At 40.0% G+C, this 144,179-nt stretch overlaps 1 protein-coding gene and 2 long non-coding RNA genes across 4 annotated transcripts; 2 read left to right on the forward strand and 1 right to left on the reverse strand.

Annotated features, from left to right (window-relative positions):
- The first annotated feature begins 208 nt into the window (after positions 1-208).
- PIP4K2A (phosphatidylinositol-5-phosphate 4-kinase type 2 alpha) lies at positions 209-113,755 on the forward strand. 2 transcript variants are annotated; one of them, XM_062633643.1, is made up of 10 exons: positions 209-461; positions 58,989-59,086; positions 60,182-60,278; positions 77,449-77,601; positions 92,420-92,566; positions 95,187-95,225; positions 105,039-105,152; positions 108,366-108,609; positions 109,587-109,690; positions 111,429-113,755. In XM_062633643.1, exons 1-10 carry the CDS (start codon positions 321-323, stop codon positions 111,507-111,509), a joined length of 1,218 nt encoding a protein of 405 aa, XP_062489627.1. In that variant the 5' UTR covers positions 209-320; the 3' UTR covers positions 111,510-113,755. The 2 variants fall into 2 exon arrangements, with proteins under 2 accessions (XP_062489627.1, XP_062489626.1); XM_062633642.1 differs by lacking the exon at positions 95,187-95,225.
- On the forward strand, positions 95,236-99,517 carry LOC134171439 (uncharacterized). Its single transcript, XR_009967632.1, has 2 exons — positions 95,236-95,428; positions 99,117-99,517. It is a non-coding gene; the product is annotated as an uncharacterized LOC134171439 (long non-coding RNA).
- Positions 113,756-128,890: 15,135 nt separating the features above from the next.
- On the reverse strand, positions 128,891-135,248 carry LOC134171396 (uncharacterized). Its single transcript, XR_009967616.1, has 3 exons — positions 135,152-135,248; positions 132,772-132,827; positions 128,891-129,055 (listed from the first exon to the last, which is right to left on the reverse strand). It is a non-coding gene; the product is annotated as an uncharacterized LOC134171396 (long non-coding RNA).
- Between the last annotated feature and the right edge of the window lie 8,931 nt (positions 135,249-144,179).

Raw genomic sequence — 144,179 nt, forward strand, 5'->3', positions numbered from 1 at the left:
GAAGGTGGGTGGGTGGCTGGCGCATGCGCGGTGTGGCGGCAGGAACCGAAACTCCCCGGCGTTCCCGCGCCGGGGGCGGGGCGGGGCGCAGTGCGTGGCGGGCGGTGGCGGTTCCTGCCCCCTCTTCCCCCCCCCCCCCCCCGCGGGGCGGGGCCGGCGGCTCGCGAGCGGGGCCATTTCAGCGCGCGGCACCGGCGGGCAGGCCGGGATGCGCGCGGCGTCCCGCGGCTGCCAGCCCGCCGCCGGCCGCGTGCCCCTGTGCAGCGGGCGCTGAGTCGCCCCTTTCCTCGCGCTCTCCCGCCGCCGCCGCCGGCAGCGCCATGGCGGCCCCCAGCAGCATCGTGCCCGCCATGGCGAGTAAAACCAAGACCAAGAAGAAGCACTTCGTGGCGCAAAAAGTGAAGTTGTTCCGGGCTAGCGACCCGCTGCTCAGCGTCCTCATGTGGGGGGTCAACCACTCGGTAAGCGCTGCTCCGCCGCGCTCCTCCCGGCTGCTCCGACGGGGCATCGCCCCCCGCGGGCTGCGCGCAGGGAAGGGCGATGCGGAGGGGGCGGACGGGGCCGGGGGACGCACGTGCCGCCGGCTGTAGCCCTGAGCTCTGGTAGGCTCTGGGAGCTCGGTACCGGGTGCGGTGGTTGCGGGCGGGGGGCGCCGGCGCGGGCTGCGGCGCCCAGCCGGGGCCGGGGGCAGGCGAACCGTGGAGCTGCCACCGCCGTGCCTGCGGTAACCTGTGTCCCGTCGGTCCCGGTTCCGCTCGTCCAGCACCGCGCAGGGTGGTGGCTGTGAGCGGACGGTGCTGCGAGCGGAGCCGGTGTCGCTCCGGTCCCGCCGCCACCCGCGGGCGGGCGGCGCGTAAATGCGTGTGCTGGGGTTAAATAATAAGAGCTGATCCCACCCGGATACGGGCGTTCAAGTAGCGAAGTTGTTCCCGTCACCCGCGCCGCTCGCCCCGGCGAGTGTCCGCCGCCGGTGTGTGGCGCGGGGGGAGGGGAGGCGGGCCGCGCTCCGGTGTGGCAGAGCGGCGGAATTGCAGCGTTCGCGGAGTGCTCCATCACCCTGCGGCGGGCGGGAGCGGCGGCCCTGCGATGGACCGCGGCTGCGGAGGCAGCCTTGCCGTTGCGAGCCTAGTAACGGTGTCACATGGTTTGGGCATTACGAGGCTCAAGGCGCAAGCTTTACGTCTTTAAATAGCCACCGTGGCGGGTTAAAAGTGTAGAACCCCGGGGTCACCAAAAATCAGGTGTCGGTCGCGGGAGTGATGCCGAGAACTTACTCCTTGGTCGTGCAAAGTCTGAACGTCCGAACGCTGGGTCTGTGTGGGATGCTTCTCGTTGACAGTTATTCTTAAAAGCTCTTACGCTGCAATGTGCAGCTTGAGGTTAGGCTATGAATTTTGTAACAGCTTTGTGGAACAGGAAAAGCAGTCTGTGGCATGCACTCGGTATTCTTTTTCTTTCCTTAACATCTAAATCCTATGAGGCTTTCTCCCTTCGTGTACATTTTGCTCATTCTTGCCCAAAGCCTGCAGGCTAAGTATCAAGGCTGAGCACTGTTCAATTGGTGTTAAAGCAGCACCGTGCCCGAAGTGGTGATCTGGTGAATATGCTTTGACTGTAGGTACCAGTATGGTGTTGGTGACGGAGGAAAAGCTCTAGTGAGGTTAAATGCTTTGCTAAAGATAGACATGCGAGGCAGTAGGACACGGTGACAAAGGATTTCAAGTTTTCTGTAGGTCAGCTGTAAGCAGTGGCATCCTGTGTCATGGACTGATAAGGAACTAGATATTTATCTGCAGAGCAAAAAAAAAGCACTCTTAATTGTGCAATTCATGATACGCTGTTTGCTGGAATTGGGCTTAAATACACGACTCTCTTTTGCTCCTTCTTTAGTGACCAGCATTATTCATAGGAAAATTCGCAAACGGGTCTCTTCAATGAAAGAAAGAGAGCTGATAATTACAGGGTGAGAGACTTCTGCTGAACAGCAGCATGCTGCCTATCGGCCATCTCCCTGGGGAGAGACAGGGAGATCTCTTGACAAGAACAGAGATCTTCCTGTTGCAACAGCTCATTGCTAAATGTGTTCATACTGGAAATGCCACTACTTTCAGGGGAAAGACTTCTCCAGTACAAATAATAACAAAGTAAATAGTGACAAATGTAACATAGTACAAGAGTCTTCTGATAGTGTACAGCGGCATACAGTGCTGTTCCCATTAGAAATGTAATGAAGAAGTGTACTGGTTCATACACATAACATTAGGCTCAAGTCCTTTTCCAAGGTGGGGGCTCAAAGAGCAAGCTCAGCAATACAGTAGATTTGGAGAAATGCAGCTTCATTCATGTTCATATGAAGACAGTGGCTGTAAGCATCAATATCCGCTGCATGTTCTGTGGATGTTATCACATTTCTTTACACTGTTGCAAGGTGTAGTCATGATTAATGCTTTGGGTCCCATGGAAGTAAAATCCCTCTGATTGAGAGAGGATGAAAAAGCTCAAATTAATTAATGTGTCCAAATCTAAACAGCACTTCTTAGTCAAGAATGCAGCACTAAAGGGTTGCAGGCTCCTCTGTTAGATGCTTACCCTGTCAGTTTGTAATGTTTGATGTGGCACCATCCATCAAATGAAAACAAGTGTTCAGTGTGGCCGGACTCCCTTATCGCAAATAAGAATTTTTCATGGGAGAAATACAAGTTATGTACTTGGATTCATTAAGAACAGGAATTGAGGATCCTTGAGTTTCTTGACAGAATAACCAGAAATCCACAAGCAAAATTCAGACTAAGAAATGAACATAGACCATAGTTCATGATGATAGTAATTACATAAACTTAGACCATAGTAGTCTGAAAGATCGTATGCAAGACTGGTCCCAGTGTGGTGCATATCAATTTATGAGACAGTACCAGTGTCTGAGTATTATTAACTGTTTGGGGCATACGTATGTATTGAAATAGTGAAGCTGATATACAGTTCCCGCAGTTCTTACAGGTTGTGGCGTCTATTAGAAGGAAGCACTTGGTGAAGACAAAGAGGGGAAAAAAGGATTTTTCTTCAGGTTTTTAACCTTTAGATCTTGGGGCCAAAATATCACTATTACTTGATGGCTGAGTTTTGAGGATTTTCAGATTTTAAATTCAGTGTGTAAAGAAGCTTCATCTAAGGAAGCAGTTACAAGAACCGTTGTCTTTCCTCTCCTGGCCTGGGAGGAAACATGACACTAAAGCAGGAGGCTTACAGCAAAGATGTGAATTCTTAATGCAGAAAAAAATCTGCATTGAAGTGTCTGTTACCCAAGGTTCTTGTAAATTCACCCTCCCCTTGCCGAGAAACGAAGGAAATTGCTTTGGTGATCTCTGCTGTTGTTTAGGTAGAAGTAGAGAGATACCTAGGGCAAAATACTGTTTGGTAATGCAGTCAAAATAAGTAATAACTTAGAAGGGCGTGTGTGGGGAAAGCATGGGAACATTACCCAAATATCTTAAAAAGTAATCCTAAAAAGTAAGGGAACACATATTAGCATTCAGAGCTGTAAAATGCATTTCTTGGTATGCTGAAAAACGCTGTTGAATGAAACTGGTGCTAAGTAAAAGGGAAAGCAACTGTGTCCCACTTAGTAGATGACATTAATACTGATAACAGCAGCAAAGACTAATTGTCAGTGTTCTTGGATCTTGCAGGCATCGGCATCATTAAGAGTTAATCTTGTTTCTTTTACCCTGTGTCAGAGATGGTCTGGCTGTGCTGCTGAAGCAAATACTTAAACTCTGTGGTTAGTATGACTTAAAGCTATATTTTTTGTTAATGTAATTGTAACAATTCATTTACAACCAGTGTGGTAAATAACATTATTACTTCCATATTGTCACTGCTGCTGGATGTCCAGTAACTGCAGGAAGGAAAGTTACATTAGGCATGGAACTTTTGCTTGATGCTTTTGGAAGTAATTCTTCCCTCCTTCTTTTCTGTGCCAAAAATGAAAGCTGGAGATTCTGTGTTTCTGCACCCTGTGACGATTGTCCCAGGCACGCTGTTGGTGAGTCTGCTCTTACTTGTGTTGCTTGCCTGCTTCTGTTAGAAGCTTGTTAAGAAAGCTGGGAATTTGTAGGGAGCTAAGATTATGCCTTTCAAAACATATCGCCCCCAAAGATGGAAGAAAACCAATGCAAGTGGGGTTTTTTTGTAACTAATTTTGAGGTAAAGAATGACTGCTGAAGACTTTACCTGCTGTGTCAACCAGTAAATTGCATGTATTTGGGAGAAGAGAATGAATGCTTAAGGATGTTGCTGAGCATACTGTACAAGCTTAAAAAAAACACCCCAAGCAAACCAAACCCAACACCACCGCGCAGCCCGTGGAATTTGTAATCACCATCTGTTTCTTACATGATTACAAGCTGATGTAGAAATTTAGCAGTGCCTAACTTCTTAGTGACACTTGCTGCAGAACAAACAAATGTAACAATAAGAATACATGGAGCAAATGACTTCTCCTCTTCCCCCAGTTTGTATTGCTGAGTACCTCAGAAAGTGTACTTTCTGTGGGTGAAGAATCCAACAGATAATAAACTCCAGGGCCACCTTCAACTGCTTGCGTGGGGCATTGTGAGCTTGATGCTGCTGTTGCACTCTTGGCTATGATCTGGCTTGATCTTTTTAACGAAAGTGGAACAACACCAAGACAGAATAATAACAGAAGGAGCAAGAGCTGTGGGACTCCTCTGTCTACCAGTGTAATTCCTGGGTTCATTTGCTGTTACAGGTGTGCTGAGTAAATGCATTTCCCCCTTGTATACGGTAGGATATATTTGATCATGTTAGGAAAGCATCTGTATCTCTACAGAAAGCTATAGAATATCTGTGTTTTTGTCAGTTTTCAGTTTGTTTTTTTTTTTTCTTAGTTAACATACTTCTATTCCCTGTTACAAAATCTTATCCAGAGAAATACACACATAGCTCACTTACGCCTGCCCTTGTGTTTTAACAGGGCACTGGAGAGCTTGTAAGTAAATGTGTACCCTCTCAGCTTATGCCATAAATCAAGTTTCTTAGTTCTGATTTACCTACCCTCTCTCCTAGGAACTTCCTCTCCTGAGACTCTACATTTAGGAAAATGACACTGGAAAGAGCTTATTGGGTAGATAATTAGCAAAATAAAGTCTAAAATAATTAAAAGCTAGGTTATGCCTTCTGAAATAAAAACAATGGGCTTCTGTTTGTGGTTGGTTTCCTTTAAAGAGAGGGGAGGAAAAATCCAGAAAAAAACAGACCCACAGCACTTACTACCACCAATATATCCCCATAAATTGTGGGAGTTGATCGACTTCTGGCTCTGTATTTTTAATATATGTTTAAATGCTGATGAGACTAGTGACACTCTAAGGATACGGAACTATAATGGTTACTCATAGCATTGCTGTCAGCACAACATGTTGGTTGGAAACAGTCTTGAAACAGGGAGGGCTGATCATCAGTTGTGTTGCTAGTATTTGTATGTAATGCAGAACATCACTACTGCAGTTGTGCCCTAAATGGCTTTTCAGAAGGACTGAGTCAAAGTAAAACTGAAGTTACAGATCTTGGAGTTAACTTGAGATTTGTAAGAGTGAGCTTCGGGAAATAAAAAAAAGCCTAATCTTACTATTTTTTTAATGGAGGTTGAGGTAGACTACTTGGAAGAAAGCTTCTAAGAAGCAACATATTAAAAAGAATTGATTACAGCACAGCAGATAATAAAGTAATTTTAATTACTTTAAAATAAAGACAGCTGGGCACTCAGCCCAGATGTTTGTATATAGAAGGAAGTAGAACAGGAAGAGCTGTTTATTGAGAACTTGGTCCTTTTTCTGGGTGTCAAGCTTTATGTACTGCAGAAATTAATTTGATGCTGCTCTTGCAACTGAGTACATGGACTAGTAGAAATACCAGTTGTAAATATTTATTAAAATTAGGTTAAAGGAAGTAAATGTTCCTCTGTGAAATACAAATGAGTGATATTTCGTGTCCTTTTCTGAACTGTTGAAAGAGGTGCATGCAATAGCTTCTACGTGAGATGGGAAGAGCTATGGAAAGAGCTCTGACTGTTTCAAAGCTACCTTGCATAGTTCCTTCTGCTCTACAAGGCAAGGTTCTGCAACGGCTAGGATTTTGTTTGCCTATAGGGCTTTTTTTTAATCTGAATTTCATTAACTGCAGTGGGCAGGGCTGGATGATGTTCAGTGAAGCAAACGGGTAGCACAGATTTGTTTCGCTGACTCAGTTTAGTCATCTTATTTGACTGTCCCGCATCAGATGCCTTAAAGTGTCTCTAGGGGATTATTTTTTAATTTCTTGCTCACTAAAGAATTATGCCCATTGGCCAGAGCCTGGTAGAGGTTTATTTTCCTCCTGTAGTTTCAGGGTGCCAAACTTTATTATAACTGACTTACCCTGTTATGCAGGTCCTGCTGTACAAACCAATCCTCTTTTCCCCTCTTCCTTGAAAGTGGGTTGTGCCGTAGGGTTCCATGGGCTAGCTGTACATTATGCAACTTCGCAACAACTGTAGAGTAAGGTGAAACTACCTATTATTTACAGACCTTCAGCTTAATCTTGCCAGAGTTAAGCACTCTGTTTTAGTCATACTGGTTTACACATAGCTTGACTTGTTGAAAGGTCAGACATCTTTGTTGAGCTATGAGGCTTTAAAGGCTTGAAAGAAGTACATGCTCATCTTCACTTTCTCCTGACTTTTAAGTGACTGACTGCTGTTAGGGGTAGTTGACTTCAGTATGAATTCATTATTCTGTGTTTGCTTTAAGGCCTATTTCCATATTTTTCCACTCTTTGTACTCTGTGCTTACTATTAGATGTCTAACAAAAGTCCTGATTTCTCTTATTTTTACTGTTGGTAAAGCACATGTTTGTACTTAGCAAAATAGCTGAAGCGGTCTAAGAAATTGTTGCCTCAGGTATGGGATGGTAATGACGGTCTTTGTTTGTCTTCATGGTCTGCATCCTGGTACATGGTGAAATGGGTTAGCAGTGAATTGCTGAGGTGGTGACTTCTTGCTCTCTGAACATCTGTCTTAACCATTTTCCTGTGGAGCTTGGGCTGCTCTATAATAAGTTAATTAGTTTTGTGTTCAGAGATTGCTTAATAAGGGTGTTGTGAAAATTATTTGAAGTAGCTGAATGCTGTAGTGATGGATGTGACAAACTGAAAAGAAAACATTAGTTTTATCTTCAAAGAGCTGGGTTGAACGGTTTGCAGTAGAAATGCTTAATGCTTAATGGCCATATACTTGATTTTCATCGGACTTTGTGAACAACTGCCTTGTGCACTGAGGCAAGGCAATTAGTCTAATCCAGCTCTTTTGTGTACATTATAAGTTCCCAAGGCAGCCTTAATATTCTTAACGCAGCTGTGATTATATGCATGATACTTTTAGATTGTAAGACAAAACTGGGAAAAACCACATTCCCTTATGTGGCACTGTTAGAAAGCCTGTTGAGCTTCTTGGTGAGGCTAGGATGTATAGAACCACTTCTAGCTGCTTCAGCTAACTGGTTTAATCTTTCATGTTTCCCAGGTTCCTTCTTGATGTTTTGGCCATGCTCTCTCTGCTGTTCCAGTTTGCACTTTAAGTCTTTGCCATTCCAGTCTTCATGGTTAACAAGGTCAACCATATCTGTTTTCCTTATCAGTAACTACCCAGCTCCAAAGTAATCATCCAGTGAAAGTAATACCTCTTGAGGAGTTTTTAGGTAGACCATAGTTCACTAAAGTTCATCATCCGGCCCTGCAAACACCTGTGCCAGCACAAACTGTGTGGAGTTGGTGCAAAAGCAGAAAAGATGGGACAGAATAACTCCTTTGTAGGTAAGTGCTGGTTTGAGCTAGCATAAGGTTAGTAAGACTGCAGCCTTCATAATACTGAAGCCAGCTAAACCTGGGGCTTCAGGTCTTGTTTTCACTCTGACACTGATCAGATCCTGCGGGATAAAATCGGTGATGTACTATGATCCTCCTTCTCACCTGGGGGGGTATGCTAAAGGAAAAACTAATGCAGAAGAGTGAATAGGGTAGGGCTGTTGTACTGCAGGAGGCCATATCCGGAAGTGTCAGTCCCAGCTTAAAAGGAGAGCTGCAGACACTGCAGGGAGAGCGGAGGGAGGAGAATCACAGTTTGGTCTTTGGAACGTGCTGAACCATCTAACATAATTTGCCTATTTAGGTAGAGAGTTAAATGTTTTCAGAAAAGTTGTAATGGCTTCCTAGGGGCTGAAATTTTTGAAGTTGCTTTTAGATGTAAATGTCAGCATTTGGAAGACCTTCTAAATAATAGTAATTCTTGAAAATCCTACCTTAAATGTTTTCTTGTAGGAAGTCAAGCATGTAGTTGTAGTAGTAACTGACTTCCAGGGCTTTTTTGGAGTAAGAGATAGAGGAAAATACCCAACTTGGTTGGCATAAAACCAGTCAAAAGAAAGCAGCATATTGACAGTTTTATTAAATAGTGCTCAGTTTTGGTTAAGTATGATCAGCTTGTGGTGCCAAGGCTCATTAATTCTGTTCTTAAACTAATAGTTCTGATATAATGTCCTTAATCTGTGGCATGTCCTGTTGCAAAGTAGACTTAAAGCTCTTTGGCAGAGTTTAGCTCTGCTTTGATGGTGTTGCCTGGTGTTTTGTAGACCCAAACTGCATAATTTGGGTACCAGACCCATTCTTCGGACAGCAGGTTCCAATGTAGCAGGGTAGCTGGCTGTGTTCCTGTTTGTTCAGTGCACTTGTTTTCTCTGTCAGCCATGTAAATTGTCTGTAATTAGAGAGTATGTATTGGTGTTAGTGTGGCGTGGCCCTCCTTGTGGGTTGGGTTCTGGATGATTATAACAATTTTCTAGAGGAGCTCAGAGAAATGCTCTTTAAGTATGTAATTGTCAGCATCTTTACAGCAAGTAAATCTGATGCATTATGGTTGCCTGGAGCTGTGCAGAAATTGGAAGATTGACATAACAAAAGCAAGGTTGCTAATCACAGAGCTTCCTGCTTCAGTCTTTCTGACTGTTTATATTGTTACATAAATGTAGAGCTAGCTTTGGGAGACCAACTGGCAAATGCTGAAAATTGAGGAAGCAAACTGAGTTTTGAGTCAAACGAGGAATGGGACACCTGTTGTTTTATGTTTTTACAGTTAGTGCATTGTTTTACTTTGGTTTACATTTTACATTCACATGTTTTACAATTTGCCGCTTCTTAAAATAAATGCCTAATTGTAGACGAGGTTACTTTTGGCTTGTATGTAATTCTGAGAACAGTGACACAAACACTTGCATTAGAACATAGTGGCTCAAAAATTTGTGCCTCTTCAGTTGAGTATCCCTTTTTCATAAAGCATTTCATGTTTATTCTTTTGCAAGTAATGAAAACAATCACTAAGATGCTGTTTGGGTTGATCACTTCTCTGGAGTTTGTACTTGGGTACTGTTTTGTTTTTGGGTGTTTTCTATACCGTTTCCAGTTGTGAAAGAAAAATCTGATCTCTTCCAGACTTAAACAGCCTATATAAAGAGATACAGCTCTTCTTTATTCATAAAGTATGTATCTGAGGCTACTTGGTCCAAGTAGTTACAGTATTTAAAAGCTTATACTTGAAATAAAGCCCTTGAAGAGGAAGTGCTTACCAACACATTCTGTCTCAAGCTGGCCATTCAGAAGTGCTGGTTGTCTTTCTGGGGAAGATAGCAGTCTCCAACAAGCTGACTTTACTGGAAAGCCCATACCCCCCTCCTCCTCCTTAGACACTGCAAACATGCAGTTGGAGGACTCAGAAATTACTCACTTGGCCTGAAATGCAGTGTCAGATGCTTGGTGAAGTGCTGCAGATCAGCACCACCCTCTTGTGCAGCAGCTTGGGGCTGATGCAAGCTAGGGTTTCCCTGCTGGTCTTGACGTTTTTCCCCCTCTGGTGATAATAAGGTCAGCAAAGAAGGATTGAAGAGGAATTTTCTGGTATAATTATTCTTCAGGTCTTACGTGAATTGTCAGATTAGTGAGTTTCAGTGTGAGTCATGATTCACTTGCAATCTGTGATATGTAAACCAGCCTTCTCTTGTGCTTGTGCAGTGGACAGGACCAAACAACAAGAAAAGCATTTCTGGATATTCCCCAGGCCCACGGAATTCAAATAATAAAACTAATTTACAGAAACAAAAGCTTAGTACTTGTTAACAAACACATGTACCTGCTTGCAGGCAAAAAGCACTGAAACCACTGTTTTCAGAATGTCTTGCCCATTTTTATGGACTCAGGGAGTTCCTGATATAGCAGTTCTTCCAGCTGTTATTTTGGGCTTCAGCTGATTCAACAATGCTGCTCTCTCTTGCCTACCTACAGCTGCAGGCAGTTGTAGCTGATTGTTTTGTTTGAGTGAGCAATGTCCTTCAGGCTGGTTGGCTCAGGGATGTTAATGGGGTTCAGATGTCTCTGGACACACAGAACTGTGCACTCCTTGTCCCTCTTCAGCTTGTTCTGTTACAGTACATCGAAGCAGGAGAGTATTGAAATATTGAGCATCTTGAATCTTGCTGCTGTTCTACACCTTTATCTTGGTGGGAGTGGGTGGATTTTTCTCCTCTGCCACCACATCTCCCAATACCACTTCTCAGTTGTTGGTTTTTGGGCTTGTTGGTTTTTTTTTCCCCGTGTGCAGCAGTTACCTGTGGTTGGTAGTGGTGTTCACTTTTCAAACTACTTACTCTTCTGACAGTATTCCTGTATTTGCTGTATTCATCAGAGATTCCTCCTTGGAATATCTGAAGTTCCTTCCTTGGAAGGTGTTGTTTGGATAGAACCATTAAAAAATGGTCCTACTTGTTGAGGAAATCTTCCAGGCTTTCATATGAAAGTCTTAAACTTTTTAATTTTCCTGCAAGTCACTCCCTAAGGTTTTCTGGTTGAATGTGATTTCCTTCGCAGTTAAAGGCTGAGCACCTAAGAATTCACTGGAAGAACCTGAAAGTAGTGATTCCTCCTGCATGATGTATTGGTTCCTCCTGCATGATGGGTTGATCACATGGAAGATGAAGGCCCATTGGGGTATGGACTGTGACTCTTTTCACAATGGGCTTCTTCTTGCTAACTAATTTGGAGATGTGCCTGAGGTCTCATTCACACTACTATAAATGCCCTTCAAAATGCAGAGGTGCTCCATTCCTGAAAAGTCATGCTTCTCATCATTTTGCAGTAAAATGTATGTAATGATGTGTAGCCTGGGGGGTGTCTTTGTGTTGCTGAAGTGCCTAAGCTATCCTTGTTACTTGGCAGGTAAAAATGCTTGTTTATCTAGACTTAGGAGTTTTGTTAGGAAAATATTCCTCTTGTTTGGCTTTGTCCCAGGATACCATACTATTGTGTCTTCACAATACTGAACAAAAGTTTGGAAGTAAAGTTTAATTAACAGAGGGAATTGAGGGGTATAGAAATATGGCTAGCTGGCAGGCAGTAATTCAGTGACTTAAGTAGCTGTTGCTATGTGTGAATGTTTACCTCAATAGCAATGCTGAAAGTAACAAAGCAAGCGGGTTACTTTGCTTTATTTGTGGTGCCTTTCTGAACTGCAGATGTTGTCCAGGTGATGTGTCACAGACATGCAACTAGTATTCCAGGGTTGGTTGTTCTTCAATTGAACTTGTATTCTGACAAATGTTAGCCTCTTGGTAAGCAAAAATGAAAGGAACCTGGATCATCTGTGTCTTGCAGATTGATTCTTAACATGTATATAGTGTGCTCCTCAAAAGAAAAAAGTGAGGGAGAGATGAGGAGGGTGTGTATGTGTTTGAAATGTTCTGTGAGTATTGGACTTGCTGGTCAAAGGCTCTGAAAAGTTACTTGGGAGATGACTTTGTTTCTGGCATGGCAACCATTGTTTATGTTTGAGAAATGAAACCCCTTTGTTAAAGGAAGAACACAGATTGTAGAGTTCTCAAGATGGAAGTGGTATAGCTACTCATCAAGACATGTTTTTACTGCAAAGGCTTCCCTCATTTTCTTCACCTACTACTGAAAACTGACTCAAATAGTAGGGCAAGGTAGTACAGATCATTTGGGTGATAAAACTTAGTACTGAGCGTTCAAGTAGGTGGAAGAAGCAAGAAAGCTGAGATAGTAAAGCATAATCCTTGAGCTAAATGTTTACCATTGCTTACCTAGCTGACAAGTTTGAACTCGGAATTGGTTTTTCAGGTTCATCCTAGCTATGTTTTGTGCCGTTTTCCTCTTATTTGATAGACTAAGGAATTAAACTATGTAAGAAGTTTTTCAAAGAAGCTGTCATTGAATGTCACCTCCTCTGCTAAGCTTCTTTGCTGAGGGATGCAAATGCTCAGCTTTTCAGATATGAGGGAGTGTATCTGAAACTATGTGCCTCAGTGCACCCCATTTTTTTCTGTACCATATTGCAATACGGACCTAATAGTAGTTGACCGAGTAGTCTTGTTTTCTCCCTCTCCTCATGTGCTCTATATGCCTAATATTTTTGAATATAATTCTGTGAGCTGTAACCATGTAGGGTACTTACTTTGTGAAAATGTTCTCTTGGTTGTTGAAATATATTTAGTCCAGGAATGCTAAACCTTATCATAGCATTGTTGTTGATGCAGTTGTGCCATACAGCTCTCTACATCTTGTGCCAAGCTTCTTAACCACTCTTTGGAAAACATGCACGTGTCTGGCAAAACTAGCTTCCAGTTAGTTTTAGCAAAGTTTTCAGATATATCTAATTGCTTAGAGCTTGAGGTAGGGTGGATGAAAGGGTCCAGTCCCACCTTCTGCATTTGATGTTGTTTAGCATCACTTTGCTGTAACTTGCTCTTCCAAGCTGAGGCTTCAGAGACCGTTTCTTCAACAAGCCTGACAAACCAGGAATAAAAATGCTCAGCTTTTAGTCTCCTTGAACACAAAATAAACACTGTGCAGTGAGTCAAAGCATTGCCACTGCATAACTGAGTGGAGCTTGCAGTTTTTAATATTTTTATTTTGGAAATAGGCTAGTCAAAAGATTGGTATTGTTGGATTTTACTGTATCTTCCAGGACAGAACAGCTGATTTCCTGCCTAATTAACCTATTGCTTTGTGAAGTGGTTTCTAAAGCCTTGAGATCCTGTGCATTTACATATATTTGCATAAATAATGCAAGAAGGAAGGTGCTCTGGAGAATATGACTGGGACTTCTGGTGGAGTTGGCAGGATTCGCTGTTGCACTTAGTTACCTGTTTCACAGCTCCCTCTGTGACAAAGCAGGCAGCTTTGCAGCTACCTTGGAAAGGCATACTAAATGAAATGAAACAGTGATAGAACTGCAGTCAAACAAATCCAGCCTTAGAGCTCTGCTCCCAGGCTAGTCACACTGGCTCAGGTTATAGGCAGTGAAATCCGCTCTTAAAAGTGTGTGAGGTGATTGATCAGATAGAGCTGTTTATCCAGTGTGTATGTCTGAAGTTTTGGAAAGATAATTGCCACTAGTAATTTGAATGCCATTCAAATGGTTCAGGATCATTTTAAAGCTGAGTTAAACAGACAGCCAATGGAAACTTGCCACAATATTGTTTATCTTTAACTATCCAGGCTATGACTGCAGACTAGTTGCATTGCTTTAATGGAAACATACAATATTTCCTGTGTGAATATAAACGCATTTACACAAGTGACATTTTCCTTGTCAGTTAACACCAACAGTATGAAACTGAAGGCATTTAATCTTGTTAACTTTCCATGGTGATTTACTAATGAACTTAATTATTTATTAGCTTTTTTTTTCCCTCTTTTTTCCTTCCAAGGTCGACTTAAGGTTGAGAAGCATGAAATAGTAACTAACCTGAAGCTGGTAACGCTGCAGTGTAAAGGCTTTGCTCCCAAAGATTTCCAGAGATCTAAAGCTGGTGTTGCATCTTCCCTCTCTCTGGAAGGGAAGAGCTTTTCCTAGAACAGAGGGTAATTTTGTTTGGGGGTTAATGTGATTTTTTTTTTTTTTTTTTTGGACAGTTAGGTTTTTCTGATTTCTGGATAAGTTGTTGGATAAAGGCATGGCTTTGCCATCAGAGTGGGCAAATGGGAGGGAACAGTAGCACAAAGGGGTGGTCCTACCTAAAACCTCACCTTCCTGCGGGCACAGGAGAGGTCCTTTAACAGGAGTGTAAGTGTGGCCATGTGGTCAGCCAGGTGAGCTGCATGTCCTGCTGAAAGCCAGTCCTCTCTGGAGGTTGGCAGAGAGGAGCAGAAGGGACAGGGATGGTGTATGGGTTGCTCTTGTTTAAAATAATGAGGAAAAATTACCTCTTATGGCCTCTTCCCTTCTATTTTTGAACGTGCATCATTTACACCTCAGTAGCTGTGTCCCTTTCCAGACTAGAGTTGTGTCTTAGTAAACCTTTCCCTGAGGGACAGCTTACAATTACTCTAACAATTTGCTGGATAGGTAATGCTGTATTAGCTTGTTTGCATCTACATGTCTTCAGGGAATCCGACTATATGCTCCCAGTAAGAGCCTTGGAAGTGATAACTTTAAATTGTGGTTCTGTTTTAGATGTTACTTTACTTCTACTTTCAGAAGCAGGAGTTGTTGGTCCTGGTCCTATTCTTACCTTCCTTTTTTCACTGTCCTTAGTATTATACCCTTGCCCAAGCTGTTGAACTTACCAATTCAGAAGGAAAAATATCCTTTTTTAGGGATATTGTGGCATGTGACCGGTACCAGAGCCAGTGCAAAAGGGATAGGCAGAACTGCCTGGCAAGGTTCAGGGAGTAGCTGTGCAATGAGTCTTGTCCCCTTTGTGATAGGAGCAAGCTGTTGGGTTTAGTGTCTTGCATCTTTTCAGCCTCATTCTTTTTAGTTAAATCACTCATATTGGGTACCTTTGCAGACTCTCACAGCAGGGCTACTCTATAGCTATCTTTAGCAAGCAGGTTTAATATTTACATGGCCAAAAACTGTGAGGACTTTATTTGAAATGACATGCTTTGTTTTTCCCCTCTGGAGCCACAATGCACTGCCATGTGTTTTATATGGTACATCTAGTACTTACTGTCTTACTGAGAACTTGTTCTGCATCCACTGCTGTCCAACACACATTTTTAATTTGTGCTTTTGTTCAGAGACTGACATAAGTCTTTTCTCTCTTCCACTCCAATAAAAGACATGCTTCAAGTTTGAGTGGTTTCTTCCCTGAGTGATGTAATTCTTTGTTATGCAGTCTTTCTATTAGACTGTGTCCTGTCAGTACAAATTGAAGCAGATCAGCAGTGATACCTGTGGCATAAGGTAAAGGGATAAATAACTATGATCAAGCCCTTCTCAACTGTGTCTGTGGCTTTAATAAAAGGAGGCCAAGTTCCTACTGCTTAGTTTATGCTGGCTTTAGTATTTGTCTGATCATCCAGCAAATCAGTTCAGCTTGCTAAAAGATGAGAGACTAATCTGGCAAAAAGTCTGTGTTTTGCGGTTTTGTTTTGCTCTTGTTTTGCAGGGTTCAAAGGCTGAATTGACTTGCTTTCTGATCGAGGGGTTCGGTAGAGAGGGGGGGAAGAGGAGAGGCTGCTCCCTCCTGCCAAGCAGCAACCATGTATGTAATTCAGCTCAGCTGTGAAGCAAAAGGCTGGAAACCTGCAGCCAGAGCTGATCTAACTGCTGGCTACTGGTTGGGTTGGTCTCCACCAGCTGAGCTCAACAAAAGGCCTATCACATGCCAGAGGGGTAGGAGGCAGGATCTGGCCAACAAGCTGACTTAGACAGCCACTCTGAGCTACAGAGATGGTGAGCAAAATTAACACTATAGTGCTGCATTTTATTGTACAGTAGTCCTTTTGAGTTTGAAGCAGTTACTCATATTGAAGCAGTTACTCATATTCACACAGGGCATGTGCATTAGATTCTTCCAGAGTATTCTAGACCTGCTACTGAACCAGTATTGTGGTTTTTTTTTTTTTGTGGTTTGTTCTTTTTGTTTTAGAGCTTCCCTTTTCTAGCATTGTTTCTGCAAGAGTTGTTTCAGTCGTGGCTACCTACTTTGGTTCTTTTCTTAAGTAACCTGGGATGTTCTCTGATACCTTACGTCAATAAAATGCTATCACATGAAGGTCTCCAGAGAATTATGACTGCATGCTTGTGCAGATGTTCCTGGGACATGTTACACTCCCCCAGTTTTCTTGGTATGTGGCCAAACTAGCTTATCTCATTTTGATGTTGTGTCATACACACTTTTAGTTATTGTGATTGGTTCTAACACTTCCTTCTCCTTTCGGCATTTTCTGCACAATGCTATTGTAAGAGCTATGTATTGATGCATGTCATGACTCTGATAAGCAGTAGATTTGAATGAGGTTTTTGGACAAGACTTTTGGTGCCTGGTTCTAAAATACACGTAGATAGCTCTGGTAAATGCTTGAACTTTCATTTTTTTACCTCAAGATTAAACTTCATACTTGAATTCAGATCTTGCGTGTTAGTTTGCTTATGTTGGGTGTCGCTAGTGCCTTGCTTTCCTATGGTTCATTTGCAAAAGGTACCAAATATATTTGAAACTGAGGTGGGATTAAGTATATCTGACTGTGTACATCTCTAAGATGCAGATGTATTGGTGGTGAGGTAGACAGCTACTTTTATATGTGCAATAAAGGAAAACAGCAAATACCATACCAGAAGCAGAGAATGGCATATTTGAATACATCCTTGTAATTTCAGGGGACTTAAAACACAATCAGTGGTCTTGGCAGATAGCCAAGGGCACAGGCGACTTCTGGAACTCTTCCAGCTGCTAATGGAGTGTGGATTCTGATTAAATTTAACTGTGGCCAGTGAGTCTTGGTCGGCGTGTTCCTTGATGTGTTAAAATGTATGTTTTTCTAACTATTAATATTTAATTTAAAAATCTGTTTTAATACTTAAAGCAGCTTTACATGTATCCTTATGACATGGATTCCTCCTATATCTTTAGTACAGTAAAGACTGAAACAGCAGCATCATGTGAGTGAGAGGCTGCAGTCCACTACATCTTCTAGGGTTCTACTGTAAAAACTAGCTGTTTTAAAGGCTTTAAAGTATGTGTGTTGGCAGCCTCAAATCCTCTCAAGAAACACTGCTGCAATTAGTTACATGAAGTCTGTTCTGTTGTTGACAGAATGAACTGGTTAAAAAAAAAAAAACATAAACACCTGATATAGCAGGATTGTGGTGTGGGAGATGGGGCCTTCAACAAGATTTCAGGCTTTTAGTTTGGACACAAGCTTGCTGGACCAGTTGTCTGCTCATCCATTTTACTACAGGTTAAATAGCTACAGAGAAATGGAATGATAGAGTGATGCCTCATACTTGCTAGTGAAGGGAAGAACATATTGAAGCAAGACGGTAGAATGAGGTTGTTAATTTAGTTTGGAAGAAACAGAATTTCTCAAGCCTCAGACTCCAGAGACTGACTACTTAAGAATTGCTGGGCTCACATCAAAGGCAAGTCTAGTTCTGCAAGTGCATTCCTCTTAAAATAGCTACAAATGCTTTTTACTTTAATACTACAACTAGTTTAGGAGAAGAGGAAAGTAAATTGCTATAGCATTTGTATGAGTGCTGGTATGAGCCTGCAGAGTAGGTGGCCATATATTGAATTAGTTCAGCTCTCTACATAGAAGTACATCAGTGTTTTTTGATTTTTTTTTTTTTTTGGTATTATGGGTTTGTCAGGTGAAGGAGCAATAAAAGGTGAGGAAATTTTTTTCTGGAAAGTGTATTAGACATTTGATGCTAAGCCATTACTGTGTAAGTGTCTACAAAAGTGAATAGCTATGCCTCAGTAAACTTCTTGTGAAGAATTGTTGTTGAGAAGCCTCTAAATAAGGCTGTATCTGTAAGAGGAAGGTAAGTCACCTATGTGAATGATTTGAGAAACTCTAGGTCTTGCTTAGCTGTTTTTGTTCCAAATAACTAACATATCATTTTACAGTAATGTAGCTGCAGTGATGCCATAGATAGGTTCTGGTGTCTTTGAACTGCCCTTGTCCTTCCTACAGTATTGTTTAATCCTGTAATGAAATTCGCAATGGTTTAGTGTTATTACATATGCTGTGTTATTATGGCTAATGAATTTTAAATACTGACTTTTTATTTGTCAAAAAATGATGGGTCTGATTAATTGATGCATTTCTCTCTAGTCTCACTTTTGATCCTTGCACTGATTAGCTTGCAAATTGTTGGAAGTGAACAGGCAGAAGTCTGTGTGTAACAAGGCTAAGTCCCTGCTAAACTTCATGGTGTTTCTTATGAGACTCCAGCAATGCTTACCACATTGTATCTTTAAGCAAGACTTCTGTCTTTTGTTGTGTTTTTATTTTTATGCTGGAGAGGTGAAATAAAACTATATAGTGAGGGGAGGCTATTGTGTGTAAAACAGTACCTTGACTCTTAAAGAAATGGGAATGTGTATTGTGCAGAGGTGCTGAAAAATTAAATTACCTTTAGAATAAGGCAATTAAAACTAAGGGAGGTAAAACTAGGGAGCCATGTTCTGTCCCCACTGAAAAAGTATAAAGTTAAATGACTTGCTAGTTATCCTGATACACAGGGAGCATTTAAATACTTATTCCAGTGTGTTTTAAAATCAGTGTTCTAGTCTGAAGAAATATCAAATACTTGGAAGCCAAGTGTGAATGTCAATTGGATGTTAAATATGCCAAGTAGTAAAATCTTATTTTAAACACAGAGGTTTTAGGGGAAGACTAAAGAGAAAAATTGGATTACTTTTTAGTATTTCTGAGCTCCATTGTGTCTCATGGATCAATCGAAGTCCTGCCTTCACACTGTGGAACTACAGGGTAACCGGTTTTGAAAGGCATTAGCTTCATTCTAAGCACCATCATTCTAGGATTGATGACAGCTAGTTCTATAGCTAATGCAAATTTAATGTTGTGGTGTAAATTACAGATATTCATATCTTTTGTATAAGTGATGCACAGTGTGCAGCCTGTGGGTGGGAAAATTAACAAAATTAAGGCTGCATGATGCTATTCAGGTCTTGGTAGTTCTTGTGTAATGTTCAGCACAAGTTTTGTTTTACAATTTAAATGTAACTTTATAGGTTTTATTATGTAACAGCCTCCTGTACGTAAGATGATAGCTACTTGTCATTGTATCATGTGTGCATGGTATACATAAATAACACTTGAAATGGTGAAAGAACAGTTGTTCTTGTATGTAGTTGTATTAACTTTTTTGAGGACTTTCACCTGGCTGTCAAATTAGAACTGATCCTTTGAAAGCCATCATGATGTGCCAGGTAAATCTAGTGGGTACCTGAGTAGGTAACACAGAGCACTCCTGTGTCCAGCTAGCATTGTGAAAGCACAGCAAATATGTAGTTAAGATCATTTAGTGCTTCTTAGCTAAGTAGAGTTTCTTAATGTGAATCTCGTTGTTTAAGATATTTTTCTTTGTTTTGAATCCTGGATTTGACTCCTTTTGCAAACAGAGCTTAGAGAGTCTTATCCCTTCCTTCATTAGAGCTCTAACATAAAGTTTGTTTCTCCAAGACAGTGATTGCTTCAGCTGGTGGAGCATCATTTGTTCCTACGTATCCTGCCTCTTGGAAAACCATTGGCTTGCATGAAGTAGGGAATCTGGCTCATTCCACTCTTTCCTCTCAAAAAGCACCAAAAAGGACATATTGTGCCCAGCTCCCAGTCTGGCTTCTGCCTTTTTTTTTTTTTCTTTACTATGTAAATCGTGGAGGAGAGGATGTACCAACTTGTTTACAGTGGTAGCTGGAGGAAGCAAGCATGATTAAAGCAGTACCTCTGACATGTGGGTATTTCCAGTTTTCTCTATGTAGTGTGCTTTATAATTTCAAAAGGTTGTTTAGGTTGCCTTTTGTCTGATAAGACCATTTCAAAGGACATTTTTGAGTGTTTTAAAGGACACTTAAAAAATGAAAGCAAGGTGAAGCTGAGAGTGGATAATATGTTAAAGGAAGATGATACTCTGCAGCAATGGCTTACTGAAAATGCATTTCTCCTTGCTGTGATGTGTGCAGAATGTACAGTCAAAAATACTTGCTTTATAAGGCATCTTAAATAAGACTTCTTCTAAATAAAGTCCTTTTTACAATGACTACATTGGAAAATGAAATATACTAAGCTATATTCTTCTCCCCAGTGTAGCTGTAAAGCTTTTTGCCTTGTATTAATTGTCCCAGGTAGTATATAGCAGTACTGCCTATACCCATGGGACTTGCTGCCTGTCGCTCACATCAGTTACTCAATGCATATACCTGACCAAAACAATACCACAAGTAATTTGCATATTATCAGTTTGTCAGAAAACGGCTTCATGTTGTTTACCTACAAAGTAGTTACAGTAATCCATTTCAAGTGGTGTTAGCAAAAGCTCCCAAGATGCTCGGTGACTTCAGTTGCAAAATTACATAGATGGGACACTGCATATGAAAGGATCAGGTTAAAAATAAGCAGTTACTAATTCCTTTAGGAAATGCTTCAGCTCACAACCTGTATAAAGATGATCTGTAGACTTAAATATGCCAAATGTCTGATGAAAATGGTCTTAAGTTTGCCCCATCCTTGACTTCTCATCTGTTTAAATCTGTTTAAACCAAGACCCTGACTCTTTATTTTTTTTTTTTTTAGACCAGTTGCCTGCTGTTGTGTGTGGCTGAGACTGAGTTGTCTTTGCTTGGGGCTTAGCTAATACAAAATGAGGAGCAGTGTTGTCCTTTGAGGGTCTGTGGCACCCTGCTTAATGGTAGGAATGCCATTAGAAAGACATATGTTGGAAGGAAAATGAAACTCTTGTACTGGCAGAGAGATGATTTGGGTCTTAGGGGCTGCAGAGTGTTGGGTGCAAATGGTTTGACAGCAGTGCTTAATTATCATCAGTCAGTAATTAATGTAAGCAGTTAACCTCAGCTTGAGGAGTTGTGTACTGACTGCTTCTAGTACAGGCTATTAGTTCAGCACTAGCTCTGGTTATCTTCCTGCTTCTGGTACTTTTTTGCTTGTTTCTGTGGTGTGGGGGGTTTTGGATTTGTCTTTTTTACAGTAGTGCCCAGGCAAGAGCTTGGCTGCCTCTCACCCCTGCCACATGCTTCCAATACATGAAACTTCATACACAAGTTTTAATTCCTCAATACATATGTCCCTCTCTAGGCTCTGCTCTTGTAGTGCTTCTGCTGGAGAGCTTGACTTTTTCTTCATCCAAAGCTGCATCTGTAATAGAAAATAGACAGCTTGATCGCTTGCCTAGGGAGTAACTGATGAGATTAAAAGAGGAACAGGTCAGTTTTTGAGTCGGTGCAGCACTGCATGCGTTCATGAACTGTTGACTTACTCATATTCCCTTCCAGGGGAATCCTTTCCATTCCCCTAAAAGGAGATTTCATCTTCACCTCCTTCCTAAACTCTCGTCTGTTCCAGATTTTGAAGTCATCACATGCTTCAAATGAAAACCCATGCTAGTGCTCCTATATCTTATCCCACAGCTGTGAATTCGTCAGTATTTGAAAGCAGACATATGTTTAGCTTATCTGCAAAAACATTTTTAAAATAAATAGCATCAAGATAATGGTAATGCTTCTAGCTAATCGTACCCTTGAGCACAAGTGCACTGTTTTGTCCTGTCATCTCGTTGAGAACATGTGTTTGCCAGATCAATCTTGTTTCCCTTTTGAAGCCTTTTAAACCTAATCTTGATTTAGTATGTGTCATGTATGATTGATGTAGAGGTGCTGTCTCTTTATTCAGAGTAGTTCACAAGTAACAAACTACTGCCGTGCACTTGTTTAATAGTCAGGGTTTGAAAATAAAGTGTTCTTGTTTGAACGGTTTTGTGTAGTTTGTCAATGATCCACATAGTCCCTGTCTATGAGATTATGTCAGGTGGTTTGAATTCATTCACTTTCACTGAAATACTCCATAGTCTAGATGATAACTCTGGGGGGTTGATCTGGGTGGGTTTGTTGTGTTGTTTTGTTGTGGTTTTTTTAGATTTGCATATAAATTACCTATGTGGAAACTGTATTTATTCTAGCACTGATACCTTGCGGTGTGAGAAGGAATTGGTAAACAAATTGGAGATACCACTTTGGATGTTAGAAACAAAAATCTGGCCGAGATTTAGGACCTTATTTAAGAGTCAATGGAAGTATCTTAAATTATTTCAGGAGAACACAGGTGACTGGATTCCCAGTGTTGTCAGCTGTCAGGGTAGTTATCTGAAAATGATGCATTGAGGAGGACAGCCCCAGCTTTGCACTGAAAGTGATGGATGCTAAACAACCATTCAAGAGAGAGGTCCTAGTACTATGCAAGTGTTCAATAGGAATCAAACAAGCAACTGTCTTGAGTTACTAGAAGATGAATAAACCGGGAAAGGTCGCTGTGCTACTGTGTAAATCCAGCTTGTATCCACATTTTGAATGCTGTGTGTGGTACCCTCCTCGTAAGAGATACAGTAAAGCTTAAAGATCAGTTGGGGGCAACAAAGATGATCAAAGGTATGAAACAGCTTAGTAAAGATGAGTCAAGAGTTGTCAGCTGGGATAAAGGAGATGTGAAGTCTCAGAAGTCATGAGTTAAACTGAGGACTGGGTAGGAAGTGATTTTTGACTTTTTCTATGAAGGACATAGCAGCCAGGTTCTAAAACCACCAAGTCACATTTCATGCAGCAGATTTGAGTTTTTAGAGGGTATAAGCTAACAATCTTCAACCTTTAATCACAGATCATTGTGGCATACTATAGACATGCTATCTACACTGCAGGAGCAGCACTGAGTTTTAAACTGTCAAGGTGGTAGACATCTGCTTTGCCAATTACAACCTGTTTATTCCTACTCCATTTCAACATAAATGTATATTTTCTGTATTTATTTAAATACCTTATAGCACAGTATAAACACTGAATTCTAGTTATCTTGCTGTAGTGAGTTTGAAACCAGTAAAATATAGTGATACATTTGTTTTTAATGTTCTTTTTTTTTACTTGCCTTAGAAGCTTTCCTAGCTAATTCTTCAGTTTGGATATATGTTTTATATTTGGTATTAAAATAGTCTAAATAAAAATAGTACTGATTGAGAAATACTGTGGTATGTAGTTACTTGTATGGGTTCACACAGGGAGTGCTGCTTGGAGCTTGATGTTCCCTTCTGCAGTTCAACCTGTGAGACTGCCATCAGTTTTATTATACTGTACAAAAGGCTCATCACTGTGAGGGAGGCAGCTGATAATAAAGACCTGTGTTTAGTCTATGCTTTACCATCTAATCTTGGTGCTTGCAGTAGTCCACCTGTGTAATCACAGTGATGAACCTTACTTCCCCTTGTAAAAGGACAGAAGGAGGTAAAGCTCTGCTGAAGAATTTATTGTAAGTAATCTTGCCCTTGTTCTTGACATACCACCTCACCTAAAATTAAAGGTTGTTTCCTTGATTCAAGTAGTGTAATCAACAGCTAGGTTAATAGTTTTTTTTCAAGCACATGATTTTTATGGTTGATGTGTTTCAAAATTTTGCCTCAAGTGCTGCATCAAACAGCAAAGGCAGTGGTTGCTTACGTGGACTACTGGCATATATATATTTCTGCTGCTGTGTTAGCATCTCTCATTTTGAAAATGTAACTGATACCTGGTCTTGCATGGAGTGATATCATTGCCGTTTACTTTGCGTGTTGAGATGTATAAGAATGAATTGTAGTTTTAATTTTTTCCTACAGCTTTTAGCTGAGGAGGTGAATAAAGTACAAAATTAAAGTGACTTTTTATCGCAGTCCAAAGCTGCCACTTGTTCTGTTTAAGCCTTAATAAAAGAAAAAGTAAAGGAATTGCAGCAAGTGGTCAGACATGGACACTAATCTCTTTACAGTATCTAGCAAAACCAGTAAAATTGCTTTGATGCTTTTACTTGGGCTTTAACAGGATCTGAGCAGAGTTACTAACCTGACTCTTTTAAATGATGTAAAACATCAAGTATTACTGATTACTTACCTACTTCTCCATGATGTTGTGTAGTTGAAGGCTTTCTGTTCAGTGTACTTTTGTTATTTATCATAGAATAGGTTGTGTTGGCAGGGACCTTCAAAGGCCATCTAATCCAGCTCCACTGCTGTGAGCAGGTACATCTTCAACTGGATCAGGTTATGCAGAACCACATCCATCCTAGCCCTGGATGTCTCCAGGGATGGTGTATCCACCACTTCCCTGGGCAGCCTGTGCCAGTATTTCACCACCCTCAGTTTAAAGAATTTTTCCTTCACATCCAGCCTGAATATTCCCTTTTTCAGTTTAAAACCATCGCCCTTCATCTTATTGCAACAGGCCCTGCTGAAAAGTCTTTCCCCATCTTTCTCATAGGCCTCTTTTAAGAACTGAAAGGCTGTGATAAGGTCTTGCTGGAGTCTTTTCTCCAGGCTGAATACTCCCAGCTCCCTCTGCCTTTCCTCACAGAAGAGGTGCTCCGTCCCTCTTGATCATTTTTTGGGCCCTTTTCTTGTCTCTCTCCAACAGGGCCATATCATTTCCTGAAATGAGGACTCCAGAGCTGACCACATTACTCCAGCTGGGGTCTCACCAGAATAGAGCTTCTCACCAGAAGGAAAGGCTTTTCATTATTTCTGAGTATTTTAATAAACAAGAGGCTTTCATATGACTGCATCAAGTTTACATGCCTTGTATTATGTTCATGGTAAACTTTAAGTGTCTAGATAGTTTGTGATCAGATTCTATACAAACACCTGTAGTATGGGGAACAGACAAGAGGAATTAGAGGTGTGTGTGCTTCTACGGGGATATAATAGGCATCGCAGAAACATGGTGGGATGGCTCCTACGACTGGAGTGTTGGAATGGAAGGTTACAGGCTCTTTAGGAAAGACAGGCCTGGCAGGCGGGGAGGGGGAGTTGCCATTTATGTTAGGGATAGGCTGGAGAGTATGGAACTCTGTCTGGGGACAGGTGAGCAGTCCACAGAGAGTTTGTGGGTCAGGGTTAAAGGGAATATAGCTATGGGAGACATTACTGTGGGGATCTGTTACAGACCGACTGGTCAAGGAGAACCTGTGGATGAAGCACTCCATAGACAGGTAGGAAAAGCCTCACGCTCACAGGCCCTTGTTCTCATGGGGGACTTCAACCACCCTGACATCTGTTGGAAGGACGGTACGGCCCGGCACAAGCAATCCAGGAGGTTCCTCAATTGTGTGGAAAACAACTTCCTTCTGCAAGTAATAGAGGAGCAGACAAGGAGAGGTGCCGTGCTTGACCTGGTGCTCACCAACAGGGAAGGGCTCGTTGGAAATGTGACGCTCCAGGGCAGCCTTGGATGCAGCGATCATGAGATGCTCGAATTTGAGATCCTCAGGACAGTGAGAAGAGCGTGCAGCAAGCTCACTGCCCTGGACTTCAGGAGAGCAGACTTGGGCCTCTTCAGGAACCTGCTTAGTAAGGTTCCATGGGATATAGCCCTAGAGGGCAGGGGGGCCCAAGACTGTTGGTTGATATTCAAGGATCACCTGCTGCAAGCTCAGGAGTGTTGCATCCCAACCAGAAGGAAGTGCAGCAGGAGGGCCAGGAGACCTCCTTGGATGGATAAGGAGCTGCTGAGGAAAATTCAAATGAAAAAAGAGGCTTATAAAAGGTGGAAGTGAGGACAGGCAGCAAGGGAAGAGTACAGGGATGTTGTCCGGGAAGCTAGGGACCAGGTTAGGAAGGCTAAGGCCCAATTAAATTCCATTTAACAGTACTGGAGTGGATAACATGTGCTTGCTGGGTGGTGGCTAATGGGCAAGGGAGGAGGTACTGCGCGGCTGATTCCACAGCAGAACTGACTTCAAGAAGGTACTAAGTATTTTTGGATGTGAGAAACATTTCGAGACGCTTAAAGTTTAAATGTTTTCCAAGTCTAAGGAAAGAGAAAACTGTGCTTACATTCTGAAAGACATCCTGGGCAAAATTAATCAGAATATGTCCTTGCATATTATTGATTACAATGTGTTGAGGTGGGGGGATGTGGAGAGAGATGCCATACTTTCAAAATGTGTGTTGAAAACTTCTGTTGAAGTGAATGAGAGGTCAGGTTAGTCCTAAACTTAATGGTACTAGCAAATCTTTAGAAAAGACCTCAAAATTAATTTCCTGATAATAAAGCACACTGTTACTGTCTTCTGTTCCCTGAACACATGTACAAACACATGTGCAATTATAAGGTTTAAGTCTTATGCCTGTTTTCATGTTATTATTTTTGAGTATTTTCCCCTTAATGTTTTGCAGGCCAAATACAGCAGTAATATCTGTAAGTGTCATCGTCCCGTCCCGTCCCGTCCCCCCCCCCCCCCCAATAAAAAATACCTATGCCCTGTTTAGAGAGAACAACAATCAGCAAAACCTGAAAAAAGGAAAAGAAAATGTAAGAGCTTCATAAAACTTTAATTCTTAAAATGCTACTTCTGCAGCTGAGAGGAAGATGTAAGAGCCAGGTGAGTGCTGGTTCTCTGAGGAGCTGATAGAAAGATGAGCCTCTCCTGTTGGTGAGCAGGCTCTGCCCTCTGTGCTTCCCACCTTGATAGAATGTACCCATCCAGTTTTCCAGATGGATGAAGCATTCAGATGGTTTCTTCCTGGTTTTGGAGGTTGTTTGAAATATATTTACAAAATATCCACGTAGCTGGGCTGTTCATAGCATAGGGGCCTTAAACTTAAGTAATGAGAAAGTAGATTAAAAGGTCTCACTTATTCCATCCTACTTGTGGCTGCACCAGCAGCTGCTCAACAGAATAGTTTGGCTGCTGATACAAAAACAGACAAACAACAAACGGTCCACTGCCTTCTTTCTCTTGCCTTTTACTTCTACCCCTCTTACAGGAAACTGACTCACACTGCTGCCCTGTATTCCTAAAGAGTGTTCTGAAGGAAGCTGAGTGGTTTCTCATGAATGTAGGGGACAGGATGGATGATGGTGGACAACACATGGAATGGGACATTTTTCCTTTTCCAGACATCCTTTCCTACATAACTAAAAAATAGTAAACATTAGCACCTACTTGTGTTGTTTTGAGGATCTGACTTAACCCTCCCATATCCAGCATTGGGAAAATGTGGCAGGAAGCTGAGGCCTTTTCCTGGTGGAAAGCCTCTGTTGCAAAAGATAAGAGACTGTTTCAAAAATAAAACTGATTAGTTTCAGACAAGTGCTTCTTTAAAACCTTGAAGAAAATCATCATCCTGTTTAAATTCACTTCAGGTTCCTGCTACCTGCAAAGAAACATCAACTGGCTAGTTCTATCTGGGAAATGTAGAGGCTAAACATCAGCAAGAGGAACAGTGTCAGTTCCCAGGTACATGAAAATAAAACCTGTTGAAAAATAAAACGCCTCATTCAGAGATTTTTTTAGCTTCACACCTCTATGGGTTATATACTTTATTTTTTCTGCAAGTGTCTGGCCAAGACATTTTATCTCTGCTCTTGCGTAAAAACAGATGCCAGCAGTGATCCTAGAAACTGGAACTTTCCTATGCAATAAGACTTTAGACATTAGTAGGAGTTTGTAACTTCAAACTAATGTTGCTGCGCTTTAGAATTCAATATTAACAGATTTTTATATGGCATGGAACAAGTAAGGATTTCATGTTCTACATGTAGTTATTGTGGGTTCTTTCTTTAGATCATTGCAATAGCGGAAACAATTTTGTTGTCTTGGGGCGGGGGGATAACCTTTTTAATTCCTAGAACAGTTAGGGTTGGAAGGGATCTCATCTAGTTCCAACCCAGACAGGAAGTCTTTTAACCTCTTGCTACCTATACAATTTTAGATACCTGTCAAGGTAGGATTGCTCAGAATAGAGAATGGGGGTAACTGTGCATAGTAAGGTAACAGGGAAATGAAATGCAGCGAGCAGTCATTGTCAGTTTGTCATGGATTTGCTTAGGAATTATTTTAGCAGAAGGCATGCAATTGCCTGATGGCCAGGGCTGACAGTGTCTTTCTGGCAACAGTCACCATCAGCTTAAAAGTACAGCAGTGTAGAGTCTAGAGCCTGAGCTTTTGAAAACCATTTCTGAACACACAAATGATCATGTAACTACATTTTGGAGTATAAGAATGAGGAGTGTGGTAAGAGCATAATTATGGCTTAGTTTCTCTAATAAACTTATGCTTCCATTTGACATGTGTTTACTGTTACTGGGTATAAATACAGTGAGAACTGAAATGACAGTGAAATAACACTTCCTGTGAGAAGGTGTACCATAGCTTCCATATGGAACAAGCCATAGTTTGGTTCAAGCTGGGTAGAAAGCATTGTTATAGAATCAGGTATCTAAGGATTTATCTAGTTTCCATAAATCAGTAAGACTAACTGATCCAAGTGGAGTTTTGAGTCTCACTTTACCCATTTGCTGATGGCTTTAGGAACGCAAGGGACTTGTCTTTTTTTCTGTCTCAATGTGAAAAGAATTTCCGGCGCTACCTTCTTGTCCCAGATCTCACTCTGCTGCCAAATGGACAATTAGCAGCTTTGTCTGGACCCAGCGTTTGGACTGCAAAAGCAAAGTGTGGCTAAGATGTGCATTTGCTTTATTTAAAGAGGCAATGTGATGGTGCGTCTGTGCTGCACATCCCCCGTGACTGCCACCTGCCTTGGGAAGGTAGGCTCTCTACTCCAGCGTCCTTAGACCTAGTGCTCACCAGATCTTCTCGCCTAGGCTTAGGGATTTCCCCTGGTACTTCAGGGGGTGAAATGTGTGGTTGAAGAATTAAATAATAATAATAAAAAAAAATGACTGAGTCTTTAAATAATAAATTTTGGAGAAGGCAGAAGCCTCTTTAGGAGATGGCAGTGAAGGGATCACATAATGCTTTCACCTGAATCAGTTACTTAAGCAAGCAGTCATCTCTTACACAGTATGATTAAAACCACATTTTAAAATGGGGTGGTTTAGTGATATATTGACTTAGCAGGCAACAGTCTTTTTTCTAAAGTTGAAAGTGATAGCGCCAGTAGCTATAGTAGCTGAAACTGGAAAGTTTTGTATGCTTATGAAGATCAGAGTATTAAACTGAAATAAAAGTTCATTTACAGTAAGTATCTCGCTCCAAAGTTTAGCTCTGTTGCACAGCATGTTACACAAATTCTGAGTTCAAAAGCTGCTTTTTTTGTAAATAATCATCAGCCCCTGGTTTTAATATTCTAAAAAGCCAAGGAGAGCTTTAATTTCTCTGTGTTGCGCAGGTTTGCGTGTGCGCCTGCGTGCACCCCATTGCACAGAAGAATATTTTTTTAAAGTATTTAATTTTGTGGAGAGCATGTTTAGTCACCAGTAAATGAAAACAACAGTTAAAGCTCAAGCATTAAGGTTAATATGTATTATATAAATCAAGGGATTTTTGATGTAGGTGACACATCCCTTCATGTTATACCTGTGGGGTTTTTTTTTTGTCCAATTTTGTTTATCCAACAGAAGTCTTTTGTTTTGTGACAGGCTCTTCCTCTAATCTGTTACTGGTTTATGACTGAAAAACAAGCTTTAAAACTTCAGATAGTTGCTTGTGATGTCCTAAGTATGGTTTTCAGATTGAAATAATGTATATGTGCTATTGGGGGTATAGATGCAGAGGCAAAACCAAGGTGTGGTGTGTTTTCTGTCTCCCTCCCATAGCAAAACTAGATCACAGAAAAGCTTGAAGACTTTCAATATATCTTGGAGACTTAATCCTTTAAGCTCATCTGGGCATGAACTCTGTGATTGTTTGGAAAAGCTGTGGTATTGATGAGTTTTGTAACAGAAAAGACTGAAGCAAACGTGCATCATGAGGATCCTAGAAAACACAGAATAAAGGGTTAAAAAAATGGCCTGTATTGAGAACCAAGGACACTATCCCTCGCTGTAAAATGTGAGGAATGCGTTGTTTATATCAAGACGAAAAGGCTAAAAGGAAGGCATTCACAAGCTGCATCCTAGCGCAACAGTAATGAATCTGCAGCACACCCCACATGCTCTCCCTGTTCTGAAACCAGCTAATGGCTATGCAGCCTGACCTGGCACTTAGGGAAACTGAAGTTGAAGTGATTCTGAGATAACCAGCTACTCAGTATTAATCAGTGACTCCTAAAAGATACATATATAAAAAAAAAAAAAGTAGCTTGAAATTCAGTTTTTAGCATCAGTTGGGGAACCCAAAAATTTCAGGAGGACAAGACAGGTCAGTTTCCCTCTGTGGCAAAACCATGTGATGGACACAACACCTTGGTACTTCGCATTATGTGGAAGTGAGCGAGTGAAATCCGAGAGTGTGAAGGTGTAAAATCAACTTTCTTTCTTAGTTTTCTTTTAATATTATCCTTCCTGTAGTATCTTGCACTGCACTCTGTGGTGCTAATTTCCCTACAGAAGCTTTCTGAAAGATGGTGACTATATAAGTTGCTTCTATTTTACTATTGATGACAGTTGAAATTGTCAGGGAAATTGAAATTTGTTAAAAATGAGTTAAGAGACTTCCCCCATTCTTCTGAAGGGAAATATAGTACCAAGTGTCTTTACTTACAAAACCAACTTTCTGCCAGGGAGGTAGGTGTACAGCAGGATATCTAAGAACCCTGTGGGGTTTATTACACAGAAGAGGAAATTACATTTTGGGTTGTCATGCTAATAGTACTTCCTGCAGGGAAGTATGTGGCCTGTGGGAAAGGCTAAGATTTCCTCTGGGACTTGTTAAGATACTCCTACTGATAACGCATTGTAAGTATTTGTGACCCTCATCCTTCCTGTTGAATCTTCTCTGCCATCCTCATCCAAGGATGGGCTATTCTAATGCTCCTGGTGAATTTTCCTGAACTTTCAAAGTTTTCCTTAGCATCACTTATGATGATGAGCAGCTGAGGATAAGACTAACATTAAGAGCACCTAAGTTGTTGCCTGAGCATGTTGGTTCTGAAAGATCTCTGGAGAACAACTTGCAGTAAAGCATTTGAGGGCTCTTGCGTCTTCTCTAAGGGGTATACTTCTGCCCTCGTGGTTGTGGCATTACAGAAGTCTGCTGAAAGCAATGATGAATGCCAAGAGGCATAATAAAGATGTGCCAGATGTACTGGCACGTGAAGCTGCCACATTAAACTGTAAAGTAATTAAGGCAGGTACAGGAACTTCCAAAACCTTCAACCTCCAATCAAAAGATGTGCTCTAATTTGTGGGGGAGGAGGGGTGGTTCTTGATGGACCAGTGAGCAAACACTAACTGTGGGTCTACATTTCCAGGACACTATATGGCCAAATGTAAGGATGGAGAGAGAGCAATACCTCTTCCTAAGAAATAACCTTGTTTTTTTTTCTTGCTAAAAGCGTAAAACTTAACAATCTATTGTACTTCTTATAAACAAAAAATGTTTATATTACCGTGGCGGGATTATAAGTATGGAAAAATGCTTTAATGCTTTATGATTCTTGTTTGTCATTACCATGACTGAGAAAGGAGAAGAAAAAAAAATCCAGAATTCTCTAACAAGATAGTCTGATGTTCTGTACCACCCTGGAAAAGTTTTACTTTCAGCTTCCTCATATTCATAAAAGCTTTTTTATTAAAAAATCTGAGAGACCACAGAGCTGGATTATCAAACTGATTATGGATTATCAGACTTGCTGCCTCTGTTGAAAATAATTCATGCTCATGCAGCAGTTACTCAGTTCAGTACAGATGTTTGGTCTACAGGTAAAGCTGGACTTCTGCTAACTCACTGCAGGTCAGGTCAGTTTGTTGCTGCACAAGCCCGCATTCAGTCAGTTTATCTAGGGGGAAGGAATTAGTGCAGACAAGTTAATGGTGGTGGTGTTTTAGTATCTGAAATTCCTGTAAGTTGTATACTTTAATCCATGTGCATTAGAACCTAAAAAGCAGAGGTTTATGTTGTTCTGGCAGTGCTTACAGACCAGGTGTTTCCGAATAGAAATCTTACATCATAGCACCAGCATCATATTCCAGTTTCTCAGCTGAGTTTTACTGTAAGATTCTTGTGCATGCAGCATAGTTCTTACGACAGAATCTGACTCAAAGTTTGGCTTGTGGGTTTTTTTTCCTGCAAGTAGAAAAGGGTCAGACTGTACCATAGTTCTATTTAGGATTATAATGATTTTACACTGGAATTTGCCATTTTGGACTGGAGGGTTACAGTTCTGTATGGTTGACCCTAAAGCATTAATCTGGTTTTGTTACTGGCTGCTCTTAGTGCATGTTTTTGAGCTATTAAAAGGAAGTTGATTTTCGCATTTTTCTTACAGTGGAAAATTTGGATTAAAATAATTTCAGGAGTTTTAAATGGATCATAAATAACAGCTGTAACAGCTCTATCATGCCTCCTTTTATAAATGCTTTTTTCAAGTAATGAATGTTTAGAAAAACATGCTTCTGTGACAGGAGAATTGGAAGAAATCTAGCTTACAGAGCAACACTTAAATATTTTAACACATAAATTAATTTAGATCCTACAGTTGCTTCTGTAGTGATGAAAAAAGAGCAGAAACTGGACAACCCTGACTGTATTTGTGCAGCGTCAGAGCGCTGTGTGTGACAGTTAATGGCCACGTTCCTTCCGAGACAGGAATGGCTAGTACAGATCCAGCCACAATGAAAAAACACCATTGTGTAAGGAGGCAATTGAAGATTTCATGAAAGAATTCAAACTGACAATAATTCCCATTGAAATCTCATTTTAAATGCTAAATATTGAGGCCACAGAGACAATAGTGAGCCAGCTGTAGCATAACCTGTACTCAGTAATTTAATTGTTTCTTAGATTATAGTGACTTGTTCACAAGTTTCTGTGGAAACCTAGGGAATACAAAGTTCAGGCTTAGCTAGCTTGTAGGGACTTGAAGTTTAACAGAAGTGTAATGAAGCATCAGTTACTGCTTGCTCAGAGAATGGGTGCTGTCCTTGGAGAGAATCTGTAGTAAATAGCTTGGGTTCCTGTAGCAGGAATTGATGCTGCTATGACAGCGTATATGAGAATGCAGTGGCAGATTTCAGATTTGTGCAACAAGTGATCACATCGTTGTCCCCCTTCCCTTCAGATAACAAGAGAGAGAGTAGAATGAGCTGTGGCAGATGAGACACTTGCTGTGCAGACTTTCCCTAATCAAATAGTCTTGGTTCACATGACATACCCCAGTGAGTAAGTTAGTTTGTAGTCCTGGCAATAGGTTAAATTTATGCTTTTTGTCATAAGTATCTGTTATAATCAGAAAAGGATGTTAATAATTGTTCTGATACCTGGTTGTGGTAACTTTTGAATTACCTGTACTATAAGATTTTCACATCCTTTTTTAAGCATCTCGCAGGTAGAGATTGCTTAGCAATGGACACCTGAGAAAAAACTTACTCTCTGTGCTTGAAACAGTATGCAGTTCCCATTTGTGCTGTTTCCTTGGGGCTTAAAAATGGAAGTTAACCAAATGATGTATCACAGTCATGATTTTATCTGAGCTGCTTTCTCCTTCCTTATGAAGCTTTATCAGTGAAGGATTTAAAAGGTTTTCTTCTTGTGTGGAGTCAGAAAAGAATCAGCCTGTTAGTGTTTGTCTAAAGTTTGCTGCTATATTAATATAATAGTTTCTATCAGAAAAAGCATAACTGATAGGTCTTGTTCATTCTGTAAATAGCTCTGCTTTCTTCCTTTTCCTCCTTATCCTGCTAGATAATAAAACATGGGATGTGGGGGAGGGGGGAGAAGTTTGACCATGAGTCCCCCCCCTTTTCTCCTTCCCTGCATTATTCATACACTTGTGTGACCATAGTCACCCTTTCATTTTCTTAATGAAAATGGGCTTTTTGATTTTTTTTTTACATATGTATATAATAAATGTTATTTTATTTTCTCTTTAAATATTGAAAAGCTTCTTATTAACTTTAGAGTTCTGTGAGCCCAAATGAGTTGAGATTTTTTCAGCAATGCAGTAAATGTGTTGAAGAAGTAAAGGGAGTTCAGAGCTTCCACATGAAAACTGCTGCCTCCTAAAGATCCATTTAGTACAAATTCTACCAGAAAATAATGTGTGTTGAGAAAGAGAATGTATATGAAAAAGGATATTGTTCCCATTACTGGCAGTAGATGTTTTAGGAATGAATTTGCACAGTAGTGGTAGTTTGAGTTATAGCAGGAGGTGTTCTATTGCTTGAGAGTTGAATCTTTATACCTTCACCTGATCACTCCTCCATAAGGTTTTCCCTTCTTTTATTCTATGATACATCACTGCAGGTAGACCTCAGGAGTTCAAATCACTCCACTTCTTGTCACTGTTACTACTCTTCCGTACACTTGGATCATAGTCTGTAAAAGTTGGTTTCTTTATATGATAAAATAACCAGTAGATTTCTTTAGACATTTGGTTGCCAAGCATAAGTGAAGCCTCCAAGAATGCTGGAGTATATGAGTACTGCTGTTAGCTGCCAGTGAGCTGTAAAGTTTCAAAGAAAAACAGGCAAGGTTCCTTAAAATGGTGGTGTTCTGCATTTTTTTACATAGAAGTGTTTTGAAAATGTGATTTGGTCAAGCTTTGGTCAAGCACCAAAGCACAAAAAATACACCTGTTTTTAGGGGTTGAAGGATGTAACAAACATAGCAAATTCAGTGGCATTAATGAAAAAACTGCTACACAAGCACAGTCGTCTTCCTAAGAAATACCAAGTCCTTCCTGTTGCATTATCTTTCTCTTTTGAATTACATGCATTCTTCTCAGGGAAACATCTACAGCTGATCTAACAAGTGGTTTACAATTAAATGGATCTTTTGATTTCTACCATGCTGTCAGCTGATGATGGTTGGCATGAAACAGAAGAGGAATTCTTGTGGTATTGTGTACAGCTTGGGATTGTGCAGTGAGGAAGAAAAAATGCTCCTTATCATTCTGGCATTGTGCAGATCAGAGGAGCATAGTCTGCCTCTGTTAGCCTACATTCTTCTCTGCTTTTTACAAACAAAAAAGTCACTACATCTAAGGTAACTGCTGAATATTGTCTTTGTCCTTGTCAACGTTCACTTTCTTGCCACCAAGACGAACTGTCAGACAGAGGAAAGGCAGGTGGTAGTGGTCCTGGCTGGTCTAAGAAGGAATACCAGCAGCTTGCAGTGCTTGATGGTGTGGGAGTTAACTTCCTGAAACTGCCCTCATGAAGCAGCCTCACGCAAACTGAACAAACTGCTGTGTTTTCCTTGTCATCAGTGTTGTAGGAGGAATAGCAATCTCATCGGTAGTAATCTTAGAGGTTTGGAAAATGGTGCCTTTTGCCCTAAAAGAAGAAAAGATCATTTGAGTTCTAGATAGCCCATAATTTCTTCTGACAGTGAGACTGATGGCTCACTGCGGTCGTGTTGTTTTGTGCTCACTGGTGACTCACCCAAAGGATGGTAGGACTGGGGTGACCTCTGAAAAGCTTGGGAGACCCCACTGTTCTGGTGATGGGGCTTCAGGAAGGAATAAAGGAATTTCTTGCATATGGAAGAAATGATTCATGTAATGGAGTGTCAGCCTCTTAACATTCGGTGTGCCTGGTTTTCCTTATAAACAAAAATTGTGTGAAGGAGTTTCAGAATCAATATTATTTTTATTTAACAGGTACTTGGTAAGACAGGACAAAAAACAGGTCTACAGTATCTTTGTTATACTGCCTGCACTGACTTTTATAAACTGTGCTTCAACATGAGTGTATTAAAAGCTGTAAAATACAGGTGTACTAGGTCTTCTGTTTCCTGTTTATCAGGCAGTGTTTCAAAAAGTATATTGAGTAAAATATAGTCAATCTCTACAGTTCTGCTCTACATCGACTCTAGTCCCCATCTGTGGGCAGGGGCACAGGAAGAATATCTTCTGGTGTGATTTTACTATTAATAGTTCTAGATATATCTTTATTACATTGAAATCTTAGGGCTAATTAGTGAAGCTTGGCATTTACTTTGCAAGAAGTATTTAAAGTTTTAATTCAGTCATTACAGATGTTTTGCTGTAGCACCCAGTGGTCCTTGAAACCCACATTCGGGATGCATAAAAGTCAGGAGTTGTCAGACTGTGCCTCTGTGCTCTGGTAGGCTTGTGCAAAGAGCTTATTATATTCTAGCCAAAAAAAAGAGAAAGTTTGTCTTGAATTCATGCTCCTTTTTTTTTTCTTTTCTCCACTGATCTCAGAGGAAATCCAATACCATTTTTATACGAGAGAAACCCCTGTGAAAAGACAAAACAAGACTGAGTTAAGTGAGAATAAAATGACTTGTGGGATGCTTTGAGATGATCAAAGGGCTGGAGCAGCTCCTCTATGAAGACAGGCTGAGAGTTGGGTTTGTTCAGCCTGGAGAAGAGAAGGCTCACGGGAGACCTTATAGCAGCCTTCCAGTACCTAAAGGGACTACAAGAAATCTGGATAGGGACTTTTTACAAGTGGATGTAGTGACAGGACAAGGGGGAATGGCTTTATACTGACAGAGGGGAGATTTAGATTAGATACTAGGAAACACCTTTTTTGCTGTGAGGGTGATAAGGCACTGGCACAGGTTGCCCAGAGAAGCTGTGTCTGCCCCATCCCTGGCAGTGTTCAAGGCCAGGCTGGATGGGGCTTTGAGCAATCTGCTCTAGTGGAAGGTGTCCCTGCCTGTGGCAGGAGGTTACAACTGGATGACCCTTAAGGTCCCTTCCAACCCACATTATTCTGATTCTATAATGACCCCATCAGTGAAGACAGCATCCAGCCCAACGACTTCTTCCATAGTTAGGGATTTCTAATACTGTTACGGACCCCAGTGCACCTGCATTCTAGCTGTCAGTGCTGTTAGTAACTTGAACCGATTGTTGCGACTGCTACTAGTGTAACTGCAGGAGTAACACTTACTTCTATGCTTACTAGAGGCGTAAGCTTTGTAACTCCTGGGGTGGGTTTTGTAGCCAGCAAGGGGCTTTAAGTGGACACACTTTCACTGCTGTGCATGTGTGAGCTAATTAAATATATGCCTGTGTGAGCTCCTCTTGGGTCAAGGTAGACCAAAGTAAAATTTCAGGTCTAAGGGCAAAATTTTGTGTATGTTCTCAGCTTTGCAGCTTGCATCCCAAGTGCTGCTGGAGTAAACCCGAGAAGCGTGCCTTTTGTTTCTGTCTTGTTTGAAGACCTGCTTTGGATTGATTTATAGGATCTGAGCCAGCTGGGGGTCTTTCAATGCCTTTTTTATATTTTCAAGTTGTGGGGGTATTTTTAAACACATTTTTAAACTTTTTCATGAGACTCACAGATTTCATGGTATTTTTCAGAGAAATAGGGGTAGTTTACTGCTTAAGAGTCTACAGTTCCATACTATTTGGTGTTACACTGTCATAAAACACTGAACTCCCTGTCAGGCAGAGACATAACTGTTTAACAAAATGTGGGTTTTCTAGTAGTAATCATGCATTATGGTTATATTGTAGGTAGTATAATGGCTGTTTTTACATGAGTAAGTACTAAGCAGTAAATGTAAAATAAAAACCCCACATTTTCCAAATAAACATAACTTCTCTAAAGAAGTAAAGCAAAAAACTGAATATACCCCATGTTGTAGAGCACAAAATACCCCTGATTAAGCAGGTTATAGAGTGACTTGGTGCAAATGTTTGGTTTTGTTTGGGGTTGTGAGGCTGTATTTCAGTGTAGAGAAAAAGGATCCCTGCATTTCCTGGTTAGCCAGAGATATCCCAGAATAATCAGATACTAGAACCTATTGTTAACCTAGCAATACAGGACAGTATGAGAATTCCTTTTATGAAGTCAGTGTTTGAAATCTGTAAGTAAATCTCAGCAAGCTTTTCCAAAGCTTCAGAAAACTGTGATGTGTGCTGTGTCATTTGTTTAGTTATCACTGTGGTCTGACAAATTAGACTGTCACAGTCCTGTCCCATCAGTCTCCTGAGAAAGTCCTCTTCAATTTGAGGGAAGACACTAGCTGTTTACTTGGCACTAGAAATAAATGAATAAACAGCCTTCATATGGACAGAAGGATTACTGCAGGGTTATGCTAGGGGCTGCTCAGGATGAAGTACTGTACAGCAGTATAATGTTCTGCTTAATTCACTGCTTGCCATCATGCTGTGTATCACCCCATCCCACTCTCTTGTGCTGGCTTCAGTGCTGATGTGGCACAGTGGTGAGCCATCTCAGCCTGGTAACTTCCTGAAAGGAGAAAGAAACCACAGTAGCTGTTCCTCTAGCTCAGCAAGAGTAAAGCAACTTCTAGGTGGTGGGACTGGCTGGTGGTGAGGCAGGGAGGAAGGGGAGAGGCGCAGAAGGGGGATGCACCAGGTCGGCTTGGGCTGTGTGGAGCTCTCTCTTAGCCAACACAAAAAAAAATTGCCTTGATATTAGTTATAACAACCAACTTGTATGGAAAGTGGTTTTCAGGAAAAAATGAAAGGCCTTGTTGATGGTCCTTTGCCATTTCTTCTTACCGAGACTTTATGATTTTTGTTGTTCAGCTTATAGAAAAGCAGTTACATTTAATTCAGAAAGCAACTGACTTAGCTCTTCCTTGCAATAACAAGATTTGCATCAGAAAAGATTGGAACAAGAAAAATGCTCTTTTCTGTTGAATTTAGAGTGCTTTACTTACAAAGAAATGCCATTTTACCTGTATTACTGGTCAGTCTCCTTTTTGTTTCCTTTCCAGATCACCATGTATGAAAGGCCAGGTAACCTTCCTGTTGGTTTACTTCTTTAGAAACATACACAAGTGCAAAGATAGTGGGGCAGATGATGTATCCAGAACAACTTGTAACTCCAAAAATAGATGTTTCAGGTTAAGCGCCGTGCTGATACCTTGGGTTTTGATGGTATGGTTTTGCTTCCTTCCTACCAGTGTGTTTCTCTCCTTCATTTACCTTCTTTCTACAGTTCTTTGCTTTTCTTCCTGTTAACCTATCGATGTCAGTAGGAATTTCCATTAAGTTGCTGTGGTTCAAATACTGCAGCCTAAGCTTTATTCTCTTGGATATAGGGAAAACAAACACTGAGAGTCTGATTCACCTTATTATAGTAAGTTTATAAGGCTACTCTATAGACATTGCAGGTATTTTTGATCTGCAGCCTTTGGGATAAAAGGAAGTGAATCCCAGCAAGAGCTTGTAACATGATGACAGTGCATCCTGCTTGGAGCCTGCTATGTTTTGGTTGAGACACTCATGGGTACAGTTGTCAAACTCTGAAACACTAACGGTGTCTTCAGCCCTGCTACATTTCCGAACACCTAACTTCAGGCTCCAGTCAAAGGCACCTTTAATTCAAATATCTTGTCTTTAGAATACCGGTCCTACATTGTACATTTCATACAGTATTAATGTGTCTTGAAACTGAACATTGACAGTAAGCATTAATTCTGTTATGCTAAAACCAGGGACTTTTTCCCCCTACTAAATAAAGCCATTGGTTTGTTCTTTCCTTTGTTTTAAAGGCTCTGGCTTTTTTTATCTTGAATTCAATTTCTTGGTGCGGCATTTCAGAGAGAGGAGAAAGCTACCTACAAAAAGCTACCATGACACTGGTTTAATCTGTTCTGCTTTCCCTGGTTACTGGTGATTGAGCAGATAACCAAGAGACTGTTTTGGAAGAGGCCTTGGTAACACGTTTGAAAAAGACACCGTTGAGATGAGTCCTTGTACTTTAATGCCAAAAAGCGCTTGCAAGGGATCTTTATTCTGACTGTAAACTCTTGCACACTTTTCGTAACTGCCTGCTCATCTTGATTATGTCCACAACCACATATTCATGTGTATTTATGTGTCACACCCCATCCAGGGCTTCCTGCAGAGCGCAGTTTGGGAGGGCGGGGGAAAAGGAAGGAAATCAAGGTGTTTGGACTTAAATGCTGCTTTACCCAAGGGCAGAGATCTTTACCGGAGCTGTAACATGGGGAGGTGAGTGACTGTGTTGTGAACAGAGGTTCCTAATGGGATCGCTCTGGACCTCTCAGAGAGCAAATCCAGCCTGTAATCAGTTAATTGTTTGCCTTGCACATAGAAACTATCCTTAGTACTTTCATTGTTGCATACTTCCTTTTCTGTTTATATAGATTTCTGATTTTGGAGACTGAGCATGTTTTGATTTTTCCAGAAGAAGCAGCAGTGGTTATTTTTAGTACAAGCCTGCTTTCCAGGTTGCTATACCTAACCACGTTGCTGAACGGCTCCTCGCAAATGTGGCAGTGGGTTTTTGCCTCTGTGCTCTTAGGGTGTAACTCCTTTCAAATCTTTCCTAAAGGTATAGTCAAGCTGCTTCAGTTCTGTTTCTCATGGATAATGGTTCTGCTACAAATAAACATTTTAATTCAGATAGTGGTAGGTAGGAAAAGTATGGCTTCTCCGTGAATGGCAGCTTCATTTTTTGTAACCCAGGTTTCCTAACTGATGAACATAAAAATCTCACTGGAACAAAGTCGATGTGATTACAGGTTAAAGAGTGCACCTAGAATTTTACATTTAAAATATTTGTGAGTTTTTCTAAAACTGCACTGAAGGTGGGGGTGAATTAGTGCATGAAGCCAAGGATTTCACATGGAAATTATGTATGGTAATAAATATATACTAATCCAAGGATTATACTCACTCCACATGGGGTGGAAAGTTCTCTGGAATGATGAAGACTTCAGAAATGAACAAATACTTTTTGGTTGATATAAATATGTTTACTAGTTGCTCTCTCCAGTCCAGGATTATTTTGGCTAATGACTTCTTTTCCTTTTCTCTACCTGTCCTTCTGTTAAAAACTGGAATACAGTCTGTGTCTGGCTGTAAAGTACAACTTTAAAACATCAGAAAACTGATCAAGAAACACAATTCAGTGATTTAAAAAGAGACTGAATCTCAAACTGTTTACAGTGTAAATGACGCATAATTCAGATGTAGACTTTGGGCCAGGAAAATCTCTCTTGTCAATAACACTGCATATTTCATGTTGAAGTGTGTTGACAAGACACGTGCTTATGTATGAAAGTTGCATCCAATTTAAGATTAAGAAATGAAAACTGAGTCTTCGTAGTCTTTTCCTTTCTGCTCTTCCCCCTCCTCAGCCTGCAGTAAGCATTACTGTAAGTTCAATGCACTTGCACAGGTTTAGTTCTCACAAAAAGAGCAGCTGCTCACAGGCTGCTGTCTTCTTATGTATCTCTCCAGCATTGACCCTTTGGGTTTTCTCTCCTAGCACCTTTGCATGTGCTCTTTGCTCATTGCTCATGTGACTGTCTGTATTTATATTCTCTGCAAGGTAGAAAGTATTTTGTATGAGGGTCAACAGTCTTCATCCTTGGTCTCCAGAAATTGTTCATACTACATAATAGTTCCTATTAAGTAGGTGCTTTGCAAATACTTGGTTAGTGGAGTAGCAAAGGAATGGTAAGTGAAATCCACCCTGCCTCTACAATGGCAGATGAGTCAGAGAAAGAGGTGCTGTAAGGGCATTATGGCCTGTTTTGAACACTTGACCATGACAAGATCAGCCTGGACTGCTTGTGGTTGAGTAAATATCCAGCATATACCTAAGTGCAGCTGTGCCTTATGCCTCTGCTCATGGTTGAATTCTGCTCTGTGTGAGTATTGCTGCTCTGGTGCTTCATTAATAGTTGCAAAAACTACTTCAATGACTGCCTTGAATGTTAAGGCAGCCTACAGCTAGGTCCTTCGATCAATGTAATTTCTGTTTAGGGAGGACCGAAGTTTGCTGAAGACGGATGGAGGAAGGGAAGTGAAGCAAGTGAGAGATTACCTTAGGTGTGTCCTCTGTATTCCTTGTAAGTCAGGAGTTATTAAAGTCTGGTTAGAGTGGACTAAGAAGAGAGGAAGTTAAGAGGCTAATGACAGCTTGGTATGAACAAGTGCTTCTTGGTCAAGGTATAACTGTGAGCTGGTAACAGCCTTGAGCAGGTTGGATCTTGGATTTTATATGCTTGTGAATGGGAACTGATAGCAGCTGAAATAGCAACCTGTCAGAAAGGTAAGCAGATGCTAGTGAGGTGTCTCCCAGTTGTTTTGAGAATGGGATGTTTCTTTTTTATTAAAAACATACTAACAAACTGCTTTGAAAAGTGTCTTCACGTCAGGTTGTGAATGCAAGATTTGCTTTTGGATTTACTGCTTGCCAGGAGACATCAGAGTAGGCAGAGTACTTAAGCCTAATGTTAAAAAGCACTGTTGCCAAATTCAGCCTGCTACTCAGACACATTAGTAGCATAAGGAAAGAAGGCAATCTGTAACTCCTAGTAAGGTAAAAAGTAAGTTACATAAATTTCTTTGTTGAAACAATTTACTTAATGTTTTTGGATATTCTTTTCCTCTTTATTGCACTAAATGCTTTTAATATGCTTTTAAAGTGTTAACAACAAAGTGGGTGTTCTAAGGATAAATTAGACATATAGTTTTCCCTAGGTTCTTTAAAACAACTAATACAGTAATTTGTGAAATCAAACGTTTTTCCTTTAAGCACTCTCCTTTCAAGGAATCTACCACAAAATTAAAATGACTAATTATATAAATATGGGATAGCTGCTCTTAAAGAGTCAAGTAAGCATTACAGTAACTTTACTGCAGATGTATTTCTTCACTCTGCGTGGAGCATCAAGGCCTTCTCCTGGTCTGGACTTTTCATCTCCTCCAGAGCACTCATTAAACTAGAGTTCAAATGTCTGGTGTGCTGAGATGGCCTCAGGAGCTGAAAGTGAGATTATTGCAGTGATGTTCATTTTAGCAAAGTGTTCTTTTCTTGAAAACAACAACAAAAAGACTCTTGCAGCTGGTGACAGTTTGTGGGTTAGGGCTTCTGAAAGTTGGACAATAGTGGTTTAAATAGAGCTGTAACACTCTTCCCAGCATTTGCGCTTTCAGGAGATTCTTTAAATGTCAAAATTCATGGATTGAACAAAAGTCAGTGGGAACTGTTTCTGTTGGGCATTCCTGAAAAACAGGCCAGAAGTGCACTAAAGTGGGCTCCAAAAATCCATGGAAGGTTGGGTGCTGAAGACATAAGTGCACCAGCCATGTTTCTAATGGGGTAACTGGTTTGTGACAAGCACAGCTGATAGTCAGGAGCCGCTATATGTTCTCAATTTGCTTGTGATACCATATGGCTTCCAAAACAGCTTATGCCAATGTCTCCAGCTCATGTGAGATGAAGTAAGCTACAGTGTCAAAACTGAAATTTTTTGCTGGCATAAATTAGACCTACATTGTAGTTTACTAGTGACACTTTTCAAGCACAGAGCTAGCTTTAACTTCATTATGACCCGGACAAAACTAATAATTTCCAGATCAAAAACCAAAGTGAAATAATATGAGAATACAGAATTCTGTATACGTAACTTTCATGTGTACTAAAACCTCAAAAGAAGTCACTCAGATGTCTTTTTTGGGTGGTAATTCCACCTTACTGTTGAGGGAACTTGGCTGCTTTCCTTGTGGGATTAATCTGAACTAGTCATATTCAGTTCTCCTTGACACGTTTTATTTCATAAATGAGTCACTGAGAAACAAAACCTCTACTTCTACAGTGAAGGGTAAGTTATCTTAGTTCTTTGTGAATACCTGTGCATTGGTCCCTCTAGAGCTTATGCCGTGACAGTCTATTTGCACTGTAGGTGATAATCAGGGGCCCTTGTGTTGGAGACAGTGGAGGACCCTTCCTCTTAGGCAAGTGCACAAACGTGGAACAAAATACTAACTCTTGCTTCTAGGTCTTTCAGTCCTGGGTCTGGTAGGCACATTCACTACTGCGGATAGAGTGATTGCAGTACACCACCATCTGTTTATCTATCATTCAGTATTTTAACAGAGATTAATACGAGGCTATTTTTAGCACTGGCAGATAGATGATGTGTTATTTTAGAACATGTATTTATTTAGTGTTTTCTTTGATGGTATCTGTGTTACTGCTTGAGGTCACTTGAACCAGCCAGGGCTGCATGAGTCATCTTTACCCAGGGAGTTTGCATATTGTGATCTAAAACATTTCTTTTTAACTCTCTTCCCTCCACCCCCCCCACCCACCCCCCGGAGTATGACCCTAGAAAAACAACATAATCCTCATGTTGTGCCAAGTGCAGCTCTCCTGAAAACTGGCTTCAGTTGATCTGTCTTGCCTTCTGCACTTACCTACTACTAAACAGTAGAAGTGAGAGGGAGACAATACAGAAAGCCTGAAGGTAAGACAGCGTTACTACACTGCTGTCAGCCTCCCTGTGTTTGAAGCCTGGAAAGAAGTCTTCAGTCTAAGGAAGAAAACCAGAGATGAGCATTGGAAAGATAATCTTCCTGATAATCTGGAGGAGAGATTTTAGTTTCACTGCTGTTTGAATTCAGATTTTGGAATTTGTGATATAAAGTTTGCTGTCTGATAAAGATCTTATTGATGATCTGAAGGTCATACATAGCTGTAACTGTAAGCCTAGGCAGAGATAGTGTGCACTTCAGAATTTATTAATTGCTTTAGACTTTGAAGTTCTACAAACCTATTCTTATGTTTTTCTTTATACACTTAGAGTCACTGGAGTAAATATATTAGTTTTCTTCTTTCTAGGTGTCCAAGATAGGATACCTCTGTTTTGCATAAGATAACCCACAGCAAGTTTTGCATTGTTTTGTATTATATTTTCTTTTTTAGACTGTAAATTTGCCTGGGGAAAACGTGTAAATATTGAAAACTTGTCACATAGACTTGAATTGGAGCATGGTAACATTTTAAGACTTATAAAGAAATCTGATTGCCTTTTTTTTTTTCTTTTTCAATGATGTATAGTTTTTCAGTCCTTTGGGGCTTAGGCATGGGGGTTCTTGGTCAAGCATTCAGTATTATTTAGTTATCTTTACTATGTGTACACTGTGTGCAGTTCTGGTGTCCTTTGTGTACATACAGTTCTGGTGTCCTCAACATAAGGAGGACATGGAACTGTTGGATCAAGTCCAGAGGAGGGCCATGAGGATGATGAGGGTACTGGAGCACCTCCTGTATGAAGACAGGCTGAGGAAGTTGGGGCTGTTCAGCCTGGAGAAGAGAAGGCTGCGTGGAGACCTCATAGCAGCCTTCCAGTATCTGAAGGGGGCTATAGGGATGCTGGGGATGGGATCTTCGTTAGGGACTGTAGTGATAGGACAAGGGGTAACAGGTTCAAATTTAAACAGGGGAAGTTTAGATTGGATATAAGGAGGAAGTCCTTTACTGTAAGGGTGGTGAGGCACTGGAATGGGTTGCCCAGGGAGGTTGTGAATGCTCCATCCCTCTTGGTGTTCAAGGCCAGGTTGAACAGAGCCTTGAGTGACATGGTTTAGTGTGATGCGTCCCTGCCCATGGCAGGGGGGTTGGAATTTGATGATCTTTAAGGTCCTTTCCAACCCTGACTATTCTACGATTCTATGTCTAGCAGTTGTATGTATTCTTGCTGGGAATAGCTAAAAGTCTGTTTGCTTGGGCATTAGAGAAATCTTATGCATTGGCATTCCAAAAGGTAGCATGACCCAAAAACACATCAAAAAAAGCTCTCCTTAAGTGAAACCCATAGAGCTGAGGGAGAAGGCTTTACTGAATTTTAAAACAGAAATTTAAATTGATTTGAACTGGTAAGAAGTTGCTTTTTGTTAATATATAGCCAATTTTAATTATGGCTTGCCGTATTTAATGGCATTGCATTTAATGACATGAGTACCATCTTTCGAAGCAGGAAGGTCCACTGTGTGCCAGTCTCCTGAAGATCCTTGACAGTGAGCTGGCAGGCAAGAGTTTGTTTTTTTAAGAGAGATCCTTTTTTAAATCCCCTTTGTCAAGCTCCATCTGATAAATTGCAAAGCAGTGCACTAAACTGGAATTCTTTTTCCTAAGTTATATAAAACAACCTTAAATACCCTGGATACACAAAGTGGAAAATAAATTAATCAAACCAACTTTTATACTTGACATCATAATTTATTTATTCTTTTAAAAAGCAAAGGGAGTATCTGAAGACTATAACCAGTTCAACTCACAAACACGCCTTAAGATTTCAAAACTAGATCTCTTCTTCCATAATATTTTTTAATTAGGGGACCAGAAAAGGAAAACAAGTCATTTTGCTTTTTTGACTCCCACTTGGTTTCTCAACTCTGAATGACCTATCTGTTCAAATCTGTTGGCAGAAATGAAGAAAATACTCTACCTGCACCTGAAAAACAAATTAGTTACCTAAAGCTGGTTTTGTAGTTCAGTAGTCTCTGATTATTTAATTTTAAGTACTTCAATGTTGGCAGCAAAAACAAATGTCAAAATCGATGTGTGTGCAGGAAGTTCAGTCATTAGTGCCGCTTACTGTTATTTCTTATGGTACATTTTACAAGGTATTGAATTTAAAACTTCATTTAAATTTGGATGAATCTTTATTCACCTTGTAATAATCACATCTAAGACTGCTGGCAGCGCTTCCAGCTTGAGAGGTTTTAGCCCATAGTCTGAACCTTTTAAGCTAAGGAACTGCAGAAAGAAGCCTTTCTATGCTGACTCTGCTCTCATGTGACCTCGCAGTGAACAGGATTGGCAAATGATCCAAATGAGCAAAAATCCTTTTTGGCAGGCTTGGTTTGGGTTTTAGCTTTGGTTCATCAACCAACCAACCACACACTCATGTAGGTCACAAGAGGAAAAAGGATTGTGCAAAAGCAATGAAAAAAGGGAATGTCAGAAGTGCTGTTTCTGCGGTGATGCTGGCAACACTGACTTGTTTGAAGTATGGGCCTTTATATGTTTTTTTCAGAAACACCTGTGGCTCACTGAACCTGTTTTCCTCTTGAGTCCTTTCTTTTAGCTAGGCAGAGGTGTCTCCTAGGTTTCTTGAAAAATACCCCAGTAAGAACTGTGCATTTTCAGTCAAAAGTTGTATAAAATCATAAAGGCATCCATAAATAATTGGGAGAAAAAAATCAAATGCAATGAAAAAAAAAGCTGAGCTTACAAGCTTGAAATAGATGTTTTTAATCCATCCTAGCTTTTGTATCTTTCCTGATGGCAGTGAAACAACAGGCACATTCCTTAACTTGCTGCATGTGCACTTCCTTCTGACTCCTCTTGGCTTGGAGGGCCACCAACTTACCCTTCAGCCACCCCATCCTTCTGCCAGTGTAGAAATTAATAGTAGAAATTAATGGCTGTCTTGTATGCAGGAAGTCCAGTCATTAGTGCAGGTTACTGTTATTTTTCATTTTATGATTCATTTTAAAAGGTATGACAGCTTTTGGTCTCAGTCTCCTGAAGAAAAATGGCAATAGCTTTTACTGTTTCTCTTTCAAAACAAAAAAAGTCTTCAGTTCTTTAGGTTTATATTCAAGTTAAAACTAAGGGCAGTGTTTCCTTTCTAACACTGTGTTTCAGAAAATGTTTCTTAGACTGAAAATGGAAAAACGAGTATGTCTGCACAGAGGAATGTGGAGGGCATAAGGGTGCACATTCCAGATCGCCTGAGCTGGTGCGGTGATGCAAAGCAGCTGTGAGTCGAGTTAACTGGCCCTTGTACTGCGCAGGCAGTCTGATCATGCCTCCAGTCCCAAAAATGTTGCTTGGTTCAACACTACATGGCTTCAACTCTTCAAAAATGCAATGTTGTGCTCGCTGTGGGTGCATGTTTTTAATTCTTTTAATTTGCGTTGGAGAATTTCCTATATTAAGGTTAGCACAAATGGTTGAAAATGCATGTTGGTAGCTCAGGGCTAAATTAAAATTGATTTATATGTGTATATAAAATATCCATATTAAAATCTTGCTAAAGTGATCTGTTAAATGTCTTTAATTTGGATTTTCAAGTATGGAAATAATAAAAAAAGCTAGATTTTCTTTCGCCTACTATTCATCAGCAGTATATAACCCGAGTCAAACGTCAGTAATGAGAGTTTCTGTGAGCTGGTTCTGCTCTCTGAGTCTTGGAAATGTGATTCTGGAGTCCAGGACAGGAAATGAGTGGCAGCTGATCAAATACTGGCGTAACCACCTAATCACAGGAAATGCTTTTTGACTGGATTTGGGACAATGTTACCATGGATAGCATAGTAGGAACTGCTATAAGAAGTTTTCTTACCTCTACAGATTGTTTCTGACTTTATAGTAGAAGTGATATTTTGTTGTCACCCTACTTACTGGTATCAAGCTGGAATGACAAAGCTTTGTAATTTCTGTTTGATATCTTTTCAGAAGCACCATGACACCAACACATGTTCAGATTAAAAGCACTGAAACCACTAGACTTGCTTTTTATTTATGGGCTATGGCAAATATAAATAGAAAGCTGTTTTATGCCTAATGAACACATCCTATTGTCCCCCTAAGCTCATGGAATCCTCCAGTAACAAAAGCCTGGCCTGTAAACCAGGGGAAGGGGTCATGCAATTGTATTACATTGCTTTTAACAAATTATATTTTATTTTGCATCAAAGGATAAGAAAGATGTTTGCCTTGAGTTGTATAATCATTTCAACTCCCAGTTTAATCGGACTAGGAGGATGATGGGACTTCAGTGTTGATGGCCCCTGGCAGCTCCACTGCACCCTCCCCTCAGATCCCTCTTGTTCTGCAAGGCCAGGAAGGCTTTCTAGAGTTATGAAGTACTAGGCAGTAATTTAAATACTCAGCCTGCAGCAAAATGAACATTGCAGTTGTTATATCTGGGCAGTAGATATCCAGTAAAGTAATGATAATGAATCAGTGAAATTTTATATATAGCATTACTGCAAAATAAATTGGGATTCTGTGTGGAATTCCAGAGCAGAAACAAAACCCAGCTTGTTGTAAACTCACCAGGATGCTGTTCTTTCCTAAACACTGAAGAACAGTTGCTTCAGGAGCCAGTAGCCAGAAGCTGTATATATAACGAATGAATGTGTATTTTAACGTCTGTGAGAAAGGGAAAGTAACGCATGTTTGGAAGCTATATATGGGAGAACAAGTAAGAATTCTTGCCTTGATCACCACAGAAGAGGTGGACAGGAAGGTGCTAAAACAACACTTAAACAATCCCAAATGTCTGTTCTGAGGTTGCTACCCAGCTCGAGCTCATTCCAGTTTCTTTGGGACTTAAGGCCTTTCCTGTCTCCTCCCAGAAACTGTCACATTGTCCTGACTAGCAACAACTGATTTTGCTCTGACAGCATTTCCATAAACAGAGCCCAGACAGTGGGTGCATGCAGCAAAAAATGTCTAGATGGCATCCTGATAAAATCTGGAAGACTGGTTACCCTCCTAGGTGACTACAGACCTGGTAGCCCGACTTCGGACATTACACTACTTCAAAGTACAAAATTACACGGTAAATGCAAGAGGAAAACAGTGTAACCAGGATGCATCAGAAAAATAAATTAAGGAACTTCCAGGGATAAGGTGGCAGTAGCTTCACTGGGCAAGTTGTTCCACCCCATATGAATTCCCATCCCCATAAGATGCTCAGCTGGTGCACAGCAACAGCCATCCATAGCTCCCCACGTAGCAAAAGCCATAAGCTTTCAGGGGAAACCTTACCACCATGCTGCAGTATTTAAAGGGTGGCTACAAAGAAGGAGACTCCATTTTTATAAGGGGTCACATGGAGAAGATGAGTGGTAATGGGCACAGGTTAATCCTGGGGAGGTTCCGACTGGGTACAAGCGGAAAATTGTTCACAATGAGCAGTCAGCATTGGAATAATCTTCCCAGGGAAGTGGTGGATTCCCCAGTGTTAGGCACTTAAGATTTGTCTGGACAGAGTGCTTTGGTCATGCTTTGCCTAGGAAGATTGGACCAGATGATACTTGAGGTCCCTTCCAACCTGGTATTGTATGATTTTTCTAAACCAAAGAAATATAATACTCTGAACTGCTAGTGCACAGTTTTGTGTGGCACTGCATGGAACTTTTTACTTCTCCTGGAGGATATAGGCTGAGAGCTAAAAAATGTTTTAGCACAAACATGTGCTGGCAGAGCAAGTTCTGTGTGTGGTACTCTGTTTACTCTGAAGCGTCCATGTTACCAGGGACAACTGCTGTGCCACTTCACAGAACAGTTAAATACTTGTAGTGTGACCTTCATGTACTTGCTTCTGGTGCCACTCATCTTCAGTTAATTAACTTCATAAATTGGATTTATATAATGCAAATGGTATTGCTTCTGTTTTCAGAAAATTTGCCTCATGGCTTCAGCCTTCGCCTAATCTATTGTCAGAAACAGCCAAAAGGAATCATGTTTTAATGTCATCTTTTCACAAGTCAACAATTCCCTAAATAATAACATATTTGTGAGAGTGGAATGTGACAGCACATTAAAGTGTGTTGCCAAAAAACCTACTCACAAGTTGGTGGTCTTTCCTTAATAATAATGATAATGTAAAATACATTATCTTCACTATGCCAGTGTAAAAATAACAAAAATACTTGGGTTTTCTACACTTGTTGTTGGCTCTGAACAATAATGAAGCCCACCTGATGCCTTAAATTGTTACTTGGTGATATTTATTCTATGGCCATCTCAGTTTGTCGTTTGTCGTTCTTGGGCAGGATGCTCTTAAAGCCTTCCTCTTTACTGAGCAGCTGAGTTGTATGTGTTACATGTGAAATCGTTCCTTAGGTTTCTTTTCCCATTACACTTTGTCTTTTTTTATTGAAGAAGAGTTTTTTTCTATTGAATTTCATTTTGCAGTTACAGCATTCAGTTAAGGCTACAACATCTCTGTATCTGTTCAACTGCTTCCTGGAATTTTGTGTTTAACTGTGTGGACTCATTTTTCCTGTTCAGAAGAATTATACTTGAAATATATGATCTTAAAAGCTCTTATGAGGTATAAGCATTATTTAATAGACTACTTTAAGTCTGCTTTCTGTTTGTTTGGTTGGTCGGTTTGGTGGTTTTCTGATTCTGAGTACCATGATTCATGGAATGTAAGTGTAATTTTATTTCTTTTTGTTCCTGCTTGTTGAACTCTTGTTCCAGAATCCACAATAGATCATTTAGAAAATTAGTAAAACATTTATTTCTGAGTTGTATATTACTTTGTATATAGAACTGAACTTCTGTTCGTTTAACCTTTCCCACTGACTTAAATAAATACTTGGTGTCTCCTAGCATCCTCTTTAGGTATTCTTTATGAAGCTTTTGGGACAAAGCCAAGTGAACTTAATTTATGGACAGATAAATGTTTTGTTCTTTAATTAGACAAATATAGACCAGATTGCTGTCAGAGCTTGTGACAATTATGGGTATCTTAAATCCATATTTCAGATAAAAATTAAAGGTACCTAGTGCTGTCAAAGATTGTGTCAAAGAGCATCAATTTCCCAGCACACAAATTGAAGTTTAAAAAAGATGACTTGAGATATTTCTGCTCAAAAAATAAAATGTACTTTTGTCAACTTAGTTTATCAGTCACTGGCTAATAGCTCACAAATTGTTGTCTGAGCTGTATGCCTTGTCTTGTTTTCTTCTCAACCATTGCATTAGCAATCAAGGATGAGCTCATCTGTATTATGTGCATCACAGCTCACCCCGATCTGAAGGACTTTCTCTACTCTCCAGTTTCATTTTGGACTGAGGCTATACTTCTTTTTTTTGTATGCCATTTGCTACTCAGACTATTTTGCATGTCAAAAATCTCCACTGCAAATAAGTCACATTTATTCTATTATCCATTTCATTAATGTGCACTAGTATCTTTTTACATAGTACTGCGTTTGTCCTATCTTCTTAGGAGAATGAGGGATTATCATGACAGGCATTATATCTGAGCTGCTTAGTTTATATTTAGTCTTTTGATTATTTGGCACATTATGATGTGTTAATTTTTGCACTCATTGAAAGGTGTAAGCAGATTCACGGGAAGTTTAACCAAATCTGTAGAAACGTGGTTTTACGCTTGTCTGACAGTATACAGCAGATGTTATGGATTTTCTAGCTAGCCTGTGCAAATGTCCATGAGACTTGCAAGACTTTACAAACGTTTTGACGCAAGTTTTTAAGGGAATGTGCTACTGGTGCTTTTGTTGTAGGTTCTTTAAACACTGTCATTCCAAACTCTCTAAAGAGGAGTGATAACCAAGCTATAAAGTGCTTCATTTGGATTTTGAGCCCTGATATTCCAAATTTAAACACCAAGAAATCAATGCTTTTCAAAACCATTTTTTCGACTGGTTTAAGACTCTGTTTGGTATGTCACAATATCCTGTTTTCCACATGGGTACATGTACTACAGACCTTCCTTCCCCAAAGATAATCATTGTACTGTTGAAAGCAGCAACTAAAAAGTCTCATGAAAACATCTAGGCGTGTGTTTGTTTGGCTTGGGTTTTTTTTAACTCAAAGGCAGACCAGAACACTTGAGAAAGGCTTGCTACTTTTTTGATAAGAATAAGCTGGAAATTGTGTTTGTTTCTCAGAATTTCTAAATCCACAAAGTGTATTTAATATTTCTTCGGAGTATTTCAGATACTCTGTGTTTAGTACTTTGGGAAAAGTATGTATTTCCACATTAAGACTAATTGAAAAGCATTTGGTTCGATTTGGCCTAGTTTTCTAGCATTAGGTTATCGAATTTCCTTGAAAGCCAACAATCTAATGACAGTTATCATCTGAACTGTAAAAACATGAAGTTACTCTAGCTACTGGTAGATGTTCTTAGACATGTAAAACTTTAACGCTTCTTACTCTGGCAGCTGGGTGGGCTTTTAGGTTGGTTTTGGGTTTTTCCCTCCATATACGTTAAATTAATCTGATCCTAAACACTCAGAAAATAAATACTTTACCCTGTGTTTTTCTTAGTCATATAATTGCTTTAATTTCAGGACTTGTTTATGAAGAGGTAATCATAAATTATTTATATGGAAGTCACCTGTGCCATTTAAACTCCTGCCACATTTTGTAGTTATTAGAAATGCCATGATAGATACTCTTTAACTTGCACTTTTAGGGAAAAAAGAACAAAAACGAGGTGAATTTTTGTGTGTTTGAAATGATGAAAACCTCATTTAAAACAAATTAAGGAGTATTTTGCTGAACTGATTTATTTCTCTACAGCAGAACTTAGCTTAACCTTTTATTTCTCTTGCAAGAATGGCTTCGAGTGTAATTTAAACTGTCAAATGACATTTATCAAACGATGGTTTTGCCCTGTAACAGGCAAATGTCTTCCACAAAATTGATTAGCTGCTGACCTCATCCACCCTTTTCAGACCCTTCAAGGTAGATTTCAAAGAGTTGTAAAATAATCACTTCACTTTCAGTTTATACTTCAACACAAGGCGTTTACTGTCCTGGTAGCGATACTGCAGTGTGTTCCACATCTGGGAAGGAGAGGAGGTAAATGCCTGCCTATAGCTCTGCCTGTCACCACCCAGCCTGTTGTGTTTTAACCTAAACCCCTACTCCTTGAAAAATAGGAACAGCTTTGGAAATGGCTTTTTACGGGATAATAGAATGAATAAGGTTAAGAAACTCTATCTTCTAGATGATTGGGCTTTAGTAGTCAGGAAAATGCTGTTCAGTAAGGCCTGCAGGGTGTTCAGTTATCAAGAAGGTGCCAGAAGAATGAAGAGTAATAGTCTCCTAAATGTGAAATTTTATACCCCAAACAGTTTTCCTCTGTTGCGTGCTTGTTCTGCAGCCTTGTTTTGTGAGAGCAGTCCATTAGAAGCCAATAGGCTTGCTTTTGTTAGCCTTAACCTACCAGTGAATGAATTAACTGTGCCTTTGAAGAAGTCTTTGGCCCTGTCAAAATGGTGACTCCATGTCTGAACAAAAAGTACTGTCTGATATTGTTTTCTGTTCAGAGCTCTGTGCAAGTTCCTTTGCTAAAGAAGAAACTGAGATGCAGAAAGTAAACCATGAACATAAAAACCTCAGAACTGCTGGTGGTGTTAAAAGTTCAGTTCTGGTTTTAGACCTCAATAATTTCTTTATTCCAGAGTCTCTTCCAGTCCCACTTCTTCCAAAATCTGTGTTTAAAAATACACAAATTTGTGAAAAATGCCCTTGACTTTCTCTCAGAGTAACAAACCAGTTGTAGCTTGTTTGTCTCAGTGGATCAGACTTGTGTGAATAGGCTTTCAGTTCAGAAAGGGAGTTGGGAGATAAATAAGAGCTGAAAAGAAAGTAGCACTTCCACAACTTCAGCCACATCCAGCATCAGGAGAAGCAGGAATTTTCCTGTGTGTGAAATTGCCAAGAGCCATAACTGCAGCTGAGATCTTTAATCAAGCTGTTCAGTGTGAAAACACCTCATCCCTCCATAGGTTCAGCCAGCGAATCTGTCTGCCTGGTATGTTAAATTAAGAGGAAACAGTATCCATGCTGCATATTAAAACTGAGATATTAAATACAAGAAACTTAAGTACAGAATGAAGTCTTTAAATAGGAAGAGAGTTTTGAAAGGAACCACTAGGCGTTGCTAGGTAGTTTGCATGTCATTTGTGATGTGCTTGGGGTGAAATTTTTTGGACATTCATGTACATGGTTTCTCTGATTTTTGTAATTTTTTTTGTTTTGGTTTGGTCATTTTTTTTATGAGTCATACCAGCTGAAATGTGTTACACAGGTTTCTTGCTGCAGCATCCTAGTGATAGGCATCAGCTTCTATCTGTTGGAGAGCAGGGCCATTGTTCTGGCTCCTCTAGCTAAACATGCAATATATGCTGTGAATTGCCTTTATTATATGCTGCTTAAATATCTCATTGTCTGCTTTGCATACAAGCAATTTATTGCTGCTTATGTTCTGACAGAATGAAAACTAATGTTTAATTATGCATTGCCCTAGTAATGTGGTGTTTAGGGTGAATGTATCTGAATTAAATAAGGGCCATTAATAATGCCTAACCATTTATGATATATTCATTGCCTGATTTCAAATCATATAAATTAGAGAAGCTTATTTGAAATGTCACCAATGTAAGATGGCTTTGTGGGAACACCTCTCTGTGTGCTAATTTCAGAATCATTACCAGCTGAGCCTTACTATTTATTCAATGTCCAGTAGGCTTTTATTATTCCCTTATTTGCAGCTTAATTACAACCTCTGTTTTCCTGACAGTGTGAATTCAATCCTAAACCTGCAGGAGCAAAATGAGTTGCAATCAGTTGGTTTTTGCCTGAAAGCCTCCTTTTGCTTCAGCCCCCTCCCACCTGCCACGATCCAGCCACAGCTCTCAGCAGAGCCCTACAGCCCCAGTGTTTATACCGTGTGTTTCAAGCGGCGATGCTAGTCTGAGGCTTTTAAAATTGCTCTTATAGCTCATAAGGTGTAAGCATCTCAAACACCTGGTTTTATACCAGTATCACAGGGATATTTGAATAAATTGCTTAAAGGGATGATTCTGGGTCACTTTAGTATCTTGTGTGCATTAATTTACAAACTGTATTAATAGACATGAGGTATTTATACATAATATGCATGGTTACTGTGCAACTGAAATCTTAGTTGTTCATCTTTAAAATAATCCATTCTCTAAGGATTCTCTGGGATTTAAATTCCTCAAAAATATAGTAAGCCTTGTCTGTTTCAGGTAACAGGACAAACTGCAGCAAAGTTTTGCATTGACAGCAACAGATAAGGGCAGTTAAAGGATGTAGGTTGCAGGACTAAAAGGACTTTATTTCTCTGTATGATGCACATGCATTTGTTATAGAAATGCTATAAATGTGGGCTTTCTTAGAAGTAATTGTAATTAAACGAATATCTGATTGCGAGCCTTCAGCAACAAGTCAGGCCTCTGTCCAGTGAGCTCTTTCTGCTTCATTTATGCATCATGATTATCTCTTAGGGGAAATTCTTTCTTGCTTATAATTTTGTTACATTCAGTAGCAGTCCTTAGAGGAAATTAATGTTTCTTGTTTCTTAAGTAATTATTACAGTTACTGTAATTAGGAAATAACTGAACTTTCATCCTCAGTCACATTTAATTTGCTCTTGTGACGAAAGCTAGCTGTATTTAATGGGTAATGTGAAGAGATGCACACAATACTTGGTAAATACATAGTTTTCTGTCATGCTTGACTTTAAAACACAGAAAAAGAAGCAAAATATTAATCCAAGATGAGTTGGAAGAGTCAAAATGTCTTCTTTGTGCTTCATATTTAGTGTCTTTCAAATGTGACTGTTTCTTTACATGGTGATGGCAAAGTGGAGAACTGATCTCTCTGACCTTTCCCTTTCCTTTTAACTTTCCAAGAGCTGTTTGTGGGGGAGTTTGGATATTGTTTCTTCTCCCTCCCCCCACAATGTGGTTCCAGTTTCCACCAAGATCTAATGACACGGGTATTCCTTTCTGTCTTGTGTGCACTTTCCAATCTGGCCTCATCAAATCTATCCGAAAAAATGTATTATTTCACAAAGAACCAGACCTTACACTTGAAAGGTTTAAATTAATTAATGGCCTGTGCCACTGGGACGTACCATTACTCAGCTGGTATGCTATATCAAAGGTCATTTGTACTGTGTGTTCATCACCTGCTTTTTTATTTTCCTGCCTGCTAGAGAGGAATTCCCTAAATATTAGAGGAATTATTTTTGCATACTTCCAGGTTGGATGAATTTAAAAATAAATTTAAAAATAAATACCCTTCTGTTAGTCTGCTTTTTTTTTTTTTGCCTGGTTTGGGGTTGAGGAAAAAGTACATTCACGTCTGGTAGGGAACTTCCTAGAAGTATTTTGGAATTTCTGCTTAGAATAAAAGAATCTCTGAAGTATGCATGTATGAGCACATTTGGCTCTGTTATTCTGCTATGTAGGTGACATTTGTAAGGCCTACAACTTAAACTGTACTATTATAATACCTATATAAATATTTGCAGCACAAAAGCAAATCTGTAGATGTAGAGAAACTTTGCATCAGCAAAGTAAGAAAGCGAATGCATGTGAAAATTTGAATAATGCAATTTTGATAATTTAAAATCCAAATTTGCAAGCAAACTTGCTGTTATTGTAGGTAATGGAAGCTGTTCTTTGTATCACTTTTGCCGAGACTGTACTTGTGTGTAGGTCTCTTACTTCTCTTTCAAGCATAGTTTGTTATATGATCTGGCAATATAAAAGATAGATAACACTGTATAAGCAAATCTAAAGTTCCGTATCTCTGCATAGTATCTGCTTGTCCCTAGTTTTATTTGTACAACAGCTACACTAGTTCTGCAGGCTCATGAACCTGTCCTGTGGATTCAGAGTGAGATTGATATACGGTGATAGCAACTATAGTAAAAAGCATGTATGTTAGATGTAGTGATTTTCAATCAACATTTTGTTATTTTGTGTCATATTTAATGAGGTGTCAGCATGATTTATTAGGTTTATACAGCTGTGCTTTCAAAAATTTCCTGGAATTTCTTCTTTCACTCTGCTTGGAGGAAGGAAAGAACATTCTCCCTACAACTTCAGGGAGCAGAGCACACTCAGCCCATCCCAGACATCTATTTCCTTTCTCCGCTCTGCTATATAACTGCCATGCCTCTGTCTACAGCTTACCAAAGAAGCACTCTGTAAATTCAACAGATTTTATCAGGTTTTGTGTGGGCTGCAAGGGTCTTGAATAATAAAAATGAGATGTCAGGGACCATTACTGGGAGTTGAAAGTACTGAAAAGTGGTGAGGCCACCCGACCTGCTTGCTTGCATTGGTTTCTTTCCTCTGTTTAAGAGCTAAAAGGCTCCTCGCTGTTTTCTTGTTTTGTTTAACTTTGGTTCTGCAAAAGGTCATACTCGCACTGAGTGCAAGTCCCCTTTTATAACCTATAGCTGCTTCAGTGAAGGTTTCTCCAAAAGCCTCTCTGCAGCAGGGTAGCATTTACAGGCAACTAACAGCTTCCTAGTTGGAAACAGTGTTGGATAAGCAGTGCTGAGAGCAGAAGAGCACCCCTGTGTTGCTGTATCCACCCTTAGTGTGCATTTGTATTCATATGGAGTGGGTTTTCCCTCTAAACCCTGTAGAAAACTGCTGAAGCAAAATGTGCTCTGCATGAGCAAACAGACTTGACCGGGTGAATCGAGGTGCGTGACCAGGGTGTAGATCACGATAAGAACATAGGTAAAATGTATGTCATGGGTGGCTGTTGTTGTAATGGGTATCTCATTCATGATTTGAAAGCACCATTGTAAGCTAACAATACTCTGTCTTATGTTTATCAAGTTTTAGTTAAAGTTTACTAAAGTAAGGGTAAATTGATACATGCAATGATAAAAATATGCCTACAGAATAGGTAATGGTAAAGTGTTCTATGATTTCTATGAGGTGTGGTCAGAAGTGGATTTCAAATATCGATAAAAAGCTAATCTTGAAGACTGACTATTTCTCTCAAAGCTAGAAAGAATAGATGATCCCCACAAATACAAAAAAAATAAGGGGAAACCTTGGAAGTTGTTCATCTATTTCTAAGTGAAAATTTAGCTATTTAGTTTGTCTGACTTGAACAATCAAAAAGATGCATACAAAAATTTGCCTGAGTTCTGTGCTAGTGTAAGAAACAACCCTCCGTTTATTGAGCCCAAAGTGCGTGCATTCACATATAAACAAGATTTCACTTGATTTTCTATAAAGAGTCCAAGACACAAACATGTAAGACTACTTTGTAGGGCGCAAAGGTAAATAGTCATTTGAAATATGGAATTTGGATTATTTTTTGGAAGCATAGCTCAATTGATTAGACAAGAACAATGTGTTGGGATTAAAGACCATTTTGCTGGCGTCCTCATTGACCTTCCATAAAAAGTACAATCCAGTTGTGCTTTGAAGCACTTCCCCTCTCTGCCACTCCCACCCCCCCTCCCCAGAAACTAGTATAAATACGGAATGCTGTTCCTTCTTTTCCAAAGTGTGATCACATTTAATCTGGAAAGAATAAAACTGCTTTTACATTCTTTTACTTACATTCACTCTCGGGTCATACACACAAGAATTAGTAGACTAAGTAACATTAAGACACATGCAGCATTTTTGCAAAGACATAAGCATCTAAATATATTCTCTTTTCTCTAGATCAATGAACTGAGCCATGTTCAAATCCCTATTATGTTGATGCCAGATGATTTCAAAGCCTACTCAAAGATAAAGGTGGACAATCACCTTTTCAACAAGTAAGTACAAGTAACAGTTCCTTGCAGAAGTGGATAGTGGCAGTGATATTTATGAAGTAGTATGAACTCTGTTATTTTTCAGTTCATGGGACTGAAGTTTTTATGATTAAGTTAATCCTGCGATAAACATAACCATCTGTGCTGTTCTGAAAAGCAACAGCAAGGGCTGCTGGGTAGTATTTTTCTGCCATATGGTTTATTATTGCCTTATGAGTATCTTATATATTGAAGGTGATCCTTTCTTGGTGTGTTTATGGCTGATACAAGTATTTATTTGGGTATTTTTCAAAACAAATTCATATGTGTGTACTTTTTATTATATGAAATGTTTGAACATGAATGAGAATTTAAAGCATATAACAAAGCTGAGTAATGTTCAGCTTTTTATAATCCATGATACATAATCATAGCAATCATATAGAAGCGCCAAAAGTATTAAGATCATTTAATGAAATATCTGTCTCTTAAAAATAAAATGCTCTGTGAATAGTATGTATAGACATACTAAACTGATACTGCTGTTTTGTGTATAACCTAAATTTTGTTTAAGAATATATTTGCAAAAAGGAAGAATTCTGCTACTTTGGATCTTTGGTTTTGTGGCGATGGTCAAAATAACTTCTCACATATAAGTCTGAAATCAACACAAGGGTATTAAAATTAGCTCTGTACTGAATGAGTCAAGTTTTCTTGAAGCTTTGGCACCGTCAGTACTTTTTGGTGTTACAGATGGTATAGTAATTCTTATATAATCCAATCTAAGACTTCACCATTGGAATAATTTTAGAGCAGTGGGAAAGCATTCTTTGTCTGCTTTTGAGTCCAGGTTCCAAAGTTACCAAAATATAGTTTGTGTTTATTTCATCCAGTTATGTTGTAGCTTGTTGGAGACAAATACTCACAAATTTATTAAATATTGTAAAGAAAATGAAGAGAACATGGTGAGACTAAATCTCATTAACAAAAAAGGTTAGAGGAAAGATTGTAAATCTCCTTATCCTCTGTTTTGTGTGAACAGAATTGGGACAGGATATTCTACAGTTATTTACTACATATGCAAGTGAATGAAGTTGATGTGGTTTTATATTCTTTCAGGGAAAACATGCCAAGTCATTTCAAATTTAAGGAATATTGTCCAATGGTTTTCCGTAATCTAAGAGAGAGGTTTGGAATTGATGATCAGGACTTTCAGGTAAGTTTGCTTTCAAAACGCCTAAACTGATGATATATGCAGATTTTGAAGGTCAGTAATGCTGCAGTTGTGAACAAGCAGGCCAGTGTGCTGAAATAAAGTTATTTTTACGTACGTTGAAGGAAAACTTAAAGATGATCTTCTTTCTATTCCTTCCCCCACCTGCAGGCAGAATGTTTCTGGTTTAACTCTTTGCCTGCCCTAGGTGTCTTCTGGTTCCTATCCTGCTGTCTTTAGCCCTCTGTATTTCATGTTAGGGAACCTCCAGGTCGTAAGTCGTGTTATTAAAACGGGGGGTGATACCTCTTGCAATAGGAAGAAAAAAGATGCCTGGACACTACTGACAAGAGATGTTATGTTCAGCTGGGTCATTTAGATAACAGTGCTTGAGTTGTGCGTCTAAGTGAAACATCGTTTCTGAAATGACCATAGTCTTTTTTTTTCCTTCATGCTCTCTTTGTTTAGAAAAGCTTGACCTGTGGCCTGACAACTTCCTACTGCTTCATCATGCCTCCTTTTCCCATTGTTAAAAGGATCTGGAAACAAATTGCTTGTGTAGAGCAGATACAGCAAAACAAGAAATTGCTCTAGATTTGGCAGGGTTGTTCCTTGCAGCCAAAGCTTCTTTCTCTCTTTGCAAGAGAAAGTTCTTGAACTCTGCTTCAGTCTGATTTGCAATCAAAAACTCACTGACAATTCCCTTTTCCATTAGTTGCTCCTAATGCACACTGTTTCAGTCACAAGGGTAATTTCTTTCTTCAGTCTCTCTGCAAGATGTCCTGTCCTAAAGAGCACTTGCTGTGTAACCCAGCACCACTTCCTGTTGTGCTCTTTTGCTCTTCTGGTATTTTGATGTGGGTTGCAGTTGTATTTGTAGCCTGCCACTAAGATATGTTAAGTGAAGATATTTAATAAACAGTTTCAAGTAGCTAAATTGTACAAAATGCATTTGTACAGTAACACTTTCATTCTTGCTACATCGAGCAGAGTGAATACTGAAGCCAGAAGATACTTTTAAATCCTTCAACTATCCTTTTTATCAGTTTTCCCCTTTTCAGTATCAAGCAGTGTGTTAAAATACGTAGATGGGTTAAAATGTGCTTGCAGGAGTGTAGATGGAGATTAGTCTATGGATCTTGGTATATGGCCACTGTAACTTTGGTGAGACCTTTTGTCAGTAGGTGGAGAAGAGGGTTCAGCTGGTTTCTTTTGGTAGAGCTGTTGTGATCCTGTCCTATGATTTTTCATTATCCTCTTTACTGAAGAGCTGTTAAAGAGGAAATACACCAAGACTTAGGCTAACAGTTAGAACAGATTACATTAGTGCTTCAATTTTCCTGGTGTACCAAAGAGGATCATAATGTTTGGGAAGGTATTTGATCCCTTTAGCTGAAGATTTTCTTTTTCTTGACAAAGGATTAGTGTGTCAAAGAGGAAGGACATGTGATTGTTTCTAAACTTAAAATTATGGTGTCAGCTCATGCTTGCTGTCTTTTTAGAAGATGGGGTGATGACATTCCTAGGCAATTGAAGTTATATTTCAGTAAATATTTATTAGACAAGTTAGGATGCTGTCATTAGTTAAAACTAGCAAACCGCATAATCAAAAGCACTGCCTCCCACAGCACTGTGAAATGTTTCTATCTGTTCTGCTGTTCTACAACAAAAAATCCTGTTGTAACTATATTATACTGCTGTTTAATTTTATTAATGATAACAATGAAAAAATGGTGTTAAAGGACTGTCACTAGATAAAATGCCCCTATTTTCAGATTAAAACCAAAATTACTTGTTTGTAACTCTGTTTTGTTCTGTTGGGTTTTTTTTGACAATATAACCAAACAACAATCCAGAAGAAGAAAAATGTAACCACATCCTGTTTTTTAATGCAACAAAATTATGTATTGGAAAAAAATCTACAATACTATTTAGTATTTCAAGTATATTTAGTGGAAAACAAAAGATACTTAATTTTGACCCGGGGGAAGGCAGTGTCTACATTCGCTATCCTTTTTTTCCACAATCCAAGCAAATTATCAGTCTGCATTCTTATTCTACTGAGCTGTACTGATACTATTTTTTTAAAAAAGATCAAAGTAGTAGTGTATTTTGAACACACGTCAAAATTAATTCTAGAGGGAAACATACAATGAAAATTTAACTCACTCCATGTGCAAGATAGGGGTTATCCCTATTAAAAGTAGAAGTTGCTTTCTTTTTAATGTTACATTTTCTGTGATTTAAAAAGGAAATCCAGGGAGACTCACTGTGTATACTTGTCTTTTTTTTCCAGATAATATTTGTCTTCAAGAAAGTTATTCCAGTGAATGCAGGTTAAAATGATGGTCTTGCATTCAAAGCCAAACATGAATTGGAAAAAGCCTGTGCAATATTGAACTGAAGGGATGCTTATGGAGGAGATAGAAATAACTTTCTCTGGGTAGTTTTTCTTATATAACAACTTTCAGGAAGGGAGTCCTAATCAATTGTGAGCAATGTCATTCCTATTATTGAGCAAGATAGAATTGGTTTAGATAAATAAACCCAATTACCTCGTTCATTAGTCAGACACATCAGTTTAAATCAGGAAGAACATTCATTTTAAATGTTTTTGTTTTCAGAATGTTCTGCAGATATCCTTGATGAATTGTTCCAGAGGTCATATAGTGCTTCCTCATAAGACTGAAAAAAAACCCTTACTTTATCAAAAGAATTTGGGAGCATACACCCTAATTACTGGGCTATACACATTTTATATTTTGACATTGTGTTATTCACTTTGTGCAGTAATTTTGTGGGCTGCTTAACATGTAGGCTTTGCTCACATGTGGAATGCTTGATATAAAAATCTTCTCTTACAGAGTTCTCCTCTTATTCCTGAAGAGAGATTTAAATCTTGTAAGTAAAGGGTTTTTTTCCTACAGTTAGTCTGTCTTTAGTCAGAGGAATTGCTTAAACTGTGTATGGTTTGTGTTTTACAAGAAGCCATTTCTAGTAAGTAGTTCCTGCACCTGTCTGTCTTTCATAGCTCATTGGGCATCTCTGAATGACATTTTGATTAACATTGAACTAGAATTAAAGTTTCATGGAGGTAGATGTGTGTTGCCAATACTGAGTGGGGAGTTTTGCTTTATTATGGACATCGATGTGCAAAATGTAGTATGAAGTTAAACCATAAGTTTTATTTAAAGGCTGCCTTTAGAAGCTTGTTATGACAAGTTAAGTGTTGAATCTAGATTAAGAAACTTTGTTCTTATGTCAAAACAACCTTTTATTGGACTCCAATCTTTCTTGCTTATCACATGTTACTAAAGTGTTTATTGCATCAAATTAAGAAATGGTTTGGCTGTTCTTTCTCAGAAAGGGGAACACAAGTGATGATCAGTCAGTATGAATCAAAATTGCGTTTGAATAATGACAAAAATTTTAAACCATTTTAACCAATTAGGTCATTATTTTGCTTAGCACCATTGGGAGTTACAAGTACATGTGGATCTGAAACTGAAGGTACTTTTTAAAAGTAATTCTACGAGTCAGAACATTAAATAATGACAGATTTTGCCTTGATAGGGAAAATTATCTTGATCTTGTATTTTTGTTGTCATCTTAGTTCATTGGTAAAGAATCCCTAACTCTGAAGATCCTCCTAACATAGGTAGGGAAATACTTGACAGCGTTAACTGTTCCTAAAAGAAAAGAGAAAAATTGATTAGAAAGCAGATGTTGTAAATTAAATACCTCACTACAATCCCAAATTAATTTTTAGTTTCTGCATTCCCTCTTAGCTTTTGGCATCAGTTTTGCAAAGGTTGTCTTACAGAAAGACCTCTTTTTTACCAAACTGTATGGTTTGGTTACAACGCTATAGCTGTTGTAACTTGAGAGTTTCTTTTCAACTCAGTCGACATGATTTCTTATCTTACAAAATCCAAGAGTACAATTCTGTCAAATGAATTATAAGACTAGCTTCTGAAAACTGCAAAAGTGAGAGGTGAACAAGCAAGCAGCTAGCTTAATGATCCCCCAAAAAACCTCTAGAAAAATAGGATCTGTTACTATTACAAATGCTTCTCCTCCTATTGCTCTGAAAAGGGGAACTTACTTTACTATGCTCCAGCACATCTGTTCTTACTTAGAGTTATTGCTGAATCCTACATCTAGATACTGCTAGGCGAAAGAGGGAGACTGGGTTCTTGCCCAGTGAAATGCAGTTGGTCATACCAGAGGGCACCAGTGTCCCAGGGTACCTAATGAGCTTTATACTGGGGATGGAGGTGATCACAACTGATTTCCCTTAAAGTTTTAGTACTTAGGGTAAAAGGAGATATGCTCAGACCTGACTGTAGGAGCAGCCAGTAGAGGTTCTCTGTACAGAACAAAGAGCTTTTAGTAGATGGTCTGTGTTCTTTTTAACTTAGAGGTGCTTATTATTTCTTTATGTGCATTTTTTCCATATAAAAGATTGAATCTAAAAAGAAAATTGAGAAATCCTGCTCTTAAACAATTTACCTAATAACAAATTGTAAGAACTCTGTCTCTCACTTTAGTATGGATGTCTCCTTACATTTCCATATCTCTCACAGCTTTCTATACAGAAGGATTTGTAGTTCAGACTCTAGAATAGCATCAGGAAAATAATGCAAATTCTAGGTTCATTTTCCGGAGTCAACCTTAAATATAATTTTGTCTTTAAGTGTCTAAACTTCACCAAAATTCTTGTCAACTTGTGAACATTTTTGCTCATTTTAGGTGACTTTTCCAGTCCTAAGGTATCATATTAAGAGCTTAAAAGCTATTTTACAATCTAAAATATGTTTCTTCAGACAAACAAATACTAATTGGAGCTCTTTGCTGGTGTTTCTGCAGTGAAATTTGTGCCTCCATTTATTGGCCTTTTGTTTGGGAAGGAATGAGCCACCTCTAGCATTAAACTACAGGCAACAAGGTCAACAATAAATATGTCAGGAACAACTATCTTAGGAGTTGGATCTTCTTCCAAAGACATGATCCTTTCATTAAATGTTTAATAAAATGTATTAAAAGTCTTGGAAGCGAGAACTGTCTTGAAAAGAAAATTCCTGTGCTGGCCATTTAAGTATGGTAAGCCTGACATTGCATGAAAAGTCATTGAGTTTATCTGTCAGGTGAGGCTGTGATTTTCTTGTAGCAGAGTATACAGTTTGTGGATCCCAGGTGGACATTGGCACCAGGGTATTCAGAACTGCTGACATCTTGTTTGACATGGGCATAGGCATAGGCAATAATGGTAGTAAGGTATTGAGTCAGCTGTACTAACAAAACCCGTTGCATTTGTAGTCTCTCCAGCATGTGAAGAATGAAGTTTGCAATCTGAATATTACATTCTAGGATTTGGTGCCATTTAGTGGCTGTGGGACTTAACCTTAATATGTATGGCAGTGGAAATTTTAACCTCTGGCTTTTCTTAGTTTTCCCCAGAGAAAACATTTAGTTTGCTTTTTTTAGCAGTTCCTTGCATAACCTACGTATCATTCACAATTGGGTATTGAAACTAGAAAAAAGTAATTTAGTATGTGCTAGCAGCATCAAAAAAAATGAGCTTCTGGGTGCTCCCTGAGCTTGTATGGAGATAGCCATTGAAAGTGAGGCATTCTGTCCAAGCTTTACATGGCTGAAGGGGCGAAGCTTCCAGAAGAAGAGCCCTAACTCTTTCTAAAGCTAGTGTATGCCTTAAGCTAACAGCTTCAAATCCAGACCTACAGTCTGTCCTGGGTTCAGCAGTAGCAGTCATGTTTCTCCTTCATGGTAGCTGGTGCAGTGCAGTGTTTTGACTTTCGGCCTGGGAACAGAGCTGATAACAATGATGTTTTGGTTTGGCCAAGGACTTTGTGAGCCTCATGCTCTGCCAGGGAGGAGGGAAAGCCAGGAGGAAGCAGGGACAGGACACCTGACCCAAACTGACCAAAGAGGTATTCCATAGCACAGCACGTCGTGCCCAGGATGTAACTGGGAGTTAGCCGGAAGGGCTGGGAGACTGCAGGGTTGGAGGAGGTATCGGTCAGAGCTTGGTCGGGCTGGGGGGGCGAGTTATCGGTTGGCTGGTGATAAGGTGTTGTATTCTCTTCCCTTGTTATTTCCTTTATCATTGTTATTACTGGTAGTAGCAGTAGTGATTTGTGTTATACCTTAGTTACTAAACTGTTCTTATCTCAACCCATGGGAGTTGCATTCTTTTCGATTCTCCTCCAGGAGTAGGAGGAGAGAAAGAAGGGGGGAGTGAGTGAACAAGTTACCTGACTGGGTTTAAACCACGACACAGTCTCAACAGGGTAACTTGATTTAGGAAAGAATCGCATTTTATTCATTAAACTTCCATTTGAACAAGTCAGGTAACCCACAGCCTTTCTCCTGGTAGAATAGCTCAGTGGAAAAAATAAAAAGTTAGTGTTTTACCTTTCTCTGTCAAAGTTTTTCATGTCTTTCACCAGAGTAATCACTCCCTGAATACAATTTGCTTATAAATGTTTGTAGGTGTTCACAGTGTGTACATCCACTTCTTAACAAGATCATGGAAGGGATTTGATGTTTGACGAGTGCACCACAGGACCAGTGGTATCCTGTCTTGTCCTTTGGAGGTCCCATGTCGTTCGACATAGGTCTTTTGAGAGCTCTGCTTTTGAGATGAGAAGAAATCATGCAGTATTGTCCATACAGCTGCCAAAGGCAAGGGGACTCATACTATTGAATGTGGTTTTAATGTACGTTCCTGGTCAGGTACACTTTGCCACATACTAGGCTTCTTAATAATGTGTCAGTGTCAGGAATCAGTGTTTCCTGATCATGTTTTCTCATCATGTTTCCTTATCAGTATTTCCAGACATAAACCTGCTCAATGGCAATGGTAGAGTGCATGATCCCAGTATACAAAGTAAACCCAGAAGTCTTCTCTGTCCATCCTCATATGACAAAAACAAACATCTCTGGGTTTGGTGCTTCTGTTACATTAAAACAGTAGCACTTTGCCTTTCTTCTCTTTAGAAATCACTGACAAAACACTGTCCTGAGCCCCATCCCAGAAGTAGGCTGCTTGTTTCAAATTACAGAAGTTGGAGCCTTTATGTCCAGTTGTATGACAGTGCGTCTCTCTGATATGCTTTTTTAGCCAGTAATCCAAGTCTAATTCATCCATATCAATGATTCCTGAGGTCTTGTAATAGGAAAAAAAGGTTGGGGGAAGCTGCAAGTTTGTCTTCATGAGAAGCTGTGCATGGGCCAGGCAGCACCACTGTAACTGCTGTCACAGAACAGCCAGACTGTGTGTACGTAATTGTCTTAACAGCGATGAACCACTGCCAGGCTTTTCCACTGACCTATGATTTCAGTCATCACAGAGCATCATCTGTACACTTGTTTTTGCCTATTCATTCATGCAAAGCTGCCCAGAGGCACTCTTAAATAGCCTGGGATGTGATCTGATTTGTCTTTGGGGTACGCTGAGCTTGTGAAGCTCGTTCTGGCATTCCACGACTTTCGGATGAGATCACAGTACCAGAAATCATTGTTTGCCTTTGTCCAGACATCGCAAAATGGGGAAGATTTAAATCAATGAGAAGCTGTTAAGCCAGTCAGTTTGAAAGATTACTGTTCTTCTAAAGCTCTCCGTGCTTTATCACCAGAATTTTCCTATTGCCCTTTTTAGCTTTTTTAGGAAAAGCTCTGACTCAATGACAGTTTTTATTAGGCTTCCTTTCTAGATCAGTTGCATGAAGTATCTGTATTCAACACATAGCTCACATGTTCAGAGTTTCTAAAATATAATCTTGTCTGCTAAAGTAGCAGTTAGAAAACAATGACATTTACATTAGATGTGTAAGAGATTAGAATGAGCTAATTAAATTGACCTTTAAATCTCTCCACCCTCTTGGAGGCTGTGGCTAATCCTTGGCCTCCCACTGTGGAGATAAGTATCCGTGCTGTGAGCATTTTAAGCAAAGTGGGCAGAGGAGGAAGAGCCTCACCAGCAGTTTGTCTTTGAAGAAGAGGGCAATACTTTGCCAGTTATAAATACAGCTTGCAATTATGGAGGGAGGGGGGGACACGAGCTTTTCCTGCTACTTTAGTGGCTCTGTTCCGTGTGTTTTCCTCACAAGAATGGTTTTGGTTTAAAAAAATAGCTCCAAACATCTTAACTTATTGCTCTTTGGAAAGTCTGTAAAACAGTTTACTTTTTTTATGTCTGGTGTTCATATAACTAGCATTATCAATAATAGTATTATTGTTAGTTAATTACAGTTGGCTGCGATTTTTATTGACCATGTGCAAAGTAAAAAAGGACTTCCAGACTTTCAATAGACTTCCAACGGATAAAGCATTAGGTGGTTATTTTAGCTGGCTTCTAAGGACTCTTGAGGATGCCTTTTAGAAAGTAGTTGGCTTGATATTTTGAGACTTTGATTTTTAAAATGTCAGTTACTGTGGGGCTTTATAATTAAAAAATGTAAATAATAGATGATTAGATTACAACAATCAAAATTTAATTGTCAACGAGCAGTTGACATTTCATGTAGTAAAAACTTGCAGATGATGTAAAATCTGTCCAAATGGCAAAGTCAGAAGACAACAAAGATTTTGTACATAAAAAATACTTTATCTGGCATTATGAGCTTGTATAAATTAGATACCTTTTAATATCGTCAGATGAATAGTTACATGGATTAAAAGGAGTGCAGAACTGCAGAGGTGAAGGCTGTGTTCAGGAAGGTGGTAGCTCTGAGAAGGAGCAAGAAGTCAAAGGGGACAAGAATTTAACACTAATGTGAGCTCCTGACTCAGAAGGAATAACTGCATCCTTGGATGGATAAATTGGAAGGTATAAAATAAGACCAGAAAGAGCTCTAAGTTTTTTTTTAACGTGTTTATTTTATACCTGAAGCTAATACTCTATGCGATTTTGATGCTAGTCATCTTAAAAAAAAGGTGTTGAAAATTTGGATGTGGAAAAAATACAGAAAAATTGTGTCAAAGGAATTTAAAGACATAGAGAATGCCTTGTGGGAGTGACAGAGTTTGATCTGCTGCACATGAAAAAATTAGAATTGAGAAGAAAGTAGCATGTGAGTATCCTTGCAGAAAAACAATACTAGATACTTTAGGAAAGGATAAATAAGAATAACTAGAAAAGGAAATAATTCCACTTCAAAATTGCACTCACCTTTGCAGTAACAGAAACGATTAAATACTAGAAAAACTACAGTGGCAAATCTTGGTATTCTGAAGTTGGAAGAATGAAGACTGACTTTCTGAATTTTGTACCTCGGCCAAAAGCAAAGATTGGAGTTCAGTTTTGGAATGGCTGGGTGACATGAAATGAGTTCTGATGGGTAGCAGTTTTGTTGGATTCTAGCTTATGAAATTCCATTGAAGGCTCCAGAAAATCTCCTGTGAACTTTGAAGAATTGTGGTCCTAAGAGCACCTGCAGGAAAAAACTTTCTTTACCTAGTATATGTTTAGTGTAGGAAATAAAACTCTGCACAGATTGCTGAGAGCTTGGAAAGAGATGCTGAGGCAAGAGTGGGTCTATAGTAAAACTAAATCTTTCAGATGATTTCCTAAAGAATCTGCTGTTCTTGGGTGGTATGATGACATGTAACTTAGGTGTGCTGATCAACTTTTTGTATCAAGAACTCCTTGGGAAATTAAATACTAGTAAGTGGTGTAGCTTTTACCCATTTACATTTAAAGCTGTATTTTTATTACTTTATCAGAAATTAATTCTGTGGTACAGGACAAATTCTTTGTGATGTGTAGCCTCTCAGCACTGAAGACGAGTATTTCTGGTTGCCTGGCTACTCAGTGCAATATAGGTGATATTTTTTATATTGATTTATGTAAGGGCAGTGAGACTTCCAGCTAGTGATTTTTCACGAGGGAAACTATTTGGGAGAGAGGGGGAGGTATGTGAAAGAGAAACTTACCTAGTGAAAGTATCTGTGAGCTTGGCATGTTAAGTGTGTCTTTGGTTGTGTAAGTTATTGCAGAAGTAATTTAGCATAGTCTTTAAATGACCTCATAAAAGTATTCACACTTTAAAAGTACAAAACCTTTTCTTTCTCCTGAGACCAAAAAACCAGCAGGCACAAGATTAAAACTTCACAAATGAGAAGTGAATGGGGAATTGGCAGAATACGCACACTTGGAGCAGAAGACTTGCAGTGAGTTGCTAAGTGAAGCTGTTAAGTGGAACAGGGTATGTGTGGCTGACAGATGTTTTAATTGTGCCAAAGGAGTGAGGCACACTGTGGCAGAGTGGGAGAAGGCTGGGAAAATCTGAAGGGGACACGGCAGTACAGCACTTAGCTTTGAGTTTTGTGCTCACTAATGCTATACTGTAGGCAGGTGATTTTTATTAACTTCTGACGAGTAATGCTCCCATGCTGTACATGCTCCACTGGTTCCTGACCCAATATGGAAGTGCTACGTAGTAGCAGTAAGTGTTGGTAAAAGATTGTTAGATAGTCAAACCTGTATCTTTTAGAGCTTGAGTCAGGGTTGGTTTTTTTGTTTTGCCTGTATCTGAAAGGTATCCTCCCTGTTCTGGCTTTGTGGCTCATAGATTTGTGTTAAGTGAGGAGTGGCTCGTTTCCCATCTGTTCATATTCCACTTAGTCTTTCCCTAATTAAGAAGCAGAGCCAGAGGGAATTCAATCTGGTATTTGCCATGATCTGTATCTCTCCCGGTCTCTTTTCCCCCTCCTTCAACCCTGCTTATGTTTCCTTTTGGAAAAGGGAGATGCTTCAGTTTCATTCTTCATTTCCTTCCCAGTTCACTATAGACACCTCACCTAAGAGATGCTGTTGCTGAAGACAGCAATAGGTCTCTCTTAGCTGAAGTTAGTGCTGAGCAGGGAAACAGAAGAAAAGCCATGCACCACTTACTTTGGGCAAGTTCAGTCAGCTTTTCCTCCAAGGCATTTGTGTGGAGATGTCTACAGTACAACTTATTTTACTCACTTTTTGTGCAGAACATCACTCAAATTTATCTGTGTGTTCTGGCAGAAGTGATGTGGATCACAGGAGGGTACTGTCTCACAAAACTGTGTTTGACAGTAAGAGGCAAGTCTATACAGTGCAACTGCAGCAGTCTGAACTAGAGAGCAGTGCAATTCAGATAAATGCATATTTCAGTCTGTCTGAGCAGTAACTTATTGTCTGCATTAAGATAAAGATGATTGACTTAGACTTGAGTTAAATAACCCCAGAATAAGTTCAAATTTATCTGTATCATCCATTTACATGTCTAAAGTCTAATTTTAAAAGAGACAAACTTTCCACAGTCTTTGTGACTGTGACCATTTTGTGTCTTAACTTACAAGAGGAATATTTTCCAATAAGGAATGACTTCTAATATATGTACTATTAATTTGTTAGTATATGGCAGGGTTGAATAGGTGCAGAGTGCTTTGTTTTCTGGTTAACAGTCTGGGTCAAATAGGTAAGTTAGCTTCAGCTACACCAAAAGGGAAGGATCTTAGTGGTATTAAGTAGCCATATTGTTTCCTCTTTGAAGCCCCTAAATTGTTCTGGTTTGATTCTTTCAGTGAAGCTGTTCATGGATCTTGCTAATGATGACTTAGTGGTGCAGGCCAATTCTTGTCATCTCTTTAGTTAAAGATTCATTGTTGTCATGAGAGGCAATAGTATGTGTATGTTTACTAAAGCCTGATTTCTCAATGTGAACAAATACAACTATAGTTGAGAGGTGAGGTATATTTCATGGTACCTGGAAGCTTTACTTTAGAAGGAACTTGAACTTTTCTCTGTTCATAGAAGTGAGAACTAACCATTACAAATAAGACTTTCCATAGGCAATACCCAGCCATACATTTATCAGCACAAGAAAGTGGTAATGCAGTACTAGTAATCAGCAAATATGATGTAATTAGATCTATTTTCCCAACTTTTTAAACCATGCTTATTTATTGAACTTATTACTATGAAAACACAGTAGATAGTAATATTAATGTCCTCCATGTTCCACCTTCTTTCAAAGTTCAAAGGAACTACTTTCTGTATCTGAAGAGAGCATATTGAGTTACCACAGGAATGGAGAGTTAATAAAATGGGGTCAAAGAGATGGTTTAATTAGAGGTTGTTTTTATCTTTAAGCATGTTTAATGTTTAAGTATCTGATCTTTAATTCATCTAATAGAGTCAGTATTGTAGAGAAGGCATTTGGGTTTCCTGTGCATCTGTGGAACAGCGTCGCTTAGCATAAACTTGGTTGGTTTATTCTAACAAATTAATATGCATGTGGGAAAAGGATAGCAGTGAGCAGTCTTAATTTGGCTTGGTATAGATAACTAACAAAAAAATAGCCATCTACTAAAAAAGCATCACTATTTTTAACCCATAAAGCATTAACAGTACAGTGTGTGCTAAATAATCATCTGCAGATATCGTCTCTTGTTAGCAACCTTTTTGGTATGATAGTTGTCTTTGAAATTAAGTTAACATTATAGTAATCAGAACTAATTTCCATTAGTAAAAAGCTATTGCTGGAAAAAACAAGAATCCGTAAAAAGTCTGTGATGACAAGGTTTCATCCAGTTGATTGAAAATATTACTAAGTTTATTAATTTCTATTGAGACTGACTGGTTTCTATACTTTTTTTCTGTCTAGCCTGAATTGTAATGAAAGAAGCACGATAAAAGGAGTACTAGTTGATTCATTCTGTTAGTATAACAGCTGTCGATTCTTTTTAAGTCAGAATTTCTTATTGCTTATACTGTTTGTATTTTAAATGCATCAAGTGTCATAGAATCATATAATCATTTAGGTTGGAAAGGACCTTTATAATCATCAAGTCCAACCTTTAACCTAACACTGCCAAGTCCATGACTAAACCATGTTCCTTAAAATATCTCCAGGGACGGCGATTCCATCACTTTTCTGGGTGCACTGTTCCAATGCTTGGTAACCTTTTCAGTGAAGAAATTTTTTCCTAATATCCAGTCTTTCATGAAAGACCTCTCTTTCATAATCCCATGCTGACTGGACCCAATTGCCTGGTTGTCCTGTACATGCCAGGAGATGGCAGTCAGGATGTTCTGCTCCATAACCTTCCCCAGCACCAAGGTCAGGCTGACAGGCCTGTAGTTCCCTGCATCCTTCTTCTGGCCCATCTTGTAGATGGGGTCACATTTGCTAACCTCCAGTCAACTGGGACCTCCTCAGTTACCCAGCACTGCTGAGAAACGATGGAAACTGGCTCTGTGAGCGCTTCTGCCAGCTCCCTTGGTACCCTTGGGTGGGTGGATCCCATCCAACCCCAAAGACTTGTGTGTGTCTGAGAGGTGTGGCAGGTTGCTGACCATTTCCCCTTGGGTTATGGCAGCCTCATAGCCTCATTCTGCTCCTTGTTACTGTCTTCCTTCTCAGGGGGCTGGGTACCTGGAGGACAACTGGTCTGACTGTTAAAGACTGAGGCAAAGAAAGCATTAAGTGCCTTATCCTTTCTCATCCTTTTTCACTATGTTTCTCCCCACACCATATTCTATCATGGAGTGGGAGAAATCTGAAACATAAATATGCCTATATACTAGATATTCCTTATTAATAATAGGATGATGAGAGAAAAGCAGAAAGAACTTAATTTCAAGACCTGACACTTAGAAAAGCTGTCCTGTGCCAAGTAGTGCTTATGAAGACAAAAGGTGACAGGTTTAATTTAAAAGAGCAAGTGGTTATAGGAATAGCAGATGGAATATTTGAAGTCAGAAGTTGGAAGGGGGGGAAGTTTGTCCCATTCTGGGCATAGAAGTAGTAACTGAGCTTCAGCAACTGAAAAGTCGAAAAATGCAGCATGTCCCATTGTGTTGTATCTCAGTCAAGACATTGCTAGCAAGATATTTCATTCAGTACCAGGTCTGAATTTCATTCAAATCTGACAAGTCTTTTGGTGGAGAATGTTAAAATATCTTAAGAATATCTGAAATTTTGCAGAATAATGTTAGTTCAGGTTCTCCTTCCCATCTTTCCTCTTTCCCTCCTCCTTCAGAGGTCCAGTAGCAGATTAGCAAGTATACTTTTTTGCAGCTTTTTATAGCTAAGCAACTTAAGTCTTCCCCCAGGTTAATTGCTTTTGAGGTTTATACTACATTGCTTACAGTTTGAAGACAAGGGTTCTCTGGGTAAAATATATTCAGAAAACTCTGGTTACTGCTTTATTGCAATAGTTAACCTCAGAATAATGCAGCTTTTTCTGCTGGGAACAATAACAAATAACTACCCAGCAGCCTTTATTATTGCTAGGTGAATTACAGCCTAATAACTTAGCAGTAGTTTAATTCGCTACATACACTAATGATTGCCCATGCTTAGGTTTTTTTCCAAATAAAAAGTAATTATTATGTTACATCATATTTTCCAGTTTGTGGTGAAGGTAACTGAATTTGCACATTTTTTTTTTTAATTTCTAAGTTTTTCATCTTAAGCATATTAAATATTTGCCCTAAAAACAAAGCCAGGTCGTGACTCTAGAACAGAAAGGGTTGCTGCACTATTAATGGTTCTGTTTGAAGATTAATGGAGTGCTGATATCAAGTGCAGCATTAAAAAAAAAATTACCTATTTATGATACTTGTTCTCTTCAGTAGACTTTATCAGTACATAAAAACACAAGTGGTGGAAGGGTGGGAAACTGATTTGAATAGGAAACAGCTGAAAACAGGTAAAGAAAACTGCAGTAGTATTTAAATTTCCTTCTTGTAGTATCTTCAATACCATGTGAAGCAATGGTGTTATCAGGACTCGCCTATGTGGAGACCTCATAGCAGCCTTCCAGTATCTGAAGGGGGGCTGTAGGGATGCTGGGGATGGACTCTTCATTAGGGACTGTAGTGATATGACAAGGGGTAACAGGTTAAAACTTAAACAGGGGAAGTGTAGATTAGATATAAGGAAGAAATTCTTTACTGTTAGGGTGGTGAGGCACTGGAATGGGTTACCCCAGGAAGCTGTGAATGCTCCATCCATGGCAGTGTTCAAGGACATGCTGGATGAAGCCTTGGGTGGCATGGTTTAGTGTGAGGTGTCCCTGCCCATGAGCAGGGGGGTTGGAACTAGATGATCTTAAGGTCCTTTCCAACCCTAACTATTCTATGGTTCTATGTTAAAACTGGCTGTCCAAAAGCCTGTGTGGATATGGAACTGAGTCTGCAGTTGTTGTCCCTAAAGCTCTGTTATGATCAGTCTAGAAAAACTCTTTATTTATAAACATTAGGGAAGTACCCACATCCCTTCTTTCTTCTGTGAATAGAGAGGATAATGGAGAAAGACATCACTTTAGGTAATAGTAATGATAGTAGTTCGTTGCACAAGCCTAGAAATATGCTGGAGAAGAGCGCAAAGTTTTATTTCTCCTGCATGTCATAATAAAGGTTTTCATTCTAGTATGACCCTGTAGAGCTTTTAGGTAGTTTACTGTTATGCCTGTTAATTCTGAATATTTCAGTTGAACAGAGTAACCTTGTGGGAAAATATTTTTATTTGATATTAAACTGACTTCAGAAAGCATTCCACATTTGGGATAAATTTATCCTGTTGAAGTCAGTGGGTCTCAAAATATGGTGACATAGTCATATGAGTTCAAGTGCCTTCTTAAATTGGGGCTATACTTGCCCTCATCTCTTGGCTGAAGTTACTACTCTGTAAAAGTTACTAATCTGTGTGTGCAGCTCCTGCTGAAGTGCATAGAGCTTGGTAACTATGGAACAGGTTCATCAGCGGCAAAAACTTCTGAATAAGACATAGCTCACATAAAAAGAAAATTTTGTAGGTCTGGTACCTGGTTCTGGTAGACTGAGTTTATTTGTAATTACTTTCTGAAAGCATCATCGTTCTTCCAGTGTAAATCTGGCTTGTGTCTTAATTCCATGGTGCCTTATCAAACCACGCAAACATGTCCTCTTCTGTAGCTGCTAGAGCTGAACCTCTGCTATTGGGGAATCTGCAGCCTTTCAATTTGCATACAGAATTTTATTAAAACTTTCTGTGAAAATGGCTTTTCTTCTGTCAGGGAGGACATTGCACTGGGAAGGGGGGGAGTATATTTCAATTTAGCAAGATTTACTGTTTGTGCAGTACAGTACAATGAGGAACAATAGCAGCAGCTTGGGGAAGGGTTATTTTATAAACAGGGAAGTGTTCCAGCAGTCTGTAATAAACTTGTTTAACCTTTTCAGAATATGGTCCATTTTTTGGGAAGTACACATGGGGTGTAAGAACATCATCTTGTTTTCTCATGGCTGTGCTGCTGCTGTTACTAAAAAAAAAGTAGTGGTGTAATTCATGTATATAGCGACTGGCATAAACTCATAATGGTAAAGAAAAAGATGCTTCCAGCCAAAAGCAGGTTGTTATACCTTGTCTAATGTATTTTTACTGTTTGTAAATATAAAGAAATCTAATCTATTTTTTATTTTCTAAAAAAGCAGAAGGCTTCTTTTGCTACTGTCTCAAGCACAAGTAGTCTCAAGCTTCAGTCTAAAAATGGTCACTAACCTCTAGCAGGTTTTTCTTCTAACTACTACATGGTCATTAACTAACCTTTTACCCCTTGGGTTTGTAGGTAGGTAGGCATATTTTACAAAAGGAGGTGTACCGTACAATAACATTACTTGATTAACACTAGATATGAAATCATTGTTATAGCTGTGGTAGTAGAGCTCATCAACCTCATTGGGGTCTTTTTAATGTTACCAAATCACACTGCCTCAAGAACAGTCTTGCTCAGTTTTAAAGTGATTCTGCTCCTACAGATTAATCCTCTATTTATAGTTATTGTGATATAATACAGTGTTCCTTTTGGATTTTTAATCACTGTAGATTTTCTTCCCAAAAGCTAATAAAATACACATAACAAAGTGCCATAAATTCTCATTCAGCATTTAGAATGACTTCTGAACCACTGATGGGCAATACCTTCCCCCAGTCGTTCTTTTGTTCTCAGAATATTTTTTGAAGTGATTTATCGAGATAATGTGGTCTGTGATTACATGCTCTGCAGAATTCAGCTCAATGCAGATTTATTGAAAAAGATTAAAAAATAAACGTGACTTATATTTGTTCTAATTAAAATTTGGATAGTTTTGTCTGACGATGCTTTTTTTTTCTTTTAAATCAATTGACAGAATTCATTGACAAGAAGCGCACCCCTTGCCAATGATTCACAAGCACGCAGTGGTGCCCGCTTTCATACGTCCTACGACAAAAGATATATCATCAAAACTATAACAAGTGAAGATGTAGCAGAAATGCACAACATCCTGAAGAAATACCATCAGGTAATATGCCAAATACTATCAGGGTGTGGGATCTCTTCTTAGATATTATAATGCCAGGGTTTTTTAGAGTGTTGAAAGTTTTAAATGAGTGATTAGGGGAAAAGTCACTTCAGATGTTTCTGCTTTTACACGAGCAATTTACTGTATGTCTGCAGTTCACAAGGCTGCACTTTTCTAAATAGCTAAGCTAGCTTTAAGTAAAATGATATATTTATATGATAGACAGCACTAACTTGGCGGCCACATAAGCTTTTTCACCTTACTAGGAAGATCTTCCTGCTAGTGTACTCTCAGGGATGAAGATACTTGTTTCTGGACTACCTTGGAGACAGATACCTGATTACATGTGTATCAGCAGTGCAGGTGACCTCTTTCTTCCTGGTCTGATCACCAAGTGTTCTGTGTTTCACTAACAACAGATTTCAAATAATTAATGTTATATTATATGAGAAATAAAAAATTAGATTTAATTAATGTAGAATTCCTACAAATAGAAAACCAGGTTTTGCCAGTGTGAATTTCCATAAACAGCAGTAAAGTCAAAACTGAACAGTTATGATCCCTCAAATCCATCAGTCATACTGTGCCAATGAATAATTTGTCTGGATGGCATGGAGAGAGAGCAGAACTTGGGAAATAGGAGAAGCCCTGATAAAATTAGTGATGATTTCCTTAGCCCTAGATCTGTTTGAATAAGCTCTATAACTGCAGAAATTGGAAAAGCCTCTCAAAATCATCTAAAATCTGATACCAAATAGGAAGGGGGTTTTACCCTTTCCATTTTCTTGCTCACTTTTCTGAGTTGAGATTTCAGGTAAAAGCTTTGGGGTATTTAGGGTTGGAACTATTTTACAGCTAGTTTAGGTGGGTTTTGGTTTTTTGTTTTGGTTTTGTTTGAGGTTTTGTGTTGGTTTTTTTCTTGCAATGTTTTTGTTTGTTGAGGTTTTTTAAATACTGTTACTTCTGTAGAACCAGTTTTAAAGTCATCATTTGAGGTGGAGGGGAAACAAAAGCATGCTTTCAGGGTGCTTGGGATTGAAAGTGTTCCAGCCATCTTTGTGGTGCTGCTTGACTGTCTCCCTCTCTTCCCTTTCTGTGTTGAAGGAAGATCTCTGAATGCCCTCCAAGTCCAGAGTAGCATGGAAGGCCTTCAGTGATATGAACTCTTTTCTCTCTCTGCATGTTGTTGTTCTGTTTAAATAACATACAGGTTCACCATGTGTTTGTTTTAATGTAGATAAATATCATCACTATGACATGTTCATAAACCAATCTTTTAAATACAGTTTTACCAAAGAGAAATTTTAAACTATTATCTAATTGTAATGGGGGTTATTTCTTATTAGAGTTTTCAAACTTACAATTTTGGGTTCAGTCTGTAAGGCATTAAAGTTCTAGTCCTTTTTGTATTTGGCATTAGAAGCTATTATTAATGATCCAGATTTTGAGACTTAATCCAGCTGAAAAGTCATATTGCCTTTCGCAACAGTCATCTCCTTTCAAGAGTTCTAATGAAGACAGTGCTAATGTGAATGAACTTCATAATTTGTACTCTTTTTTTTCATTAATGCTTTCAAACATCAGTGACCCTAATAAGCTAGGTTACAAGAGATAACGATCTGAAAGTTACCTGTACCAGGCATCTAGTTTCATTTTGTACTGGGAGAACATCTGATTGGAAGAATAGCTCTCACTGAGATACCTCAGAAAGATTCATAAAGATATGACTTGTGTTTCTTTGTCTCTGAACTTGAGAGCACGTTACAAAGTGTTGTAAATGCAGAAGAACTCAAATACTGAGACAGTTTAATAATTGGACTTTTTAATGAAATAAATTAATTGCAGTATCTTGAGCAATTTACTGAACAAGTAAATTACTTTGAAATAATAAAAAAAAAAAAATCTAAATTAAATCCCACTTATTCTGGAGACAGCTGATATCGTGTCCTGTGTGTTGCTGCTGGAATTTGAATGTTTGGAATCCTTAGGTACAGCAGTTTGTCCTCTCATTTCTCTAGATATTTTTCAGACAAGTGAAGCTTATCTTAGCCTTCCTGATAAAGTCTAGAAAACCTATTGTCCTGGTGGAAAGGTTTTAATAATTCCCTTGACAGATTCATTCCACACAGATTCGCCTTAGACTGCCTTTCTACTAGCAAACAGTGCAATGCCAGATAACATCTTTTGGCACTTGAGCTCATTAATGGTCCCTGTTGTCGTTTTCCTTTGGACCAGCTACCTGTCTTCCACATAATTCTTGGCAAGGGTCAAGGTATTAGGTCAGTTATTATTCTTATGCAGGAGTTTGAGTATCATCATGTTTTAGAGGAGAATTTAAGAATTTAAATTTAAGTTATTCCATTCCAACTGGAACTGATGCTGGAGGACAGTCCAAGACTCTTCTAATTCGCTGGTGTTGATGGTTCTATTGGATGGCATAGTTGCAGTAGTACAAGACTTCAGCTACTGCACTGGTACTTCTGTGGAAATCTTTGTCACTAGAACAACTTCTCTTGAGTTCAGTTTATTTTAGCAGAGTTTCTTCTGCCCGTAGAGGAAATGTTAAGTTCCCTGTACTTATTTACATACTTAACTTACTGCCCAGTATCTTCCTTAATTGTAATTGTTGCTACAATTAAAGAGGTTACTTGTAATTACACACAAATGAACCAAGTACAAGATTTCTAGGGAAAAGTCTGCTTGTTTGCTTTTCTCCACTTTCAGTTCACTGACCACCAACCGCACTCACCACGTAAGTGAAAATTTCTGGCCCAGCTAAATATGCTTCACAGCCCAGGTGTGATTGTGCTTGGGACTACTTTGGGACTTCTAGTGGCATGTCCTTACATCATGTCCTTGCGAGACTGCCCTTACAGCAGAGCTGTATTTGAAAGGTTCAGTCTTCCAAGGAAGGGAGTGTGTAGACATGTTCAATCCATTTATGTAGTGCAGGGATCATCCTAGGAGGAACAACCTTTCTCACGTGCATGAAGACTAGAGAGGTGATTCGTGTGAATTTTAGAAAACTGTTTCTCCCTTGTTAGAGATAAGTACTCCTGGGCAACCTGAAGTTAGATCATCTATCAATTATATAATCCTTGAATAATTAGGGTTGGAAAGGACCTTAAGATCATCTAGTTCCAACCCCCCTGCTGTGGGCAGGGACACCTTATGCTAAATCATGTCACCCAAGGCCTTGTCCAATCTGGTCTTGAACACTGTCAGGGACGGAGCATTCACAACCTCCCTGGGCAACCTATTCCAGTGCCTCACCACCCTAACAGGAAAGAATTTCCTCCTTATAGCCAATCTAAACTTCCCCTGTTTAAGTTTTAACCCGTTACCCCTTGTCCTATCACTACAGTCCTTAATGAAGAGTCCCTCTCCAGCATCCCTATAGGCCCCCTTCAGATACTGGAAGACTGCTATGATGTCTCCACGCAGCCTTCTCTTCCCCAGGCTGAACAGCCCCAACTTCCTCAGCCTGTCTTTATACGGGAGGTGCTCCAGTCCCCTGATCATCCTCATGGCCCTCCTCTGTACTTGTTCCAACAGGTCCATGTCCTTTTTATGTTGAGGACACCAGAACTGCACACAATACTCCAGGTGAGGTCTCATAAGAGCAGAGTAGAGGGGCAGGATCACCTCCTTCGACCTGCTGGTCACGCTCCTTTTGATGCAGCCCAGGATACGGTTGGCTTTCTGGGCTGCGAGTGCACACTGAAGCGAGCTCATGTTCATTTTCTCATCAACCAACACCCCCAAGTCCTTCTCCACAGGGCTGCTCTGAATCTCTTCTCTGCCCAACCTGTAGCTGTGCCTGGGATTGCTCCGACCCAGGTGTAGGACCTTGCACTTGGCATGGTTAAACTTCATGAGGTTGGCATCAGCCCACCTTACAAGCATGTCAAGGTCCCTCTGGATGCATTCCTTCCCTCCAGCATATCAACCGAACCACACAGCTTGGTGTCATTGGCAAACTTGCTGAGGGCGCACTCAATCCCACTGTCCATGTCAGCGACAAAGATATTGAACAAGACCGGTCCCAACACCAATCCCTGAGGGACACCACTTGTTACTGGTCTCCAGCTGGACGTTGAGCCATTGAACACAACTCTTTGTGTGCAGCCGTCCAGCCAGTTCTTTATCCACCGAGTGGTCCATCCATCAAATTGATGTCTCTCCAATTTAGAGACAAGGATGTCATGTGGGACAGTGTTGAACGCTTTACACAAGTCCAGGTAGATGACATCAACTGCTCTACCCCTGTCCATCAGTTCTGTAGCCCCATCATAGAAGGCCACCAAATTGGTCAGGCAGGATTTCCCCTTAGTGAAGCCATGCTGGCTGTCACCAAGCACCTTGTTGTTTTTCACGTGCCTTAGCATGCCATCCAGGAGAATCTGCTCCAAGATTTTGCCAGGCACAGAGGTGAGACTGACTGCTCTGTAATTCCCTGGGTCATCCATTTTCCTCTTCTTGAAAATGGGGGTTGTATTTCCCTTTTTCCAGTCGTCGGGAACTTCACCTGACTGCCATGATTTCTCAAATATGATGGCCAGTGGCTTCGCAACTTCATTTGCCAGCTCCTTCAGGACCCGCGGATGGATCTCATCAGGACCCACGGACTTGTGCACATTTAGATTTTTAAGATGGTCTCGAACCAGTTCCTCTCCTACAGTGGGCTCAAGGTCTTCGTTCTCACAATCCCTGCATCTGCCTTCCAAGACTTGGGTGGTGCAGTCAGAGCCTTTGCCAGTGAAGACCAAGGCAAAGAAGTCATTCAGAACCTCAGCCTTCTCCAAATCCTGTGTAGCCAGTTCTCCCGAGAGCTTCCTGAGGGGGCCTACATTCTCCCTAGTCTGTTTTTTATTTGCTATGTACTTGCAGAATCCCTTCCTGTTATCTTTAATACCTCTAGCTAAGTTTAATTCTAACTGGGCCTTAGCTTTCCTAACCTGGTCCCTAGCTTCCCGGACAACATCCCTGTACTCTTCCCATGCCACCTGTCCTTGCTTCCACTTATTATAAGCCTCTTTTTTCAATTGAATTTTCCTCAGCAGCTCCTTATCCATCCAAGGAGGTCTCCTGGCCCTCCTGCTGCACTTCCTTCTGGTTGGGATGCAACACTCCTGAGCTTGCAGCAGGTGATCCTTGAATATCAACCAAGAGTCTTGGGCCCCCCTGCCCTCTAGGGCTATATCCCATGGAACCTTACTAAGCAGGTTTCTGAAGAGGCCCAAGTCTGCTCTTTTGAAGTCCAGGGCAGTGAGCTTGCTGCACGCTCTTCTCACTGTCCTGAGGATCTCAAATTCGAGCATCTCATGATCGCTGCATCCAAGGCTGCCCTGGAGCGTCACATTTCCAACGAGCCCTTCCCTGTTGGTGAGCACGAGGTCAAGCATGTCACCTCTCCTTGTCGGCTCCTCTATTACTTGCAGAAGGAAGTTGTTTTCCACACAATTGAGGAACCTCCTGGATTGCTTGTGCCGGGCCGTACCGTCCTTCCAACAGATGTCAGGGTGGTTGAAGTCCCCCATGAGAACAAGGGCCTGCGAGCGTGAGGCTTTTCCTATCTGTCTATGGAGTGCTTCATCCGCAGGTTCTCCTTGATCAGTCGGTCTGTAACAGATCCCCATAGTAATGTCTCCCATAGCTATATTCCCTTTAACCCTGACCCACAAACTCTCTGTGGACTGCTCACCTGTCCCCAGACAGAGTTCCATACTCTCCAGCCTATCCCTAATATAAAGGGCAACTCCCCCTCCCCGCCTGCCAGGCCTGTCTTTTCTAAAGAGCCTGTAACCTTCCATTCCAACACTCCAGTCGTAGGAGCCATCCCACCATGTTCCTGCGATGCCTATTATATCGTACCTCCATAGACGTGAACACATCTCTAATTCCTCTTGTTTGTTCCCCATGCTACGGGCATTTGTATAGAGGCATCTGAGCCGAGCTCCAACTGAAGCCGGCTCATTGGCTGGAGCGGCTGGGATATCTCTGCATTGCTCTGAGCATTTATTATAGGTGCTGGCAACTGACTGGGTGTGTTGGGATGGAATGATGCCCCCCTCCCCCAACACATCTATTTTAAAGCCTCCTTGACCAGTCTGGCAAGCCTTCTACCAAAACTGCTCTTTCCCTTAGACCAGTTCCACCAGCCCCCACTAGACCTGGCCTACAAGCTTGGGTCCCGTGTTCAAGACACCCAAAACCTTGACTATGACACCACCCTTTTAACCTTCATTAACCTGGCCAATTCTCCTATCTTTTTTTAGGTCCTCCCCTGTACCCTGGAGAATTGATGAAAAGACCACCTGAGCTCCAGATCCCCTAAACACCTCCCCCAGGGCTCTGTAGTCCTTCTTTATGTTCCCCAGGCTACTACTATCTATATCCTTAGCACCCACATGTATCACCAGGAGTGGGTAATAGTCCGTGGGACTTACTAGAGCAGGCAGCCTCTCTGCCACATCCCTGATCCATGCCCCCGGTAGGCAACACACCTCCCTTGAGATGGGGTCTGGCCGGCAGACGAGTGCTTCTGTCCCTTTCAGTGTAGAGTCCCCTACTACTACGACCCGCTGCTTTTTCTTGGCAGCACCAGTAGAGATCTTCTTTACCAGTGCATCAGCCGGCTGTTTCTGGCTCAAGTGTGCTTCCTCTTTAGCCCCCTGCAGGACAGCAAAGCGGTTCTGCATCAGGACAACAGATTTAGGGGGAAGCCCCTTGCTTTTGGTTGTCCTTTTCCTCCTTTTTTTGTTGTTTTTTTTTGTCACTAATTCCCAGCTTCCCAGGTTAACGGCCTCCTTCTTTCCTTCATGAGGTAGAGGTGAAGCTCGAGGCCCCTGCACAGTTTGGGCCAGGAGCAAGCATTCCTGCTTACTCCCAGCTTCCCTGACATCTCGCAGTCTATTAACAGCATCCCGCAGCTCAGCCACCTGCTGCAGGAGGACCTCCACCAGGGAGCACCAAGTGCAGCCCTGTCCATTGTGCACCTTCCCCTCACAAGACCAGTCCAGGCACTCTCTACAGCCCGAGCTCTGCACTGCAGCCTCCCCTCTCATCTGAACAGTAACTTGTAAACCCTTGGTATCTTGTACCCTTTTCCACCTGCCCAAGAAGGAAGAAGGCACTAAATATCTTCTGGCTACTTCTGACAATATTATGAGTGAAATCCGTGCCATTTATGACAGATCATCTCTTTCCTCTCTCATTCCTCCCCCCCCGCTCTACAAATTAATTCCAGGTTTCTTCCCTGGGTTAAAACTCTGAATAAAGCTTAAACCATAGTATTACTATCCTTTTTCCTAATTACAACTGACAGTTCCAAGCTGATAGAATTGTTCTAAACCTTGGAAGTACCTCTGTCCTTGCTTTGAGACCCAACAAGCCCTACCAAATGTTGAACTGCTTAACGATAAATGCAAGAGGACAGCTATCTTTAAACAAAGAATACTGGGGAGGGGACCATGAGAAGTCAGAAGTGTGAGAGGCTGGGTATGTTCTTCATTCAACAAAACAGTCTTCATCCCTGGCGCTTGCAAAATATCTTTCATTCTACTTGTACATTTTTGAACTATAAAGCTACTGACAAGGCATCTGGGAGTTAGTGTGGTCAGCAGAAAAACGTAGCAGGGCAGTTCTCCCATGAACCCCTCCAAAATGTAACTCCACGTACCAAAGATTTTTTGTGAAGTTACCAAAAGGTTAAAAAGAGATGTGTAGACTGCCACCAGAAAGTAGATACGAAGGTTATTTCATCAGTAACTGGAGGTCATGGTGATTTGTAGTCCACAAACCCATCCAGTTCTTTCCATCCCTCTCTCCCATCTGTCTGAAGGTACAATAGCCTGTCTGGTTTTTGGAACTGTGAAGAGCTGAGGTTATAGTTACAGTCTGTCTACTTAGGTATTTACAAAAGAAGCAGGAATTGCATAGCCTGTAAACACTTGTAAGTCAAAAAATACCAAGTCTAGATTGCTTGGGTTTTGATTAACCACAGTTATAATGGACATGATTGTACACCTTACAGAAATCAGGTTATGTTCAGGAAACAGAATGGCCAGTAACTTGTTAGGAGTGAAAACCAAAATAAGTTCAGTTTGGCTGAGGTATTACCTTTCTCATCTCTGGGTAGAGGTCTGTTGTAATATCGCATGGCACTTTGCAAAAGTAACCAAGTTAGGTGCATTGCAATTTACAGTATTACTGCCACTATTGCAAGTTTAAGAAATTATCAAGAGTAAAACCAAAAATGTTGAATTCCAGATCAAAGGCTACATGCTAGAAATGTGTAAATACCTAAAAATGAACCAGGCTTGAAGGAGTGTCAGGAGAGGTTACTATAGAAACAGCATATAACTATATATAGCAATTCCAAATTAAACCTGTTGAATTGTAAATAATAGTCCTGACAATTGTAAATTATAGTTCCTATCCAAAATTATGAGTTGCTTAATTCATTTACCCTGTCTGATGTGATGCCTGCCTTTTTTCTAGTGGCAGTCAGGCCCACAACCTCAGACAGATGGTGAACACTTCAGTCTAAACACTGACGCTTTCTGTCAACTCATCAGATGAGTCTGACGCTTTCAGTACTGAGTCGAAACACAAGAGATCATTATTTTCTCTTGCAGATTTTAGAAAGAAAAAAAAGCAACAACCAACTAAGCCCACCACTTCTAAGGAAACAGGGAATAATGTCCTTCTGCATGCTTGAAGTTGCAAAGCATCTTGGTATTTATGACTAGAATATAAAATCCATCGTGTGGACCAGCCTTCTATTTATATTTAAAGGCAAACTGGCCTAGAGCATGAACCAGACAGGTTTCTAACTGTTATGGTAAATACAAATGTATATCACATGTTATCCTTTGAATTTCCGTGGTAGCCTGTTTCTAACTGCTGTAGTATTTTCTGATACATAATATGAAATACTGCTTTTAGTCACATTTTAATAATTTGCAGTTGGTTTGGGCTGCTTTTGTTGTTGGCGTACTATCAGTTATTAGTAGAATTCTCACCACTTTTCAGGTGTTACTTCAGCTGAACATTTTTTACTTATCAAATGCACTAGAACCATGGTTATACTCAAATGGGTCAGACTTTTTAAGTGTTAGAAAAGCTATTACTGTATGGGCTCATAGATGTAGTTTGACCATTTAAAACTCTGTGAGTTAAGCATACTTAAGTAGTATTTGAGAGCAAAATTGACTGTTCACTTGAAATACCTGCAAATCCAATGCAGTTGTGTTTAAAATCTATGCTCCTGACCCCAAGAGCATGGACCAGAAAAAAACTGAATTAAACCAACTTCCCCATTTGGCATTGTTAAGGGAGAGCTCAACAAAGTCATCTGTGGCAAGTGTGTTGCCAAGATTTCACCCCGTGTTTAAGGAACAGGTAGTAACCTGCTTCTCCTAATGGAAGACTTCTCATTTCAGCATATATTTAAGCTATGTTTATATATTTATTCTGGATCAGTTGTCTTGTGCAAAAAGTTTATTAATTTACATGAAATACAGAATATACTGTTGTAGATACTAGTTTATTTGTAGGTATCTTCTAAACCACAAATATGGTTTTCAGGGATAGAAATTGGTGGCAGTTGAACAAAACTCTGTAGGCAAATGACTGATTCTTAAATGCCTGAATCGAGCTACCCTGGCCTCCCCAGTGAGATAAACTTGCTTTAAATCTTAAATTGGTGTAAATTAGTGTAAAAGTGGAGTCTGGTACTCTTTGAGAATAGATGATGGGTAGATAAAAGTTTTTTAAAATAAATGAAAGCAGCTTGAGTGTCAGAAAAACCAGCAACTTTTGAACACCTTTTTTTTTATTTTCATTAAAATGGACTTCAAAAGGGATTTATTATTCCTCAGTTCTGACACCCAGGCAACTTCAGTAAAGAAATTGAGAAGCCATCTCAAAGCAGGTGAACAAGAGGGAATTGTTAGCCTACAAAGCCTTCCAGTATAAAACTACTCATGAGTTGCGTGTACCCTTTAGGTTTTCTATAGGTAGCTGTCCCTGTTGAATGCACATTCTCTTTCTTACACAGGTAATCATATGCAGAAATGACACCTATTGCACTGTCTGTCTCCCTGGCAACCAGCAGAAATAGTGAATAGTGGTAAAGGAGAGGGACTGCCTGTTTACCCAAGACAGCACACAGCAGAGTGATGGCGAAGTGAATGGGAAGAAAGGAAAGAATAGGATGAGCTAAGAAGGGGAAACCACAGCAGAAAGGAGAAAAAACAATGTGGGGGGTGGGGGAAATACCTTAGCTTCTGGAAAGGGGAAAGAAAGAAACTGGAAGGCAAATGAAACAGAAAAAATGCAGGCAGTAAGGTGAAAAAAGGGGAAATGGCACCAACAGCAGGATTCAGGGCTGTGCAGGAATCGAGGAATAGCAATAGCACAGTGTTATTGAGTGGAAGGCAGGAGAAAATACTAAAATCATAAATAGAGATAAGAACATTTCTGTAGGCTAAAAACAATTTTTTCACAGAACTGGTGACAGTATAGGTTGGAGAATACACCAAAAAAAGAAAGCTGGGGCTTAGGTATGTAATTTGCACTGAGACGGACTGACATCAAGCCCCAGTAGGTTCACAGAATCATAGAATAGTTAGGGTTGGAAAGGACCTTAAGATCATCAGGTTCCAAACCCCCTGCCATGCGCAGGGACACCTTGCACTAAACCGTGTCGCCCAAGGCTCTGTCCAGCCTGGGCTTGAACACTGCCAGGGATGGAGCATTCACAACTGCCCTGGGCAACCCATTCCAGTGAAATAGGGCTACCTGTGAGAAAGAGCAATGTTGAGTTTTCACATAGAACTGAGACAGATATAATTCAGGATTTAGTCTTCGCTGATGCCACATCACTCCACAGATTATCTCCAGGGGTAGAGGAGACAGAGCAAAAATGGGAATTTTACCTTCTATTTTTCCAAAAAGAGTTAAAAATGGCACAGATGCTTTGCCAATGAATTGTATGCGTTGTGTTATCTTTTACTCACATCTTGCTAGCATTACCATGGGAAAGCAAGAAGATACAAATCTTCTTTTTCTTTTAAATGACATAGGAAAAGTTCTTATTAAGGAATCTCGAGGCTGTATTTATACAAAAAAATTATGAGGATACAGGGTCATAAAGAATTTATTGCTAATTTTCAGCTTTAAGCTTGACTTTCAAGACAGCTCAAAAAATTACATGTTTGAAACCTATGCTTCACAGCTGATCAAATATGTCAACATGCTGATGATACTTTATTTTGTTAATGGTAATATTGTCCTCATGCTGTGCAGAAAAATGAAAATTGCCTGAATTGACAGAAAATGATGGGGTGTTTATTGCAACACTCTGTAAAAAAAGATGGGTTTTGTTACTGCATATAAGGACTTGTAAATGTATTATCTAAGTATTACAGTTTTATTTAGCAAGGCTGCTTGATAGAATTGTTTTAATGTTGTTTTTAGAACGAGTTAACATAAAGGAGTGAAGGTCTTTTCCAGTGAACTTTAGCAGTCCTGTTAAGCATGTACCGGCTTATTTTCTAGGCTCACTTTTATTCCAGCTGTGAGTGGGGAACTTCGGGAAATCATTCCTAAAAAACACCTTGAGGTGACTAAATTACTACTTCATTTATATCAAGATGGACAAATTGAAAATCGGCCAACCACAGTCACCGGTGCAAGTCCTGCTGGACTCCCACCCTAACAGATGACACGTTTTGCCTCCTCTGTGATGCAGATATGGGGGATTGATAGTTTCAAAGGTAGGAAGTTATAGACCAACCTTGTAGTACTGAAAGCAAGTGGCATCCCTCCCTGTTTCCTTCATCTCATGGTCAGGATGAGAAATGCTCTCATGGGAAACACTGAAATAATTCTAGGGGCTCTTCTTTAATTTGCAGTGGCATGAGTGTCCACAGTCAGTATAGAGTAGGAGACAACTGTTGCAGTACAAGTTCTACTTTGAGAAGGTCTCTTAGAAGTCTGCAAGAATACAACCACGTCCCCTTTTATCAAGTGAAGAACAGGACTAGCTGAGCTCTTCATGTCCTCCTTCGCACGCTAGTAACACTGCCTTTTCAGAAGGTTTTGTTTACAAAATGCTAACGTGAAACAGCAGTGTTAGCAAATGGCTAACCCTGACTTACAAACAGGACTTCGGCAATATTCATTAGTTGGCTTTTTTACCTTATTACATAACACAGAACAAAGGGAGGGGGTCATATACTGCTAACCAAAGGATTTATTTTATGTTATTACAGGGGGTATGTTGCACATGCTCTGTATTAGTGGCATTGCTGTTTTCCAGAAGGGGGACACTTAGGACCAGAAAGGTTAAAATCAGACTTAGCAATAGCTAGGTTGAAGAGATGGTTTAGTTGTCAAGACTGTGACCCTAACAGCTGAGAGGAAGGTGTTATTAGTCTGGTACTTGAGATGCCTAGCTGCCATTCCTTCATGTGGCATAAACTCTGTATGATTTTGTATAAAGTTGCTGTGTCTCAGCTCCCTGTATGGAAAATTGGAATAATAGTTGGGTAGGGTTTTTTTAAACTCAAATTCTGTAGTTAAGAGCCGTAAGATTAGGAATTGGAGTTGAGTGACCTGAAATTCTGTAGCATTAAACCCTTCTTAGAAAATAGATCAGTTTTTATCATCCTTGCAGAACCTAATCATCTTGGAGAAGGAATCACTCAGTAAATGTTTTTATAAGAAACAACCATTCCTACCTTCTATGAAGCATTAGAAAAGTATTTGTTTAGGATATATGCCACATACTTGGTGTTTGCAACAGAATAATCAATACAGCTTTATAATAGGAATTAGTATTTTAAACAACATTTATGTAACCCCATCATTAATAGTTCTAATTTCACTTTACAATTGGATCTGTAAGAGAAACTACCAATGGTAAAAATGAGCTATGTATCCTGTAATACATAACTGCCTTTGATGTTGGTAACAGCCCAATGATTGAAAATCCTCCAGTTCAAGAACACCAACTTAAAACTTGTGCATCTGTTAAATACAGAACCTTCTCAGGTACAAAATGGTCAGTCTTTGTGCATTACTCAGGTTTGGTGGCCTTTTACTGTATTTTGAGGTGTACAATCATATATCTCCTTCCTGAGGTTCTGATTTGCATTCATTGAGCCTCTGCAGCAGCTTAAGATGTTTTGCCCATTCATAGGCAATTTGAGCTTAAAAATGCTTTGCTGTGAAGTGGCACAACTGCATTGTGACTGTGTGTTCTCTGCTTTGGGGCTTGTAACCTCCAGTACAGCCACAGGGCAGACAGAAAGGAGCATTACAGACCAGACTGTGCCACCAGCATTCAACAGAGCTCGTGTTATAGAGTTGCTGGTCAAAATGATGTTCAATTCACAGTTAACGGTTTCCATCTTTGTTCATTCCCTTTGTTTCTTGTTGGAAAGGATTGTTTTCAGGACTCTTAAATCTTTCTGGTTTTATTTTGACATTTGAAAAATGAAAGTCTGGGTGTGATATGTGTAGATTCCAGTATAAAGTTAGTGAAATTCCTTAAAGTTAGCAGAGGATCCCAAAATTGCAAAATCTCCAGGGTTCTAAGAGCTTTGTTATATTATTTCTTACCAAATAGTAACCACTTCTTTAAACAATTCACGTGGCTTACTCAGTTAACTTGTTTGAAAGTTTCCTGTGTTTTAGAATAATGTGTTTTTAATAACCAGGTCATTCTGGCACAAAAGACACAGCAGCTTCAGTATGCAGCAGATATTTGAAGCTGACTTTGGTTAGTTGTCATGTTTCCTGTTTGAGGCTTGAATTTTTAAACTTTCTCCAAGTTCCTCTGTTTGAGACTTGGTAATAACAGAAAGAAGAAAGCTGGTGAGTCCTTTTCTGGTTTGCATCGTTGTGGCTTAACTTCTCCTTGGTTCCATGAAATATGAGTGGATATGGTAGAGCTGGTTTTAGGATTAATACAGTATGGGCATTTTTATTCTGGGAATAAATATTCATCCTGCAATAGTTTTCATCATCACTGTAGTCTGTACTTTTTCTGCTTCCTCCTGTGGTCTTTCCAATAGGAATTCAAACTATTAGTTGTAAGGCAAGTGATAATAAAAAAACAGAAAGGCAGGTTTTGAGTACAGGTGGCATATCTTGTCAAGGTTAATAGCCCATTTGTAATGGAATATGGTGACTTTAAGGAAACATAATGATACGTAAATAATCAAATGCAGGGATCTTGCGCTTCACGCTCAACTCCATCGACCCTGAAATGTAACCATCCCATAGGAGCTAGCAGAAAGTTGGTGATAAGAAATAATAAACCTTGCTGGTGACAGCACCATAAATGTTCATCATAATAAACATTGAGAATGGGGAAACATACAAATTAAATATAATCTGGGACAACATAGTACCAAATGCAGCGGTATGATGTTCAGAAATGTCTTTGGGTTTTTTATATCAGTACTAAATGTTATCTGCTTTAAGTGTGCTTTTTGGACCAGAAAAGTGGAAAGGTCTGTCAAATGGAGCCTGCTCTTTCTATGAGATTGTCTACAGACATGAAGGGATATAAATTAAGCACTTCAAGATTCTAATTTTTAAACCATGGACTGAAAGGAGGATAACTTCCTGATTAAGGGGGTTGTTTTGGCATGGTTTTTTTAAGGTTTGTTTCCACACAAGTGTATATTCAATGTATATGTTGTTTCTGGGTGGTTTATATTTGAATGCATATATATATATATATAAAATAATCTGTATCCATCATTTCTGTTTTGTTTTTTTTTTTCTTTTGCTCCTGCAGTTTATTGTGGAGTGTCATGGGAACACACTTCTTCCCCAGTTTTTGGGCATGTACCGGCTTACTGTTGATGGAGTTGAAGTATATATGGTTGTTACAAGAAACGTGTTCAGCCATCGTTTATCTGTTTATAGAAAATACGACTTAAAGGTGAGAAATAACTGCTGATGCATTAACTGACAAACTAGTTGAAAATCTTTACTGTAATTGTTAGATTATGCGGATGCTTGAATACTACTTGGAATTTTAGTGAATTAAAACTGTTATATGTAGGAGCCCCGATTAACTGGTTTACTTCTGCATCTACTAGAAAAATTGAAGGATAGTTTTATAGAAATTATACGAGTATATTTGTATTGTGCATGCTTAAATGGACCATTTTAACCAGGTATGTTTGTTAAATGTAGCTAAAGGTTAAAGGTAAAACCCTTCATGCAAGTGGAATAATAATTCTACTTCCTATAGGTTTTTATCAACATTATGGAAAGCCACAGCTGATTCTGTAGAGGGCTTTTATAAAATAACCGAATATCATCATCATTTAAACCAACAAAATGCTACTAATAAAGTACATCACTAGTACAAAAGCTTCATATTTTGTCCTATATTTTAAAAATAATTCAGGTAAAAAAGAGGTTCTTAAAAAAAAAAAAAACCCACAAAATTTCTCTTGCTTTTTTGTGTTTTAGTTTTGCTTCAGAAGATTTATCTGCTTATTGTAATTTTGCCAGTAGTTAGTACACAGTGCTTACAACGCATGCCCAAAATATAGTCTTGGTCTTTCTACCTGAGGGATTATATTTTTATTGCATCCATAAAGTTTCCCCTTAGAAAACTAATTCTCTCTAATACATATAATTTCTATGCGTTGAACTATAAGTGCATCTGCAAACTTGGTTTTGGATGGTTATTTAGCATTCTAGATTAAAATATTTGTAATGCTACATACTGCAGTATCCTTTCCTACTCTCAAGTATCTGCCTTGCAACTACCAAGCAACTGGTCAGGTAGTTGGCTGAACATGATTTTTAGGAACTGATTTCGAGATTGTCAACAATTGACCGGTTAATATTTAGCATTATTGGCAGCAGAGCTCACCTGAGAAAGATACTTTTTTAATTTGAGTGAACTGTCTGTGTTGTAGAGCATCATCATGCAGTAAAAAAGGGACAAAAGCATAACAGAAAGTAATGTAAGTGATATACAATATATTCTTAGCATTGTTGTCAACAACTCTTATTTACCTCTCTGAATGCTTTTGTACTCTATTCAATTTGTCCAGCTGGACAGAATTGCTTTAAAGATAAACTTCTCTTTCAATTTACATTTAACATCAATACCTTATCATTCTTCAATGAGCCTTCACTGAGCAGATTTATAGTGACACTGCATATATTATAAAAGACACTTTTTCTTGATTTCCATTACCACAGCATCTGCAATTGTAGGTTCAGAGTCCTTTCGTATGTGAATATTTTTGACACCAGCTTAGAGCGCATTTGTAGCACAAGTCTTCCCTTGTGTAGATACTAAGAAGAAGAGATCACAAATCAGCATAGGATTTCAAAGGTATTTTTCTGGCCACTGAGGCATTTTATTAAAATTACTTCAATGTCAAATTTGTCAATCTCCCTAATTTTTTGCTATTGTAGATCCACTTTTTTTCCTCCAGTTTGGCTTTCAGCTGATCTTTTTTCAGGCCCAGTAGTCATTCAAGCGGTCTGTTGGAGCACAGAATACAGTATAAAAGGTGTACTATCAGTAAACTAAAACGTCAGACTTTTACTAGGCTTTCAGTTAACAGTGTAATGCAACAAAAGCCCTGCTTGTGGGACCATACATAGTAACTAAGACGAACCCAATTATCTTTTTTCTCCATCCTTTCTAAGTTTCTCTTCCCAAACAGAGTAAAACGTCATATAAAATTATGTGGTTGGGAATCCTCACATTCTTTATTATGACTCCACTCCAGCATTTCTTTACACCTTCCAACAAGCAATGGAGTTAATTTACCCATCTTTCAATGTCCAATTATCATGTTTCTTGTTATTATTTCTTCCAGTGTTATTATGTGATAAATGCTGGGTACTTAAAGGTGTGGTCCTGCTCCAAGAAATTTGCAAGGAAGTATATACAGCCTTTTTTTTTTTTTTTTGTCACCTCCATCTTACTCAGAAAAATACTAATTTTAGCTTTTTTTTAAAAAAAAAAGTTACATATCCAAAATGTCTTTGGGAAGCGCTGTAAATCTTGTGAATTTGCAGTTGGTCTCATCTCTTAACTTCATGTTGCTGTGAGGTGCTTTGTTCTTGTTTGTGATCTTTTAAGTATTTGTGTGTGTTTATACTGTGTGACATCCTTTTCAAATGTGTATTACATATGTCCAAATAGTTATACAGAATAGGCTATTCCATGACCATACAGCTAAATTGGCATGGAAATATGAGAAGTCCACCCAACAAACTGAACTTCCAGGGTGATAGTCTCAAAATGAGAATGAGACATGAGTAAGAAGCTGCAGCAGTCAGGAGGACAATAGATGTAGATCACTTGAGGATTTAATCCATCTTTCTTCTCTCATGATACATCTTCTTCAAATGATTGCAGCAGTTCAGCGGCCCTGAGCATTCTACGTACTGTATCACCTTTCTTTAAAACAGCTCTCAAGTTCAGAAGGATGCAGTTCATCCACTTTTTCAGCTGTTATCGTAACATTTTCAAATTAGTTTCTGACATATGCACATTTTTAGATCCATTTTTTCTGTTTCAGGGCTCTACTGTGGCTCGAGAAGCCAGTGACAAAGAAAAGGTATGGTGCATTTCTGTTTCTTTTTCAGTTATCTAACCTGCTAGCTAGTCTCAGGACAAACATAACCAGTGCTGTTCTGCCCATTTTCTTTGTTTTCTGTCATATTCTCCCCTCTTGATTTCTGCCTTATTCCCTCCTTTATCTTTCCTCTGTTTTCCGCAGACCTTTGAATATTGGTTTGCAATGGTGTTGAGATTTCAGAGGTAAGTGAGCCAATCCTGTACCTCCTCCTTTTCATTTTTTCTCTTCTCTTAGTTTCTTCAGGGCCTGCCCTGTGGTAGGAAAACATCAGGACCTTCTTCTCTTCCCTCCTGCTTCTTCATCTTCTTTCTCTTGCTCTTTAACATTAAGATACTTGGATACTCCATGTCAGTTATTGGAATTATGTGACTTGGCACCACTTCTAAAGTGAATGCAAAGATGAACCAAACCTTGAAATTTGAGAACCTTTGGGTACGTAAAGCTCATACAAATGAGCAAGTCACTGAAAGGCTTAGATGTACATGTAGCTATGAGAGGCAGTCTCCGTCAAATTATGAGCTGAAACTTTGCTCTAAAAGGAAATTAATCATTTTATTTTTCTCCATCTACAACTTCAATTCATTTGGAAAATTCAGTGCTCTCAAAATCAACATTTCATTGAGGTTTCATTGAAATAGCCTGATGGCATTTCAGGAGAGGTTTTTCTAGAAATTCTGCAGATAATTGAAGGTGGAACATAGTCTCCATTATCTAAGACTTCTTTAGATTTCCAAATTTGGGGTGAAGTCTAGGAACCTATGACCCTTATTTTCTTAATTTTTCCAAGCACATGCCTTCTGAATTAGCATGAGCATTCAGCAATTCACTTAAAAGACTTCATTTTGTGTTGTCCCCAAATGTCATCCAGATAATTTGTTTTTCTCCGAAGCATTAGACGGACCATGCCTGCCTCTCTTAGTCTTCTACATACCACACAACTGCACTAAGGAGTAAGGGACGTGCAGCAGCTGTCAGCCCTACAGTTATTGCTGCATGAAGAACTGCCAGGTTTTTCCACTTTGTCCTGAGGTATGACCTTCTTCCAGCATTAGGCAACTACCATGTCCCAAATGCCAACTGCAGTTATAATAGTCAGCATTAGCTCTCTTTTGCTGTAGCGGGCCCTCGAGATCACGTCTTGAATGGTCTCTATTCTTTTCTTGTGGTCTAGTTTTGTTCTTGGTTAGTAACACAACTCTTTAACGTTTTTAAAACAGAGGGATTAACTCCTTCAGTGTCTCCTAAATGATACCTGATGTCATTGAAAACCTCTGTTGGTTATTACTAAAATAATTCAATACAAATTAAGAGGGCAAATTACTTGGATGGGACTAATGCAGATTGCAAAACTAATGCTTGGGATAGTAACATAAAAATACTTCATATATTCAGCTATAGAGGAGCTGATACCGTACAGATATTTAGTGCAGTGGGTTTGGCCCTTTTTAGGACTATATCTTATGATAATATATTTATATTTATATTATTACAAATAGTTTAATAATAGTACACACATACTATAGACACATTGAGTGAGAACCTCAAAGAATCAGCGCCTTGATTTTGTTCCCATGTAAGTTCCTGGCAGAATTACTGTTGAACTTTTTTATAGCTAAGTTGTGTAGTTTTATATAACTGTGTACAACAATTCTGTAAATTTAATGTGAAACCATAACTTCAGTAAGGCAAATAACAAAAATTCCTATCAAATTCAACACATCTAGTCCCTCCCTTTTATTTTGAGTACTTCTGTGAAAGAAATATAAAAACAGCCCTAGTCCCCCAAATTCTTCTTCTGCTATTTTAAATCTCACACATTAATTTCTTTTCAAAGGAATTCGATTTCTTGGAGGCAGAACTGCACTAAACTTACTGCTGTTGTAAGCAGACAGTCTGAGGCTGTTAGAACAGCCTTCTGTTACTCATTGTTCCCCTCAAATGCTAATGCAGTGCAGCAGAGGAGCCACAAGCTAGCACTCAGCACAAACATTTCTAAGAAAGGGAATTAATTGGGTAGGCTTCTAAGTTGATAGAGGGAACCACATTTTACAAACACTTTAAGACAGACTGCTAGGGATTTAAGCAAGGGGAAAATAATATTTTGCTTATTACATGGTTTTTGTCTAAGTTTTGTAGTCTGCTGTTTGATTTGAAAGGGTCAAAAGAACACGCTACCCCGTGTCTGTGTTGTAGGTGTTTGGAACATTCATTGTCACTGTGATCTAAAACTGCAGTAGGCACTAGAACTGCATTTGAAGTACTCAAGTGTTCTTAAGGCACAGAGTTTAAGCTTGCTTAAAAGGGGTTTATATATTTATATGAATCAACAAGGAAAGTTTGTTTTGAAACTCTCATGGGATATGTCTCTGCACATGTGGCACTAATTTCAGGACCTTGAGGACTGTGTTGACAGAAGTATGTAAATGATCCATTATTTGTAACCCGCAAGTGAGAGTCTTATCACATGTTGTTTTCACTTCCATTTTTCCTTATGTAGGTGTCGCTATTTCAGACTTCTTGTTTGTTGTCTGGCTTGAGATTCCCACAGAAATCTTAAAGATGTTAAAATGCCTGAAAAAAATTAGCCTGAAAAGTCAAAAGTAAAGGATTTTGGGGGGAGGGGGAGGGGAAGGTGGCATTATGGGAAATGGTCTAACGATACTTTGGCATCTCCTATGTCAGAAGAAATTGCTCTGAGTGCTTAAACAAAACCAGACAACCTCAAATACTAGCTGGTGTAGTAACTTACTAGCTACTTTTTAGCCAGAGGCAAGTTAAATCATCAATTCATTAATATCACCCTGAAATGCCATTAATAATAATAGGATTTCAATTAATGGCATTATTTAATTACTCAAGTAAATGTACCCACTGCTATTCACATCTGAAAAACAGGAAGGTAATGAAAGACAGGAAGCTTTTGGTGCTAAAATGTATGGCTAAAATGTCTGGTAATGCGGTAATTTTTAATAGGCTTTTAAGTAATTCATATTTAATTTCAAATGCCAATGTTCAAGTAATCAAATGGTTTTCAGAATATCAAGCATAATATGTAAGCTTCTTTTAAAGCTGAAGAAGTCAGAAAACAGAAGAGCAAGTCTTTCAGTCACATTCCAGTGCAGACTGCAGGTTTTAGATACATTACATTGAAATGGCAAGCTTGACTAAAATTATGACATTATTGATTCTTTTTCCTGTCAAACTACTCTTTCGTCATTTATTCAGTTAATAAAGAAGAAGCAATTATGCAGAAAGATTTAATGGATTATAAAATAAGAAACCAAGAAAAATATTTTTCTACTTTAGTTTTGTGTGTAAAATAGGTGTTAGCATACAAAGAGGTTTTTTAAAGATCAGGTTTTTAGGAAGAAAAGCTGGCTGGAATGACTTTGAGAATGTTACTTTTTTGTCCTCTTTTCAGTTCATTTCCTGTTTGACTGTCTTCAGCTGTTTAATATCCTAACATTGATAAGGAAGTCTGAAACTCTCATTTCAGTCTTTTGTGATAATCAGTGCAGATGCAATCTCCATCCCTTAGATTTCACCTTAATACACAACTCCTCTCATTCACATTATAAGTGATATTTTTAGTAATAAAGGCATCACTTTCTTGGCAACAAGTATCATAACATGCGCTTACAGATGTCTTGAATTTTAAAAGAACAGTGTGTTTCAACAGTTGTCAAATTCTGACAGCTGCTCTTTTTTTTCTTTCTTTCTTTAGTTCTCTTTAGTTTCTTTATTTTTATTATTTTAATAGTGGGCATTTTCTATTCATTCCTTGGACAATTTTGCCCTCTTAAGTGAAAGCAGGATAATGCAGAACTCCCCTGGTGGTCTGCCTGCTCACAATTATGCTGTACTTTGCAGGACAACATCGAATTAGCAGTTACAGCTGAGTCTACTTGTACTTACAAAGAACTTAAGCATGTTGCTTGTGAGTGAGCAGTTTGGAAGGAAATTTGAAGAAGACTGAAACCTAACTGAACTAAAGCCCACCATTTTTCATCTTTGAGCAATTTCAGATATTATTACATGTTTTTAAATTAATCTAAAACTGGTTGTGTTGCCCCCTCTGTGGTATTTGTCATTTCATAAATAAGTTTAAATACAGAAAAATTACAGTAAATACATTCGAACAAAGAAGTCTCTATTGAAGTTAATTTTTGGAGAGATTGTCATCGTTGACACTATGTTACACTTAGAATAACTTACTCTGAGAATTAGATCTGAAGATGCTGCTACATGTAATAAATCACTTCTTACCTTTACTTTCTCCTTCACATAATGCAACATATAGTAATTAACTGATTTCTGAGAGAATAGTTGTGGCTAAAGAAAGAAAGATTTTAGAATAGGAGCATAGTAACAAGATTATTCAGTCTTTAACTAGTTTTTTTCTTTTGATGTCAATAGTTAAAATTTCATTCGAGGTAGCGGATCATCCCAAAATCTGAGCTATTTTTTTCCTGCTGTTTTCAAGTTGCTAATTTCGGAGCAGCATTTTCTTTACTTTTAGTAATTTCAGTCCTCTTCATGTGCTGACCTCACCCAGCAGGCATGTGAAACATGTCTTAGGTTTCTTTGTGAAATTAATCTCGAGGTTGCATGTACAGAGATTGTAACTTTCAAAACACTGCAGTACAGTACCTCAGAAAGATAGGAACAGACATTCAGAGTTAAAATTCTTATTTCAGCCCTCACTTGACACCAGTCCCATTATTATTTTTCAAAACAAATCACTAGTTTGCCTTTGGGGGGGGGGTGGGGGGGGTGGAGGGTTGTTTGAGCAGGGGAGGTGTTTGGTTTTGTTTGGGGGGGATTGGCTTTTTTTTGTTTGAAAGTCGGTTTTCCATATGTGAAAAGAATTTTTTTTTAAAAGAGATGGGGAACATTGTCTTGAATTTTATATGTTGCATGCTCATTTTGCATCAGGAAGGCATTAACCCTAGGGATAACTCGAGGTGCACTTCCCTAAGCATTGAAAAGATGTATAGTTACTATTTTGGTACATGCTTGAATTCCTAATCTGTCTACGAGGTCCTGCACAACTTTTTTTTGTCCTACAAAAATGGCTGTTCCACTGGCGAAAACCATTCCGGTGTTCCCTGAAACCCCATTTTGGGGTTACGGCTCTATTTCCATTGCCGTTTACAGTCTTGTGATGCCAAGTGGAGCAGCAGGCCCTCACTTGATTAGAAACTCCTGTCTAGGACAAGGCAAACTGTACAACAAAGATTTGGACCCAGGTTCCCTAACGGCTGGGGGGAAGAAGCTGCAGTCTTCAGCCTTCCAAAGAAAGCTCCAGTACTCTTCCATCTTGTGGATCTTGTGGATTCAGTTCAAAACCACCTGTGCCAAAATACTGCAAACTGTATTTAGCTTTGTATGCCTTTTTTAGAAAGTCCTGCCTCCCGTATATGCCCGTGAGCCCAATCAGACTAAAGTTGATCTAACTTACACCTTTTTTTTCCTTATAATTATGGGAGCCATTTGCTGTGAAAAGAAGCCTGAGGTGTGGAACTTCACTCTTGGCAGATGTTTTATACTGTTCTCAAAAGTTATAAACTGTAAGCCAAATTTTGCCATGATTAGGTGTGTGAATAATGTGACCTGTACCTAGTTCCGAACAAACAATAAGACTGCTATGCAAGATTTCTCCTACAACCTGATCTTTGCTTTTGTTAGGTGAGAAATTGCTGCCAGGTTGTGAAGACAATTAGGCTTTTCCTTTTTTAGTCTAAGACTTACTCTAATATGTAACTGCGCTATAGCTGGTTTAGCAAGCTTCTTACCGAATGTCAACATTAGTGTTGGCCATGATCATTATTTTTAGTTATGATGCACAAAAAAAAGCCTTTGGAAAAAGAAAAAAAAGAAATCTAACATTCATTCAGCACATTAGGATAGGCTGCTGAATTGAGGTGAGCTAAGAAATCTGGAAGAACTATTTCCTCGTTCATATAGAAATAAAACTTCACCTGGTTCTTATTTTTTGAGATCTTTTTTTTTTCCCAAGAGAAACAATGTGAGTGAGCTGTTTAATCATGATTTTAGTTTTCAATCAGACTTTACACATTCTGTCATCTTAGTCTAAGCAATCTTTATTGCTTTTCACCCTTTTCAAAGGTAGTGCAATCTTCCTGCCGTTAAAATTCTCTGTGACCGTGGCAAACTTTGGAACACAAACCTGAAGTGTGCAATAATAACATGCTTTTTTAATAAATAAATACTTTATATTTGTACAATCTCTTGTGCCTTTCTTGCATCTGTAAGTAGGAAATTAAAAACGATGGGGAGATGGTTCAGAAAGAAAATGTATTATTAATTTAGTGGAATTAGTTTGATGTTCATCTCCTGCGCAGCTCTTAAAATATTTAGTTCTTTAATGATACTAATATGTTCCTTCTAATGAATTACATTCTAGGAGAATCTTTTTCCAACAAGGATTTTGCTTCATTGGAAATATTTGAGGCTTCATTAAAAATTAACCGCATCAATTATTTCATTAAAGCAAAGTCTCAATTTTTTTTCATTCAGACAGTGTTTTAAACTGCTACAATGTGGTTTTATTTGTATTTATTTATTTCAGTGCATAAGAAGAAAATGTGCATTTTAGGATTTTTCAACATGAACACATATATTATTAATTTTAAGTAACTACAAGAGCCCCTCCTAGCTGCATATTTCATAGTTTTTAATTCCTAAATTCACAAATCAATTTGAAGACATGACTTTCTGTTAAAGTACTACTAGAATCACTACTAGTGCTGGCTGTTAGTAATGTTTGAGACTGCAACAGTCTCCTGGGGCTTCTAATATTCTCCAGCTTTAAATAAATAGAATGGTATCACCTAGCACATCAAAAAAAAACACGCTTTGTCTAATAATACCTAGTAAAAGGGAAGAGAACAGGCTGGGAAGCATCATACGAATGATGTGGTGAGGGCAGCCACTGGCACGTAGCTTTTTAGCTTCATTTTCTCATATGGGGCCCACTGCTTTTTCCTTTTTCTTACCGTACCTCCTTGGTTCTGGCTTTTAATTTATGCAGTTCTGCCCTTGCCAAGTCTTCGCAGCTATGGGCATTTGGGTGAAGAAAAATGACCTCACATAAAAGTTCTCAGAGGGATTACTGAGGACTGGGGGAACCTGCACATGAGGCAGTGAAGAGTGGCTTTTGGGGAGAGCTGATTCACTGCCCTGAATGTTGTTGGGACTACCCCTTTCAGTCTTGTGATGGCAGACAAGAAATGCAGCTGTGTCAGCTTTGCTAGCTCACTGCTATTAAAAATAGATTAGAAACAAGGTTAAAGTGGAGTATGGCACAACTGCCTTACTAGCTCTAGCATTGACCAGAAAAAGGACATTGCTTGTCATTTATGTTTATTTTTACTAAAGGTAGGACTGTCTTCAGTGGAGAAGCATGCTTCCCCCTCCCACCACCCACCAGTTCTGACTGGCTGATGTCCTGCTGTGCAGGAAGTCTGTGGCAGAGCGTAGAGATGAACCTGCATCTCAGCATCTTAACCACAAGCACATCCTTCCTCTTTACTTGCCCTTCAGCTTTAAGCAGCATTAATATGGGGGGGGGGGTGTCAGCGTTAATGGATTTGTTAAAAAAACTCTGCCTAGTTTAATAAATAACTTGGATATACTAGGTGGAAAGATAATCTGAGGTTTTGGGGGGGGGGGTGTGACTTTGGCTAGAAATGAAGGGAGCTTGGTTTCCTGCATTCTTGCATTCATTATTGTTTCATCTTAAATTAATTCATCCAAATCTCCTCTCCATTCTTAAGCATCCCACGCACTGGATTCCATCCTCTAGCGTTGGCAACATCCCTGGATCCACAGTCCCGCCTCTGCAGAATTAGCCTATATCTATGGGACAGTTTGCTCAATTCTGTGGTATAATCTCTGCAGATGTTAGTCTGGAATGCTTATCTGATGTTTCCCATACTCATTTTCATCCTAAACCACTTACCGAGTAGGCCAGAAAGAAAATCGATGCACACTGTGCAGTAGTAAACAGTTCATCATCACTTCAAGAAGTTTCTAGTGTTGTCTAAGTGAAGTGGCAAAGCACTGCTGGGTGAATCCTTTCTGAAAGGATTCTGGTATGGGTGAATGGTTGTAGCTCCATCTCAGCTCCTTGGGGTTTTTTTCCTTTTATTTTAAATTAAAATAGAGGATCTCTATTAAGAGGATAATTTAGTATATCAGAATTTTCTAGATGCAGCCCAGTAATAATTCAGTAATAACCTAAAAATAGGTCCAGTCTAGGACCTTGCTTTTTTTTCCCAGAGTTCGTAGCTGTCAGGATGCAATGGATTTAACATGCATTCATAACTATTAACATGTTACCAATTGTTTAAGTGGTTTTGAGAAGCAGTTATTGGAAGAGAAGGGTCATTTTTCTAAACAAAAGCAGTGGGATCTTGAACAATTCACAAATTCCAGGTCCAAAAAATAAATTTGATTAGGGAACTGAGTATTTCAGCTAATTCTGTGCACAGCCCAACAGCAAAAAGAACTTTTGGCCACTGTGAAGATCTGTGAGGGCATATCAGGGTCTGCTGTGATGCTCACATTTTAATGCTGTGCTTTCCAATATGTACATTTTGGAGCAGAGCGAAGAACCTCTGAGATTAGTTTCCTTACTGTGTCGTAGGAAGAAAACAAGCTTTGTGAAAAATACCCTCTCCAGTATGGTTATAAGCTATGTATGACTAGTTAAACTGATGGGGGACATTCCAGTAGGCTGATGTTAGCTGCTTTTTATTCCTACCATCAAGACTTTTGGATTAAGAGGAAATTATTTTATTCAAAATACATTAGTTCATGGTCATTGAGGGTTGCAGCACTTGGTTGTTTTGCAACTTTTTTTTGTAAAGAAAACCTTTTCTTCCCTACTATTGATTAAAGGCAGGGGGCAGGGAGAGAGGCTGTTCATTCCTCTTAATAAGCCAGTTTTTTAAAGGCTCTGGTTGCAGAAGCTACTATTACTTCTAGTTTACTTGACTGAATACCCTGAAGGAGCTGCTCTTTTGTTTGTTGACTTGCTGGGTTTTTTTAAGTAAACTTCCAGTCACTGCCCTTTGAAAACAGAGCCCATTTGAGAGGTCTTAATACTGAATCTTGCGGTTACTCTATCTGGCTTTTCTTCAATGCTGTTGCAAATCACTTCATGGGAGAGTTAAAGATGAAGCTAATCAACTAATGCTTCAACATCAAGAATATTTAATTATGTATTTGAAAGGCAGTGGTTTTCTTTGACATTTGCCCCTTTTAAGCAGCATTTCATAATTCATGTTCACTCAATGCTTTCAAATAATTATTTGGCATTAGGCACTTTCAAACATTCACAGTAGCTATGTAAAATGTAATCCAGTCTGACTTCATGTGTAAGATCTGATGCAAGCACTTTCCTATGAGGTATAGACTGTGTTTCAGCTTCACTTGTGGTCACTTTGACAAATGACATCTTGGAAGAAATTCAGTGCAAATCAAGGTTTGATGCAAATCAAGTACTGAGTTGGAGATTTTGTCTTGGCTATATTTGTTGCATGACCAGTAAACTACTACCTTCTAGGCCATTTACAGGAGGGATAAACTAAGGAAAGGGCTCTGTGGTTGCAGCGCGGGGAGCTGGGTGCCTCTGCTTTCCCCAGAGATGTGGCTCAGCGGTATCCTGTCTGGCTCAGGCGAGCTCCAGAAGTGCCACACTGGGCCAGCAGCTTTACTGTGCTCCTCTTTGTGATCCTGCTCTCATAGGAGTTTGGTTTATTTTAGGCCAAAGAGCTGCCGACATTCAAAGACAATGATTTCATCAACGATGGCCAGAAGATTCATATTGATGAGAATAACAAAAAGATGTTCCTTGAGAAACTCAAAAAGGATGTTGAGGTAAGACTCTGCCTATTCAGTTACACGTGATTAAAATGTGTGGCAGATTACAAATATCCCAGGAAATTGTCCCTGTATTTTATTAATGAAAACTTGTTTATGGAACTGTAAGCACTGACTGTTTTAAATGAAACACAATTTAAACTTTCAGGAGTTGATCACTGCTTTTGCTGATGTGATAAATGGCTTGCTGCCATAGCTGGTTGCCATTGTTCCTGCCTTGATGATGTGATGTTAAAATGATGGTGCTACTTAGTACTTAGGTGCTTTACAGGCCTAGTACTTCCAAATGCCCACAAGAAATAGGTGAGTATTGTTAGTTGTGTTTTACAGGTGGAGGTGCACCAGAGCTGAGGCCACATATGGACTGTAGTCCAAGATAGAAGATGTATCATCCCCACTCACAGCCTTACGCGTTCCATTTGTTTCATATTACTGATTCAGTTTTAAATCACCTTTAGTATCATAAGAGTATAGTGCTTCAGTAATTTGCGTATAGCAGTTGGAATCATTGATTTAGCATAGTCTTTCATATAAATTTGTAATTGACTGAATATAATCAGTAATAAAAAAGTTTTAATATATGAATTTAATGTAATATTTTCTTATAACTTCTTTAGTTCAGCAAATGAAAATAGATATTGGGCTAACTAGTTCACACAGCTTGAAATTTCCATCACGGAAAATACTATCACTGAAAATGCTGTCACTAAACAAAATATTTTGCAGCCCTTATACCCAAAGCCTAAAATCTGGTGGGTTTTTCTTGGAAGAGACCAGAATGTGTCTGTGACTTGATGAGCCTTTCAGCTATCAATATCAAAATTGTCTCTGTGAATTTACTTGTGCAGTTCTTCAGAGCTGCATCTCACTAGCTGCACAAAAAAAGTACTGTAACTCTAACCAGTAATTTGCTTTTAAGGAAATCTAATTTCCCATGATAGTGACAATGAGAAATGTATATTGATGATAATTATTAAAACATAAATATTTTGTGAAATATCAGTGTGTGTTTATTTTATATTTAAAATACTGTGCTGGAAAACTGCTCTACTGATGTCACAGCTCTAGAGACGAGTTCATTTGGGTTAAAGTTTTGTGTTCTTTTAACATGTACTGCTGTTGCTAAATAATGCTTTTATGGTAAGCAGGTTGCAGACAATATTTTAAGTATGTGCAAGGCATGTGGAAGATAGCTTTATTACCCCAGAAAGTGTGTCTCATCTTCAGCATTTACTAGGTTGTGAATATAATGGCAGACTCCAGATCATGTCCTGAGAGGCTGTCTTTTTATGGGCTTGAAATTTGTACAGCATTGTTAAATAGCCATGTAAACCACTATTGTGAAGGGATCTGGCACTTGATTTTCACAATAGCAAGCTGTTCTTTAACCTTGTGTTTCTTTTATTGCTTCTTCTGTCCTTGTTAGGTAACTGATAATATACACTTTGTACCCAACGTTTAAACACATTTCACTACAACGAAATGCACAACACTTAGCATGTGATTATCTTAGCACACAGTATTTATGGTTAAGCATATTATGCAGTAGTATGCCAAATCATATGACCTTATATGAGTTCTTGTTTGTCATTAAGTTTGTTTCTATATTTCTCTGATCACTGAGTTTACGTCCCCTTCTTTGTGTTCAAACAAATATCTATTACTGCTGTTTTGATGTCCTCATCTATTTTCCTGCCTCCTCATTCCACTGAAAATATCCTGAGAAAAAGCATATTAAGGGCATTTTTTTCCATTTTAAATCAGATGACCTTTTCCTTGTGCTGATCTCCCCAGGTCTTTTTTTCTGTCAACAGAAGAGCCATTCTCTTCTAATTTGTAGTTCACTCTTTTTCCCAAGAGTCTGTTCTGTTCAGTGCGTTTTTTGTTATGATTATGGGTAGATTTTTTCTCCTGTCTCTCTCGGTATTTATCAAGTGCCTAATGATGCGCCTGGAGTCCTTCCACTCCATCGCCTTTGTCATCTGTTCTTCTTGTGTATATCATTGTACATCATCTCTTCAAACTTGGATCTCTTCTAGTCTTGTGAAGAGTCTTCTGATTTATTACATTGAAATTATTAGAAACCAATTTCTTCTTAAAACCTCTTCTTAATCTCACAGTATTCTTTCTGGCACTTGACTTTGTAGTCACTTTGTTATCTCTGATTCCTTTTCTCAGAATCAGGATTTTGACAAACTGTAGTTTTTCATTTCTTAGTATTTTATGGTGATCTCTTTCATCACCATCACTATTCCAAAGTCTAGCTTAATTCCTTTCTTTGGTCTGCTCTAACTTCCTTTTTATATCCATTTAGAGTTTCTCAAAATTGAAATTATTTGTATTTTCAGGATTTTTCTCTGCATACCATAAGTAAGGGCTCCACAAGTTTAAAATCATAGTATTGCTTTTAGGCTGCAGCACAGCTTTGCCCTTCCTACCTCTCACCCCCTTGAACTGTTTACCATCTTCATGCTTTTATACCTTCCTTATTTCCTTCCTTCTTTCTTAGCTTTCTGCATTACTCTGTTCCCATCAACTAAAGTAACACTTGTCTAAACATAAAATGTATTCATCGTTCAGTTTTCTAAGAACTCCCATCCTCAACCTTGATTCAAAACCACCCTTTCATTCATATTCATGTTTTGCTTACCTGATTTTAAATTGTGAGCCTTAAATTGTAAGTGAAGACAACGTATCATCATTTCACATCTTCGTGGTGTAAAACTTCACTACTTTCCACTGCAAGAATATTTAAACACTCTTTCATGATTCTTTAATAAGGCTTAGAAGGAAGTGAGGGGGCAGATTTAGCACCAGGTTGTAGCACGCCACACACCTGATGGCAAACACTGATCTGGAAGTTGTGTGGTGACAAGATGCCTTAAGGTAAACATTAAACAGGCACGGTAGTCATTGGCTCGCACAGGCGTTGGTCCTCACTACAGGAAAAGTGATTCTTTTCCCTGAAGATTTTGAGGGAGTGGGCTACATCTCTTTTGGAATATAAGTTGCAAGTGACCTGTGTGCTGTTACTACATCTTAACAAATTCAAGTATCTCTCTGATAGCTGTATCACTTAATCCTCCCTTTTGTTTTTCCTTAAAAGTGCCTATTTTTTTTCAACTCATGACATCTTTGTGTAACTTCTCCTGTTCATAAGTGGAGCTTAGATTTTTCAGTGATATTGATAAATTGCTTATCGCTTTCTAGTTCCTTGCTCAGTTAAAACTCATGGACTACAGCTTGCTGGTTGGAATTCATGATGTTGAAAGAGCTGAACAGGAAGAAGTAGAGTGTGAAGAGAATGATGGAGAAGAGGAAGGTGAAAGCGATGGGACCCACCCCATTGGAACCCCTCCAGACAGTCCAGGAAATACGCTGAACAGCTCATTGCCTTTGGCTCCAGGGGAATTTGATCCAGCTATTGATGTTTATGGAATAAAATCCCATGAAAGTAAGCAGTAATAATTTTTTTTACGTTAACATGTTTTGATTCTTGCACTAGAATCCTAAAGTCTTCATGACCACATAAAGGTAAAGTTAAACTGCAACATACAAATTCGCTCTACAAAAGAGGAAATATGTTGCTTTGGGGGGCAGCAGAAAGCAGAAGGTACCTATAATGCTCAGCATTGTTATGAACATATTTTCTAAATATTGTGATGTGTGGGGATGCAGTCAAATAATTCACCTACTACACTATCAAATTGTATACTGGCTTAGCTATTCACAGACAGCATTTCTCAGTTAATTCATGGGTTTTTTCATCCCTTCAAGGAAATCTAGTATCCATAACTGTTCTTTTCCTAGCAGATCAGATAATATTGAAAACAGTTTAAAAAGAATTAGAAAAGCAGCATTCCAAGTTAGATTTCACTTTTTTGGTTGCTTTTTGAAAATTCCCGCTCTCATGCCAGATTTCTGTGTTCCAGCTAAGAAAGTCATCATAAGAAGCCTGAAAGTAGATTTGGTGTTAATGTGTAAAAACTAAGTGTTACTTGTGGCTGTTCAAGACAGGAAAGCTCTCTCTTCTTTTTTTTTCCTTAAGCATTTACATGGATAAATGTATGTTTTTATTAATAAAAAATATGCACAGTCATGTTTGTTGACACAGAAGCATTACTTTTCATATGAAACTTCATAGTTTTTCCACAAAGGAAGATGAAATCCACATAACTTTAAGTGAGCAAAAATTGCTGTAAGCTGGTGGTTTATTTTACACTCATTTGTGGAATTTTGCATTATAAATGAGTGCAGTTAAAAGTCAGTTAAGGACAGCTTTAGCCTGTGGTCTTTACAGATCTATGATTCTGACTGACGTTAACCTGTCTTAGCTGCTGATTGAGCCTTATAAAGTCGCCTTTGTTAGAAGAACTCATGATTAAGATGTCTCAAAAGTCATTCTTACTGCCATGTGCTTGCCATTTGCAGATGCACCTAGGAAGGAAGTATACTTTATGGCCATTATTGACATTCTTACTCATTATGATGCAAAAAAGAAAGCTGCCCATGCTGCAAAAACGGTAAAGCATGGGGTAAGTATCTGGGTTGTTTTTTTCCTCTGATTCCATTTATACTTTTGCATTTTTGTTGTTTAGTGCACTGATACAGCAGAGTTCAAGAAATCAGTGAAAAGGGAAATAGTTGGTTTTTTTTTCAATTTTCTTCTAGTTAAATATGTGATACAACAGTACAGAGTAACTACTGCATGTTACATACTGAGAGTGGAACTCACTTTTCAGCTGTACACATAGCTTTCTTACCCATACAGAACTCTAGTGAGATGCCTTTTTAGGACTTTGTCCTAAATTTGTAAGAAACACCTTATTCTTGCAAACAAAGCTGTTCACCAGACATTCGTATTTGTACACAGCACTGTGAAAGCTGTTGTGAATCTTATTGCAGATGCAGGACCCTAGTGATGATTTTATTATTTGGTACAGCCTGTTGAAAGTTAATTCTTTAGCTTTACAGAACTTCTTTAAAAATAGTCCGATTTGCAAAATTAAGCATCATGTACATATTAAATACTTGGGAACCATTCAGTGAAGGCATCTGTTTGCCATGAATTTCTTTATTTTGACTGAAATGGCTGCGTATCAGCAGGCACCAAAGAACCATGGTGAAGTAGCCCAGTCTTCCACAACTGTGATTTATAGCTACCATTATCACTCCTATGGTGATTTATAGTTCAAATTTCATAAACTGTTAAAAAAGAGCATAATCACTCATGATGCTAAAATCCCTCCTTTGTCTGTTTAAAGGATCAAGGCACTGCAGGAAAAGTCTGTTAAGCAAAGGGCTCAGGGATTTTTAGTTTACAGTAGAGTGCAATGCAGAATGCTCAGCAGTAAACCCTGCACAGACCTGTGGAAGGTGGGTTTTGTCTCTAAAACAAGGCACTCATCATTCCCTCTGCTCTCAGAGCAGCTGAAAGTTGGTGTAGACCATACACAGCCATTATCTGGCAATTATTAATGAACTTTGAATGTGGCAGACTGAAAACTCACAGTTCTGGCTAGAAATATGTTGTGAATAACCACAGCTGACTGTGATTAGAACTTATTACAGAACATTAGTTTCATACAACCATTTTACTTCACTGTCTCTGTCCTGAGCCATCTGACACCAAAGTTTGTTCATTAATTGCATGCATGCATTTTTCTCCTTTTGTAAAACAGGAAAAATACAAATATTCAGATGTAGCTATGGCTCTGAAAAACTTGACTAAAACTATGAATGAAATGATGACTTCATTGAAATAGCAGTTGTACAGCTTATTTAGTGACTCCAGATTTAAATGCATATGTGTTGAAAAAATGTTATTAATTGTTGCCATGTATTTCAAACCTGGTTATTTAGTATTCACATAGCAATATACATTACATGTATGTTGACACACCAGATCTGAGTATGATAATTTTACTCTTCTCTATATGAAGGCACAGACCAGAATCTGTTAGTGAATCAGTGTGTAGCATGGTTAAGAATGCAGTAGAAATTATATAGGAGACTGAAGTGCAATGAAAGCAAAGAGAAGTAACGTTTCAGAAATGGAAGGTGAAAGTCTTGCATTTATGGCGGTGAGTACACTGTACTCATGTGAAGCCTAAAAAGACATTGTGCTTGAGGGCCATTACAATTTGTCTTTCCAGTGTCCGATTCAAAGACTGAACGTATAATCTATTGAGTAAGCAATGCTGTCAGTAACAAAGCATGAAGTAAAACACTGGTTCTTCCTTCTTTCCTCTCCGCTCCCAATTCTCTGTATAGGCTGGTGCGGAAATTTCAACAGTTAATCCTGAACAGTATTCAAAGCGCTTCTTGGACTTTATTGCCAACATCTTGACGTAACCTATCATGTTACACAGGACAGACACGAGACCTGGGGACAGCAGCATTGGCGACAAGTGTAGGGATGAAAAGGAACTCAGAGAAGCGCTCATCTTGCAGAAAGCAACCCCTTTGTTTACATCTGCTGGCAAAGATGACTGAAGTGGGGTGGAGTACTTGCTTTAACAGCTGCCTGATATTCCCAGCATAGTTCTAGCTATTTCTGACTCTTGTGTGTGTGCAAAAAAAAAAAGTTAAAATAAATTAAATAAATAGAACAGCTTACTCAGAGTGCACTGTGACAGTCATACTCTGATGCTACCAGCTGAAACGGAATAAATGAGCAAAGAGGTGGGGGTGGGGAAAAGTAAATGCATGTTAAATCTACAACATTGCTATCAAATTGTAAACTGTGGATCAGTTTATTGTTGAACTAAAGAGATACATGGCAGTATTCTTCATGATGATAACGATGATGATAATAATGAAAACCTTACTGCGAATGTCACACCCTGCACACTGGCACTCCTTAAAAAAGCAGCTGCAACAGCCCTTGGTGCCGGAGGCTTTTCCCATTTGGTTCCTAGCAGTTGGGCTTTTTCCTGTTTTTTTTTTCCTTTCCCTTCTGGTTTTGTCTTCTTTTCAGCACATTGCATCAGGAAGTTCAGCCTCTCAGACATCGGAGAGCCAGCGTCTCTTACATTACAAAGAGCTAACGAAATTCATGCTATGTGTACATTTTTGCTACAGTAAACTTATGTTAAGGGAAAACTATGCTTATTTCACTTTGTTACCTGAAGTTTTCATTTGTTTTATATTCTTGCAATACAGGAACTAATAGTGTTGTAAGGGGGGAAAAAAGCTTATCTGAAGAAGCGCATAGTTTTGGGCAATAGTAGCTTCATCTTTCACCAATCCTGAAAGATGTGCACACCGATAGAAATTCCATTCCTTTGATAATTTACTGGGAATTTGAAGTTTAAATGCTTGTGTTGTACTGTTGAAACAGCGGTATTTTATGATAGATTATCCCTCGAAAAATGAACCCTGAATTTTACTGTTTACATTATTAGGAAAGCAGGGATACTTCTGAATTTCAGAGCTGTGTACAATATATGACTATTGAGTTTACATGTAAAGTTATTTTGCAGTACAAATGAAGTAATGTTTGTCATCTTCCAAGGTGTAATGTGCAGTAGTGTACTAAAGTGAATGTCTCACCTCTGTGGTAGACTCTTTTACAATAAAATGAGGAAGGATATTTCAGAGGGATTTTTCCCAAGGTCGTGTTTTAGCATCAAAATGACCTGTCCTACCATTTACGCAAGTTTGATTGTATAGTACATTGCCTAAAATTGTGCTGATCATATTTAACTTGTTTGAAATTTTTAAATAACATTGTATTTCTTTTCTTCTTGTATTTTTCCCTGAAAGACTCCATGCTTGAAAGAGACAACTTTACATATGCTTCAAAGTCTCTCTACTTATACACTGTGCTAAAGCTGTGCCTTTAAAATTTCTTGATTGAAATTGTTAGATTTTGTAGGCAACGTAAGAGAAGTCAAACCCTCCCCATCATGGTTTATAACTCAGATCAGGAGTGCCAGCATGCCTTCTCCATAACTAATGTCAGTGCTGTTAAGCCTGCAGCCGTGCATAACATACGTAGTGGTTTACTTCAGAGGAGCCTATACGATAGCAACCTGTTACACTCTCTTCAGTGGCCAAAGGCAATACTGTCCCTGTTGCTGTGTACTGATTTTTTTCTCCTTTCCCCAACCTTTCCTACAGGATTTTTTGTTATGTTTGACTTAGTGATGTCCGCAGCACTGTAATGTATGTGTTTACTTTTGTATTGTATGTATTTAAATAAGTTGGTACTGTGGCTTGATATTTTTTTGTCCTCTCCCTCTATACCCCAGTTGTCTACATTCTTGCCCACATTTTGTTTTCTGAAGCATGCTGTGGCTTCATGAAGTATGAGGCCAGAGGGAGACCCTGAGGTAAAAATGAGTACATATTTGAAGTACATACTTGAGTACATATTTAATTGCGGCCAACCAGTGTACATTTTTAGACAATTTTAGACATTTACAGCAAAGCATTCTTTTGTCTGTGTAGCAGTTCTGTCACTCATTCTTGTTGATAAACTGTTTATTTGGACAGGGCAAGGAAGACTCATTATTGTATATGTTAGTGCTTAGATTACACTCCAAACATGAGCAAGGCTTTATAAAATAAAGCACTTTGATGACTCACTAGGTAAATCCTTTGTTCTTGTCTTTCAGCTGTGGGTTTGATCACTTACTTACAGATGAATTTTGGGTGCTAAAATGAATGTGTAGCCTATATCGCAAAGGAAGAAATAAGAAGAGGCTTGTTCTATGCTTACTTTAATTGGCTTGAAACATTTAGCCTTTGGGGTTTGGGGTTTAGGCTGTGCTCTCAGAGCAAATACTGAGGTTTGTAATTGATGATTCTATGGTCTAAATCCTAGTATCACTACAAAAACAGGAAGATCGTCCACAGTAGTTAACTGAGAGAAGGACTGGCAGAATTTTGCTAATGTGTGATCTTAGACTAAATGATCTTACACTAAACCAGTTATTTAGAAAGTATTTGGGAATAATCCTGAATAATTCATGGGGAGGAGGGGAGGACTTTCTGTCCTAGAATTTCGAGGCTTTGATGGTCAGGGCTTTCAGCACATGATACAGCCTGTGCCTCACATCATGGGCAAATAGCAGAAAAGTGTCTTTTCGTCTTTATTCTGACTGACTTTTAATTTTTGTAATACATTTGTCTCTATTCAGTTCCTCTCAGTTTATTGCACAGATGTAGCAAGGCAATATTTCCAGCAATATTTTTACCTGTAAAATACACATGACAGTTAATGATAAGGTAGGCATTCCCCACAGGGAAGATGATTGAGGAGCTATTCTATTAAAAGTAGGTGAAGTGGTAGGGAGGGAAGAGATCCAGCTTCTTAATTACTCACTTAATGATGTCTCTAGTATGAATTTAAGCTTGCCCTTCACACAGCTGCTCCAGCTACTTAGGGTTTAGTATGAACTTGGTGCTCAAGGAGTGCTGCTCAAGTTAGTTGGACACATTAGCCATAGTGGACAGCAAGCTCCCTGGCTAGTTCTCTGTGCATGCCACTCAAACCATCTACCATGCCCTCAAAACAGGCTGCTGAAGCCTTGCACTGCTTTTATAATGCAGATGCACATGGGTTGTTGGTAGCCATTTCTCAACACTACCTTCTTCACAACATAAAATGTAAGCTTCTAGTATACAAAACAAGCACAATGTGCCAGATCTAAAAACCTGCTCTAGTTCTCCTGCTCCTACAGGTTCAACGGCTGAAGTGTTACTTAGGCTTTCCTTTCTTTTTTGCTAAGACTTCTGGACATGCTCAGATTTAACTTTCCAGTAGGTACGCTACATTTAAGTTTTAAGCCAGCCCTGTCTTTTGAAGCAGTGCTTTAGTGGAATTACTCCTGCAGTCCCCTACAACACTATTATCTAGCTGACACTGAGTTTTCTCATACAGCTACGTATCTAAGATCTGCTGGGCCCTGCTTCTGCCTGTGGACATCCTATCCAGGTTCTCAACACGGGTGCATCCCCAGCTGCATAACTGGTGCTGTTTCCCTCCTGCTGCTTCTGCATTGCTAAGGCTGATTGCCATTTCCCTTTGTGGAGTTTGCTGCAGGGCACACTGTGTTTGACAAGCAGGCAACTGAAGGACCTTGCCTTTAGTAAAGTGTATATGAAAATGCATAGGAGAAGAATATTCTTTCTGCAAAAATGTTTTCACTCCTTCTCACCTGAAGAATTCCTGAAGGCAGTGATGATATTCAAGGTAGAAGATCCAGCTGGTTTGTTATTGCAAGAAATGTTTGAATTAAAAATGCTTGCAGACAGTATTTTTTCTATGGAAACTGCATAACCTCAATGTACCATCTGAATTTCCAGCTCCCTGCCTTATGCTTGCCTCTTTTCCAGTGTAATACCAGTTATCAAGTCCCTGCATCGAGTAGGAACATCACTTATGATGGTCTCATACCCCATTTTTATCCACTGTCCACTTGATTTCTTTGAAAATCTCATATATTTAAAGGGGAGAAGAAAAATAGAGACCAGTTAAAGGAGAAATATGTTTTATCTCCTCCTTTTTGTCCTGATTTCTCTATAGCAGGTATTGTTCCTGGAATATGTTAGCAAAGGGCAGAGGCTGCACAGACAGAGCAGTGTGCTGTCTTCAGTCTGATTTGGGCAGGGATGCTGCTTTATTCCTGCATGGGACTGACCAGATACCTACTGTCATGCTACAACAAGGGAATGCGCATGAACAAGTGATTGAGGAAGAGCTTGAGAGCAGCATCAAGTGGCAAAGGCAATTTGTGTGAGATTAAAATCACTAACAATAGCCTTACTGAAATTGTTAGAAAAGAGGGCTGGAAAGGACTTGAAGAGATAGTTGTCGTCTGTCCAAGAGCAGTTCAACTAGATAAACATCGGCCAGGATTGGGTTAATCTTTTCCAGGGAGGGTAGTTCTACTGCCATTTCCCATGCCTCCCATAGCTGTATCATTAGAAAGACTTTTTCTAGCACCTTACCTGACTCTATATTACTACAGTTTAAGCCTATTAATGTTTGTTTTATCTACAGTGGACCCTGAGAACAGTTTATTCTCTTTCAGTTGCTGTCAATGTGATCCTGCCTCTATATGCTGAACAGTGTAAATATTAGCTTTTGCACGTATTAAATTGAACAGTCCCTTATTTAACAAAACCATCAGAATGGTTTAAACCAGACAGAATGACCTATTCCTGGGTTTGTTGTGCCTAATTTTTTTAGATCATCTGTAAAATGGTGTTTCATGATTGTCAGTTACATTATATAAATGGATTTACAGATTTCTATTTTGAGAATTTCCTAGCCATCCATTTATCATCTAATAAATGTAATAATTGCTGCTTGAACAGAATGCAGTTTCAAATGAGCATACAGCTACTGCTTAGCTGTAGTTGTTGCTATAACTACAGTTAAATACTGCTTTTCTCTTTTCCCAAAGTAAACAGTACCATGATCTTAGCTTTCCTAATGATACTCCCTTTTCACAGCTTCTAGTCTCATCTCTGACAGTGATACGACATAAAATAATTATTTGGTCATAAATATTAACATACAAAAATATTTCTTTGCAAGCTGGCATAAATTCATTCTTACCTAATGCTCTGAATATTAGCAGGCATTTTAGTTATTGCTCAATATGCTTGGAGTTTATAAAGACTTTGTCTTTATAAAGACTCCTACTTTGTTCCCACTTAATCTGATTCATTCATAATGACTCATTTTATTTAGCAATGTGTATCCTATTGGAATAAATGGCATTTGTGAGAAACTTGGCTTTTGGCAAGGTTTGGCACTTGTGTACAAGCTTGGTAGGTGATTTAGCTCCTTACCTTTCTCCATTTCTGCTCTTTCACCTTGCCTCTGGATAGGCAGCCCAAGGCCAGGGCACTTCTTTCTTTTCCATTTTATGTATTTTAAACTGGACGTGTAAAAATATTTTGTGACAATATTTTATTCACTTTAACATCTGCAGCACATTTGGCATACCAAGGGCTAGCAGCTGCAGTTACTGGGCTGACAACAATTCTATGACAACGATTGCCTTCCACCACCTGAGGATAATGGGGTCATGTTTGATTCTGGTTAAGAGGAAGTCCTGTGTTCCTGAGATGTGTCTGCTTATCCCAACAGCTTGGGTTCAAGTGATGTGTAAGAATCCTTTCTTCCCAAGTAGGTCTGATTAATTAGTGCCTACTTTAAGCTGGCACACAATGCTAAATTAAACTTTACAGTCTGGGTGAGGGCCCAGTCTTCCTTCAAAGAGTGTAATTGCATAACAAAAAAATTCTTTCTGCCTTGAAGGGCTTTACTTTTAAGTATTTCCACTTAGTTCAGTAGTCAGTCTTAGAGAAGTTTATTCGTACGCTGGCAGCACCAAAGACTTTGTGTTTGGGGTGGGAGGCTGTTAAAATATCAAATTGTACTGTGCAGTTATGATCATCCCTGTATAGAGTACAATGAAAAGTGTGATGAGCACACTAGCAGTTAAAACTGCTCTGTTGCTTCGGTCATAGCAAAGCTCTGTATGGAAGGGAAAATTATGTGTTTGATCTGATTACATTGCAAAGGGCTCCATAGCAGAAGCTTCCAAGTAGTGTTTCACGTGCCATGAGCTGCAGCATCTCTGAGCTAGGCTGCTCATTCACCCCAAGGTGCAAGAGAGTGGGGTGACACTGGGGATGTTGGAAGGGGAAAACCTGAGTATATACATGTCAAAATTGGACCCAGCTGTGCAATAGCGCTTTTGGAGGTGCCAGTCTGGAGGAAGAAAGTATTTTCTGTACAACCTAATGTTACTGCAGATCTAGTGTTACTGTGGGAATTGTGGTGGTTAGAATTTCATCCTGTATTGAAGTAATGTCCCGAAAAATCCTGTGCCTGACAGTGGCACTTCCCCTATGAGCCACTAGCCTGACAAAACTGAAATGCAGCTCCCAGCTTACCCTCTTACTCTTGTTCCGAGGCAACCAAAGTGTGTTTTAGGGCTGAGAAGGCTCCTGGGGCTGCTGGGATGTGCAGCTCCCAGAGCATTAGCAAGCAGAAGAAAATAGGTGGTCTCCCCCTTTTATTTAAATGCTTTCTAAACGTCTCCTCATGCGTTACGTCACCTGCTGATGTCCCACATCAGCCTTCTCATCAGACACACTCGCCACAGCCATGCTTTGGGAAAATGAGCATGTGGCTTGTTGTCTGCATTTGTAGCCCTCTCATTGAGAGTTAGACATGTAACTGTCATGTTTGGCACCAAATTGCAGGCCAAAGTGGATAACGCCGCACATAGTCCTCCAGTGACTCAATTTATGGGGGGGGCGGGGAAAGACACAAGGGAAGATTGAGCAGGGACAGACACACAGACACTGCCAGTTCCACCCAGAGCTTGGCAGCTGGGGATGAGCATGGGGCAGGCAGGAAACTGCTCCAACACTGCTACACAGCTGCCTGCCTGTGCAAGCCCTCCACAAATTGACATCATAGTAAGCCACGTAATAAGTCACTGAGCAGTGGCCTCATCTTCCCAGAAGGACCAATGCTGAGCACCAAGCTTCCTTGATAGAGGACTCAATCAAGGAGGGCTAATCTCACAAGAGAAGTGATCCCTTTACTTCCAGGGAGACAAAGAAACACACCACAGACTGCAGTCACAAGGGGTTAGGGGAGGGCATAAACCAAAAAACAACCTTTTTGGAAGCAGCAGGGAAGAGACAGACTATTCCAGTAGAACAAAGCTGAGAATGTGAAACAAAATACAGAGAAGCTACTGAGAACACACTCTGCAAGTTCCCCAAACAAGAAGTGTCTGCTGTACGTGCCTGGGTTTGGCATTAACTGCAGCTGCTCCAGGGTCAGGGAGGACAGTCCCATGCAGATTTCTCTTAAAGAGCAGAGAAAAATCTCAGATCATAAAGATTATGATGCAGAAAGAAAGGCATCAAATATTATGTTGACAACACCATAAAAGCATTTTACAGTAGTTCCCTTCTCACCTGCAGTAATGTGAAAGGGGCTATGATATAAGATAGAAGTAAGAGCAAAGCCGAGAGGAGAACTGATCAGCCTAGAGAACAGAATGATAGCACCCCATTAGAAACAACCCAACATTTTTCAAAGCAGTGCAATAAAAGCTTCAAGGAGTTACCCATGCAAGGCGTAATTAAACAGCTGGGCTCATGTCATATGGTAGTATGTTAATATAAAAAAGACTGAGTAGGAGCATGGCCACGTGGAACTTTCTCATCATCAAAATAAGCTGTTTCTGTGAGCCACACCAGTCTGTTGAAACAATTTATTTAGACGGGGTTTTCTTCTGACACATCCAGAAACATTTCCTCATGCATTACGGAGCCTGATGATCTCCCGCATTCTTAACCCAGTCTCTTCATCAGACGCACTCCCCACAAACATACCTTTAGGCTTCATTCAGACTATTAGGTTGTCTGGCCTAAAACATAATTGTTTTCATGGGTAAGTTTTAGGCAAGGGGAAGGAAGGGCTAATCCATACAGAAACAAGCTTTTCAGATGAGAAGATGGCTATGAAAAGACTGTCATTCTCTTAAGGTCCATTGTGAAGCAGCCTCTTCCTTCTCAACCACTGGGGGTTAGATTAAGACGCTTAGTCCAGCCTTTAGGTTGGATTAAACAGAACTCTAACTGGCCTTCCTGGGGAAGGTACTTCAGGTGTGTTACCAGTCCTTCAGATGCAACCACTGCTGCAGTGAAAGAGCAGATCACAGCTGACATCCTAGAAGCCACCCAGTCTGATGTGTATGTTGCAGTTGCAGGCTCATGCTTTGAAAATGTTCTGGAGGATTAGAATACAAATGTTTTAACTGCTCTCCAAAATTGGTTTCAGTACCTGCAAACCTCCAGAGAAGAGCTGCTGTCCCATACATTCCTGTGCTGGTACAGAGGGCTCATTATCCAGACCCTTTCCAAAGGCACAGTGTACTTCTCTTAGCAAAATTACTGACAGCAATTGTTGGATACCTGTCAAACATGGCTTCGAAGAAGGAAGGAAAGAAGGTACAGTGTTGTTATTGGTAATCTAAATCCATTGCACACTAAAAATAAAAAAAAGCTTTTTCAAAAGGGTGAGAAACAAAGTAGGTTGCACCCAAGTAAAGATTTAGAGCAGAGGGTGGGAAACAATATGCAGAGAACGGTGGCCTGGCACAGATTCCCAGAATGTGAAGGCTGAAGATGATCTTCAGCCACAGCCAAGCTTTATGCTATACAGCACTTTCAAATAAAAGCTACCACTTTAAGTTAATCCCTGCTTTATAGGTGGCCAGTGTAAAGAACACAGCTGGGACATAACAGAATCATGGTGACTGAATTTGGGGAGTAGATGAGTCACTGCAGTCTGCACATGCTGTGAGCAAAACAGAAACCCCGCTGAAACGCTGCTCAGAGAGGATTGCACTTGCTGAGCCTCATGGGCACCAGGGCTCTTGCAAAGCAGCCACAGCCCAAATAAAGACAAGGGCTGTGCTCTAGAGCAAACCCTACAAACAGCCTCTAAGACGTCTGGGAGAAAGGAATGGTCAGAAGGAAAGCCAATTTACTTAACCCGTTATGATGTTTCCAAACATTCGCTCTGTCATTACATGGTGCAACCAAAGAAGAGAGTCTGCACAGTTACAGGACTTGCCAGCTCCTAGAAAATGTAAATTCACAGCCAGGCATAGCCAGAGGGCTACATTTCACAGCTTATCCGTAAAATTAAGGGTGGAAAAGTTCAGCTAGTTCAAAGAAACCAGCCAGGAATCACATACAAACATACCTCTGGATATTTTCTAGACTTTTTTGACCACTGTTTGGGTTTAGGTCTTCCATATAATACAAATATCACCATGTAGTCACCGACAGGAAATCAGTTTTGGATCTCAAAAGGCAAACTGTTTCTAATCGTAATTGTTGCATTTTGCTGAACAAAGTGATTTTAAACAGACCTCTGGTGTAGCTTAACGTTGTGTTTAAGCGAGCTGCTCACAGTAAGTGCTTTAGCCCCTTTTTGCTTATTTCACAACTTGAAACATTACCTTTCCAAACTAACTCACAGCCCAGAGTGCACTGCTCTGGTTTTTTATCACTGTCATAGAAAATGGTCTTACCTACTTCCCTTGCATTGCTCTTCCTACAGTCACTATCAGATTTGGCTTTAACCAGAACTTGCCTATAGCAAAGATTTACAGTGGTAAAAGGTAAGCAAGCTGTACTATTTCTGAAGTCCATTCTGTCAAGCACAAGCAGTTCCTTCAAGCCATTGTTCACTTTGAAACACATTCAACACGTCAAAAGAAATTCAGAGGCATTTGAAATATATTTTAACTTACAAATAAGTTAGAAATTAAAACTTGATCCAAAGCCCAGGAAAGGTTCCATCTAAATACAATAGTTATTGAACCAGGTTCTTCAAGCATAACCTTTTCATCATCAGTAATTCACATAAATGAGTCCCTGTGAAACTAAAAGGTGTTGCTTTCAACAGTGCCAGCATAAACTCATATTTCCAGTCTTTCTTTCCATGGTTATGGGATATATCATGGTAAAAGTAATGGTACTTACATTGTAACCCATATTGCAATATTTATTTAGGATGCTTACTGAAGTACATTCAGCTCTGTACCAGCACAAGAAGTGTGACTGTACCGATCTAAAATCTTTACAGCATAACTGCAGCTGTAAAAGGAGAGTCAAACATCTCACTAAAAGGTTTACTGAGTATAACTATATTAAGTATGATTAGTTAGCAAAACAGATGTTTGAACAGACCTTCTGAACAGTATCTTCAGTCCCATTTATCTAATGCTCCCGTAGTACTTAGCAGCCAGCTCAAACATCTCTTCAACTGTCAAATAAATTCCCACAAACCACATGAGAGCAGAACAAATTGAGCTCCAGCACACACACAGAGTATGTACTAGCTTTCCTATAGCATAATTAGTACCATACAGCTTCTCCATGCAACAGGATAACTGTATCCTAACCAAGGGAATGGAAAGCCAGCTCATACTGTCTGCATTAGACCTTCTTCTCAATGCCAGAAGAAAGAGGATTAAATATGTAATTTAAAACACAAGCATGAACATTTCAACTTTGAATTGACTGAAGCGATGTGGTAAGATGATGCACTGCAGCTTAGATTGCTCCGAAACCTTCCATGAGGAGTAAGACATGGCAGAAGCTTGGTTTACAGCAAGACGAAAAGGCTTTAAAGAAATGAAAATATGGGAATAATACTTCTTCTATGTATGTATAATCTAAAATCAATTTTGTTCAAAGCCTTTTCAGTACTAATCATTTTTGACTGAGAAAAATACCACAAAATGAACTCAAAAGAATTTCATGGAAAAAAACATTGGAGAGCAGACTTAGTCCTAACAATGTACATGGCAGTTTGCACCACTGAAGAACCTGTTCCTTTGATATGTATCTTACTGTCATGTAGACCTCTATCAATGTGCTCCTCCTACAGATTCCACTACAGCAACACATGGGAGAACCTGCCCAGAAATGCTGCTGGCTCTGTCCTGCAGTCTTGCTCTGGTAAAGATGGGAAGAGTGTCAGCAGACTAACAATTACTCTTGCATTTATGAAAATAAGCTGGAACAAGAGTCTCAACAATTCTAAGCATCAAACTCTTAACTCACCAAGTTGCATCTTGCGAAAGAACAAAGTATGTGGGAGGTGAGCAGCAGAGAAATTAAGGGTGACAGCTGTTAATGTACTTGGATGACACACACCAAAGGATGTTGTTAAAGAGCAGAATGGTGTCAATTCCCATTTCTGCAGCTATGGCACACCCCTTTATCCACGCAACACATGATACACAATTATCCTGCAGAGGTCACAGAAGTCAGCTGTCCCTTTCATCTCATCCACATCAATTAGAAAAATATGCCAAAGTTCACTTAGGTTGACTTTTTTTAACTTTTTATGGCTGTTAAGGGACTGATTCCTGACTCCAGAAGCTCACAGCCTACTATCATGTCCTCAAGGCGAGGGTGAGGGCTGCAAACAGAAAGAAAATAGGAAGCATGCTGGAAACAAAGTGAAAAAACTAGAGATACCTCTGGTGCCCATGCCAAGGAAATATTATTAAAGATGCCCATGAAAGTCACAGTCATTCTAGAGAGAAACAATAAGGGAAAAGAAGGATGGTAGTGGACCGACTTGAGTTTAAGGCAGCAATTTCACCACCCACAACCAGCTGGTTGTAGGGCAGAAGCAACAATTGTGCTGATCCTGGGACAGCTACCAACTATTGGGCCTGAAACGCCCATCAGCAGTAACAGTATTAGCTGTCAGTGCATGTTTCCTAACATGGTGACATTCCTTCTGCCCTCTTGCTTTTGTTTGGGATTTAACCTTGTGAGTAGTGCCAATCTCCTTCAGTGATTTGTGATTCCATCCTCAAATTCCCTCCTGTCCTCTGCCAGGCAGCTTTCCGTAGCTGTTTCTCTAAAATGCTCTTTATGCAATATATGTATTTCTACATGCACAATAGGATTCCAGAGATGTATAACCCATTGGAGGTCTGCATGGGATCCAGGTATTTCTTTGGCAGCTAAGTTGCAGGGTAATGTTCAAACCCATAAACACACATGTGCAGAAGAAGGAACATCTTTAGATCTATAAAGTTAACAATTTCTTTTCAAGCTTCCCTTTTCCATTTTTTCTAACACTAGACTTGATTGTAAAACAGAGCCCCCGAATAAAAACACGCTGCATCAGATCCTCCTGTGCCATTTTAGGTTATCACTTCATCAAGAGAGAAATCCTCTTAGAATTAAAAATAGCCTCCAGGTTCAAGAGTAGGCAGCAAAATGATTCCAAATGAGATAAAATAGGGGGAAAAATAATAACTCTCAGCAGATATATGAAAACAGACAAAGCACATGAACGGTGAGACTTTGCTTTCATGAGGAGAACCAGTCTGGACTCACACCCACAGCTGTCACCCACAAACACTTCCTCTCTGGGAACGTCACATTCTCCGCTATATCACTGTCTCATACACAGCTTATGGGAAGAGACTGCAAAGCCGTAGTGGAAAAAGACACCCACCTTTTTTTTTTTTCTGATTTTATACGGCCCTCTCATCTCTCTGCAACAGTTTAGTACTCCGCAGTGGTTACTTTGAGGAAAAACGAACCTAAGACAAAGCCTGAAGACTTCCCGATTGCCAAAAGGCACTGACCTGCCCTGCAACAACCTGCACTGAAGTGTCATAGCCCATGTCCCCCCAGACATGTCCCCTTTCCCAGCTGCTTGTAATTTGGAAATGCAATGTGTTTGTGAAGTTCTTGTCCAGATCGACTATGATAAGAGAAGGGCAACGGCTTTAAACTAAAAGAAGGTACACTTAGATTAGATATTAGGAAGAAGTTCTTTACTGTGAGGCTGGTGAGGCACTTGGCACAGGTTGCCCAGAGAAGCTGTGGCTGCCCCATCCCTTGCAGTGTTCAAGGCCAGGTTGGAAGGGGCTTTGAGCAGCCTGGTCTAGTGGAAGGTGCCCTTGCCCATGTCAAAGGGGTTGGAACTATATGGTCTTCAAAGGTCCCTTCCAACTCGAACCAACCTGTAATTGTAACTGTACATTCACACACCGTAAGTCAGACACTGTCTGGAAGCTTCAGATTTGCCATTAATAGACTGCACGGCTGATTCACACATTCGCAGTAAGCCCAAAACACTCTCCAAGTGCCAAATTTATTGCACATTTACAGTAAATCCAACACTTCCCAGAAGCTTCAGGCTCATTGCACATGCTACACACAGTAACAGCGTAGTGATTTCTGTCTGGGAAATCCCCTGCACACAGCAAATGGTATGGGAGCCTTCACTCTGCGGCTAAAATGAAACACATCATGGCAGCTGCTCTGCTGATGGTGTTGGGCCTGGGAGACACAAGGAAACTAACCCGTGTTCTGAAATGTAATATGGAACAAACCCAGGAGTAACGCCTCCCTCCACTTAGTTCTCTAGATACTGTGCAGGAAGGTGCATTAACTGAAATCATGTTTCACTGGTGGTCACAGATTGGCTTGAAGCAGCAGTCCTTGAGTTAGAGTCCACCAGCCTGAATCGTGCTCCTGTTCATATTTCAAGCTGCCTTCCTAGGGAAAAGGATTCCCCCCGGCTGGCATAAAACTCCTGACACTACACACAGTTGTTTAATTATAGCTGTTTCTTCCACATGCTTATCAAGAATTATATCATTATAACCATTTAATCTAAGGACTTTCATATTAATATACTCCTTCATCCTGTTGATATAATGTATTTCACTGTAACTAGTAGAAATGGCATATTGGAAGACAATTGAGGTTTTGCTCTGATTTGTGATTATCTGCACAAGAAGTTTACCATACAATATTAACCTTCTTCAATTAACAAAACTACCTCTCAGCTTTCCTTTCCAATCCTGCAGTTATACAAGATCTGTTTTAGAAGGTGCCCTCTTAAGACTGTCATGATAAATGGAACGTTTAGTGAAACAGCTTATGATTTCAGTTTCAAAGAAAAGCATATAATTAAAGCAAAACTTTCTTTGCAGAACATAGGCAAAAATTCCTAACATCTGGAAAATGTAAAAAATCTCAATCGTTAGGCTACAAAGTCTCAGCAATTGCTAAAAATTAGGCAGATATTCAATACTGTGCCACGTTTCTAAAGCTCCAGTGCAGTAATCTATGAAACATGCTCTTCCCCCACTTTTCAAAACACTTTTCATGTTTCAGCATGGTTTATCACGTGCAATAATAAGTAGATTTTGAAATCATTCAGTAATTACGTTCCTTTCAGCCTTAGCTTTGTGAAAATAGATCTAAACTGTTTTAAAAGCTGAACTATGATCTAGGATTATACTGCTTGTCCTGTAAGGAAATAATTTGCAATCTGCATCACCTAAAGAAATGCCTTTTGGACTATCACGGTGTTTCAGGCTTTTCTCAGAATATCTACTATTGGGGAAAAATAGAACAGAGAGACAAAAATGTTTTCATTGACTCCCACAAGTCTTTTATTGGACTCAAGAGGCACAGAAAACATGTAACACCTGGAAGTCTGATGGTAAGAGGAAACTAGAATTATTTTTATCTATTTCCCCTCTACACCTCTACTGCATTTCTTCAGCCCCTCATTAAGTCGTATGTCAGCTTGGGAAGACACTCTTTTTCCCCAAACTCTCTCTGACAATGCATTAATTCTTTAGTTCATTTCTGCAGCACACTGTTTTTCTCTCACATTTAACCTTCTTAGAGAAGGCTTTCACCTTTTTGCCCAAAGTAATACGTTCACACACACAGACTCCCCTTTGGTTTTTAATTCATCATTAAAATGGTATTCTGTGCTTCAACGAGGTTAATCTCAAGTGTGCACCACAGACATTACCTCATCTGTGCAGCATATGCAGCTCGGTACATGCAATCTCCTTTATGTGACAATCTCTTCAAGATTGCGAATTATAATTTCCCTATCAGAAACATGAAAGCATTTTTCACATTATGAAGAGAACAATGGCACATAAAGGCACCATCAAAACTTGTATTATCTTTAAAAGACAGTGAATGTGGCATAAAAAAAAAACACATGTTCTTGTTCACATGGAGTCAACAATGGTGTCATTTGGTTTTATAAAGAAATTAAGACTTTTTTGGTATGTGTGCAGTTTCTTTTATCTTCTGTAACATGTTAAAGGCTGCAAACTTGTCCTCGGTGATAGATAAGCCATTACACCTGAAGGGGTAACAGCTAACAAAAAATATGCAACCAATGCACAGTTGTTCAAACTCAGCTGCTTGGTCCAGCACTAGAACAGTCCAATCTGCAGTGAAGAAATACTTTCAGTGGTTTGTATTTTGGCACAAATTATTTATGACTCAGGATAGCTGGAAAATTATTTCCATAAGCAGCTTGCTTTTCTTCTTTCTTTTCATCATTTTTCCTCTAAATGCTGTCGCTCACCATAGCCCATATGTACACTCCTTTATGTGTCCTGCTAGTGATACTCAGTTCGCTTTTGTTACTGCATGTAATTTGTGGCTATCTAAATTGCATGTATTTATCATTGCTAATTTTTAAGCACGTAAGGCTCAATCTTATTCACATTGGTAAAACTGTACTGGATTTCCAAAAAGAACAGTACAAGTCACTCAAAAATAAGTATTGCCTAGCTTGCCTAAACCTGAAGCTATTATACAGTGCTATATGTCATTGTTTAAAGGAAGCTTTATAATGAGTACATTGTCTTTTCAATATTTGAGAAACAAACAAAAAAAGCATTTGTAACACTCATACATAATTTTCCTACCTAGAAAACAGTCACACACTAAAAAAATCTCCAAACCCACAGACATAATACTTCAAAAGCTCCTGATCTAACCAAAGAGTTTGCATTTAGAGTCCACATCTCCACTAACACCACAGTTGCATCTGGACTATTACGTTTAATAGCCCCCAGTGGACCTACCCCTCCCTGAACCCTCTAGTACCTTTGGCCTCCACAAGTGTTGCATGTATTCTCATACATTTCTCTCGCTGCAGTCCTAGGAGCCTGAATTAACTGTATTGGCAGAAACCTCCAGGAGGTTTGAATAGTGTGTTTGGAGGATTAAAACAGTCAATACCCCAGAGCAGGATAAAACGTCTCTCTAAAAAAAAAAGAAAAGAAAAAAACGAGAAGAAAACACTACCCCCGTTCCATGTTCCCCTTCCCCCCCAAAAAAAAGGAATTTCTACCTTTACAATTTACATTAGTAAGGCTTTTTGATCACTTTGAATATAAATTGGAAAAAAAAGTCTGGGAAAAAAAGCCCTGCCCCTTCCCATCTCACTGATTCTATCTACCCTTTCCTTCGAACTAGTCACAGCAAACTCCAAAAACAACAAAGAGCTGACCTTAAGGCTGATCTCCATCAAATGTCTTCTATGTTGTTTTTAAGTTTGACTAGATCTAGACAGCGTATCATATACAGCACCAAAGCTCAAGGAAAGGAAGATATTTCTACATTAAACACAGATAATGCCTATATTACTTATTAGGAGGCTTAAACTACATCCCTGATAGTAAAGGACAACTCAGTATTTCCAGGACTACACATTGACAAAGTCAACAGAAGAGTGCAAACTGTACAAAATGTTTATTTAAATAATAAAATGTAGCTCAGAAGAGAGACTGACTATGTATGTAAGCCACTGCATTCATTAAATCCCACATTTCACCAAGGACAAAGAGAGGATGAAAGAGAGCAAGAACAGGGTTGGGGGGAAGTTGAGGAAACACCCTTCCCAAACAAAAACCAGGGAATTACGATAACATTGCATTTCCATCATGAAACTGATTCTAAACTCTGTATTCGTGAGCCTGAGAGCAGCTGAACAACGCAAGGATTTTCTGTCAAGCCTATTCAGATGCACAGATACAGCCTGCACAAACTCAGCAGAGACACGCACAACAGAAACAGGCAGGTAACTGTAACCAAGACTTTTGTTAAGTCACAAATTCTGCGGGTATAAAATATTTATCATCACCACAGGTGGTGTAACAGTTTGTTGTGCAGATGCTTACAAGCCTGCCTAATAAATCTGTAAGAGAAGGTTTACCAGCTTTACCTGATCTCAGAGTGGTGACTGGAACACAAAACCCATAGGTACGGAGGAGCCTCAGACTCCTTTCTCTTTGGGTGACTGTCCTTTGCCAAACTTCAAACACAGATGGCTGTTTGTGTACACCAGCGTTACCAGAAGGGTGGTAAGAACTGAAAGGGATCTTAAGCTCATGGCTGTGAATGTTGCAATTGGAGGTGGCATCAAAGCAATTCAGATGTCTGTCCTTCCTCCAGAGCCTCACACTCATATGGTGTGTAGTCTTATGCCCAGAGCAAAGCCAGGTATGCTGGGGAATACTTCAGGGCACCTACTCAAAAGCAGAAAGTCCAGATCTGATTGCAAAGACCCAGGAGTACTAAATCAACCAACAACCAGAGCTCCAGCCCAGACTCAAATCTCCAGATGCTCTTCCTCTTTTCATTTCCTCTCTGAATTTCTCTCTAACATCTGTGTTTCCTTTTAAATACCATGCTACAGTCCAAAAGCATTTGTAGAATATGCTAGTGTATACCAGGGTAGGGTGTTAGTAGATAAATACAGGGGTTATGTATAAGTATATACAGAAAGTATGGCAGAGCAAAAGTCCAAAAGGCAGCATCTCCTGCTCATGATTCCTCCAGGCAGCACCTCCCAGCTCCTACACATGCTCATGTCTGGTGAAAGTTTGCCTTGGCTGTTGCTGTTGCCTGCTTTCCCACCTTCAGCTGTAAGGCAGCCTGGAGAGCAACGCATCTGCTGAGGAAACAAGATTTCTTGAAGTTTGCCATTCAGTTACACAGGGTTTTTCAAATCAAGTCTCCTCACCTTAAACCTCATTTTCAGACTCGGTGAGTTTTCGGTTGTACATTTACATAGTGCCGAGCCTTCGGAAGGCAGAATGAACCGGAAAGGCAACAATCAGGAACTGACTCAGCTACGTAACAGTTTAAAAACCCAAGCAGAGACCCAAGTTGTGGTGAAGCGGCACAAAAGCCTGCTGCTCCTGCCCATAGCGATATCTGCTCCTACTCCCACCTCATTAATTGCTAGTTTTCCTGATTATAGAAACAGCTTTTTCTGCTGCTGCAATGTATGGCATCGTGCCATTTGCATATGCAAACTGACACACGAACAATGAACCAGTTGCACAGTTCCTTAGAGAGCAACAATGTAGAGGATTTACGACATGTATATGGCAACAGGCAGGGAGGGGGAGTATGGGGAGATGGACATACAAAACAGCTCATGATGTTCCTTATATTGTTGTTCTGATAAATAATCTTTCAGGAAGTTTCTCAAAATAAAGTGTTTAGCACATTGGTGGATTAAAGACACTGGGTTTGGGAAAAGAATAGAACTTGAGAGCTGTGTGACTTTAATTTGCCTCCAGACGCATACCTCTTTATCGGATTTTCACATATGATCTCTGACTACATAATTGCACACTGTTCTGCCACAAGAGCTCTGCATTATTCAGCGTAGAGAAGACAGTGTTAATTTTCTGAATGGAAGCTTAGAATTTTGTTTTCTTTGTGTTATTCAACATAGAATCCAGGACTTTATGTGTTATTTAAACTCTACTATCCAAAAGGAGTCACTCATTTATCACTGCAGCAAAATGCTTCACTAATTTCTTATTATTTTCCTTCCAGATTAGGTGAGAGACACCATTATTTTTCCCATTTTACAGGCCGGGAGCTGAACTAGAGACAGATTATGGGGAAAAATTAAATAGTAATACAAGATTCCAGGAGCCTGATTTTTCAAAGGCATAGTTGGACATTATATAGGACTTCAGAGATTTAAAGCACAGTTCTCATCATGTCAACTCCACCTTTGAGTGTCTAGGGTCTTACTTCACAAACATGAAAACAGTGATTTCCTTTAGAAGATTTGGATTAAATAATCTGACCAGGAAGATGTACAGCCCTGTAGCAAAGGCAAGGATAAACTCCAGTCATCCAGAACATCATTCAGCTCCCTTAATCATTAAAGAATGGTTGTACCACCTCTATGACAAATGAATAAATTTTACTGAAGGCAAACCTCCCAAAAAACAGTCCCTCACATGGACTGATCTGAATCACAGGGCTCACCATTAGGGCTGACATCCACTGCAAACACATCTGCCACTTGAGGTAAGAAAGCAGCTGGCAGCAGGAGTAGGTTGTTACATCTGCATGGACCAGCACTGGAAGGAGCACAAGGCACAACTCACCAGGAAACTTCTCAGCTATTTGGTGATTGCAAAGAAGGGTGACATTTAGGAACCCTGGAGCCCATCCTCGCTTTGAGCAGGAGCATTATTTAGCGAACATGGACTTCCAGTCTTTGTCCTCGAGCATGCCCCATTTCTGCCCTATTCTCCACAGTGTTTCAAGCCCACCACAAGCTCCTCAAACTAAACGCTGCCTGGACAGCACTGGTTCCCTGAGCAGTACCAGATAATGCCAAATTGTGCCTCCTTATTTTCAAACACAGTAAAATGACTGGAAAGGTACCCACCATTAGGCCTGACATCAGTAAAAAGCTGAGTAAAAGCAGAAGGCAGCTGCATTGGTACAGTACCATCGGATCTCTCCCATGTGTCTGACTTGGAATCACACAGCAAATGAAACTTACTTTACGAGAAGATAATAATACAGATTTAAAACCACCTTACTGAAGAATATTAAAATGTAAGATGTAGTTTAATGAGCAAATATCTGAAAGGGACCCTTTTGTGGTGAACCTTCTGGGAGCAGTTCTTAGTCCTTTTATCTATTCATCTATGGTCTACACAATGTTGTAAGATCTTGGTCAGGAGAGCTTGCACATGGCACTTAAAAACAGGCGCTGCAGAAAGTAAGGAAGGGAACATGTTACTCTTATGAGCAATGCTAAATGGTCACAGCATTCCGGGATGTTTCAGATGCAAATCAGAAATGCAGGTGATGCTGGAAGGACAGAAGACTACTTTGAAAATCGTTTTCCCAGAGGGAAGCCAAAGAGTGCATTCAAATAAGCACCGGAACACAAGCTTGTGGGATAAGATGCAAATGGAAATATTGAGTGAAAAGAATTGATTTTGCCACAGTACAATTCACTCCTGAGACCACTACAGTGTGCAGTCCTGGTGCCCACTTCTCCAAATCTCCCATCTTCCTTACAGACAGTTGTACGAAAGTGTTAAAAATTTGGAGAGCAAGTCCCAAAAGGGTGAGCCAAGGAACAGCTGCATGGTTTGGTTGGGCTGGGAAGATAACATCCTTTCGGACCCTGGAGCTGGTTTTCAATCCAGCTCTTTTGCAGACACTGGCCAGGCCCATAAGTTTTGTAGCTTCCCATGAAAACAGCTCATATTTTTTCAACTTTTACATTTCAACTTCCTGCCACTAAGTACAGGAGTCATAAAGGAAGGATTTCCCCATGAACACAGGTGTAATAGTTTGGCCCTTTGATCTTAGGAAAAGATACGGATGTCATTTTTAACTTCGTTTCCTAAGGAAATCAAGAGGCACAGGCGCCATGTGTCTCTGTATGTGTATGACCAAGTAATCACTCAAATTCCCTGGCCAGCTTTATCCAAATTTAACAGAGAAGTACAGATAGCTTTGAGGTACAATGCTCCTACTCATTCTCAGAGGAAGAGAAGTTCAGATAGAAAAGGGGGGCTTCATAAGCACCCTGCACAAGGGAAAGTGATAGTATGATCCCTCTAGATAATAGGTACTAAATGAGACACCACCTGAATATCCTATTCACAGCAAAGCTTCACTCAGAGCTCAGAATCAGTCACAAAACATGCATCTGTGGGAAGCGCTGGAAGGGATGAAGGCAGCTTAACAGAATTACTTGTTTCAGTTCTCCTCAGAAATAACAGCACTTGGGCCCAGCAGCAGAGAAGTGCTGAGAGGCCAGAACTGGAGGGAGGGGAAGAAAGCTACCCTTCAGAGCTCTGCCTAGGGCAGGACAGGCCTGGCCAGGGCAAGGTATGGCCGCCGAGTCAGAGGGCAGACACCATGGGGAGGCGCATCTTTCCCTACACACTGAGCTACACTTCACCTGCAGGAATCTCCAGCCTGTACCTTCTCTGGTCACCACCCTGTTATCACAGGAACCTGCTGAGTTGAAAACGGACTCTGAGTAACTCCATCTATGAAAAATACTTGACAGATTCTTCTCCATTTGACTCATTTATTATCTAAAAACACAGTCACCTAAATACAGGTGAAACCTCTATCAACTGAAATGTATCCTTCTGTTGTAAAACATAAACAGAAGTGCTGGATACATGGAAACATCCCCTTTTGGGGGGTTTTTGAGTAGGAGGACATATGCTCCATTTCACTATACTGTTACAAACACTATTTTTCAGATAGTATTTAATACACTTTACTAATGAACTGGCTTTGTGGTGAAGTATGTAAATAAATCATGACATTTTATTTGACTAATAATCTGCAAACAACACTGGAACAAAATAAAAACAAAAGCAGGAAGTTAACTCTTATTATTTTTGTTGATACTTTAATAAATACTACAATAAATTCTATTAAACTATTAACAGTGCTTCATGGCAGCTCTGGAAAGACCATTTTCCCAGTGACTCTCACTTTTCTTCCTTATTCCCATGGATAAACGTTACACAAATGTAAGCAATCATTATAGTACATTGTTACTCAAAATTGATAGTGGTTTTCTCTTGTTAACTTTCATTTTTATTGACAGAAGGAAAAAAAAACAGAAAAATCTCTTTTCTTCTGATGCCTTCAGACAAATATTAGGGGTGAAAGGCTTAAAAATCTAACTCTATCACATGTATAGAAATAGCAAATGCCCAAGCAGAATCAAATTCCTTATTCACCAGCTGTCCTTCACAGAGATGACACACTCAGAAACAAATGTTTCTAGAGTTAATTTATCAGTTCTAAGATCACAAAACAGTCTCTTCACAAGAACATGTATCAGTATCGCAGGACCATCTTCTATAAATAAAGGGTTTTGCTTAGTTATAGCATTGTTTAGCTGGTAAAGAGCTTTTATCTACAGGCAAAACCTTTTGTTTCTTAGCTGTGGGAAAATCATTATTAAATCTATGAACTTCAGCATTAGTATAATCTGACAGCATTTCTAAACCAGACCTATGCCACAGCAAGTACACATGCCTTTAAATATTTTAAGTGGAAAAATCCTCCAGGGGAATAAGTAGGACAAACATGTTTATGATTATTCAGCACCGTAGATTGCTGAATTGGTGATGTCAGCTCTACAAGGCATTTCTACAGGAGAAAAAAAAACCAAGAAGATACCACTCGAATGGCCATATCTATGTCCCCACATTAACAGCAAATGCCTCATCCTGCTGACCCAGAACAGGTGAGAAGGATCTGCTCCTCCCAGCTGCATCTAAGAAAAATACAACAAAACTGAATATTGAATATGTTCAGTTTCCAAACTAATATATTTCATAGTATTATGTATTAGCAGAAAATATTCTATTAACAATAATAATTTTATATTCAGTGCTTTTTAACATTTTGAAAAGTCAAAGTGAACCTATTCCTCAGATTCTCAGTGCTGGCTGTGTAGCAAATCCCCCTGCATCGTGTCCCTTTTGATGAGGACGGGAGCAAATGCTGTGTTATAGGATGACAGGTCTGTGTCCCTGACTCCTGACAGGCCTCACTGTCACTCTGCGTCGGTGCCCAAGGAGCTGCCTCTCAGTTCAGCTCCAGTTCTGGCGACTGATGGGAGGGCACTGTGTGTTCTTGGCTCTGCCGTCTGTCTGCTCCGGCTGGCCCATGCTTACAGGCCCACTGCTAGCACACATACAGTTGTACCACATTCTGCTACGCACAGTGAGGCCAGCGGGTTGCCTGGGCCACCAAGTTCCTTGAGCAACTGACACTGCAAGCGGGAAAGTGATTCAAGCGGGTATCACTTCTCTCTTGGCAACGAGGTAAAGCACCGGCCCAGCATCACACCACAGCACCTTTATATGGGTAAGTAATCAAAGCCAGGGCTTGATTTTCTGCCACTGAATATCCCATCTTAGTTTTTTGTTAGGCAAGTTAACAGCATCTAATTATCCCGGTCCGCTAGTAATGACACTGTGCCCCCTGCAGTTTCCATGGGATACGGTCCCTCTCTCGCCTTCCCCTTCTGAGCTGCGGGGCACAGGGCTTGCTCACCAAAATTGCTTTTTTTTCTGCCCAAAGAAAGCCTGGGTTGAAAATGTGCTAGCATAGCTAGCTAGGGCTGCATTCTGGCAGGGAGCACAACATAAGATCTTAGGCAAAGAGAATCTCTGCATCTTACTGCTTTTCATTGCTGTGAAGGTGCTCAGCAGAGAGTCACTATCAGTGCAAAAATGTATTTTCAGGGAAAGTGCTCTGGAAGCTCACCCTCATCCTTCCTCCACTGCCAAGCAGGTGAGAGTCACCTGTGTGTCATCTCCATGGTGTCAGACCAACTCCAGCCAACGCGGACCTCGAGGATCCCTCCTGCTGTGCTGCCCACCCATTAGGGTGGGATGCTGCTGTCAGGGGGCAAAGCTCAAATGGAGGGCAAGGGCAATTATATTCACACAGTGGGGCTTTCCACTAATCTTTGCTAATAAATAATACCTGTAAATTCACAGGTGGCATGTTACTGGCTGTGTAAGTATCATCCCAAATCCTTTTCATGTACATGGTTAACCACAAGTTCACAGCAATCCTGTATTATTAATATTGCAAGCAATGTTATTAACACCATTGCACATAATGTACAAAGCAAATAAAATACACATCAGATGATATAAAGCACTGAATATAAAAGAAAAAAGGCACTGAATATTCAGTGGTGTATTCTGCTCTGCAGAATGACTGAAACTAGTGATAGCATGAGCTTCACAGACTGTACCTATCCCTAAAGGACTAAAATTTAATCTAAAACTCCCCTTCTAAACAAACTATGGTTTCTGTAGCACACATAAAACCCTTCTCTGGCTCAAGCCCAGGCACCATGTTGACCCATTTACACAATCTTAGTTTCCTGCTTGTAGGTGGTAATTATCAAATCTGTGTTTGCTTCTGAAATTGGAATTTAAAACACAATTTGGTTTACTTAAAACAAGGACAGTATCTGCAGGCTCAGGGAAACAGCTTTCTGTAATGCTTAGGGCTCATCAAACTCACACTGACCTTGGCTGAATTTAAGGAGGCAAAGGAATGCAGTTCTTTCTTTTTTTTTTTTTTTTTGCTCCATGGAAAATACTGACTGTCCTGGATTCAGGAGAAAACTCCCACTGACTTCAATAGGGCCAGAATAGCATCACCTTTGCCAGTACATTTCCCTTCAGCAAGCAAAATGCTGGGAGGAGGGGAGTAACAGGCTATGCATTGAAAAATACTGGAGTGCAATATTATTTTCAGTTATACAGAACAGCCAAAGTGCCTGGTGATTTCCAAGGACCTTCTAGCTTTCAAGCAGTTTAGCTGCTCAAGACAAACAACAAAGAGGACAACGAGAAGCATCCAGTTCTCCACTGCCATGTGGTTCCTTTAAAATGGGATCTGCTGTTGCCATGTTCCAGTGGGGCTCTCTAGCCCCTCTCACTGTGCAGTAATTTCTTGGTGGGGCTTCCTCCAGGCTTCCCACCTTGCTAGCTCGTTTCATTAGTACTGAATCATCTGCACTACATCACTGTGAGGCAAGGTGGCATTATTCTCTTAGCTGTATATGCAAGACCTTGAAGACAAAATTTAAAGCTGAAATATTAGCTCTCTCAAACGGTCCTCATCAGGGAGCAACAAGGGCTGGCTGCAACCTGGGGCTGGCAGGGCAGGGGCTACTGCCTCCTATGGCATCACTGAGGAAGGGACAGTAAGATCTGTTAGTGCCCTCAGGTTTGGAACTGGAAACACCAGGAGCTGGGTCTTGTGATACCTTCATGTTCTGTAGTACTTCACAGATTCACAGAGTAGCTCTCAACAGCTTAAACAGGAGCATTCCCCAGATCAGATCCCATTCAGATCAGGTCTCAGTTGCTCTTTGAGGACCAGATACAAGAGCAGCACAAAATGGCCACCTCAGAAACATTTGTCATGGAGACAAGCCCAGGTGACAGATGAGCTCTGAAGCAGAGGCAGAGTCAATGCTGTGCCCCCAGCAGTGCTGATCTGCTGCCTGCAGGGAAAAGTTTCATCCTGTCATTTCCTAAACGCTGAGTGCTTGGTTTTAGGTACTTATTCTTTTGATAGTATTTTATTGTGTGAATTTCCTACTCAAAAGGAGAAAGACTCCCACTGAGAACACTAAGCACCATGCGAAATAAACTTTTCATTGATAATAATTCAAGCTATCCTGCACTCCATCACCTGGCATGGGACATAAGAAGCTGCAGGTGAGTCCTGTGTGACTTGTGTTCGTGAAGCTACAGCATAGGAATGTGCCTAGGGAAGAGAGGTGCACAATTTCCCAGTAGAATTCAGCCTTGGGGAGGAAGGGGGAATGAAAAATAGCCATAACAATTCTTCAGTCTGCGTCACTCATGGCCACACAAATAGCTCTGCAAGCACAGCACAGCAGGCAGCACAAGGGCAGGCATGAATAAACTGAAGATAAGAGGGGAAGAACTCCTTGCACAGCCTTACCACTAAACGTGAGAGCACAGCCAGAGCCAGCATCTCTGGAGATCCTTTCTGGCTGACACAGTGTGCTCATGTGGTTCTTATTCTTAGTGTTGGGGCAAATTGCACTAATTTATATACCTGGGGGTTTTAAGTAGTTTTCTGAAAGCTTAATTCCATGTTTCCATACAAATTACTAATGCTTGCCCTTTCAGCTGTGAAGACAGCTCTACTAGATTTAAGACTTTGCAAACAGTAGCACTAGCAGACCACATGCAACTAGACATGCTCTGACATCTGACATAAAGGCTGCTCAAGTATTTTGTATGAGAATCACTGCATGAAGTTTATATCTCACAGGGGAAAGATTCCCAGGCTCCCTCCATTCTGGAAGAAGAGCCTCAGCGCAGTCTTTGAAATCCCTTCTTATTTGCTGTCTTGCTGGCCCAACAAAGCTGGTATTCTGTTCTGTATGCACCCTAGCTTCATCCGAAAGGATGCACATCCTTTGGCAGGAATAGTGCCCTCAGCTACCCCTGTCTTGAGGAGGAGACAAGGCTTATCTCATGAGCCTACAGGAGGACCTAGAGCCTGGGTGCTGGTTCCTTGGCAGGGGCTCCAGGCCGCAGGGAGTAGCTCTCTGCTCACTTCTCAGGGTCATGTTGAGGAAACTACGTCACTTTCATTCACACCTCTGAGCTGTGCTCTCTGCTAGCCTCCCATATGGCACAGCTGCACAGTGCCAGCCAGTCAAGGGACGTATGTGGGAGATCGGCTCGTTCCCTCACCCCCAAAATATGGTGGGAACAGACCCGAGTTCGGGCATCACCGGAAGACGTCAGCCCCAGCACCGGAGCCAGAAGCTGGCCCCTTTCCAAGCCCCAGCTGAGGAGCCGGCACTTCGCCGGCCTCTCCCTCCTGGCTTGAACACCCCAGCCCGGGGTCCGCGGGGCCCGAGGGCAGCCGCGGTGTCCCTAAGGCTCCGAACAAAGGCCCGAGCAGCCCCGGCAAACCCCGCCCGGGGGCGCGGCCGCCGCTGCCCGGCATTCCTGCCCCGACGGGCGGCCCGGCTGGGCCCGGCCCGGCCCGGGAGGGAGCAGCGCTCGCCCGGGGCTGTGGTTCTCCGAGGAGGGGTTGTCAGCGGCCGCGGGGTTCGGGGGGGCCGGTGGCAAAAGAGTGGGCACCGAAGCTGCGTGAGAGCCTCCGCCGCTGGCCGCTGCTCTGCCTCGCGGGGCCCCGTGCTCCGGTCCGGTCCCCGGGCGCAGCGGGAGTCCCCGGGCTCGCCAGCCCCGCACGGACCCCTGCGGAGCACCTCTGTTCAAGCAGAGCCTTTCCCGGGAGCCGGGACGTGGGGGGGTCGGGCTTCTCCCGGCGGTGGGGTTTCCCGAGCAGCCCGGCACAGCATATGGTTTACATGTTGCACTGCTGCATACAAGGACTAACATTCAGCCCAGGGATTCACTTGACATAAAAAAAGCCCTAATTACAATAATTTAGAGGTGCCTGAATGACAGCAGGCTCAATTTTTGGTTGAATTTGCAATTAAGGGAAGATAATTATGCCTCGCACTAGCGCAGAGTATTAATATTTATGGTACGAGCCAGAGGCTCCTTTGGTTGGGAGGATGCGGCAGAGCAAAGGTTGAAGCCCCGCGGTATTGGGGAAGGGAAAGTTTGGAGCCCCACAGAGCAGGAAGACCGCGACTGCTTCCATAGCGCTGATGGAATCCAGACCCCGCTAGAGCAGGCAAAGATTTAATACATATCCTTTTATATATATTTATATCGCCTGAGATACAGATACTTCCGCTGTAAACCTTTTACCATTCAGCAGGCACCTCCTTCACCTACTTCGTTTTGACTCCCGACTATCGATCCCGCGGGTTTTCCATGCCCCATCAACAGATTGGTAACTAAATGAGGAGAATTAATTTTTAAACCCCTTTAATTTACTTTATTAATTACACACGTGCGCCCTTGACTACCGGGGTGTCCTGCTTCCTCGGCAGGCAGTGTTTCGGGGAAGCAGTCACAGCAGGGTGGGATGCGGATTAAATGGGGGGAGGAAGCTGGTTTAACACCTCCTGGACGCGCTTTGGCTTTGGCCTCCTCCCCCGTGCACTCGCCCCGCTGGGGCATCACCTGCCAGCGCCTCTGACGGACAATTTACGGTTCTTTCAGCGCCGGTGCAGGGCTCGGCACAACAAAGGCGGGACACGGGGGCCCGGGGAACTCCTCCGGCAATTGCGGCCACTCGGTTTGGGAGAGAGGAGGGGGAAGAGGCTTCAACAATTAGCGCGCACACCGAGAATCTTTCCCTCCCCTTCCGCCAGCGAGGGCCCGGCAAGCCGCGGGAAAGCCTCCTCCCGGACCGGCCGCTGGTGCCCGGGAGCCGCCGCCCGGCGTGGAGCGGAGCGGTGAGGCGGCGGCAGAGCGGCGGCCCCGGGGGCGGTGGCGCGCCGGTCCCATGGCAACCGGGAGGCCGATCTCCTCGCCGCCGCCGCCCCGGTGTGCAGGGGACGGACGGGAGCGCAGCGCCTGCGGCGGGAGCATCCGCAGCTCTCCGGAGCGGTGCTGCGAGGGGGCGCCCCCCGCCTGGGGCTGCGGCTCCCGGTGCCGGTAACGCGGCTCTGGCCCCGCGGTGGTCCCGCGTTCCGAGCCGTAGCCAGGAGCTCCGGGATAATGTGTCTTGTCCTGCAGGCACAGCCCCTGCCCGGCAGCACGCGCAGCCCAAGGGCTGGAGCTAAGTTTGTGCAACGCACAAACAGGCGATGCAGGTACGCAAATGGTTCAGTACGCAAATGCTCTCCTGCATTGCTAGATGTCAGAATCAGGTTGCCGCAGGGAAAGGCTCGTGCTCCTTTCCCTAAGGCAATCCCTCCGATTAAAGTAGAATATTGGGAGTCAGCAGCCATAATTTGTTTGGGTTTCTCCCTCTGAGGACTTCCCCTTACTCGCAGTGAAGCTTTCGAATAGCTACCTTCTCAACCTTCAGTTCACATGCCAGTAAATTACAGAAAACCATCTTCATTTATTTATGTTTATCCTTTAGAAAAATCTTGGAAAATCCTGACTGATTTTGTAACCATGTTGAAATACAGCCTGCGTTTTATTTGCATGAACTAGAAAGAAGGCAGGCAGTGTAGAGAGAAGTACAGCTTCAGAAGTACATCCTTTACAGTGAATGCCAGAAGTATATTATACCAGTCACCACTGGCTTTGTACAGCTTGTCCTTTTGTACGCCTTGCCATTTACTGAAGAAGCTGCTCTTTTCAACGAAGGGGGAGAGAAAAGAAAGAAAAAAAAAGAGAGATGCAGATCAGTTTGGGGGTTTTGGAAGATGGGTATATATACTTGTATGGATTTGTACACGCACACGACCATGCAAATATACTGTGTTGCTAGAAGAGCTGGCTGTACCATTCAAACAGTTTATGCCAATAGGATGATTTATTAATGGAGTTTGCATGACATTTCCCTGCACTGCCTGCAGAAAGGCACCACAACGTCATTGTAAACTCATCAGCTCTGCTTGGATGAAAACAAGAAGATGCTACAACTGCAGCTTGATGGAAGAGAGGAACCTAGGTGGAGAGGCTTAAAGTATCTTCCAGTGAGAGCAAATCCTGCCCCCCGGATTTCCAGATGGTGAAACACTCCGGTCCAAAGGACTAACAAGAGACCTCTGCAGCTGTTAAGCCTAATGCTGGGAATCTGTGGGATTTAAATGATTCACTTACTTTGTACCTGTCTTTCTACACAGAATTTAGGATGAATTTTATCCATGGCTAATCCCATTGACTTCAAAGGGAATGCATGCATGAGCGAAGTGGTTGATGTTTATTTAAGTGAGATCTTAAATATGTTTTTAAAAATGAAACAGCTTTGCCATTTCTAAGGTTAATGCTGCTTTGATTCTATGTCCCACAAAGTTCAAATTTTAATTGCTTTGTAATAGGAGTAATCATCTCTCTACAATTCCTCATTTTTTTTGAGAACAGTCAAGCAGAAAGACTCCATATTGTTCAGAATCCACTTAAAAGTGAAATATGGTAAAATCTAGTCTGAACTCAATCAGAGAGACTCATGGACAAAATATATGCTGTTTGTTTTGTTTTTTAAAAGCACAATTTAAATATGGATAAACCAGTATAGTCAGATTTTAATCAGTACAATAGTGTTTGAAATTGTGGAAAGAGAAGATGTATAAACCTGTTCTTATCTGGGTTTCTTTTTCAGTGTTAATGTCAAGGAAATCCCTGATTGTAATCTCATCCTCTACTTACCAAAATGCTTCTCAAGACAATTTCTTCTACAGTAAAGGAGATTCCCATTCCCAGTAGCTGGATTAAGTCAAGTCTTTTCTGGTAAATTCAATGTTTCCTGTTTTCCCAAGGTGCTCACATGTTAGCTGATGTGTTTATTATTGGTGTTTGGTTGCAGTGTCATTCTCATCACCCCCAGTCAGCACCTTTTTCCAAAATAATCGTGAATGCCAAAAAGTCAGATCTGACGCCTTGTTCAAACCAGATAGGAACTGACTCTGTGACCAAGAGGGCTGTTCACCAAGTAAAAGAGCCTCCAGGCTTGTCCATAGGTAAAAAGACTGTGTAGAGATGTAACATCCTTTAGAATAGTGTCCTGGAAACTGACCATTCCACAGTGCAACAGACAAAAAACCCTGCGCCATTACTTTAAAATGTAAGTGAAGAGCACAAAATTATAGGTAAAAAAAAAACACTAAAGCCAGACCTTTCCCTCCAGAAAGGAACATCTTTCACCATTTTAGGGATTACAATTTTTTTTAAGGCAAGTGGGCAAGAAGATGAATCAAGCTGCAGAGTTTATCTGATGAATGCTGTCTTCATATGAGGACCTGTTTGGTCTTTATCTCTTAAGCAGAGAGTGACTTCAATTGCAGTTAATATAAAGATTTATTAACTTGAGAAGTAAATACTGACCAAGGTGAAGCCAAGGTCAATGTTTACCTAGATGACTAATAAATCTTTGCATTAACCTAAATATGGAAGCTGGTGGGCCAAATTTTGCTCTTAAATCACTATCTACCCTAAATTAGCCCCAGTAAGATCAAGGTACTTGCAAACAAGCGTGTTCAGTGCACAGACTGTTGTAAAATACATTCTGTGTGAATTTATCAGAAGCAGAGGAATTGCTCTTGTTTTCAACTGTTATTTCTTCACAGATAAAAACATAAAGAGTAAATAACAGCAGATGGCCAGAAATGTTTTTTGCTTGAAGGTAAACGCTGATTGAAGTGAATATAGGTACAGGTGAGAGTTTTGTTTTACATTCTGATTGCTAAATATTATTAATTATCATGGAGAGAAAAGGATACTGATTTGATGGGACCAATTTCAAGAAATCACAGATTTTTACCCTTTTCTTTATAGCAATACTAGTGCCGGCCCCTTCTTCAGAACATGAGAGGTGCCTGTTCTAGCTGAAACAGCTAAAATACTCATCAAATCTGTTGGCCTGCCTTTCTACAGCGCTCCTGAAATAATTTCAGTGTTGCAGAGGTTGCATGCTTTTGTCTTTATACCATTTAATTTCTAATCCACACAGCTATGCTGTTTTATTTGTCCTCATAGATTTAGCTGTTTAGCTCATTTCATAGGCTTTACTGGGCCTTTAACTTATAAAAATGCCAAGAAATTACCAGTCCTTTGGACCTACCTCAAATATTCCACTATAGCCTCGTCTCCATGTGCCTTAGAAGAATATCACCTTTGTAAACCTCTCAGGATGCTTCATGAGTTTTGACGGAATTAGTATAAGTGCTTTTTTCTTTTGTTATCTCTCTAATAGATTTTTTTTCCCTGGGTTCTCTTTCTCAGTTGTCTGGTTGAAATGCCACTTTCTCTATTCTCAGGAACAAAGAAATGGCTCCTGTTTAACTTAATCAAATACTCTGGTCTCTTTCTGATAGAAAGAATAGCGGCCAATTTACCTCTAGCACTATTAAGTCCCCAACAGTTTTCCTGTGTTTGATTTCTGTATGTGCTTTCAGTACAGCCTTTTTCCCCCTGCCCATTTCCCTTTGTCTCCCTCTCTTTAAGACTGACACAGAAGAATATCTTATCCATAACATATTTCTATTTCAAAATTTAGTACTCTTTCAATAATTTATTTATTGACATTTATTTGCGATTGAATTAATTCTGCCTTCTGAACACACAAGGTTTCAGTAAATACAAGTATTGCTGCTCCGCGTACCAGATCTTTCTATCTTTGCTTTGCTTAGCCTTTGTGCGGCAGAAACCCTGTTGGCTGTAATGGAAAAGCAAAGTATTACTGACTTTAACAGTCTTGCCTGTGTGAGAAATGAGTCCCAAGTTTTGTCTGTTAGTAAATGCATTCTGGATCATATTTCACAATCAGACTTTCCTACTCTCGCTGCTAACATTAGGTTTCTAGGTTCAATTTTTTAGTTGCACTTCCCATTCATCACGCAGAATAACTGATCCTAGAAAATGAATCTGTGTTGGATGAAACAATAAAATGAGCATCCAGTCTCTGCTGCTCACTTTTCTCGTGCAAGTGGACCCCTTGAAATCAATAGAATCATTCAGGGGAGTCAGACAAGCAAGAGCTAACTCAAAACAGGTACTCCATGCTGACCAGGAACAAAATGCTTCTGTCCTCTATGCCTCTATGAAATATAGGCACCTCAGGTTGTATCAAAATTATGAATGGAAGCTCATTTTTAACGGAATTGTGTGGAAAAGTCTGTTTAAACACTGATAGCTGGCTTTTGCATCCAAAGAGCACGGGTTGGCAGATAAGCAAAAATGCTATGGTCAGGAAATGTTAAGAGACTTTTTTTAAGGAACTGTA

Source organism: Pezoporus occidentalis, unplaced genomic scaffold (genome assembly GCF_034315485.1).
Source record: "Pezoporus occidentalis ecotype Australia unplaced genomic scaffold, CSIRO_AGI_Poc_V1 ctg40, whole genome shotgun sequence".
Classification (NCBI taxonomy): Eukaryota; Metazoa; Chordata; class Aves; order Psittaciformes; family Psittacidae; genus Pezoporus; species Pezoporus occidentalis.

Coding starts and splice junctions, on each gene's coding strand:
- PIP4K2A (XM_062633643.1), top strand. CDS start 321: ATGGCGGCCCCCAGCAGCATCGTGCCCGCCATGGCGAGTAAAACCAAG. Junction 462..58,988: donor TGTGGGGGGTCAACCACTCG/GTAAGCGCTGCT, acceptor TCTTTTCTCTAG/ATCAATGAACTGAGCCATGT. Junction 105,153..108,365: donor AACTCAAAAAGGATGTTGAG/GTAAGACTCTGC, acceptor ATCGCTTTCTAG/TTCCTTGCTCAGTTAAAACT.